The sequence below is a fragment of the Rhododendron vialii genome, chromosome 5a (assembly GCF_030253575.1).
Source record: "Rhododendron vialii isolate Sample 1 chromosome 5a, ASM3025357v1".
Lineage (NCBI taxonomy): Eukaryota > Viridiplantae > Streptophyta > Magnoliopsida > Ericales > Ericaceae > Rhododendron > Rhododendron vialii.
This window is the reverse complement of record NC_080561.1, coordinates 27240380-27383445: the sequence shown is the minus strand read 5'-3', so window position 1 is coordinate 27383445 and position 143066 is coordinate 27240380. Positions and strand designations below refer to the sequence as shown.

Genomic DNA, 143066 nt, shown 5'->3' with positions numbered 1-143066 from the left:
TCTCTTCAGGTGTAGACAAAACGATGAATTATGACTATTCATATCACATAGGTGCATACTGGAAATCGTTTGCTACATATGAGACATCAATTGAAAATACTGTCACAGTGGCTTAAAACACAATGAATAATGTTCTTGGCATAGGCCAATATGTTTGCGTATAGTCAGTGGAATGGTGTTGACATTGATCGGGATTGAACAAGTGCCAAGTCGGAGAAATTTTTTAATATCTCTAGAGATGATAATATTGTATTCAATAGGTTGCAGATTCTCATGTAGAACTGCAGTTCTGAGGTTCTTGAGGGGACATTGTGATGTTGGTTGGTATTCTGGACAGACTTGTAGGGGATGTTGTGACTAGGGGAGCTACAGTCAAGCATCAATCACTAGTCAAGGAGTACCAGTGCTTTGTATACATTTGTAATGTCCATAAGTAAACATGGTGACCAGAAGCTGCAAAAGGAGACACTCACTGGGATCATTGGTATGCATGGTAGGCATTCAGCAGGGCAGGTTAGGCATACAAAAGCACGGATGAGTGGTCCAAATGACGTGTTCAAATGGAAGCTTGAGAGAAAGAGGGTAAGTTAGTAGACAAGGCTAGGAATACGCTTGGAAGAAAAGAGTCTCTTTGGCTCCTGATTTGATTAGTGGCGGCGATCTCTCCATATGTGCATTAAAGGAAGGAGACAATGACCAACGTGAAATTCCTAGTGATCTTTGGGGCGCCCTATTGGGATATCACCCACGTGGGTGGGATGGTATTTTGGTTTAGTGATGAATCTCATGACACTATAGTGATGTCATGGATTCAGAGGAGACATTAGTATGTTCTCCTGCATGCTATCTAAAAGGATAAGATTTTCTTTTGGGGTTTTTTTGACACTAATGAACTATTTCCTATGAGTACTTTTTCCGATAGATTTCTTTGGATTTCATATCCATTTTATCTCACAATGTCCTTTTGCCTAATTTATGAGCTGACAGATACATTGTGTGCATTGAAAAAATTAGTTCTCTATGAAGCACATAGGGAGCAAGAGAGAGTACCGATGGGTAGAGATAAAAATACGAGTGACCAAGTCCTCGAGGTTGGGCATTCTTTGTCTTCTGTAAGTGGCTCAATATGGTGGAATTCTCTTTTTCTCATGGATGTAGTCAGTTTGATGCTAAACTATGTATATTCTGTATCATTTTCTATTTTTGTTGATAAGACAAAATCCCAATGGAATCTGCCAGAAAAGTACACTATTCAATAGTATTTTGGCATGCCCATTTCTTATCTTCAGCCACAATAATTTAGATGCCAACTTAGTTTGAATGGTTAATGAACCCAACCTCCACTATGCATTAACCAACTTACTCCGTCTTTTCCTGAATGTCCCGTACGTCAAAAAACAGCCCCAAAGAAAATCTTTTCCTTTATTGGATAGAATTCTCGGAGACTTTCGAGAGTCTCATTGAAATCCATGAGTCCATGACATCATTGTGGGGTCACAATTGAACCAAAATACCATCTCACCCTGGAGATATTGCAACAATTTGAAGCTCCTTTCATAGAATTCACTAAACAAATCTCATGCGTAGTAGTTAAATTGAGATGCTTTGTTGTTTTGCGAAGGTAATCTGAAATCAGGGTAGCATAATCACTATTGTAGATATTTCGAAACCTCGCTATGTTCGTGTAAATACTCTGATTGGACTTCTGAATATTTGTTATACAAGTATCGGACTTGTGATTGAATGGAGATGTTTTGTTAGTTGCAAATATTATCTGAAATCCAGGTGGTCTTATTTCTATTGTAGATATTTCAAAACCTCGCTATGTTCGTGTAAATACTCTGAAATTGGATTTGAAGTCAGCCTTGCAGGAATTGGGGAAGCAAAACAAGGTACTTTCCGCCCACTGTATGATCTCATTGTTCTGTTTGCTCGGTAGGCATTATGTTTAATTATGTTTTCCCAGTGGCATGATTTTTAAAAGGATTGAGCCCATCACTAATGCTAACTTTTGTCTTGGATGATGTATTATTGTTTAGGGAAATGGGGTTTTGATGATACAAACATAACCTGTGATCAATTATACGAAATTAGGCTTGTTGCGTTGGGCACATGGCTTCTGTGGTGCACATATATGTTATCCTTCTCTGTCCTCTTTCAGAAATAATGAGAGGGATTATCGGTATACCTCTTTCGGAAATAGGCCAAAGTGGATTGCCTTGCTTGATCTTGAGCCTCCCGTGTGCATGCTGCCAAGTTGTCAAAAGAGATACAACAGAGTCTCCTTAGTGTGCCGCACTCTAAAATCTAAAGGCGCAATATGGTGAACCTGCCCTTATATAGAGCACAGTCTCTTATTTCCTTTCTTCACTCTCCTTTTGGTGAAGATAACATATCCAAACCTATTATTTAAGTTACTGAACCATTTGCAATAAGAGAACTTAATGAGATGTAAGTGTAAGTGCATGAAACCCACATGCATGCACATTATTTTCCCATTTGAATATCACTTATACCAACATGAATGCAAGCAGTGGGAGTGTTCCACTGGATTTAGACTCTTAAAGGATCTAGGTTACGTAGAGGCCTAGGTGATTTAGACATTGATGAGCTTGATGAACCTTCTTATTAGTAAGTGAGAGTTGGTTGATATTCTGCTCGGACCATTGGAAACATGCAGTTCTTGAAAATTAAGCAATGGATTGACAAGTGTAAGGCTCATCTCATGGGAAAGGTTATACTCCAAAAGAGGGTAATAATATCCAGAAACATTCTCTTTGTTGGTGAGATTTGCCTCTATTTACCTTATTCTAGCTGTTGTCCCATTTGGAGATTTTTCGAATGGACGGTTTCCTGTTTTTTATCTTTTATGTTGACGATCTAGTGATAGCAGGAAATGTTATGGATATGATCGTGGCCACCAAAGGGTGGTCGTCATCTAATTTTGAGATGAAGGACATGGATGAGACAAATGAAGTTCTCAGAGTTAGGATTCTTAGGGATCTCTCTATCTTGATTGGTAGTAAGAGACTATCGTTGGAGGGGATTTAGAATGATCTCGGATGCACAAAATCCATACTCAATGAGAAATGATTTGTTATTGCCTGAAGATTGGTGTAGTCAGATAGTCTTGGGTATGGACGAGAAATTATGAGTGATGTATAATAAAGTTAAACGGGCTAGGGACATACTATTACACTCTTGCGCGTCTTGTTAGATCGCACACTCTCTCTTTCGCATGATGAGATGATGGGACAAGATTAAGAGGAAACTTATATTGTTGCCCTACCCAAATAGGTGAGTGGGACACGTTATGTGTATCGAAATGTGAACCCAGTGGGTTTTATTGGACTTAAAACTTACTCATTTCATTGAATGGTCTTATGCATCACATGGTTAGTAAAGACCTTGTTTGTAACCACAAAGTTTTATAAATAAAGGTACGAATTCTTCGCAAATAGGTAGGTATAAAAGGCATTAAGGAACAGGTGTTGGAAAAAACGACCCGTCGTCCACCACCTCATGTGCCCCCTCTTGGTCTGTATCTCTCCTTAGGCCACTATCCTGTGCCCAAGCCCTACCTAGGCATAGTCCCACTTGGCCGCCGATTTTAGTCGCAAAAATAGGGGCTCCATTCAGTGGTCTAGGCTTTCATCTTTTGACGAGCCTTCAATGATGGATAAGTGGTGAGGGGTTTGATATACACATGAAAGCTTCTAGTTCAAATCCTTGCGTTAACGCTTCGCTTTTTACACTTTAATTGTTGAAAAACATTTCTTGAAAGTTCATAGGCCTGTTGAGTTTTGAATCCAACACCTTGAGGACAAGTGGAGGCAACTTTACCACTACACCCATGCACGAACGATGCCCATTGTTGACCAAAAGTAGTACTTGGACAAATATTTCAGCTAGCAATACAAATACATTTTGTTCAACTTTTTTTTAAAATATCGTAATTTTAATGTTTCTTTTGAATGTTTTCTTGGAAGCTTAATTTTGGCGGACATACAGAATGAGTCTTTCCATACCATTTTGTTTGCTTGGTATTCTAATTTGGTAGTCCCAAATTGTTTGCTCTCTTTTAAAAGTCGGAAAAATGTGTAAATTTTCACAAACTAACCCCTGTAAGGTCATGTTGACTTTTCCATTCTCGCACAACCCAATGATCAATGTCTCAAATATAAACTGATCCGGAATAATTTCATTTTTCACCATTTTCTTTTAAAGCTTGAGTGCCTTCTTTGTGTCACTCGCTTTCATGAGTGTGTTGAAAAAGCATAGATACCGTAGAAAAATGGATGGATATGTTCATACTGTAGAAAAAGCATACATACTTGTTGTATCCCACAAATGGATGGTTATGTAAATACAAACATACATACATATGCTTATATATTGTAGAACAACGAACAAGATGGAATATCCGGCTTACCTCTTTCGCAAATATCCTACAACCAAAGTTTTCAGAGGCGAAAACGCAAGGCAAGGCGCTTGACCCTCCATGGGGCAAGGTGTATGCCCCGAGGCATTGAGGCGTAAGCCTTTTGATTTTCTATTTTTTAAATAATTAAGTTAATAAAATAACTTAAAATTACAAAAAATTTACAATTCATAAAAGATAGATTAATAAAAAAAGATAGCATAAAGTAGATTATCAGTTAATGGCTTATTATTACCTTATCGGTTAATAACTAATAACTAATTGAGAAACCATATAACATTACTTTATTAGTTTATTTTTTTTTATCTTATTAACTTATCACTTTATTAGCTATTAACAGAGTACATCAGTTTGTCACTTAGTAAAGGAAAATAGAGCACGACTGTAGATGATGATCGATTTCAACAAGGCAACAGGGGAGAGGGGGTTTGAATTAGAAAATTATCAAAATTATTAGGAAAAGGCGATTGAGGTGTATGCCTTGGTGCGGTTAAGGAAATTAGGCTACTGCCTTTGTGGTTCACCGCCCAAATTTTCATGCCTTAAGGCATTTTGGCATTGCCTCACTGCCCCAACACCCCAAGGCGAGCCCAGAAAATGCCTTTGAAAACATTGCCTACAACAAGATCGACGTGCTTGATTACGGGCCTCCCCAAGCAATGCAAATCTATCTAAAAGGGACTGCAAGAATCTCTTTAGTGCTCTAGATTCTAAGATATAAAGGAACAAGCAAGGCCAACCGTGAATATTTCGAGGCGCTAGGCTAACTGGCAGAATGAGCCCTTTCCATTCAAAGTGCATAGAAGAAAGGATACTCCCTCATTCTCATATTGATTGGTATATAGGGGCACCCAACTTAAGGGGACATGCAATAATTGTATGTCTGCCAACAAAGTTTAATGAGATATCCAACATTGCCCCTTATTCTCTACCTCTAAAGATACTTTTAAAGCCATGTTGACTTTCCTATTCTTGAAGTACTCAATGATCAATGTCTCAAATATAAACTCATCCGGAATAATTTAGTTTTTCAGCATTTTCTTATAAAGCTCGAGTGCCTTCTTTGTGTCACCCGCCTTCGTGAAGCCATCAATCAAGATTTACATTTTGTCATGGCCTATATCTGGACTTCCCTCTTGAAACACTTCCCTTACGAGTGTGTTGAAACAACTGTTACATGGATCAACCGCCCCATCCGTTTTGATGAAAACCTGACATGCCTTTGCAACTCTATCCAGTTTGCACAAGTAATTCGTAACGATGCAAATGGTTGCATTGTCAGGTGGGGCCATTTGCATCGTCAGGTGGGGACGAGTTTCTACTAAGTATCATCTCCTCAAACAATTTCAGAGCCTCATCGACATGTTCTAGAGTATTGAACATCATCGACATGTTCTAGAGCATTGAACAATGCAATCAATACCAAATTGCAGATGTGTGTTTGCCGAAGTTTGTGGTTGGGCGCTTCGTACACTACAATCATATTCTCTATCGATCCGGCATTGGCAAAAGCACGGATGAGAGGAAAGGCAGAACGTTTGTTGGAAGAAACTCCCAGCTTTGATCCAATTTGGGGATGCAAATCTAGTTTGTGAATCGAAGCCGGCAGTTTCTTCCAACATACGTTCTGCATTTCTTCTCATCCGCGCTTTTGCCAATGCGGAATCGATAGAGAATGTGCTTCTTGTGTATGAAGCGCTCGACCATGAACTTTAGCAAACACACATCTGCAATTTGGTAAGGAGATGATACTTCGTAGAAACCCGTCCTCGTTTGACAATGCAACCATTTGCATCGCAACAAATTACTTGTGCAAACTGGACAGAGTTGCGTACGCATGTCAAGTTCTCATCAAGATGGATGGAGTGGTTGATCCATGTAACAGTTTTTTCAACACACTCATAAGTGTAGTGTGTCAAGAGGGAAGTCCAGACATAGGCTTGCTATACATGCCACAATGTAAAGGATGTGCACCTAATTTGTACGCCTACGGTATCTTGATTGATGGCTTCACCAAAGCGGATGACAGAATATTGGCACTCGAGCTTTATAAAAAAATGCTGAAAAACTAAAATTATTACGAATGAGTTTTATTTGAGACATTGATCGTTGGGTTGTTCAAGAATAGGCTTTAAAAGTAACTTTAGAGGTAGAGAATAAGGGGCAATGTTGGATATCCTATAAACTTTGTCGTGACATGTTCCCTTAAAAAGTTGAGTGCCCCTATATACCAATCAATATGGGAAGGAGGTAGTATCTCTACTTTTATGCAATTTGAATGGAAAGGGCCCATTTTGTCAGTTAGCCTTGGGCCTCGAAACAGTTAGGGTTGGCCCTGCTTGATCCTGTAGAATCTAGAGCACTACAGAGACTCTTGCAGTCCCTCTTTTGATGGATTTGCATCGCCTGGGGAGGCCCGTAATCTAGCACGGCGATCTTGTTTTAGGATATTTGCGAAAGAGGTAAGCCTGATATTCCGTCTCCTTTGTTTTTCTACAATATGTTACACCATGTATTGTTGGTACTGGTAAATGAGTGAAAAGAACCTGTTGTAGAAAGTGTTGTCGATTTGATTAAGTTTTTATTACCATCCCGATGCCACTGGGTGTTGCAAGTTGTATTAGTTGACTTGGTGATAGTAAGTCAACTCGTAGGATTATCCTAGTGCATGCATTGGCCGGTCTTATTCTGTGGGATGACAATCTTTGTACCATACTCAGTAAACTTTGAATGCATACTTATTTTTGCTGAATGAATTTCTTCTTTTGCTTGGTTTGGTTTTTGATTCTACAGTTCCATGCATTGAATAGGTTCACGAGGATGACATGGTTCCTGATTTGTTAGAACTTCCTCCAGGTGTTGACCTGCATAATCATCCTTTGGTCCTCAATGGCAGTGTCTTTATGCAAGTAAGATTCATCATAATTATTTTTTGATATTGGAAGTTTAAAAGCCCCTCTACATTGTCCGCATTATTTACTAGGAATCAGAATCTTCCTTGGAACTTGGAAGTTTTTTTTTTCCCCTTGATTTTCCTTCTTCCTCCTTAACCATTTGCCTTCCCCAGGGTAAGGCAAGTTCCATGGCAGCTGCAGCCCTTCAGCCTGAACCTGGATGGGAGGTGAGTTTTGCACGTGCTATTTTGCCTTTGCAAAGACCTAGTGGTATAGCTTACCAATGATTGCTGATGTTGTGGTGAAGGTTCTGGATGCTTGTGCAGCACCAGGGAACAAAACTGTACACCTCGCTGCGCTGACGCACGGAAAGGGTAAAATTTTAGCTTGTGAACTTCACAAGGAAAGAGTTCAACGTTTGAAGGAAACTATCAATTTGGCTGGGGCTGCTAGTATCCTTTCAGTGGCTATCTAATCCAGTAAATGCAATGCTGGTTGCATTTCCATCTCTCTCACTATTTTTATGTTCACAGTTGCAAAATCATAAGCAAGATTAAGAGAGATTGTTTCTACTTTTCTGATTTCCATGTAGTGTTCTAAACATCTTTTGAAGCTTGTTCTCTTGGTGATTACTCTTTTTAACTTGCTTATTATCAATTAAATGGCGGTATCAGTGGACTTAACTGGAGTTTAAGACGTGGAAGTGCTAAATGAAGACTTCCTGAACTTGAATCCAAAACATACGTCATATTCAAAGGTAACGGTGGCCTGTTTTTTCATGATAAGAGGGTGTTTAAGTTGTCTGGTGGGGAGAGTGAAATTACCATGTGAACTTAGGCAATAATAGGTGGGTTCGAGTGCAGTATATGACCTAAAATGAAATATAGGTGATCAATATGATGTCGCAAGGTTGGATGGTTGTGGGCTCCACTATGGGGCAAGAAACTGAAGGAATAGTGGATCATTGGTCTTGGAAACCCTTGTCGACTGTTAGTGCTGCAATTATGATTAAGGGATTGCGTGTTGAGTTCTGAAAGAGAGGTGCAGATATAAGACAAAAAAATACAGAAGGTTGAAATAAAACAAGGAAACATAAAAATAGGATCAAACCACCAACAGGGTCTTACAAGATTCTTTTAATCTCGACATAAAATTGAAATATTCATTTCATTCTGTGTGTGGTATCAATTAGAATGTTTTTTAGGTAGGAGCTTAATAGAAATTGATTTTTGTGGCCTTCATAAGTTAGTGGCAGTCGGATTACGGTGTGTTGACATGAGTTTTGTCGAGTTCCTAAAGCGGAGATGGGGAGGATTTGATTCTTCTGATTGATGATTAACTACTATGATTGCTCTTTTCAATTGTATTTACCAGATTATATTAGTATCTTATTTTTTAATTTTTATAGGTTCGTGCAATTCTCTTAGATCCTTCATGCTCTGGATCCGGGACTTCTGCTGTTAGATTGGATCATCTACTCCCTTCACATGGCGCAGGTGCACTTTATCCTCAATCTTTTCTTGAGGTTCTCATTCTCATCATGCATGCCTTTCTTTAGCCTCTCCTATAATTGTTAAAAGTTTGCTCTTACCTTATTCTCTCTTTTTAAAGAAAAACTACCAGTAATTCTTTTTCATTTCATGGATTACACGTTTCATTTTAAGTTCCAGGTTAAGAAATATTGAATGGGTTCACTGTCTAGTAATTCTTTTCTTGAATGGGTTCACTGTCTTCCTTGTGAGTCGGAAATATTCCTATTTATTTCCTTGGCATACTCATTGCTTTCATCCCTACAGTTCATTAAACTCTATAAAAAATGTTTGGATGAATTATCAAGCAAGAGAATCAACAGGAAAAATAACACTATTTAACTTTTGTTTGTTTGATCTCCTTTGTCGAACCACTTTTACATAGGAAATGATGATGCTGGCATCAATCGATTGAGAAAGCTCCAAGCTTTTCAGAAAAAGGCTCTGGCACATGCGCTATCGTGTAAGTTATAATATTTCGTACACATTTTTTATTTGACCTTTTTCTTCCCGGGTCATTCTGTTGAAATTTATTTCCATAACTTTCTGTAAAATTTCTGTCAAAGTAGATTAAATAATATTTCATTCCATTTGGTATGCCCCTGACTAAACTTTATTTTTTTCCCTCCTTAAAATTGCCATATATTTCTCAAAGTGATTGCCTGATTGTTATCATGATGTGCATGCAGATCTATGACCGTTTTGGATAGTGTTCAACATGTCTAATCAAACAGTACTGAAGCAATAGTGTCTCTGGATACAACCTTGTTGCTTTGAAGTACTTGGATTGCATATGCTAATCACCTTGTGCTTTATGTGTTTGATTTTTGTTTCAGTTCCAGCAGTTGAGAGACTTGTTTACAGCACGTGCTCTGTACACCAGATTGAAAATGAGGACGTCATTAAATCTGTTCTACCGCTTGCTTTGTCTTTGGGTTTTCAACTGGCAACTCCATTTCCCCTGTGGGCACGCCGTGGGCTCCCTGTTGTTGAAGGATGTAAGTAGAACTTACCTTGATGATGCTGACCTTTTGTTTTCCTAAATAACAAAGCTGCCTATCATGATTATTACGTTATTCTCGGTTTCAAGGCAGAACAGCTATCAGCTACGGAGTTCAAGGTTGTGTTTTGGAATTTGGATCGTGGATTTGTGGCGGATTTACAATAGAAAGGAAAATATTACCTTAAATGTAATTATTCCCCCTCCCCCTCCTAATAACCTCAACAAATCCATGATTCAAACACAACATAAGAAAGTCCTTTGAAAGGGACACTGAAAATGGTCAATATTGGTGTAGGTCTTTGGAAAAAAGTTTCTCACTCTTGCAGTTCTCATAACCCTCTCTATGAGTCCAAAGACCGAGTTTCAGCAATAGTGGGGTCTAGGGAGGTTACCCGGCCTTTTAGTCTGTTTCTATGGCTCTAACCAGCTCCATGGTTGACACTAACAAGAAGCCTTACTTTAAGACCTTAGTCAATTAATGAGAGTGAGCGAAAGCACCTTTCGAAAACATTTGAGATTACTAAAACTCGCGAGAGCGAGGATTGAAAGCGGGAGTGAAGAATTATGTGACCTAGTGTAAGACCATGCCGCCCTTTTACTAAATCTTTCGTTTTTTTAAAATTTTGACTTGCTTCTTGTGTTTCAGCGGAACATTTGCTTCGTACCGATCCTGCAGAGGACAAAGAAGGCTTCTTCATTGCACTATTTATAAGGAAGAGCACCATTGCAGAAAACAGGCCAGAAAGAAGACCCAGCAGCAGCACCACCACCACCGCCACTTCAGAAGCTATTTGTTCAGAGAAATCAAGTATTTCTTCTGTGAAGAAGAAACAAAGAAACAAGTATAAGCTTCATCTCTACTGTCCCTCGGCTAAATTGTCCAGAATGTGGCTGCATCCTCGGTACCTAGCGCGCAAAAGGGCAACCCGGATTTAGTTTATTTTTATCCATTGTTTTGTTAGTTAAGAAAGTAAAATTTGACATTATTCTGAATATTTTGAAATTGCGATTGTTTCAGTTTACTAATTTTTCCGATTATTCAGTTATATGGTAACCACTTAGTCTCCTCACCAGCTGCTTCAAGTTCATCATGAATGCGTAATTGTTATTTGTGGTATCACCGACATGGAAGTACATTGGACTACAATCAGAGTCCCAAAAAGGGAGAGAAAGAACTCCACGCAGAGACCAACTTTATTTTGTTAAAGTCGGAGAACTGAATAATGAAATGATTATAGCTCAAGTGACAAAGGAGACGACTTGCAAGCTTGAGGTGTTCAGCATTTGTTGGGAGCACGAATATTTGTTTTAGGCGCTCAAGTGACGAAGGAGACGACTTGCAACCTTGAGGTGTTCAACATTTGTTGGGAGCACGAATATTTGTTCTAGGCGGCCGTCATTCGCGATCCACTATTTACTCGGTTACATTTTCAAAAAAAAAAAACTATTTACTCGGTTAGGGAAGAAGGGGGGGAAGAAAGAAGAAGATGATGGGTTGTGTGTGTAGGAGTATTGGGTTGTGGGGAGATATTTTGGCAAGGGTTATAAGTGTGGATTGTGTGTAGAAATTTGTAAGGGCAGTTAAGTCATTATGTATTAGGGTATTTTGGTCTTATTGTGATTAAATAGTGGGTTGCGAATAGCGGCCGCCTTATTTTATATTAGCTAATAGAAAAGGAAGGGGATCGGCTCTCTGCAGATCAAATTAGGCTTTAAAGGTTACACCACACCCCCCTTTACTTAGGCTCACTCTCAAGTCCTATAGTTAACTTGTCGATTTATGGTATCTGTGAAACAACACTAACCAAAAACTAGACTGCTGCTTAGAAGATAAAAGAACCAGATAAAGCATAGTGTGTCATTTTGTATATTGAGCGGTGAACTTATAATGACAGCAACGAAAGTGAGGTCGGGCAGTATTTTTCTTCCTTAGGGAAATGGGAAATGCTACAATCGATGAACACTTTTATTTGGATGTATGAAATCGATACGTACCGCTTGAATGATTGCTTTGAATTCGTGTTATTTTGCCTAAAGATGGGCAACAACAATACTGAATTCATTACGTTTGCGTATAAATTCATTGAAATTGAATAAAAATGTATATGACTTTGAGAATTATTTATAACATTTTTAGTTTAGAGTTTGTACGCAAATGTTATGGTCATTTTTCAAGCAAATATTTTTGAATTAATTTTAAGAAAACTATTATCATGTGTAATGTGTTTTTCACAGAAAATATTAGAAATTCTAAACGATTCTCCGTACCAAGAAAGGACTGTGATACATTCCTAATTCCAATCCTCGTGCAATTCAACCATGGAATTTCAAGATTCGCAATTTTTCATTTGCAATTATATCTCACCATATATTCATTCCCATCTTAAATTGTCTATTCCCAAAATTAGAAATTCCAAAAATCCCTAATTACAACCAAAAAGGGATAGAGTGAGCTGTTAGCCATAACCAAACCAAAAGACTTGGTTCAGTGGAGTATGTGGGTTCTGGAACAAAAAAAACTAGGCACACCGATCTATTGGGTGTTGAAAAAATATGCTTACTATTTGTGATAAAACTAATAATATGAGTTCAATAAAATCGGAACTAAAAAAACCTGAAAATTGATGGAAACAAATTGGTGATCAAGGCGAGTGTTTGTGTGTGACACTCTGTACTTAAGACAGATTTCACCCCCGCTATGGTGCTCACGGTTTGCATTGGACGATTGTCTCCCAGCACTACTTGATCGGAATCCCCCCAAAGCAGCACTTCAATTTGAGTGCCTAGCGAACCATCTTGTATTTGTAACTCTCTCATATGAATGTACTTGAATGAAGAAAAAATCAACCTCTAAAAATGGAGGGAAATAATATTTATAGGCCAACTCATAACTCTACGAAAAGTCACCAAGGAAAGAGGCATATCTGTTCGTGAAGGACGCGTTCGTCCACAGCGAACAAGTGCCAATGGAAAGATGCAACTCCAAAATAAATCAATTTTCATTCACACTTAAAATAAAATATTATATCCTATAATATTTTCCAACAATGGGCACTGATTGTGAACATATCGGCACGAAGGGCCCAATCCCAAGGACGGATTCAGGAAATCCCAATAGTGGGGGCACCAATTTCTACTATTATAAACAAAAATTTATCGTCAAGCACAATAATATTAAACCAGACTTCACAACATGTTCTATAATATTTGCACGCATCCAAAAGTTCGTAGACATAAGCACAATACTTTCAAAAGTTCCTAAACATAAAAGCACAATGCTTCCAAAAGTTCCTATACATATATAAGCACAAAAACTAACATATTCATCCGTAAGTAGTTCCATTTTTCCATTTGCATTCTCACAGTTGTCCCCGCCGAGTTTTCATATCTTGAAAGTGTTGCATGATTGTTTCATTAGGAATTTCATCAAAAACATCTCTCTCTATGTAGACCACCAAGCTATCATTCAATCATTGACCACTCATCTTGTTCCGCAACCAATTCTTCACAATGTTCATGGCTGAAAATACTCGTTCGACTGAAGCGGTTGCAACCGGTAAAATTAATGCCAAAGTCAAGAGCAAGTAAACTAAAGGATACAGTTTCTCTCTTCCTGTCTCCACCATTTTTTCAGAAAGATTAGTGAGTCCATTCAACCTTGAGAACTCATCACTACTGCGCATATCAAAAATGTATGTATCTAGTTGATCATAAAGTACCATAAGTTCAACCGGAGAAAATTTTTTCGGATAAAATTCGGTAAGACGAAGCAACTTTTTCTTGTCAAAACTAGAAAAGTAGTTGCGTGAATCCAAACATGGCACACAAAGTAGGAACTCACTGTTAGCCTCGGTAAAACGATCATTCAATTCTTGAAGTTGCAAGTCAATAACTGTGTATACTATCTCATATCGACAATGATGCAAGTTTGTTATTTCTGGAGCATTACGTCTTCCTCGCCCTTGAGGTACAAACTTGTCATCCATATTGGGGATATTAATTTTCTTTTTTCACACAAAAAGATACAACATCCTCAAGCAAAGAATCCCACCCACTGTCCCTCATCATTTGCAGCCTTATCTTGGACATTTGAACCAAAGTCATAGCATTTACAATTTCTTCATCTTTTTTTTATTTTTATTTTTAGAGCTAGTGATAACTCCGACGTAATAGCCAAAACCACTCTCATCAAATGAAGATTGAGTACAAACTCAAAAGATTGCAAATTGTCCAACAATACATTCGACTCTGCTTTTTGGTCCATGTTGGAACCTTCCTCCGAAATATTTTCAAGAACATTAATCACTGAATCAAACATACCCATCAATCTAACTAAAGTTCTATAATGAGATCCCCAACGTGTATCACCAGGACGGACGTTGGAGATTGGTTTCTTGGTATAAGCCTTGCCCACTTGAAAGCTCTCCAATGCTAAGTGCTTGAACAACTCTTTCTAGTTGTTTCTCCCAAAGAACACCACAATGTTTACATGGCACACCAACAACAGTCACCACTCTATTAATAAAATAAAAAAGAATGCCAATTCGCTCATGTTTTTTTGCCAAGCTCACAAGAGCCAATTGCAATTGATGTGCAAAGCAATGAACATAATATGCACATGGATTTTCCTATAGTATTAGAGCTTTAAGACCATTAAACTCACCTTGCATATTGCTAGCTCCATTGTACCCTTGTCCCCTCAATCTGGATGTGCTCAACCCAAGTTTACAAAACAAATTTTCCATAGCATCCTTGAGTGACAAAGCATTGGTATTGGCAACATGTTCAACACCCAAAAAAAGCTCAATGACATTCCCTTTTTTGTCCACGTATCGTATCACAATCACCATTTGCTCTTTGACTGATACATCACGAGCTTCATCAATTAACACAAAATTGTGCATCATCAAGTTCTCTCACAATCACTTTGATAGTTTCACATGCCGCAACATTTACAATTTCCTTTTGGATAGTGGGAGCTACCAATTTAAGATTTTGCAGAGCATTGTCGAATGTAACACCTCTCACTTCTTCATTGTGGTCGGAGAGAAACTTTATAAGTTCAAGGAAATTTCCTTGGTTACTTGAATCTGCATACTCATCATTACCACGAAATGGAAGTCCTTGTTTTAGTAGAAACTGTATACAATTAACCGTGGCATTCAAGCGGATCCGGTACATGGTTCGAACTTTGTTTGATTGGTTGTCCAAAACTGTTTGAATATGTTGCCTTTGATTCAACAAGTCTTCACATTTGCCCCAAGCTTGATTACGAGCACTATTGGGTCCTCTCACATGAGTATGAGTTCGAGTTCTATCACACTTCTTCCAATTTGAGAAGCCCTCACCAACAAAAGATTCACCACCCGATTGATGACCAATATCCGACTTGAAAAGATAACAACATAAGCAATATGCTGCCTTTTTTGCTATACTATACTCCAACCATGTTGGAAATTTAGTGAACCAAGACCAAACGAATTTTCTTTGTTTTTTTCCGAATTGAGTTTGCCGAAAATTGTGGTCGCGAGGCTGACAAGGACCTTTTTGCAAATATGCTTTGCGTATTTGATCTCGGTCATTAGGGTTGTAATCCATAATGCCAGGTCTTAAACCAGGATCTGAAGGAAAATCAGCCAAGTTGATTTCCACACGACTAGGATTTGAAGGCAAGCATGTCACATTAATTTCCACACCTCTAGAGTTTGCAGGGAGGTCTGTCTCGTTAATTCCCACTTGACTTTGTTTTGATAGTTGGGAGCTATTTGATTCTTTAACAGAATGAGAAACCTCCATGGGTGATTTTCGTTTGAAGTATTTCTCCTTAGTATATACTATTACAAAGATAAATAGAACATACTTATCAACAAAGGTATCCGAAAATCCCTAAAACCAGTATAAAAAAGCCCTAATTGAAAATTCCTAAAATAAGTATAAAAAAACCCTAATTAAAATCGCACATATATCAAAAAAAGCCCTAATTGGAAAGCTTGAAAACTGGAGCAAAAAGCCCTAATTAAAAAGCTTGAAAACTAGAAGCAAAAGCCCTACATTCAATGTACATAAACATCCAAATTAAAAATTCCTATGAAAATGGGTCAGAGGATGTGCGTATATACTATAATATATTATATATGTATCACAAATTCACATCTCAGTATATTAAAGACTTGTAGTACATATTCACGAGATTCACAACATCACCATCTCACCGTCCGACACATAGCATACATATGATATGTGTAACAATCCGGATTTTCGACCCTATTTTTTTATAATAAAAAATAGTTGTAATAATAGCGTTAATATTATTAGGTCTTAATTTTTTTTTTTCATAATATATATGCATGCATTTATCTCTCTCTCTTTCATTATTTGTTCCCCACACCAAGCCACTTGATTCATCCCCCCTCGCCAGCCCTATCCCCTCCCAAAAGCCATGTACATTCTCCCACATTAAATACGATCTTTTCACTTACAAGCTTGCACCCCACTCTTTCTCCTCCCACACTCCCCTATATAAACCCACCTCCCTCATCTCCGAAAATCACGAACCCACACCACGAAACCTCTATCACCACTGAAAATTTCGTAGAAAAAGGAAAAAAGAAAAACAGAAAGCTTGGAGCTCCGTTAATGAAGTTCTAGAGAAAGAAAAAGTGGGTTTTTTTACCTATACCCAACCGAAATCCAATTCAACATTTTCAATCAAGTCCTACACCCCAAAGCATTACCAAACAACCTTCAATTTGGTCCCAAGGTTCCCCCATAGCCAATCCTGAAGTCATCTTCTCCAAATTCAAAGTTTCGATTTTTGATTCAATTCGACCAACCCAAGGTATTATAATCCTATCCAACTCTTCTCTAAGTATATTTAAGTGTTTTTAGGCCTAACCCATGGCCCCATATCGCCCCATGCATCAAGACTGAGAAAAAACAAAAAAAAAATTCAAAACCCAATCCGTACCCTGCAGGCCGCAAGAACCAGTCCAAGTTCGCGGTGAACTGCTGTACCGCAATATTAACTTGGTCCAACCTTGCGGCAACAACTCTAGCTGCAAGGTCCGTACGGTTTGCTTAAAAATATTTCGAAACCACTTTGTGACCTTCCAAACTATATTTTTGACACCCGAACTATTTTTCCTAGACTCCTCGCACCTCAAAGATGATATCTTGTTAATTTTAATTTTTTTAATTTAATTATCTATTTATTATTTATTTTACAAAATTTTCAATTGAAACAACTTTGCGACCTCACGAACCATGTTATTGACGCCTGAATAATTTTTTTTACTCTTCACATTCCCTAGATAAAATCTTGTTAACCTCAACATATTTTATTTATTACCTAATTATTTTACTTTCGGTAATATCTTTATTTAAAATAACCTCGTGACCCTCCAAACCTGATTTTTGATACCCGATCATGTTGCATAGGACCGTATGACTTCTATTAAGGTCATGTTATTATTCTAATATTTTTACCTATGTATTGTATTATTTAGTTATTAATCAATCAAATTTCATAAAATAACTAATACAAGCCTAGACTTTTTATTTTATATAAAAAATTTATTAGATGAAGTTTTTTGTGTTATTATTAACTTATTGGCCATACAAGATTAAGGGCAACAGCCCGTTCATAAAAGTTATGTGATTGCCTCGCTTGTTATTTATTTCAATTATCATTGTGATTATTTGTATATTACTCCGACTCTTGATTTATATGCTAGATTGGGCCCTAGAGACATGGGGTGGTATGCAAATAGAATTCACCTAGACGGTGCTAGGTAATGGATAAATTGAAAAGTTTTATGATATTAGAGATTGCCTGCAGGCGGATTGTGAGATGTGAATTGATAAACTGGCGGGTGGTCCAGTGACGATTTGAATTTGACTAACGGGTAGTCCAGTGATGATTTGAAACTGGCGAGAGTCCAGTGATGATTGTGAAGTGATGATTAAGATTGGTGAACCCTAGTTATGTCATGGCATGATAAGCTTTCCCTTTGTTTGTAGTTATTAGGATGCACTCTCGGTATATAACTTAGGCGTATCTGCGACAACAAAATGAAGTGATCTCATGGGACAGGGCTTGACTAGCGGTTGGGGAGGAAGGATCTCACGGTTGAGATCTTAGATCACACGTCAAGCTAATGAATAGTAATAAATCGGTTATGTGTGAAATTTTTGTTTAATTCTTCCGCATCAATATTATCTTGTTTGCTTGCTAGCTATAAAGTAAGAGGGGTAGTTGGGTTGGATTATTCTACTATGTGATTTATCACTCAAGGATACGTCTATATCCTGGTAAATCGATTGCTTCGGCAATCAATTTGCCAGAGGGTGCAAAATTCAATGGAGGAGCAGTTGGACACAAGAGGAATACCAGGGGCAGAGATCGAGTATGCTTGGGATATGTATCAAGACTAGAGTCGCTCTGGAGTTATTTCAATAAAATTTTATTATTAAATACCTCCGAAATTTATTTTAAAAAAATCAGGGCGTTACAAATGGTATCAGAGCATAGGTTCAATACTCGACCTTGGGTAGATTGGGTAGACTACATTCTGAGAGCATAAATCTGAGTAGTTAAACGTTTACTGTATCTATTACTTCTCTAAACCACGAGATATCCTACCTAAGTATATGATATAAATATTTATTTACCTACGGCAACTCAAACTCCGAGGAGTTATGAAATCAACATTGACTCCGATCAAAAGGAAGCCATAGAGGAGCCGCTCCTTTTATAATTGATTGGCCAATCAAACAAAACGAAGAATCCCAGTACAAAGAAGACAAAGAGACAAATCTCAACAATGAAAGAAAGGGTACTGTCAAAGGAGGCTACTCAGTAAATAGAGTACCTATCGAAGAAGAATTTCCTTTCTCTAGGTAGATAATGATCGAAAATAGGGTAGGATCAATGTGAGAATATTGTTGCATGCATTTTTTTAAGAACCAAATATTTAGAAACCCTCAAGACCCTAAACCTAACTTCGTGGAGTAGTCGTTACAAGATTGGTATAAAAGGTCACGACAACACTTTCTACAGTCATTTTGTTGACCCTACCAGTAAGGACAAAACACGTAGCCTAATGCCAACGACAAGGTTGCTTACGTCAACGACAATGCTTGCGTGAATTCTGAGATCAAGGCCAACTTAAGCCTCAATGCAATACGAAGTATCAACTTGGTTGTGCAACTCATATGAGCGATTATTGCCACGACCACACCTACACTCCAACCTCAAGTTCCGTATGCCCCTCGTCCCTAAAGATAGATAGATTATAGTAGAAGGAGTCTTAGGCCTACGTTTGGCTTGTGATTTTTAGGTCACAAAAAGAATTGACTTTGACGTCAAAGGTTGACTATTAGCCCATCGTGCTATTATCAAAAGTGATAAGAGAAGCAAAAAGCCATTTTCTGTAAGTGAGGTCTTTCTCATTTAATGGGGGGTAGGTAAGACCCTTCTGGATCAAACGCACACAAAATGAGTTGGCATAAAAAGCTCTCTGGATGGTTAGCAAGCCTCAAGTTGAAGGAAACAGATCGTTTGGAATTGGACCTTCTTCACATTGTCCGCGAATACAAGGATGTGTTTCCTAAGAAATTGCCAGGATTACCGCCACCAAGAGAAATGGATTTCACCACCGAGCTACAGCCCGATACGGCCCCCATTTCCATGGCTTCGTATCGGATTGCTTCGACAGAACTACGAGAGTTGAAAACACAACTGCATAAACTTTCATAAAAATGTATTATCTAACCCAGTACTTCACCATGGGGAGCTCCTACCTTATTCGTTCAAAAGACAAAAAGGAACGCTTCGACTTTGTATCGACTACCACCAACTCAACAGAGTCACAATCAAGAATCGATACCCTCTTTCGAGAATAGAAGACGTGTTCAGCCAATTGAGAGGGTCGACATGTTTCTCGAAGATTGATCTAAGATCTGGATACCACCAATTGCGAATCAGAGATTGTGACCTACCAAGATGGCGTTCTGTACACGTTACAGACACTATGAGTTTGTAGTCATGCCTTTTGGATTAACTAATGCCCATGCCGTTTTCATGTGTGATAAACAAGATTTTCACGCCGCACTTGGACAAGTTTGTGGTAGCGTTCATTGATGACATTCTTGTGTGCTTGCCAAGAGAGAAAGAACACAAAGACCACTTGAGAAATGTCCTACAAGTACTCCGGGACAATCATGGTATGAAAAAGCTAGCAAGTGCGAATTCTGGATGAAAGAAATCAAATTCCAAAGACACGTAGTGTCAAATAAAAGGAATCTCAGTTGATGACAGCAAGTAGAAGCGGTCATGGACTGGAAAAGACCCTCAATAGTGTTTGAAATTGGGAGTTTCTTGGGATTAGCTGGCTATTACAGAAGATTAAAGATTTCTCCATTTTGGGTAAGCCATTGACTCGACTGACCCAAAAGGGGGTTAAGTTTGAGTGGAACGAAGCATGTGAGAAATCATTCCAAGAACTTAGGAAGAGATTTACCAGCGCCCCTTTATTAACATTCTCGAATGAAACGACGCATCCAAAGATGGATTGGGAGCTGTACTCATGCAAGATGGAAAGATCGTCGCATATGAATCCCGACAATTGAGGCCGCATGAAAAGAACTATCCAACCCACGATTTGGAGCTTGTAGCAGTAGTGTTCGCCTAAAGTCTTGGCAGCATTATCTATACGAAAAGCAGTTCAAGGAAAGACAAACGTGGTCACTAATGCGCTTAGTCGCAAGAACCGATGACAAGTGGCTAGTTTAGCTACCAGAGAATGGGAGATGATGGAAAGCCATCAGCGGATTCAAGCTGCAGCCAACCGCAGAAGATATCAACTATTAACTGGAAAAGCAACAGCCGGATAGGCAATCCATGTTGATAAAAGCCTTCGCTTCCAGGAAAGAATTTTTGTACCAAACATCGATACCCTTCAAGAAGCAGTACTTAAGGAGTTCCATCATTTCAATTTCGCCGTTCACCTAGAGAGCACCAAGATGTACCAAGATCTCTGCCAACAATACTGGTGGAGTGGAATAAAGAAAGACGTGGCCAAGTACGTTTCGACATGTCTCACCTGCCAATAAGTAAAAACAGAATATCAGAAGCCTCTGGGACCCTACAACCACTACCTATTTTCAGGTGGAAATGGGAACATATCACCATGGATGTCGTGACAAGACTGCCTAGGTCCCCACAATCGAACACGGCCGTTTGTGTGATAGTCAACTGTTTAACTAAATCCACACACTTTTTACAAATGCGGATGACAAATTCGATGGACACTCTCAACGGACTCTACATTCGAGAAATTGTGCGATAACATGGTATACCTGTTGGGATTTTTAGTCCCTCGCCGCAATGGAAGCACGCCACAAAATTAAACAAGCACAAGAAAAAAAAAATAAAGAACACAAGATTTCCGTGGTTCGGTCTCAATACCTACTCCACAAACAAAAGAGAAATTCCACTATATTGATCGAGTACAATGAGATAGAAAAATATTAATCCCCAAGCCCACGCTCACTAATATTTTTAATCTCTCCCTCACTCTCACAATATATTTTTTTCTCTCTTGCTTTCATCAATTGTGTATCTCTCACACACATTGCATATATCTAGTACCAAACCAAGGTATATATACATGCAAACTATAACAGCCGTATGGAAGGAAACCAATATATTGCATGGCTAACCAATTTGGTATTTCTCTGATTCTCTTTTCCTAATTAGACTTGGACTTGGTCTCCAAGCTTCACCAAGATTCCAATCTATAAGGAAACCACTCCCAAATCAAACACCACCCTTGGTAGATTTTCATGCCAATAACAATTCCTTGCTCACTGCCAAATCACGTGAATACATCTTCCGAACCATAGAAAAATTATCCAACGTGGGCGAAGCACAACAATCACCCCCTCACCCATGTGGGATGATTTTACGCACCCCCTCACCAAGGTGCACCGCACCCCCTCATTGGGGCGCCCCACAAAGCTCACTTTGCGAATTGACGTGGCCCCACCTCTCCTTCCTCTTGTGCACAACGGAGAGATCACCACCACTGACCAAATTTAAAGCAAAAGAGACCCTCTTTTTAATAGGCGCGCCTTTGACCTCGTCAACCGATTTTGTCTCTTTGCTTGGAGCTTCCACGTAAACACCAACTCGTTGCACCTCTTTCCGGCCGGAATTTTGCACGACTTTCACACCGCTCACATGCTCGCCCACGAGCCCAAGCGTGCCTCTTTGCAACTTGTTGCCACCTTGTTTACCCCCACGCATCACATGCGCATTATCACATCCTATACTACTTGCTCGATGTTTGATTTTTGCTCCCCTAATCAAAACATCCCCTTCAAGCCTGTATAGGGTACCCATCAGCTTCCCATGCAATACCATCTTTTCTCCCTCGAGAATCTCAAGGACTCTACCACTTGACTGGAACTTGCAACCTCTTGAAACAAGCGTTCCCAATGAAATCAAATTTGTTTTGAGACCTGGCACGTGTCTAACCCCAGTTAATGTCACCTTGTGTCCATCAACCATGCGAAACCTCACTGTCCCAACACCCACAACTTTATTGGTTGTGTTGTTAGCCATCCTCACAGTATTTCCGCCACAAGCTTCATATGTATCAAAAAACGTCTTCTTTGAGCACATGTGAAAAGAACACCCAGAGTCCAAAATCCAATCTAATTTTCTAGTACCTGAAGTGACTGTGAGCGCGTCACTTTCATCATAAGAATCCTCCTCAGTTGCTGCATTCACTGAATTTTCCTTAGCTTTGTCCTCTTTACGCTTTCGACAGTCTTTGATTACATGCCCCTCTTTGTCGCACCAGTAGCACCTCCTCTTATCACCCCTTGACTGCGAACTTCCTCTTGACTTGGAACCATTCCCTCTCTCAACCTCCCTACCTCTGAAACTGCCACCCTCTGATGCAACCAAAGCTCCACCAATGGAGTCTTTTTCACTATCCGTCTTTCGCATTGACTCATGCGAAATAAGAGTAGCCACCACAGCATCAATCTCAATGGTATCCTTGCCATATATCAGAGTAGTTTTGAGATGCTCATACGAAGGAGGCAAGGAGACCAACAAGATGATAGCTTTATCTTCCTCCTCAATCTTCGCACCAATGGCTTCCAACTCAGTCACCAACCTGTTAAACTCATCCAAATGGTTTATGAAATTCACGCCCTCTGACATCTGAAGTGCGTACAGTTGCTTCTTCAAAGACAACCGATTTGTCAATGATTTGGACTTGTACCTACTCTCCAACTTTGCCCAAAGTTCTGCCGGATCCGTTTCATTAATGACTTCTCGAAGAGTGCTGTTACCAAGAAACAATTGAATCGTACTATTGGCTAACTCTCTCATCTCCTCCCATTTATCATCCTTCACTCCTTCCGGCTTCTCCGATTTTTTCTTGAGAGCTTTCACCAAACCCTCTCTTGTCAAAATATTTTTCACCCTTTGTTGCCAAAGAGTAAAATCATTGTGCCCGTTGAAAAGCTCAATCGCAAAACCTGTGCCTTTCCCAGCCATCTCTTGCGTGTGCTAATTTTGTGCTCTAACCTGGCTCTGATACCAATTGTTGGGATTTTTAGTCCCTCGCCGCAATGGAAGCACGCCACAAAATTAAACAAGCACAAGAAAAAAAAAATAAAGAACACAAGATTTCCGTGGTTCGGTCTCAATACCTACTCCACAAACAAAAGAGAAATTCCACTATATTGATCGAGTACAATGAGATAGAAAAATATTAATCCCCAAGCCCACGCTCACTAATATTTTTAATCTCTCCCTCACTCTCACAATATATTTTTTTCTCTCTTGCTTTCATCAATTGTGTATCTCTCACACACATTGCATATATCTAGTACCAAACCAAGGTATATATACATGCAAACTATAACAGCCGTATGGAAGGAAACCAATATATTGCATGGCTAACCAATTTGGTATTTCTCTGATTCTCTTTTCCTAATTAGACTTGGACTTGGTCTCCAAGCTTCACCAAGATTCCAATCTATAAGGAAACCACTCCCAAATCAAACACCACCCTTGGTAGATTTTCATGCCAATAACAATTCCTTGCTCACTGCCAAATCACGTGAATACATCTTCCGAACCATAGAAAAATTATCCAACGTGGGCGAAGCACAACAATACCCGTATCCATTGTATGTGATCGTGATTCACGATTCACGTTGACCTTTTTAGGATAGCCTGCAGAAGCATTGAGAACCGATATTCGTCTCAGCACTGCCTTCCATCCACAAAAAGACGAACAATTCGAAAAGATGATCCAGATCTTAAAAGACATGCTCCGTGCCGGTGTCTTGGACTTTAAAAGAAGCTGGGAACGACATCTGCCTTTAGTCGAGTTTGCCTACAACAACAAACTATCAATCTAGCATGAAAATGGCACCATACGAAGCTTTGTATTGGTGACCCTATCGATCGCCGGTTTGTTGGACTAAGTTAGGAAAAGCAAGTCTATTAGGACCAAAATTAGTTTGAAAGATAACAAAAAACATCAAAATTATTTGCCAATGACTTCTAGCTGTGCAAAGTTGGCAAAAGAGCTTCACCGACAAAAGGACCAAATCGATGACCTTTCAGCCTATGAAAACATCGAACTTAACGAAGATACCACTTTCGAAGAACAACCACCAGAAACTCAGGATTATAGTGAGAAGTACATCCAAGGCAAAACTATGTTAACTCGTTTGAGTCCTTTGACGACATCGAGGAAGTGAGAAATCAAAAACGAACAGATACTATGCGCGCCAACTACCCACATCTGTTTCTAGCAGAAGATACACCCTAATTTCGAGGACGAAATAATTTTAAGGGGGGCAGGTTGTAACGACCCGGATTGTCGACCATATTTTTTTATAATAAAAAATAGTAGTAATAATAGCGTTAATATTATTAGGTCTTAATTTTTTTTTCATAATATATATGCATGCATTTATCTCTCTCTTTCATTACTTGTTCCCCACACCAAGCTGTGGGCTACCACAGCCCCGGGTGGATCGAGGCGGCCCAAAAAATATTGTTTTGATTCAAAAAATTTGAGAGTTGCCACCCGGATTTATGGTTTGCCACCCGAGAAACCAGAGATTGTTTTGGGTTCGGAAGCCATGTCACAAGTGAGGAAGGGTTTTTATGACACCCCTCTCGCCCGACACAAAATCGGTTTCTACTAAACATTTGCGGAATTTTCGAAAGCACTTTGTTACATTAAACATTTAGCAAGTATCCACAGGTATATCAAATAGAAAGTGTTGACATGTGTTGGTGTACAATGTATGTTAATAAAATGATGCTAAATAATGCATGAAAAATGGAGATCACTTTCTAAGAACACTCCCGAGTGCTCGGGACCATACTCCTGAGCGCTTAGGAGTACTGCTATTCCATCCTGCAAATTCTGGTTAGACAAACATGCTGTAATAATTGGAACAACATAAATATGAGTCATTGCTTAGGAGAGAATTTGAACAACAAGAACTGGTCTTGGCTTTCCAAACCTTGCTTTATTGCACTTGAATTTAAAGACTAAACGGACTCTCTGGAAATGCTAGAGTGTCTTCTGAAAAAAGAATTTTCAAGGAAAATGTGGTTTTATCATATTTACGTTAACACATTATTTCCATCCTGTTTTCTGAAAATGAAAGGTCACTGGAAACAGTTGGAAATCTGAATTAACAACAAAATTTAGAAATAATAGGTATTGGATTCATAAAACCCTCATTTTCCTTGAATATTTGACAGAAAAATGCAAAACATAAACAAAATTACTCCTGTGCACTCGGGAGTATCACAAAGCCTATTTGAAAATTTCGTTTGCAGCTCTTTTGCCCTTGTCTTTACACTAACATCATTCAGGCACACACTCAGCACAAAACACTACAAGAAAAATTACATTGGGTGACGAATAAAAATCGTCACAAATTGCATGTTTTTCGTCACAAATAATATAGGTGACGAAAAAAAATTTGTCAACTAAAGGTTGTCGAGGATTCCTACCTGGTGATGAAATCTATTTTTCGTCACCTATAGTGCCTTTTGATAATGAAATATTTCGTCACCAAAAAGTGAATAATTGATGACGAAATTTTTTTCCTTGCTTATTGTGCTTTTTGACGACGAAAATATTCATCACTGATGGTCACATCGGTGACCAAAATTTTCGTCACCAATATAAGAAATCAATGATGAAATTTTTCATTACAAAAGACGTTTTCATATGGAAAAAAAAACTTCTTTCTTGCTCCTGCTAGGTTTCGAACCCGAGTCCTTGTTTTCGCGCAAAATTTGACCAACTGCACCACACATACTTTTCAAAAAATATTTGAAATATCCAATATATAACATATATGTTTAACATGAAAATATATTTCAAATGTAATTTTGAACCTTTAAACATTAAAATTATTATTGTAGAGGGCTTGAATCTCTTTAAAGAGAGCGAGATTTCCGCAACTCAACCTGTTAATTTGTCCATTGTAAAATTTATTTTTGGTGTAAACTTTTGTAATATCACCAACATTTACCATCATCAAGAGCAACAGCAAACAAACCCCCAAATCCAAGAGGGCCTGAGCAGTCGGGTAGAGGGCTCCATTTAGCAGTAGCCTTACCCTTACCCTCTGCTTCTAAATCTATTGAATTTGTATATCCAAAACCTCGGCCCAAACATCGGGATGCGGTTTGCAGCCACCGAAAATATAGAGCTTTCCATGGAGAGCCGCCATTGCTGCATCAGCTCTTTCACAAATGGTGCGAGGACCTCTATTCCAACCATCTTCGGGACGACTCACATCAAAATAAGTTACCTTGCGAGAACCACGACTTGCTACAACCCCCTCTAAAGAGATATATTGAGGATCCCACAACAGCAAAACTGGTATCATAACCAACTTTCCAATAATCCTTCAACTTCATGATTAGAGGGAGCTTTCGTCGTGATGGAAAGCAAGATAGGATCCTCGATGTTCTGGAGTTGGGATTCAAACAACTTGTTCTCCGTTCTTCTCCTCCTCTTCCTTACACTTATCCATGTCATTTGACAGGTGGAGCATATACCATTTCCTTGGGTACTTCATAACATCACTATTTTCTTGGTGCAAACGAAATTTCATAACATCACTACTACCGATGCACAAACAGAGAAATTTCTCGTACGCCTGCGGAGGAGATGAAATTACTGATCCTAAATTTCTTCCCTCGCCTTTTACGAGTTGTCCCCTTTTCCTTTTCCCCACCTCTTGAGCTCGAGCTCGTGAAGCCTTTGCTATGCGTCCTAAAGACAAAAGAGATGAGAGGAGTGTGAAGAATTGGAGAGTAATTCGGTATTGAAATTGCAACTACGTAAAGATGGAAATGAAATGGAATTACGTGCATGCAAAATGAAGAGGAAAAAGATAATACCAAAAGCAAAAAGCTCTCAGCTAAATTTTTTTAAAAACTACTTTTGGGTTTTGGCAATCTTTTAGAAGCAGTAGAACATCTTCAAAGCAATAAAAAAATAATAATAATTGTTTTGCGAGGCGTTAGGAAAGAGTATTATATTTCACTTTGCACTCTCGCACTTTGACCGAATTCCCTTTGCCCCCTCAACTCCAGAAAGTGCAGGCAAAACCATGCACTTTGTTATGTAAAGTTCCACTCTGCCCGTTAAGATTCCGTCCAAAACACTAGCGGATAAATTGCACTTTGGAGTGAAGTGTAATTTGGACAGCATCCAAATAGAAGATGGAAAGTGAAACTTCAGCAAAAGTGCAGGTTTTTTTGCTAACATTTTTTTTGGAGTGAAGGGGCATATCATGAGTGCAATTTTGTTCACCCTCTTTTACATTACCTTCTTTCTTATTGGTTGGAATGAGATGGATCCCACCACAAAGTGATGTCATGCTTACCATGCAATACATTTTTTGGTAAACATGACATCACTTTGTGGTAGGATCCACATCATTTCAACCAATAAGAAGGAGGGTAATGTTCACCCTCGTAAGTGGAGGGTGAACAAAACTCAACTCAGCATATTGGGATTTGAGTGAATGCAATGGCACCAACTACTTACAAAAAATAATCACAAACTTTAAACCAAACCAACATAATTGTAAACATATCAACAAAATCAGTTGTGGTCTTCTGGGCAATTCTGGATTCTACTAAAGTTCACCACTCACCGATCAAAGTCATCGTTCATGTGCTTCTTATTCAAGCCAGGCCAATTGCAGATCTATGTTTGAAACACAAAAGCATAAGATCGAACAAATGAAACCACATCAACTTTCTAGAACAAAATCTTCAAAGATGTTACTCTGACGCAATGATTTCAGAAAATAAATGAAAAGAGTTTGTACAAACACACAAGGAGATTATAACATATTTGTGGCTAGGGTCTTTAACACATGATAATCAACCGTGGCAATGCTAGATATTTCTGGATGATTGTGATTCTCGTCAAATGGAATAAGCAAGTACTAAGGAGAAAGGACAAAAATAACTAACTAGTACACACAGGGTGACTGGGAAGCCAACAAGGCGGGAATCGATCTCAGAGAGAGAGAGAGAGAGCTTACCTTCACGATCGATCATAGAGGAGAGAGAGAGAGAGAGGGCTTCGATCGCAGAGGAGAGACAGAGGGCTTGGTTCGCAGAGGAGAGAGGGGGGGGGGGGGGGGGTTTGATCGACGATGCCTAGGAGGCTTCGTGTGTATTGTATAATTGTAAGTCTTATTTTTGCCCTTATATTCTGTTTTTGACCTGGACGACGCCTAGGCGTGCGTTTTTAGTCGCCTTGCAACTAGCCGCGACTAGGTGGTCACCTCTTCCATGGTTGCCTTGCCTCGAACCTGTGAGGCGCTGGAGTGTCGCCTCTCGCCTTGCCTGGGCGCGATTTTTAAATCACTGCACTCAACTTCAAAAAGCTAGAGGATCACTCTTGGGTTTTGGCATAACCCACTGCACCAACAAATGGAAAGAAGGAAACTCCAAAACCTGCCAACCACCTAAAATGATGGAGAATGTGAGCTGATGTCTCCTCCGACTTCCTAGACTGCATCCACCATTACCTACAAAAATCCATTAATTACCTATTTTTGTCTGTAAAACTCGAAAGGATAAAAACCAATTAGAAATGCAAAAATCTCATCATATCATCAGTCCACAATTTGGACCAAAACGGTGATAAGTTATAACATAATGACACACTAAACATATAGTACCATGTCCATTCCTCTAACACCAGTACGTGTATTGATAAGCCAATAAATCAAGCACACCGTCTAGCCATTCTTACATGTTCTAACAATTAAGCACGCTTCATCTTATAAGTTTTAAGACAGTCTAATAGCTTGTTCAAAGTCACTATGTTATGTCATATTTTCATGAGGTAAACAAGAAAATGGCAGAAAAAAACATCGTATAAAGAAACTATAATATAAACCCTAAAGTCACAACAAATGAAATGAACACGATGAATGAATATGAATTCAATAGTCATACGTGCCCAGTCATAACTTGAACCACAAAAGCTTGAGACAATCTTATATGATATAATAACATGAAAAAACTAGAACGAAGCACAAATAAATCAAAGGTCTGTAATCTTAAACAAAAACCAACATATTAAATTCTACTCACATTCAAAAGAAAATGGGAGTATTGCTTACTGTCTCTAGGTTCCAGGTCCTGACAATTTTATTATTCATTATTCATAGTAATTAACTTCGCTCGCTCGGACTTAAGAGTTGGATGCCACTTAATATTTGAAATTGGGCTGCCATACCTACTAAAGAAGGTTGACAAATACAAGGAGCTACACATTAGAAACAAAGAAAAACATAACTATCATTGGATACAAAGACAAAATAGCCAGCCTGTAGATGTAGCTCACATGTCATCCTTCACTCGCCCTACATTTAAAATAGCAAGCATAAACTCAAGAGTTTATTCGTAGAAATGTTTAGTGGAGGAATAACTCAACAAAAGGACAATCAACATTTATCCATAATAATTACGAAAACCACTACAGGTGGATGTTTATAGACAGGATTTGTTGTTCAGTGAAGATTAATAAGTTTTTTCATGATTAATGAGTTTAAAAATCTAGGGCTGATATAGTATAACACAAGGAATATGAAACAATCTCCAATGATGTTTTAACCATACCTTTCCCGAACTACTTCCAACAGCCATGAGGTAGCCTCCTTCCCCATAAAACTCTACTGCAGTGACCTCCTGCAAATCCGTAGGCATTGTTAGAGCATTTTTTATCACCAATTGAAACCTAAAGGTTCTTTTTCTATAACATGGTGAAAGATGATGCAGAGAATTTACTCCATGTTCCTTTTATTTGTTCCTTTCAAAAATTACATAGGAAAGGAATATGAAAAAGAACTACCAGAGGAGTTTAAAATAAAAGAGCACTGATATCAAAAAATAGGCCATCAATAGAACTTCAGCTCGAAGGACATGCCATAAGGATCCAGTAGGTGATCCATAATGATAGCATTTACAATGTAAGCAACTGCAACCCCATCAAGTTTAGCTATCAGGCATCTGAAGTTTAGGCAAATGGATTCAAGTGGCGAAGTTTTCCCGACTAACTAGAACTACTAAATACCATTGCAATAATGTACCAAGAAGCAAATTGGCTACCTGGCCAAGCTCACCAGCAGGAGCAACAACATTTATTTCTCCAATTGAAGATCTCACGCTCATGTTAAAGCATTCCACAGGGCCGTCTTGTCAACCACATGCAACTAAACCGTGACGCTTGCTGAATTAGAAAATATGATTCCCTCAACAACTGGATAAGCAACCAAAACAAACAAGCCTCTACCAACTATAGTGTTAAAAAAGACATAAGTTACACCAACCTTCTAGTAACTACATTTATAACTGGGGCCTGTGTGTTGCGTGATGAGAGGAAACATCCCTGCAAAAGAAAAAACTCGAGTTATATAAATCAGAACATGCAGCACCTAATTAAGTTTTTTCATCTGGCTAAAAGAGCTGTTTAAATCTTATAAAGGATTGCGTTGACTGAAAACAGAAACTACATGCTATACCTAGAAAAAATAAGCATACTTTTATCCGAACGTTTAAGGACTGTATTTGGAAAACACAAAAATCACTGACTGAAAATCTATTGGGCGTCTACTTTATGTTTGATCCACAATTTCATCCCACAAAAGAGGCACACCAACTGCAGTACTTGACAGGAAACACAACCAAGTTTATTTACATTGATAGACAACTGTGAAAAGTGTCCAAGATCAGCAAACATTGAATCTGAACCAGAATTAAAATCAAACACAAAAAAATAAGAACACTTTGTCTATTGGGCAAAGGGCAAGAGGACACAGTTTCACTTTGCTCTTTTATCTGTTATACACAACAAAATGCCACCCAATGACATCCAACCTCCCCTTTGAGTCTTCTTCAAAAACTTGTACATGTAGTAAGGAGAGAGTGCTTTGTAAACATGGGGATTCCAGTACATGATATTGTATACACCGATAGGGCTGATGCATACCAGCCATGCTATCACATAGGAGCAAAAAAGAATCCTAATCGATGGGTCCCATAATATTGGAGTGCAAACAAGAACACCAATATGATACAAGCAACTGGGACTTCAACATCTGCTGAATAAAGGAACAAATGGAAACAGAACATCAAATTTGCAATCTATTATCTATAAATAGAGTAAATCATGAAGAGTCCAACAAGCACTTGCCTGAATCCTTCAACCAGTAATTATTTGTAGGAGTACGAACTGAAAACATATTGCCTGATCAACTGCAGATTAGAAGGTGAACAAACCGACCCAAGGTCCCAAGCTCAGTTTATTCAGATAACTTAGTTTGTCTTTCCAGCCAAAAAATATGAAATGTGATCAGGACGTTTCCTCAAAGCAGTAAAAAGAAGTGTAAGAATCTGAAGATCCAAAACAAAGTCTCTAACTGACCACAAAAAAAAAAAATTTGATTGGTCTTCCAAATTAAGATGATGATTATGTAATTCTATAGCGTTGCTAATTGTCAACTGCCAGACCATAGACATAGACTGGTTCTTAATCCATGGAAAACCAAAAGACCATAGCAGGCTTCAGTGGAGCCATCTTTATTGCAGAGGAAACATGGAATGGTCGGAAATGGTCTTGTGATATAGCCAAAGAACGCTCACTGTCTTTTCTATTTAAGCATTCTTTCCATAAACCCAAGTTTGTCCGTAGACACCCCAATCTGGGCTTCCAGATTAGTTTACTTTCGGTTTTTGATTCCCCAATGACGAAACGGATCAAGAACACCCAGGGAATGTCGAGTGTTTGAGCTTTGAGTGTTTGCAAAACCCTTGAACCTAATCTAGCTGAAGCCACTTCAAAAGCCAAAAACCCTACTGGCACGCATTGGTTGAGAGCCTGCGCGCGTAGGTCAACTTGACAGGTGTTGGTCAATTGTCAAAGCTTGACCATTGACCAACGAGTGAGTAGGTGGTACACGCGCGCGCTGCTCCCAAACCCACGTGCGGGGGTCAAGCTGCTAGGTGTGGTCAATAGTCAAAGCTTGACCGTTGACCCACGCGTGCCAGGGTGAACACGCGCGCGCCGGTTAAGCCTGTCCCCATCACCTTTATGGGTTGGTAAGCTTAACCACCAAGCAACCTCAGCCAGCCTCGTGGACTGGCTGAGCTCCTCTCTTTGCACCATATCTACTTTCCTCTCTCCCTATATATATACCCCTGCCCCCCCCCCCCCCCCCCATGGTTCTTCTTCCTAAGGGTTACAAAATTTGAAAGGTTACAAAAATACACACCTTGAGTGACATACAAACCCTAATCCCAAGAACATAGCTTGTTCTTCCTTCTCTAAACACACAACAATCCTCAAACACCTCATTCAAGTTTCAAACCTCAAAGCTCAATCATCCATTCAAACTCAATCTAGGTATAGCATACCTATTGTTTTCCTGTTCTGATCCCTGAGGGGGGCTGGCAGGGCCAAGACTGGTAATCAATACCAGTCCTGACTCTAAAGCTGGTAAGGTTTCAAAAACATTCCTACTCTGTTGCACTTTTGAGTTGATCTTCAGGGAGGACCAAAATCCATGTTCAACAGATGTGGCCCGGTCTAACTCTTGCACTTTGTAAAAACATTCCTACTCTTTTGCACTTTTGAGTTGATCTTCAGGGAGGACCAAAATCCATGTTCAACAGATGTGGCCCGTGTCAGATTTGAGTTGATAAACAGATTGCCTAATGCAATGTAAGTAGTTCAATGGGTCGAAATTCCAGTTTTTCTACACATTCAGCCTTCTTAATACTTTTAATCTGTGATAGGAGAATCTGGTGTGGGTCCTAAATGTTTATGATCAAGTTTTCTTTGCTTCTCGTTACCATGTTTTGGTTTTCATTTTATTACGTTTTTCATTCAACTTCCCTTTTGTGTTCCTTTGCAAAGATGGGGAATGGATTTGGCTACCAATGAACTGGTAGAAAACCTTTGGAAGAAATAGAGAATTATTTATAAATTGTTGAATCTTAAAGCAACGTACAATCTGATACCAGTATATTGGCTCATTTTTGTTCTATTTTTCTACACTCCATTTGCCTTGTGGTTGAAAAATTTCGGACACCTTTTTAATGCCTCCAAAATGAGCGAGCGTATGTTTGTATTATTGCGCAATCAAGCAAGTTAAAGATAAAGAAATCGACCAAAAGAAGAGTCAAAGTATAAAAGTCCATACTTTCATAAGAAACGCACAAAAACAGCCAAAAGAAGATCACAGTCACAAATAAGAAACAGATCTGCCAATTTTAGGAGAACCTAACTCCTAGGAAACGGGATAGGGCAGATCAGTACTAATGCGCCAGGAAAAACTCTATTCGCACAAAGAAATCAAAACAACTACAAACAAATTCAAGGAACTCATAGGCCGTGGTAGCTTTGGAGTCTGGAATTAATGGTTGATAAATTTCGTCAAACAATTGGAATGCTTGAAAATACATAAGTAACACTAAGGAAGTATAAACCGAAAGGGCTCTAGTGAATAGGCACCCCATAAAGAGGGAGAGAAGTTACCTAGAATATCACTGACGCAAACCCAGATTTAGCCCGAAATGCTCTTCACAACCGCAATATTCACTTCAAAATCAAGATTATCAATTTCATAAATTAAACAATAATCAAAAAAAACCCATGAGTATTTCAAACCCATATTACTCATCCAAAAATCAACTAACTAAATTAGATCTTAGCTCTCGAAAAACAAACAGTAAAGAGATTTATAGAAATTTCTAACCTTTTTTTGATGATGTCATATGTTTCCTCTGTTGTCGCCTTGGCTGCTGCAACCTAAAACATTTAAAGAACCGATATTAAGTACATATAATTGCATCAAAATATCAACAACAAAGAAAGTCCAATCAAATAAAACCCACATATCATAATCAACTACAAAACCCTCTTCTCTAAATTAAAGTAACCATCAAAGTTATTACGTCAAGCACCCAATTCACAACTACACACATACTTCTATATAGGCAATAATCACATCACCTTGGAGTCCAAACTGATGTTCCCAAAGAACGGCTTCGAGAGCTCTTCAATCACAACAAACCTAATGGAAATCAAGACAAGAAGCAACCACAAGCAAAGAAAACAGATCCTATGGACTGTCCCATAAGCCAAACGTCGGTGAGCCCTGGACGAGAGAACAATATCACCGACAAGCTAGGTACTAGTGAGCCCTCAACGCCAAAAATCCCGCTATCGGTTATCAATCAGTAGTATTAATTAACACCTTTATCTTGAAAAAGAGGTGACAAATTTTTCTTGTTGCAAATGTCTTTCAATTGTGTACTTATTAATATGCTTTTTCAAGAGTTCATGTTCTCAAAAAAATTTGGAAGATCCTCTCCCAAACATGCCATTGAGTCATTGACATTATTATTCCTAAAAGAAGTGTAAAGTCATATCATTAACAAAAACAGGCACAAATAATGGAAGTGTAGCAATAAACTTTAACTGATAAAAAAAACCCCACAAAGTAACAATTTTAACATGGAATAGTCGAAAATGGTTCTTAATAGACAGGAAGAGCTAAACGATAGTGAAGAAATAGCACATATCCATTACTCAACAGTTTTTTTTTTTATAAGCAAAAAGGGTGGGAAGGGGCAATTAGCATAGCAACCCCCCTTGAGCGTAGGGATGGCAAAGTGAACCGAACCGATGGGTACCCGAACCGTAACCGAAAATTTTCCCCGAATCATAACCGAAAAATTCCCCGTGGGTATGGGTATGGTTGAGGCCTTGGATACCCGAACGGGTATCAGTTCGGGTATGGTTTAGCAGATCCCCGAACCGAACCGAACCGAAATATATATATGTATAGGAGTCCAGTGGTCGAAGTGCATATGTCTGGAAATTTAGGGACTAAATTGTTGCATGTGTTAAGGTTTAAGGGCCTGGAGTGTGATAACCTTTTTCTTTAATTGACAGCTACAGATTCATACGATCATACCAAACAGTCAAACCCACCCCCTCCTCTCTTACTGCGTTGCAGACAACCCTTCGCCGCCTCACCGCCGCTCGTCGTCTCCTCTCTCTCTCTCTCTCTCTCAATCACACATACATGAGACACCCCCACCCACCTTCTCCAATGTCGTCAAGCAAAATATTCGGTCGAATACACAGATCGAACGCCTCGGAGATCGGCCGCTCCGGCGACATTCAAACATACGTACAGTACGTACTTCTCTCTCTCTCTCTGTTACTCCCTCTTTCTTCTCTCATCGATCAGAACCCACCCCAAGAACTTGAAATCGGACGAAATTTTCAGGTCTGCCCATAGCAGTTGTCATTTGGTTCGGGTACCCAATTGGTTCGGGGATTACCCGAACCCCGAATGGTTCGGTTATGGTTTCTTCTTGCTCTCCCCGTTCGGGTGACGGGGCGGATATGGGTAGAGGTTCGGTTTCGGGGATCGGGTACGGAATTCCCCATATCCGCCCCGAACGCCCCGATTGCCATCCTTACTTGAGCGTGACCATAGGGGCTCCTTGCCCGCCAATGGAATGTCCAGTTCGAGCCATAGCGACCGTCTGGGAGGACAGGCCATCAACATGGCACCACCTGGTGCACAATTAACATAAGCTCCCCCCCCTCAATGGTCCAAAGACTCATCCGCAGACGTGAGGCCAAGCCACCTGTCGGGACTCGAACCCATGTCTCCGTCGAGGAGGGTAGTGAGCCCTGCCAATTGGGCTACCACCTCAACAGTTGGACAGATTAAAATGATCATTGATTTGTTTATACAATCGTTCAAATGCAAAAACCAAAACCTTCTATCACATGCTAACGTGAAATTCAAAATGATCTGATCCATTAAGTATTGATTTTAAATTCTAAAATTTACTCAGCTTTGTCCTGTACATATATTTGTGTCTATATGCCTTCGACTTCCTCTTCTTAACCCTGCTCTATACTCTCTAAGTTCATTTTGTCCAAACATTGCCTTCAAAATTGATTCATTAGAATATTACAAGATGTGTCACAATGGCGGCTTCCTTAGCCTGGAAAAAAAATCATTTCAGAAGTCATTTAGATTCTAGGAGACCAAAACTTTTACTGTTCGTCCAGGAAAAACAAAAGCAAAAAAACTATACAGTTTAATGATGTACCACAGGCCGTGGATAGTAAGTAGGTAATACCGAAGCTCAATCACTGACTCCCAGATTCTTTGCCAAGAAAATTTTCTTGTGTAGTTGGCTCAAAGAACAACCTCCATTTATAGTCCTCAGCTTTAGGCCCCATATCTTTTATGAGTTTGACAGATTCAAAAAGTCGAATGAGTAGATTTATCAAGGCAATCACCTCATTTTTTTTACAAATGCAGGTGTAAAGACTGCCAAAAGTTTGAGAAACAAAGAGAGATGAACTTACTATTCCAAATAAAAAGAAGAAACCATTATAGGGATACAGAAGCTTGCAATCTGATGAGGTTGGTTTTGACCATTGACAGAGAAGAGAATCTTTGGGCAGTACCGAGACCAAGAACCTGAAGCTTTCCCTAGAGGCAACACTTTTCACATCCCACACAATCTATTAGGGCACTGCAAAATGAAGACATACTCATGAGAAAAGCAACAAAAAATATACTCCTAATAATTAATTGGTAGATGGAAAGAATATAACATAATCCTAAATAGTATAGCAGACCAAGTAACACAAATATCAATCATTCCTTTGTTAATAGATATAAGTAGCAGATAACATAACTGCAGCATTGAAGAAACACATAATCATCTGAATTTACTACTCTGAGCATCTTGTCCAAAGCAAATGAGACGAAAGTGTATTATATCACAGAGAAACCTAATATTTTGAAATTACTTTTGAATCTGCTGCTTTAGTTCAAGGCAACTTTGGCCTTGCCACAATTTAGCTTCATCAAATGGAAGTGAACATGCAGCTTGCAGTTTAGGGTTGTAAAGTAACTGACGTATCAAAGACTGTGTCTGGTTGATCTTTTTGGTTGTGCAAATCACTTAGAACAAGCATTTCAGATTGTTGAAAGAACGCAGACAGGACCTACTACTGCTGAAATATGGCGTGCTATTTTAGGGGCTTGTCGCGTTCACTCCAATAAAAAAATTAGGAGAAATTGCAGCGCGGAAGCTTCTAGAATTGGATCCAGAGACTCCGTAGAATTATGTACTTAATTTTTTGCTACAACAAGTAGATGGGATGATGTGGCGAAAGTTAGAATGACGATGAAGGGGAAACAGTAGAAGAAAGATCCGGCTTGCAGTTGGATCGAGGTTTGAAACAAGGTTCTCATGTTGATTCCAAGGTACATGTAGAGACTTGTATTTTTTTTTTAATAACAATAATTCCTATGTTTAGTAAACGTTAAATTACGGATTTAATGTGAAAGATGTGCTTATTTGATGCGGGGTTAATGTGATGACATCGTTAGTAGAAGGGGTACTTGTGTAATTTGTTTGTATAGTGGTATATATAGGGGAGTGCATGTATAACACACACACACCCCTCTCTTTCTCCCCAACTTTTTTTTTCTCTCTCTATATATATTCGGCCCCCTCTCTCTCTCTCTCTCAAACTCACTCCACCACTTCATATCCACCCAAACCCTCCACAAAATCGACATCCTCAAGTGTTCTAGGCCTCGGGTTTCGTTCGTTCAAGCTCAAAGGAGGCGTATCTTGCTCGCTTTCAACCTTTGTAGAGCTAGGGCTAGCTCAAGCCAAGTGGGTTTCAATCTTTGACTCGAGGTAGAGATTTCTTACTTGTTCTATGCGTTGATGAGTTGAATTTGTGCCTAAATCTCGGGTCTGATCGTTGTTTTGAAGTGTATTGTTGGCCCTTAAAAACTGTGTAACGCACTAACATTTCCAGGCGCTACCCGTGGTCCGTTTTTGGTCCTACCCATAGCCACTGATCAGAAACTGAGCATTTGTTCCGCTACCCGTAGTCCGTTTTTGGTCCTACCTGTAGCCACTGCAGATTTTGTAAAAACTCTTGTTCTCATATTCTAATGTCGTGGTTCGTTTCCATCGTATGTATCTTTACGAGTTCAAGGGCTTTAATTCACATTTAATGGGAAGTGTGACGATAGCTTGATGTATATGATTGCCGAATGTCGAACCAAGAACTTAAGACACTTTATGTGAGGAATATGATTGAAATAGAGCACATGAACACCGAATGCAAGTTGTGAACTTTGTGACTTGGTGATGTAATAAGAATCGATGACATGAGTAATGAAACGGTTGAAGGAAACTTGAACGGGCCCGTCAATTGGCGTGGTGACCGGCAGGGGATGAACGGGGTCCCAAATACCCGGAATGAACGGGTCCACCTATTGGCGCGATGACCAGCAGGGAATGAACGGGTCCACCTATTGGCGCAATGACCGGCAGGGAATGAACGGGTCCACCTATTGGTGTGATGACTGGCAGGGAATGAACGGGGTCCCAAATACCCGGAATGTGCACTTGGAACAAAAGACTTATTAACTATGAAACACGGGACACCTTGAATGTAACGGAGAACTAGATGATTGATTCGTTTTCGGCTTGTCGTTTCATATGCTCGTTGATCACGTTGAATTCTTGATCTCTTATCTATATATCTTCCTATTGGTGCATGATCATCTCATTGACATATAGCATGAGTATAGAATTCTCTACTGGGCGTGTGTTTGCTCAACCCTATTATCATTTTCAGGTACACCGCAGGGGCATTGACATGACGTAAATGGAGTGCATGATTGACCATTTTTTTGAAAACTAACGCGGGAAATTACTTTAGCATCTTTTTGTAAAATCTCTTTTGAGATGTAATTGTAATTTCAATTATCATTTCGTTTTGACTATGGATGATTGTAAACTCTTAACTCCTTCCTTTAGTATAAGTATTATGTTAATTTGGAGCGTCAAGCCGAGGATGTAACCTTTGAACTTAACTAGCAAATTATGGGAATGAAGTATCTTTTGGGTAGTGTGTATTTGAGAGATTTTGTTTATTAAAAGTCATTATTAATATGTTGAAAATCGAGGGTATGACAGTACAGCCCTCATCAACTATCTGACAAGATTTATGAAAAGTTGAGCGAAATTATCGAGCTATTGGAAAGGGAAGGAGGGTACGTGGCTCAAACCAAGTCTGTTTTGTTCGCTAACATTTTTTGTTTTTTTTATCATCACATAGTAAAATAATCAAATTAGATTCTTGTCCTAGCTAAACGGATAAATGGTCTATGAAGGTTTTGCTCCCTTCCATGGTCCACTCAAGGGGACTCATGGAAAGTACCAAGACCAAGTGCATTTCAAAATACCTTCTATATGATCTAAGATTGTGAAACCACGCTGATGTTTCTGTAGTAATGCATTAGAAAAGAAGCAACGAAATTGGGATCTTCAACTACACGGAATAGTCACTTTGAACAGGATAATGTACTCACCCAGTCACCCTGAGGCAAGAAGCGAACCCACTGGACTCCATGCACATGCAAAAACCTGCAAAAAAAACAAAGAAATAAGTGCGTGACAAACAAGCAAAAACTTCGTTAACTTACAAAACAAAAGTGAACAATAGAGAGATGCATCCAACCCTCAGAGTTATGGCCACTCAGTCATCACTGTTAGGAATTTTGCAAGGCAAGGACGTTGAGCTTGTACATATTTCCATTGGCTCTGGTCCTATATTGCAGATCCAAAAGGAATGGGACAAAATACATTTCAGTGATTTCACAATGACAATCACAGTAAAAGCATGAGATAAAAACAACCAAATTAAACAACTAAGATCAAGCATTAACTAATGGCAAGGAACTGTCTGCATATGGGCAGTGAAGTTAAGTGGGTTTTTTTGTTTCGTTGTTACTCTTCAATAGATTGTAACCCTGACCGCCTTCTCAAGGACACTTCCGAACTACCAACCAGGATACAGGGCCAGATTTTCGTGATCCATGGCAAAACTCGGGAGATGTTAAAGAGAAGTACAATATAATCCAAATAACATGTTTCAAATTGGTATGTGTGTCCTTATTTCTACAAAAATAACACAAGGGAAGTGAAATGATAATTGTAGGTCATGTCCACATTTTTTCAATTTAAATAAGAGGATAGGTATAAGCCATTCCAAATACAACGCCAAATTTGGGGATAAAACAAATACATTGAAACATAAGAACTAAATGAAGTACTAAATGACCATAGTCAGATACTTTCAATATAAATTTGAAAATATCTTGCCTCAACAACACACAGAAATTTAAATAATATGCATAAGTTACCTTCATTTTGTCCACTTTCTTCATGTCAAATGATGACCTTATCTCCATGTTTGGAATCAATATGCTCCTTATGCGGCTTTTCCTTTCCTTTTCCCTTTTGCTCTTTATGTTTCTCCACCCTTCCTCTATCTTGTTCTCTTTCTTTCTCCCTTTGTGGTTTTTCTTTCTCCTTTGTGTGTGCATGTTCTCTTTCATGTTCACAGTCAGGTTCATTAGTATCTTTTTCAATGTCTCTCTGTCTATCCTACTGAAGGTTTTCCTTTTTCTCTTTTATTATTTTCCTTAGTTCATAAACATCCTTTGTTATAAGATCCAAAGGTTGAAGGAATGAGAAATCGTCTTCCATTTCTGTATCGCGCTAAGAAAACCTTAACAAGCCTTAATCAATTGACAGTTCTCAAATTGTAGTTTTAAGAGAAAAAATAGAAGTGGTAATCTACTTACACAGCTCAAGTTTGCTTCAAGCTCAAAATATTGGATTCATTTTTGCACAAATGTAACAAGAGCACCAAGTGGAACTAAGTTTCCATCAACTGTGCTTTAATTAATCCCTGCCTTTGTATCCTAATGCAAAAGCTGCATGAGTAAAACCCTGCAAGAAATTGAGAACCATCAGATCAATGACAAAGGAGTCCTTTTAGAACATGATGCACGGGGACACAGAACTATATAAAGTCCATAAATCTAGCTTCCAACCCACACTCAAATTAAAACCCTGAAAGAAGCACCATTAGCATATACCAATCTCTAACCAATATATGACACAGTACACAAGGCAGAAGGACAAGCATCTGAAAATAAAGATTGATCCCTACCTAATTTACTTAAGCAAGAGCTAAAATGGGGAAACCCAGAAACAAAATTACATCAGCAAATAGTTAAAACCACAACTATGCATGAGGCATTGTTTATGGAAAAAAGAGAGCCATTAGATATTTCTAGGTAAATCACAAAATACCCACATATCGCAAATGGTGTCCTGATTTCAATTTGTAGTTGCTCCCTATCATCATATACAAATTTGAGGAGAAAATGGCCATGTGAGTAGTTAAACCGTTGTTTCGGTTTACAAGTCTGGTTTCAATAATCTGTCTGCGCCAAAATCAGAGACCTGAGCCACATACTCTAAATCAAACAAGACATTCTTGCTTGATATGTCTTGATGGATGATTGGAGGTGAACAACCATGGTGCATATAAGAGAGAACATCTGCAACACTATAACGACATTCACTCGCTTAATCCAATCAAACTCTACTACTTGTTCCTCTGAGCACAGTACATTTCCCAAGCTTCTCCCTTGCAAAAATTCATAAACCAAAAACAAGTGCCTCAGATGTGAACAATACCATAAAGCTTTACGATGTTGCAGTGTCGTATTTTGGTTAATGCATTGATCTCACTCGTGAAGCTTGTGGGATCAACCAATTCACCATCGAATGATGTATGAAGTTTCTTCACAGCAACTACTTGACCATTGGGCAAAGAAGCTCTACAAACAGAACCATATCCTCCTTCACCAACACAGTGTTTGGCACTGAAGCCCTCAGTCACTTCAATGATGTTTTCATACAGAAGAAAACATAGACAACCAGGATTGAACATCCTTACATTCCAATACCCTAAACAAAATGCATATGCAAGGTCACAAACAACAGCCTACATTTTGCTGATTCAATCACAAACTTTACAAAAAGGGAATTATCAAACAAATGGATATAAAAAATGCTACGTACCTTGCTTCTAGCAGTGAGGATTGAAATGAGGGTTGTTTGAGACTTCTTTCTCGACGACCCATTGCTAGATTTTTTTAATCGTTCACAACCGGTTTCTTGATCTTGATCTCTCCTAATGTATCAGAGCTTATCTCAATCATAATTTTGGGATCTGGTTTCAAAGTCACTATTTTTTGAGCCACTTTTGGTACAGCCACGGCCGTCGCTCCTTTCCTTCCTCCATCGGCAACGATGACTGCTCCATCCACATTGATTGGAATCAGTTTCTGCCAAATCAAAAGAAACCAAGGAAAAAACACAAACAAGTAGTAGAAAATGGGGCATATAACATATTTGAAGGACAATAGTCACGAAGCACAATAAAAGAAACATGTACCCTAACAAAGAACTCAGATTGATGTGTTTATGTGTGTGGGTGGCTATGGTAGGAAGTTGGGACTTTTCACAATTGAATTGACTATAAACACCGAAAATTTGCTAGGGAAAAAGAAATTGAATCAGCCCCAAACAAATAGAAACCGAAACCGTGGTCTAACAACACCCTAATCATCATTTGATACTGAGAAAGTGAGCAAACAATAACACTACTTGAAAACAGATATCATATTGAACGTCAAATCCTCGTTCAATTTTTACATAACAGTCCGCGAAGCACAAATTAGACCGAATTTCGCGTCAAAAACCTAACGTATAACTTCTTTTCTTTTTTTCTTTTATTTGGTTAAATTAGAATGGCGTGACTATGTAATGAGATCAAATATTTGCCTGTAAATATTTGAGGCGGGATAGTTAAAGAGGGAAGGTTCCGTTGAAGACATTGTTGGAGAGGTTGAGGTGGCCGACGCTAGAGGAAAGGGTCCCCGAGAGGTTGTAACCGGAGATGTCGAGCACCATCACGTGGTGGTTGCGGTTGCATGTGACTCCGGACCACGTGCAGTAGCTAGTGGAAGGGTTCAACGTGGTGAGGGCGGACTGGGATCGTCCGTGATGGCGGTTTTTTGGGGAGAGGAGGGCACTGTACTCAGGTATGTAGAGTGGTATCGCGGCGGTTGAGAGGTGAAGATTTAGGCACTGGAAGGAGTTGAATTTCAATTCTTTCACCGGAAGGGGAGAAGAAGTCAGTAATAGTGAAAAATGTTGGACCTTGTTCCTTGGTAACTGAACATAGTCGGTGATAATTTCTTCGTTTATTGTTTCTTTGAGAGAGAAAGAGAGACCTGTGATTGTGCGTGAACAATGGTGCCATTCTTGAGCTCAATCAACACGGTCTCGTTCTTCAACTTCAACAAGACCCTAATTATACCACAAAATTAAAGATCACAGAAATAAGATAATAGTTTCTAAAAAATCAAACAGTGAATCACATGAATCGAAAACCGAAGATTCAAAATGCATATGGTCCAAACTCTAACTTGCTATTTACGAATTAAATCTCCCGAACGATAAAGAATGCATATGGTGCAAATTCCAACTTAAGAATAGATAAATAACTAAATAATCTGGACATACAAAAAAATAATAATACGGAGTAATAAACTGCAGAAGGTAGAGGGGAAAAATAACTTAAATTCAAAACCTCAAACTCTTCCAGTGGTCCACTCTAAAACACGCCGCTGTCATTGTCGTCATAACCATTCTCAAGGAGCACTTCCAAACCCGCTTTGCACGACCCCTGGGAAGATCCAGGGCTATTACTCCCTGTAACACTTGGTTTCAATAAAGACAGGGAAATTATAGGACGAAAATAAATACAAGGATGAGAGGATGGACCCAACGAGCTTCATAGCTTCATTGATGACAAGAGGAAAGCGATGGCGACGGACGCTAGGGCAAAGGTTTGAGAGCAAAAGCCACAGAGCCTAAACCACGCAGGGAGAGAAGACAATGTACATGCAAAGACAATGTACCAGCATATTCAAGAGTACTTATACCTTAGAGCATCTCTAGTGATAGAGTTAAAATTTGTTTGTTAAAGTGTACTCCTAAGCACATGTGGGGCCCTATTTTCTGCATTGAAAGCTATAGTTAGCTAGCAAAGAAGAGTGCATTTTAATAGGGTATATCTATGTTGGTTAACTTAAAGAGAGAGAGAGTATTTTTTAATGAAATGGGACCCACCATTTTCTACCCAAAAGCTACTTCTCCAATGGCTATACTTCTTCCAACGGCTAATTTCTCCAACGGCTCGAACCCAACAGCAATAAGAAAATGATATAAATTTGCAACGAGTATGAAGAAAGGGACTGGTGGGACCCTTTGTACCTTCTCCACCCCTCCTTTTCGGAAGAAAAGTTCATTTACTGTTTCCCTGCAGTTAACAACGCAGTTGACTTCTTTAAAGTTAACAAAATGTTAGCAAAACCACTAGGGAGCCCAAACTAGAGTTAGTTAACTAAGTCAGAAATTTTATGACCAAACCAAGCCCTTAACTCTTCCACTAGAGAAGCCCTTAGTGATGAAAAGAGGAAGAATCGAAGATAAAGCTTGAAAAATAGGCAAATACCTCCTACGTTGGATTCTCTAATACTGGAGTGGTATTCTTTCGAATTCTTTTATGCTATCGCTCCTCCCTCAATTTTCTGGTTCTACTACAGAAAATATCACCCTAATGAATTGGCCATTTGTGATCTAGGCGAATACCTCCTGCCTTCAGCTATCGCAACATCTGTGTATGCTTGCACTTTCAAGCTATGCATCCATTCACAGAAGTTAGGATCATCATATTGAAGGAAACTGCTTTCCAGCTTCGATTTTTTTTATTCGTCTCCTGTATTATCTCCATCTGGATTATCGTCTAGATTTTTGTTGAAATCTAACAAAGATTTAATAAACAAAGAAGGAAACTCAAAACCCATAGGAATCAGATTTTCTTCCAGATCTTCATCTAGAAGACTAGATTAGCATCTAGCTAGATTTTGATGTTGGACACAAGACTCGTGATACTTTACAGTTGGAATTGATCCAATTTGTTCGGAAAGCAACATCGATTCGAGGCAATTCATATGTTTCGGATCTAGTACGCATACTATGATCCATATTAAACCGAGGCAACAAATATGTCGGGATGATGGACTCATCAGATTTGGGCCCCTTCTTTGAACCAGAGCAACATATATTCTAGACCCATCATATAGACTTGGTCTAATATTATTCTAATGCTTTTCGTCCTCGATAGCCAGTAGCCCTCTACTACGAATCACTGATCAGTAACCAGTAGCCTCCTAATAGGAGCTACATGTAGTGGCAAGTTGTCTCACTAACCTACTAGGAACCACTTCCTTCGTTTACCAACATCAAACTTCCCGCTTTCATTTAGGGTCGTATAAATCTTTTTCTTGCCTTATGTGGCCAGTGGTTTTAACCCCCACTAGGAACCACTTTTTTATTCTGATCTCATTAATCAAATGAACGCTTTCAGAGCTCTTATCTCTGAAGGGATCAACACCTACTAGAAATCACTTTTTTCCTTCCACAAGACTAGTAGTATGTACACCTATTAAGAGTTATGTGTTTCCACGTGTGGTTAGTAGTCATACCACTTCTTGTCCAACTTGTGAGAAATACAAAAGAAAGGTCTCCGTTTTATGCATCTTTAAATTGTCCAAAAGCAATGCAGAGTCTATACAACAATAACTCCTACGAAAGAAGAGCTTCTACCTCTACCAAACAAGTTGCTTACCTGCAAAAGGGCCGGTCTGTCCTTGCTCACACATTCAAATAACACTTGCAAGCAAAATTCTTGGAAATCACCATCAGATCTGCAAACATGTTCAGCAAGTGATTACTACAGGAAGCCTCATATTAAGAACTAGTAATAAACATATAAAAGTCAACAAGGTACATACTGTGTCTCATCACTGTCCCATTGGAAAACAATTAGATTCACTTAGAATTAACCAGCTTATAGAGGATTGTAATTAATGTTGTGCCACTTTGCTGTCATCCAGCACAATTAATACCACGAATGCTTAAAGCCATTTTAACTATCTTTTTACAACAAAGTGAGCTTATCAAACTATACATATTCCAAAAAAAATTATAACTTCTGTATTGTTCATTCAGTATTCTCAACAATCATACACATTGATGAGCATAATACATCCATAAGCTGGTGTATCAACAGCACCTTCCCCGATATCAGCTCAGCCGATCCAAATTAAGATAAATCTTAAAGAACAAGAGACACTGAGATGTGCCAATCACGTGTCCCAGAATGTCAAAATATAATGAATGTAAGTATGAAACAGTACAAGCACAAAAAAGCTTCCTCCAGCCTCCAATAATGTATGCAGGGGTTAGGTATTTACATCACACAGCAAGTTAGAAATAATGCTCCGTTGCAAAAATACAGAAACACCTCTTAACACATCAAAAGCGAATTACTAGATGTCAATGTCACCTTAGTCATTCACCCAAAAACCGTAACAAAGTTTTTGATCCCATTATTATAGCTTTATTACACAACATGGAAGAACAAGTAAGCATTATAGAAAAAGACAGCAATACTAGAGATTTGCATACTTGCCTACTATTCCAGGAGGGGTCACAACAAAGTTGTGCAAAGGCAATTAAGCTTGGATCAGATGAGAAGGTGCTGACCAACAGATCAATAGTTACTGCATCAGCTCCAACGCAGTCATTGGTACTTGGAGTACAAGCTCTCAGACTTGTGAAACCAAAAACCTGAAGAAAGGACTCTTAATTCAACCACATAATATACAAAAGACAAGAAAATGTTCAGCTGATGGTCGCATAAATAGGACAAAACCTTGTGCATTGCTCGTGACAGCAGTGACTGGCATCCAACAGGATCATCCACATATGAACAAGATCCAACTTTCCGCTTGATGTACAAGACACCAGAGTTAAATGGGTCGATCTTGTCTCCTGTGCTCCTCCAAGGTTTGTCTGCAGCGAAATAAGAGGAGTTAAGTATGTTGTTTGAAAAAAAACTAGAAAATATCAATACCTATATGGCCGTCTTTTTCGCTGTTCAAAAAAAATACATTCATTTTAATTTTTACCTCCCAGAACAAGCTCTATCACCTGTGGCCAATATCGAGGACCACAAACACGAACAATCTTCAGCTGCAGCAGTATTACAGCAGTCTAGTAAGATGAGACACTGGAGATTTTATAGTTAACCATACTGAGGTCTTGCTAAAAACTGAGATATTGTGTCCAAACAATAAACTCAATACTCCTACAACTTTTCCTGTATGATTACAATTAGCAATAGCTCCAGTTATCAAAAAGTATCATGACATAACATCTTATTTAAAAGTGTAAAGTGAAAAAAGAGATCAGGTCATGAGGGAGAAATTTAGAGAAATAGAAATTATAAATCATAAATGACACTAACTCTGGAATCATTTCACTGCTCTAGTAGAATTATTTTTTCAACCCCACATACAACTACATTGATCACAGAACAAGAGAAAAAGAGAAGTTAAACTTACAGTAGCACCTTCTGGGAGAATGCAAGGAGTGACCTCACAAAAACTTGTCTCTCCATAATGCTCAGTTTCTGTGACTGTCATTTCAAGAGGGGCATAAACTAGCAGGCCTGTGTCAACATCAACTGTTTGAAGCCAGCAAGCTTCCGTAGCAAGGACATACAATGCCTGAAAAGAAAACTTCCTTCCATTAAAAAATGCTGAGGAGATTCTCAATAACAAAATGACGGAACGTTAAAATGAAAAAGAAAAAACATCCTCCAACTCTTCTAGGGACAGGACAGCTGTGAGGAGCTCGGCCTTCACATCCAAAAACACAAAAGGTGGTCTCTTGGTAAAGACATAAGAGAAATGGTGATCGGTATTTATGTTTTTGCCCCCAATTTTGAGGGGTTTTGCCAATATCAATGGAGGACATAACACATGCAACTAACCCACTTCCCCAACCTCGCACTCTGAAGTGATAACAGAAAGGTCTTTTGTAAGGCTGTTGAGATTTCAACTAGGCTAGTGGTCCTTTTTGCATCATCTGAACACCACGAATACTGTAACACCAAAATAATAAGAACTAGAATGTGATATTGAGCACGTTAACCCTACATTGGGAACGGGCCCACTGCAGTATCCTCTAATCGTTTGGAGAGAGAGAGAGAGAGAGAGAGTGGAGAAATCCACTATAGCTCTTGCTAGTTCCGCATTCAGATGTACGGACCTGAAGGTGGCATCGATTGTCATTTGGTCCCGTAGGTAAGCGTGGATACAAAGATATCAGCAAAACAGTAATAGAGTTATTGCTTGTCGAAAAGGTTTGCATCCCACCCCCAAGGAACAAGAAACCAATAGCTAAGCTCAACTACAATAATTACAACTATAAGGTAAATATCAACGAAAAGAGCATAGACATTCAGATTGCTGAACGAGTTTTAAATCACCAAATCGACGTGTTATATGTATTTCATGCTAAACAGTTTCACAAACTTACTACAAATACCATGTTCCTTCCGAAGTTGGAATCTCGCTCAAAAAGTTATGCATGCTTCATGTAGAAAAAATATGTGTAATAAGACTATTTTACTTTATTTCTACTTTTGGAAATTGCACAGAAGAGGAAACACGTTAAGAAACAACCGACCAGTCAGGGAATATTATTCAACAACCTTGTACTATCGCATCAGGTGACCTTTTTTTGCCTCTCTATGCAACAACTTGTAACATGCATAGTCTCCAACCGATCAAAGTTTCCCAAACAAACTCGTACGGTTTTCAGAGAGCAGTGACTTATTTTGTAACATGTGAAAGCAAACCAAACAGCTAACATTAAAGGAGAATTACCGCCATTTGAGTACCATAATTAACATGCCCGTCTGCAGAGTTTCAACTCCGTAGAAATCTCAATAATCAAAATGTTTGTAAATGTCCAGAACCGGCCATCACCTGCTCTCCCAGAAAATTAGAGACCGATAATTGCCAATAGTTCGTAAGAAACTAAAATGTGAGAAATAGTGCGCATAATCACAATTTACTAACCACAGAGAGAGAAAGAACAATCAAGTGAAGGCATATCTCCAAGGCACCCAATAGTGAGACAATCCCTTTAGCAAGGTACTTCCGCTTCTAACACAAACGGGCTTAATCTGGAAACATTGTGATGAATGATTAGCCACTCATAAAGACAACATACAACTTCAGGAGCAAATCGAGGAGGCTGGACCTCATTCAGGAAGCAGATAGCATAATCATAGAGCAGTTCCTGTGCATCTCCGTTTTTTGTACCCGCAAATCTCAACCCTGCCAAAGTAAATGATTATAACAAGTAGATAAGTCAACACATACCCAACATCAAATAATACCAGCCCAAAATACCAAAGGAAAAGGAAACACAAAAAAACATAATGACATGCTTGTGCGGGTGAGACAAGGGCAACCTGAAATTGAGTGATAACCACTTCTAAAAGAAACATCTAATCATTCAGAAGATTTCCCTTGCTAGGCTCAACCAATATGTCACAACTTCCAAAACCATTATGGACCGAAAAGGAAACAATCTCATCACTTGAAAGTCGGCAATAGCAAAAAATGCTAGGAACAGAAAGAGAGTACTTAGTACTAGAATTCCCTACCATGGACAAATACATTAGAACTCATTAAAGGTAACTCCATAATTTTCAAATTTCGGCTCATCTAGCCATTAGACATTTCACCCAGGTATAAATAAGTCTGACATTTATTATATGCAGTTTGCAGGAAATTAGGTAAGCTTTTTTTAATGCCTCCGTTAAGTGTCAGGCAACTCCTACAATTTCTAGCATGAGATTCTTTTAATTCTTATACTCAATTTATCTAGCGCAAAAAAAAATATGAAAATTTTATCTTGTGCAATTTACATGTCTAAGAGAATCAAGCGTTGCCTAGTATTTGCTTCCATTTGAACACCAAGATAAAATTTACATGTTTTCATTGAAAGGTGATAGAACTGATCACACTATCACCACTCCTTAAAAATGTTGTGACAACGCAGTTTCCGCTGCATTCAAATGGATAACCAAGGATAGATTGGGTATGTGAGTCAAGTGCAGGAATTGCCCAAGTTTCCGCATTTTGCGTAACCCCATTCAGTGGGGAAAATTGCTAATATAAGGGCCTGCTGAAGCAATATATGATTAAGTTAATATCTATATTTGCAGCTCTTTTCCTCTGGTAGAAAGTATCATTGAATTGCATGATGTCATCCATAATGACATTGCTGCCGTGGGATTTTCTAGCCGCCTTCAATCACTTATTAGTTATCACCAACAGAAACTTAATTTTGCCGAAGTACAACAGAGATTTTCCTCTTGGTATCTTTTATGTTCTTGGCACCAAATTCTATAAGTATATATCCAAACTCTGCTAATGAATTCTAACTCTGCCCAAATTTAGAGAGAATGTTGAAAAACAGGGTAGGAAGAACTTCAAGGAGATATGGCAAAAGTACAGGTACTATTACTAAAGAAGCTGAGAAAAGCAAGACTACATTAATGTTTTCCACCATTTCTAGTGGCATATCTTCAGGGCTAAAAAACCAAAGGCAATGAAAACACTTCAAAAACTTTAATCTGTAGTTACATCAGCCTCTCGTAGAATAATTTCATTAGATTTTTCAACCAATGTTGGCTGTTTGTGCCACTGTGAGCGTACCTACTCATAGGATGAAGAGTTTCTTCCCTACACACATCACTGCTACGCTTTCACTGAACTCCTTGCATCCTCTAGGACCTGTTTTGTATTATTGATGGAACCTTGTTTGTTTCATGAGATAATAAAGTAAACGATAATGACTGGGAAACTACTTTTTTGCACAGGTTTTCTCCTGAAACTGTTTCCAAACGAGAAAAAAACCCTAAAAGGTAACTTTCACTATATAGCACTGTTTTCTGACTTTCATATATTGAAGTGTATCAAAATGGAAATATTGTCTTTTCAGACTTTCAACATTTTCATTTCGAGAAACTTCAACAATGAAACTAATAAAAAATGCAGCTAGATTCTCTAATGATTTGATGTGCCTCTGTAAAATGCTTAGAGAATGTTTCCCACCATCCAGCTTTGATAGCTAATATCTCCAACAAAAAATTCAACAAGGCAAACAACTCTCAGTAGAACTTAGATTTCAGTCTTTACATTTGTCTTTTTTCCTCCTGAGGAAACCTTTTAAGGTACAATTATCCGAGATCAAATTTCTATCTATAAATTTACCATTTTGGAACCCCAAGTATACAATGTATCGGAACGTGAATTCCAATAAGAAATTTGAAGATGTCTAAGCAGAAAGGTGAGAACAAATATCATATCATAAAGACAGAACGATTAATACACAAAATTAAGGAAGAAAGGCAAAGAATTGCTTTATAAATAAGCACACTTGACGACCTACCAATAGTGATACATGATCCAACAACAACGTTGACATATACTTGAACAAATGCTTCAGCATCCATTTCATCTACATCAACCATCTCATCTCCAAGGCCCCGAATACCATTTTGGACAATTTCAGGTATCTGGGACTGAATCCAATCTTTGGGTGGGTGCACCCTACAAAAATTATATATTAGGTTTAAATGTTGGAAAACAACAGCACGCTCAAGACTGGATCTTCTTGCAAAAACAACGTACCTGCTCCACATTATCAAATTCCGAGCCATCACACAAAACATTGTGAAGTCGGGCCTCACATATTGCAAATCGAAATGCGTACGAGGAATAGAAAGCCTAGAGAACACTAACTCTGATTCACTCTGTAATGTTAAGGTCAAAACAAGAAGAAGAAGAAGAAGAAAATTAGTGTGAATAACCAAGTCCATATGGATCAGTAAATTTCATAAGACAGTACACTTTCCATTTTCCACGGAAAGATCACATGATTCAACCTCACAGTAGCTATTACCTTCAGAAACATCAGAGCCAGTGCAATTATAGCTCCAGGTGCAGTGACATCAACATTAACCGGCATCCCATTCATCATCTATAAAACCCAATTTTACCCATGAGAGAGAGAGAGAGAGAGTAGTAAACATTTTTTCAAATTTTAGTGACGTTGTGATCATCTGCTGATAGTGTCACAAGGAGGGATCTCTCCTATAAAGAACATTAGGTAACAGAGTCAGCCAGAGGAATTCAAAAGTTTTAAAGCCATTTTTTTAATTTTTGAGAGCTATTACAAAATTAAATCAAGATAGTCCAAAACTCCAAATCATAGCGCATCTATTAGGTAGAGTTGTAAAAACAGCAATAATATTTGGAACCCATATAATCCACGATGATAAAATAAGGACGAGAAAAGAAAATCTGTGACAAAACAGTCTTGAAGAGCATATACATTGTGAGGTTCTTTGCCGCCTACATATTGGAACAATCGTTCAACAAAGGTGTCAATGAAACCAAGAGCATCTTCCCCTCGACCTTCAGTTGAATTGGACGTAATTAGAAAAACAAAAATTTATCCAAGAATAAAATAACAAATTAGCTAGGACCAAAATGTGTACGACATACAAATGAAGTGACACACATACCCAATGCCACAAGTCCCAGTGAAAATTCAACTGAAACAGCATAACCTTCTCTCTCAAGTACATTATTGCCTCCACTTCTACGGCCTATTTCGGCCTGTGAAAGTATCATAAACATATAATGTCAGCAACAACATTGCATTGACTGAACAAAATCTAGGATGACAATCCAGAAAATATCCCAATGTGAAGCAGAAAGAATATTCTGACTGCATATTTCTCAACAACCAATATTAAGGCACGCGACTGCCACTGTAGTTCCTCTAATCATATAAATCACCATAACTTCATATTTAATTCATCAATTTACGCAGACCACAGCAATTGGGACTGCTATGTTTAGACTTCTCAGAAATTGATGAAAGCTAATAGAGTAGATGATAGAATGAATTGCAGGGCATCCCTGACATGACAGTTAATAAGACTCATCTAAGAAGGAAGGCAAACATTTCGGATGATTATGATTTTCCCAATCTCTCAGAGAAAACCTAAGACAACTTGCAGAAAAAGTTGAATGAGAGGGAGAGAAGATAACCACAGATTACTCATCGATCAAAAGAATTATGTAGCCTTGCGAGTGGAAGGAACAAAGAGTTCATCTGAACAGATAACAAAGCCTTGCATTCTGACAGATTTGACTCCAAAGTTTCCCTGTCTATATTTACCATCCTATACAGTCAGGTGTTCATTGGACCTTACAATTACACTTCTTGACGGGACCTATATAGTATATATACATGTTCCTTTTTTTGGTTTGCCATTCCTAAGGTAATACAGGTCCACACATGAGGGTGAAAGGGTTCAACAATAATAAAGGGCCCATTCTAATGATATTAAGCTTTTGGTAAGTGGTTGTCTAAGAGTGACATCAACCGCTAAAGGAAATGAAACCTACCAGAAGAATATGCATAGTTTGGGGTGTGCTGATCCTTCGTAAAGAAGCCCAACAGACATGAGCGCTGCTGACTGGAAAATAATTGAAAGATCATTAGAGGTGAACATTAACCTCGACAAAATCACTATTACATAATCCGGCATACCATTCTAATACATGTCGGCAATCAACTGCACAAGTATACTAACTTCATGAGTGGGGATATAAGCTCATGTAATAAACAACTCAAACTCAAAAATCATTAAAACGGAATGTTTCAAAAAATTTGCTATAATTAAAGTGCTTGATGCGAAAAGCTGAAAAGTAAGAACGCCATAAATGTTTAGAAAATTGAAAGTTTGATAATCCCATAATGGAAAAAGAAATAAAGCATGTATGCAGACACAAAGAACGCCATACTAACCCAATTTAGTAGCAATGTGAGACCACCAGAAAAGTAAGTAATACCTGCAGTGTTGGATTGTGTCGCACATCGCCTCAAAAACTTTAGTAAAGATGCTATGAACAGGAAAAAAAAAAACTTACAAATCAGAAACTACTTCCAGAAAAACCCCGGGAGAAAAAAAAAACCCTCTGTTGAGTCAACCCAGTCTGTTACGGAACCTGTCTAGTTGACCCAATCTGCTACAGAACCTGTCGGAACCTGCAGTGGGGGAAACAGGTGTTTCAAGGGTATTTCGAAGGTGTATAGCGAGAGAAGACAGCAACGTAGAAGGAAGAACCATCGCCGGAGATGGCGACAAAAAAAGTCAGCAACGCTGACTGCTGATGGTGTCGACTAAGATGTTAGAAGGCCAGCAACGCTGATGGTGAGGTTGATCGAGGTCGCCAGGTCTAGTGCAGAAGCTGAGTATAGAGCTATGGCACATGGTGTTTGTGAGCTCTTGTGGCTCCAAACCTTGTTACATGATTTGGGAATTTCTAATAATGGTCCTATGAAACTCTACTGTAACAATAAAGTTGCCATAAACATTGCTCATAATCATGTTCAACATGACAGAACGAAGCATATAGAGATTGGCAGGCATTTCATCAAGGAGAAGCTGAGCAAGCGTTTGATATGTCTGCCTTTTGTGAGATCTGAAGATCAATTAGCTGACATATTCACAAAAGGACTTGGTAGCAAGAGTTTCCACCCCATTATGTTCAAGTTGGGCTTGATTGATATCTTCGCACCAACTCGAGGGGGAGTGTTAGATTATGGGTTTATTTGTAATTAGTTTATTAGTTGTTCCACTGTGTAATTAGTTTAGTGTATTGTATGTCTATTTCACGTTGTACGCTGTAATCAGAATTATTCAATGAGAAAAGAACCCTACGTTCTGGTTCCTATTCACGTCTCTCCCTTTCGTTACATCTAACATGATATCAGAGCTTGGGTTGAGCCTTTCGTTGGTGAACCGTTGTCTGGTTGCCACGCTTTGTGGGCTAGAGGGTGTGTTGGATTGTGTCCCACATTGCCTGGACTAGTGTTTTAAATGGCGAAAGGCGCACCGAGGCGCAACGGTCCCCTGGGGCTTTAGCGCAAGGCGCGAGGCGCGGCGCGCGCTTTATTGACACGAAGCGCAAATTTTTTTTTTTTCTTCGCAACGAGGCAAATTTTATTAGAATAAGTTTTCAACACAAACACTTGTAAAACTTTCAAATGTCATAAAACATACATGTCAATGGTTAAACGAAAGTACCAAACACTAAACGTAACATATCACCCATGAAAAGCTTACATAATAATGTTTAGCCCTAGTGACATAACATAAGGATTAAAGGCTATAAAATCTAGAGGCATACAGAGACGTGGAAGAGACAGAAACTTAGATTTTCTACAGTCTAACTAATTTGAAATTTTGATTTTCTGTTATGGAAGGAATAAAAAAACAAAAAAAACAGAGATGTGGGAGAAGAAGAAGAAGAGGAAGGAGAAGAAAAAAAAAACAGAGACGCGAGAAGAAGAAGAAGAAAAAAAACCAGAGACGCGAGAAGAAGAAGAAGAAGCAAAAAAAAAACAGAGACGTGATGAGAAGAAGAAGAAGAAGAAGAAAAGAAAAAAAAAAAAGAAAAGAACAGGGACGTGAGAAGAAGAAGAAGGAGGAGCTTACCTGGAGCTGCTATCTCTCGATCGAACAGGAGGAGAAGAAAAGGAGCAAAAGCAGCTGTCGTTAAAGCTGCTCTGCTGGGTATGATCGATTACGGTTGAAATCGACTTAAAAGAAAGAATTATTCAGTGCATTGCGAACATGTTATGTATGGATGAGAGCCGTCAGATCAGATTTTTGGCTCACAGACGAAAAGCGCGCGCCTCAGCGCTTTGCGCCATGGCGCGCTTCAGCGCCTTTCGTGCCCCTTAGGGTTCCGCGCTATAGCCCACATCTTCGAAGCGCATGCCTCGCGCTTCGCTGCACTTTGCGCTATAGCGTGCGCTTTGCGCGCTTTTTAAAACACTGACAAGGTCCCTCTATGCTGGTTATAAGGCCCTAGCTTCCCTCTCCTTAATACCTAGGTTTTAAGGAGACTATGTGGGCTGAGCTTTTCAAACATGCAGAAGGGTTGGCAACTCTAACTCCAGAAAAGAAGACGGATGGCGAGCCAGTATATGCACATAAAGAAACTGCCAGACCAATGTAACCATTAAAAATTTAAGCACCAAATGTTCCAGAAGAACATACAACAAAAAAGCGTAGCAAGATCAATAAGCCTTAAGCAAGAATAACAAATGGGAGATGATTGATTTGTATAAACTACTTTAACCACAAAATTAAATCCAAAATGTTGAAACTTTGCTTGAAATTATACCTAATTATTGCTGTAAGGAAAAAAATATCCAATAAACATAAAAGGCATGCTCAGAATGGATTTCAGTATTCTACCAAATATGCAGTCAGAAACTTATAACAGTTCACTCAGAAGGAAAACTATTCAACAGCATAAAAAGAGATACCATTGGAAACTGCAAGGACTACAGGAAAGCATTATTGACAAGTACGTAGATACTCATGCACATCTGTCACGCAAAAATATCCAGGTTGCACACAATTTTCCTCTTGTTCCAGGTAGCAGGTTAAGAAGAATATAGGGTTGGGCCTAAAAGAGAACAGAATGCAGAAAAACTGCACCATCCATATTACATTTCGCACGTTATCAGATGATGCCCTACACCATGTTTTCTCCCAAAAGCATGATTCAAGGAATGAATGTAATTTGCCACTCCCTAGACCATGCTAAAGACATGGAAGCACTGCAAGCCAGGAGCAAAACAATGATGCTAAAATCTGGATCCAGAAACTGAAGGAGAAAGATATGGTGAAAGCATAACAGAAGAGAGCGACAGAGGTCACGATCAAATAAACCACACAGATCACAATCAAAAAATGACCCTATTGCATCTTACAAAGCGCCAGGAAGAAAAAACTCCTATTCATGGAAGTGCAAAGCATGCTAAAGAATATTAGCCATCAACTGTTGATATGGTGAAAGCATAAAAGAAGAGAGCGACGGAGGTCCAACAACTGAAAGTGTTTACCTTTGATATTGCAGGTTGCATAGTCCCCCTATAAGATGCTGCTAGGCCAAGCATTAATCCTACAGTCGTGCTTTCGTTTTCCTATAGGAGAAAACATCAGGAAACTAAATGTAGAACTGAAGGAGAAAGATACAAGAAATAAGACTAAAAAAACAAAGATAAAAAGTAATGGAAGAAGTAGAAGGGTGAGCATAAAATGAAACAATGATACTTTCAAGGAGAAGTCAAAAGTTGCAGGTGTGTGTCTGTAAGCACTTGTATGTGTGCATGTGTTTGTGTATGCGCGTGTGTCCACAAACATTTAATTAGAAAAAAAGTGGGAACAGGAAAAAACAATAACGGGTCAAACACCAATGGAACACAAACCTGCGAGTAATACTGGTATATGTCAGTTATAGTTAAAACAAGGAGATGTCCATGTAAACCCAGTGCAAGGAGGAGTCCTGCGTGAATAACATTGGGCTCTTCTTTGTTATTATTATCCGTGTCCTTGACAATTTCCCGTGTATCAGAAGCCAAATTGCTTCATTTGCTATCTATGAAATATCGTCACATAAGGCAGATCATACAAGTAGCAAGACAAGGGAAAGATGAGAGAAGATTGAATTCATTGAACTCAAGCTTAAATGCAACATATATCACCAAAGACTTCACACAACTTATTCTCTAAACATTTAGAACTCACTTACTAGGTAAAAGTTGGACAAGTCAAAATAAGAATCAACATTGCAAGAAACTGCGCAAATAACTTCTGCATCAGCTAAACTACAATAAGTATGCAGTTTATCTTCAAAAAGTAAATAAACCTGAATGGGAGCTAGCCTTGGTCCAGCTGCAACAGCATTGTGAAACTCAGGCCAAGATTTAAGTTCCGGAATATGTCCAGGTTAACCTGACAAAGAATAAAACGAAAATATTTAAAAAAATGGCACAAGAAAAAAAAATTACGAACAGGTCAAAGAACTAAACACCAAGAGTGTCCAAGCATAAACACGACTAAGTGGGATTTTTGTAGCAAGGAAAAAGGTAAACATAAAGTACGAGAAAAAAATCCCCCGGGCCAAATTTCAAGTTAAAAGTCAATGCCACTTAGCAAAAACAAATACCATCTCAAAATAAGTTCTTTGTTCTCAGCCTGCAAAGTAAGCAGGAAAACATTGTGCACAAACATATAAAAATCATACAAATTTCCATAATAGAATAAGAACTCTGGAAGAGACACACATGTGGGCAAACAAATTCCTTGAACAAGTTATGAAGAAAAAGAACATATGATTGCATTTTGTTGGGCAGGCAAACGACCTGCTAACACAAGCTTCGGTACTGCGAGTGCCTACAAAGAAAAAGTTGAAAGGATTTCATAAGAACACAATTCAATCTTTAAGTCAACTACAAAAATAATAATAATAATAATTGAATAGGAACTAGATGCAGGAAAAGAAGGGGGAAAGCATTTAACTTGGAAAACAAGTCAATTTAACTTTGACAGAATAATAGATTACTGCAAACAAGAAAGGAACCACCTCTGTTAAAAGAGTACTGGTGGTTGCAAGAGTAAATGCCCCATGGCCAAGAGGAAGAGATATAGTCCTTTGAGCAAGCTGCCATAGCTGAGTCTACACAATGAATGAAAAAGATCTAAGGAAGCAACTAGATCAGACCAAAGAGGACATACAAAACACTATAGGTATGTCCTGTAAGAGGGGGGAAATCTCTTGGCATAAACCATCAAAATCCACACCATGTTCTCTAAAGCTTCTTCTTTCTTCATCTTCCCCTATGTAACAATTAGTTGGTTGAACGGTGGCACAGGCTACAGTAAGGTTGCCCCAATGTGACCTGGCGGTCATGGGTTCATCAGGGAAGCAGCCACTCTACTAATGGGGGATAAGGCTGCGTACATCCAACCCTTCCCTAGGCCCTGCAGTAGCGGGAGCCTCATGTACAGGGTTGCCCTAACAATTAGTTTTTCAATCCGTCGAAGAATTTCCCAGCTTCTTGGGAAAAAGGCAAAGTCTAGTTTTTACTAATGATAATCTACAATCATATAGCAACTTGTAGGGTTTTATTTTTCATTTTTTAACTCCAGATCTTTCTTCCTTTCGTTGCTAAGTGCCAAACCTGGAGAATACATAAGTTGTGGGCTCTTTGAGAGAGAAGCTCCAGATTACAACCCCAGCAACCTGGAGTGAGGCCTAAACTTCCGGTTCTACTTGTAAACTAATAGAACTATGATATCACTACATCAGGTATACTGTGGACAGAAAAGGAAAAGATAACCACCTTTAAGAAGTGCCTGGACTGAAAAAACATCAACTTATTTCCTCAGTTTCCATACTAGTTAACTGAACATTGCTAAAAAGAGCTTTATACCATTAAAGACACATTACTAGTGTTCAAAAAAGTGAAGAGAATGGAGTACCTGTCGGAGGTCCCGATCAGAAGCTGTAGGGTTAACAGATGTTTGAATTGCCACAGGTCTTGCGGAGCACAAAGACGTCTAACCTACAGCAAATGGAAGTAGCTATCAAAAAGACAAGGAAGACAGCTAAAAGTTAAGAAAAACTTCAAAAGCAACAAACAACTAGTCAGAAGACTAGCTGGAAGTATAAATGACACATTAAATCAGAATGACTATGAAAACATGGCTACATTTGCAATGAAGATAGCAGACGTGACTTCCAAAAATTGATGACCCCATGAACAAACACAACGCCCCCTCTAGAGTCTTAGACAACCAAGAAAATGACTACGTGCAATGATCACATTGACTACAGTATCTGAAATAAGCCAAACCATCTTGAGTCTGCAGCCCAGATCTGAAGCAGTGCAGTACAAAGCTTTCTACCCCAAAGATACACGGCCCAGGAGTAAATCACAGACGTTGATGAGGCAAAAAAAGGGGGCCTACTCTAAGGAATATCTTAGTAGGCGAAAGTAAAAAGAACAAACAGTATCTTTATTGAAAAGGAAAACCTTCTTGTGGACGCCGAGAAATCAAGTGGTGCTAATCACTCTTTTCATACCAGCAATACATCCATTAACAACGCACTCCCTGAATGTCAGGACAACATAATTCTGAACAGAAGTTTTACTATAACTCTCCTCCGGGAACTGCCAAGGGAAAACCAATCACCAGAGAGAGAGAGAGAGATTACAAGATTCAGGCTCAACTATTCTAAACCTTTTCCCAATTCTTCTCTGGTTTAGCAAAACATATAACGTCGCATTACTGCTCAAATGTCTCAGTCAATATAGTTATCAATCGAAAACAATCCTCATGCATATTATAATTAGCTCAGGTCAAGACCATTGCTTTTGGCGAGTGAAACGCTTGACCATAGGGAAACTGATTTCTCCTCAAAGTTTTGTAACCTTGCTCAATCGATGATGCAAAAGACAATTCATTTTCAAATTGTGTAACTTTCACTAAAATGCACATACATCAAGGACCAGATTAAGTACAGATATAAAGAAGATACGCATGAATCACATGACAATGCAGCTTCAGTTTGGAAACATGAAGCCTAAAGATGACAAAAACCAAGAATTGCAATTGGTCAGCACAGCTCACCTCATTCAATAGCATATTGCGGCCATAGCGCAAAAGCGGGGTAGAGTTGAAAATGTGTTCCATACCATCTGTCACAGATCCATCAACAGAATCTCCATCCTCAAACTTGGTATCCTCCGATCCAATTGTGTCAGAAATCGAGGAAGGAATCGTCACTGGATGCAGATGTAGCATGTATGGCATGGACATGGAAACCAAATTCACATTGTTTTGGGGTTCAGATTCCTTGGATTTGCTTGAGTTTGAAAAGCGCGACAAAGCCAAATCTTCTCAACCAAGAAGAATATACGATGCAGCAGGCCAGTCAGTGGAAAAATCATTTTCAGGAACAATGAACAAATTATCACGAAATGATTGGCAGAATCTAAGGTATGCATGGACTAACCCCAAGGACAGCTGAGTAACAGCAGAGTAGTACAGCTGCTATAGCTGACAAATGGTTTTCAACTACCACTCTATGAGAAAGAAACACATATACTCTCTCCATCCTTTAATGTTGGTCCTTTTAGGGGGTTCCAACTTTTTAAGGATGCTTGCAAAGTTGCAATGATTGCACTTAAATTTATGTCTGAAGGTGAAGGCATCATTGCCCCTTTATTCTAACTACCTTGGAATACATTCATAGCCATTCCTAAAGGATAGTTCTGGAAAAGTACCAATTCTAGACTTCAGCTTTGTAAAATGAACTAACTTTTTGGGACATCCAAGAATGGATTAATGGACCAGCAATTAGGGAAGACGGGAGCACAATATGTAGACCGTCCTAGCTCTATTTTTTTCCATTGTCTTTTAGGTAAAAGGGAGAAATAATACATAGCCATACTAATGCCATGACATGCTTGAGGTTTAGCAGTGACTTATTATATCCTTAAGGAACACAAAAGGTAGTTTGCAATAACCCCACTGGATCCTTAAACTGATGTGCATCCATAAATGTTCCCAATTACTTGTCTGTCCTAAGACGTGAAAGTGGTAATTTTCAACCATCTTCATGATGACAGGATATCAAGAATAACAATCAAGTAGAACTTAACTCACATGTCGAAAAGGAAGTGATACACCAGAAGGCAGCAAGTCAAGTTGTTGCAATCCAAATCTTTCCGCAACCATCGCCAAGACTGTCAGCTCCTTAAAATTACAAGATGATCCGGTGGCAATGTTACAGAAAACACTGGATGGAAGATTCTTCCCTGAGCGTTTCGCACCACACAGAAGACTATAAAACGCATTTATCTTCTGCGCCCAGCTCAAAACCGAACCTTCATCCGAAGCAAAGGTGGAAGATCTTTGCTATCAGAAGAATTATATCCATATCGCAAACAGTTTTCAAGCCATCTGAATAAACTGGGAGGAATTTTCACAGAAAATGACATTCATCACATCCCGAACTTTTTGGAAAGACCAGGAAAATCACGGACGTAATGATCTAACTCTCCTCACCCAGAAAATCAGCAATATTACATAATAGGACCACCAAAAGTCCCAAATCTCTGCAAGGAAAAATCTCAATTCAAAGATCATACCTAATAGATAGCAGAATATGTAATGAGATTTTAATAATCCTCCACAAAATTGCTGTTTTCTTATAACAGAAACCATGGCAAATGGTTCACACCAAATTTTGAAAAAACGAGCAGTGAGTAAAATTTTAAGTATAAAACCATTCAGCATCATTCAGCTGATGCCCTGGAAGCTAACCCCCGGTGAATATTTCGAAATTTTCAGAAGAAGCACAACACCATACCCAACGACACAATGCCAATGTGCTCGACAATCATTACAGTTGGAAGTGATCCAATTCTTTCAACGAAAGGAACATTGATTTGAGGCAATATATGTTTTGGATCTAGTACTTATACTATGAACCATATTCAACCGAGGCAACAAATATGTCAGGATGATGGACTCATCAGATTAATTGGGCTTTTCTTTCCAACCGGAGCAGCATATATTTTAGACACATCATATAAACTTGGTCTAATTATTCTGACGTTTTCCGTCCACGGTAGCCAGTAGCCCTCTACTAGGAATCACTTTTTCAGTAACGAGTAGCCTTCAATTAGGAGCTACATGTCAATAGTCTAACTAACCTAAAAGGAACCACTTCCTTTGTTTACCATTTCATAAAACGTTTTCTCGCCTTATCTAGTCAGTGGTCTTAACCCCCAACAAAGGATCCAAATTTTATTCTAATCTCATAAATCGAAATAAATGCTTTTAGAGTTCTTATCTCTCAAGTGATCAGTAGTCTTTACACCAACTAGGAATGACTACGTTCCTTCCACATGACTGGTAGTTTGTATACCTACTAAGAGTCATGTGTTTCCCTGTGTAAAAGAGAAAACACAATTGATGCACACCTCAAAAATAAAGATACAAAAAAAGAACGCGAAAACAAAAGTGCAAATGCCAAACATCACACAATCCAACTATTGGAAAATTCTACTCTGGGAAAAAGACCACCTATGAATCCCAGTCAACGTTAGCAAAGAATGTACAGCTAAACAAAGCGAAAAAAGCAGCTAATACTTGGTTTCTACAATGCCAATCCGCAACTCTCTCTCTCTCTCTCTCTCTCTCTCTCTCTCTCTCTCTCTCTCATTAGAAAGCATCATCAGTTTGGCGGCGGGAGTAACCCAGTGCTATAACAGTCGTACAGCCAGTAAAAGGTGGAATCAGGTATTACTTGAACCCCTTTGGTGAATCCATGTCCAAGCTGCGACTTAAACCCTTCCCCTCCACCATCATGATACTCAAGCCAATAACCAGCTGGCAACAGATACATTTCGACAACACTCCCTCGGGTAATATTTTCAATGAAACAGAAGAAATCTCAATGGGAAACCTTACCTATGGATCTTCCTTCAAGGACAACTGCACCATGGCGATTAAGGACTTGTGAAAGAGACTTTTCGTATCCTTCATACTGCGAGTCAGTAGCACTATCACTGCCATCGCAAGACATCCCGCGATCCTACACTTGGACAAACATAATAAGATTGATAAATTCAAATAAAGTCATATCACGAACTAATACAGTTTTGTTTTTATCACTGATCAGTCCTGAACATCATCGATTTGATGCAGTGACCAAGTAATTTGCAATTTATCATCGGGTTAAAACTCATCAACACAAAGGGGAAATGAATATGAAACCGTCAACCATAAACTGGAAGATGGTGCAGCAGAAAAAGGTGAAAATAAAATCCTCTTCTAGCAGAGTTAATCACCAGGTCTTAGCACCAAAACAGTAAAATATAGGCGTCACCCAAAGTACAGGAAGATGAATGTAATCATCCCCTTCATCAGCTTCCATGTCTAAAGTTGGATCAACTCATCTAATCTGCGAAAGAGATACCACATGAATGGGGTAAATTTATTTTGCTGAAACAGAAAAAGAAGAATATAAAACTGAATAACCAAATGAAAAAAAATGTAGTGAAGGTAAATCCCCTAAATAAACAAAATTTGACCTAAAGGTCCGAAAATGAAGGAAAAATCTCATTTCCGAAATAGGGCACCTTGTGCCTAGCTTCACTTGCCCATGCATCATCACGCTTTAAGAAAGCCACAAGCTCCTCATCTTCAGCAGCCTCTACCGCCGCTGCAACTGCAACTGCATTTTTCGTATTATGTAGGTATTCCGCTCTACAATATTTGGTCCAGTAGTCCTTCTCAATCATCTGAGACCAGAAAATAAAATGAAAAAACATTCCGAAGCTTGAATAGATTCAATTAGCAGATGAATAAAGGAAACTTGTCTATTGAGTATTGACAATAAGAAATGCCCTAGCAACGGAATACAAATCAAACAGCATTATTACCTTATTGGGAACAAACTTCAGGTATGCCCTGTGAACAGCTGATTTCCAAGCAAAAGTCAAGGATATGGAAAGTAAGATGAAACTAAGCTAAATGATAGCAAAAAACGGATCAAGAATCCACAAAAAAGAAAGATATAGATTATGAAATAGAATAGAGAACTAAGCTATTGCGACTAGGGGTGTGCACGGGTCGGGTTTGACCCCGAACCCGACCCGACCATGTCGGGTAACAATGTTTTAGACCCGCAAACCTAACCGAACTGAGGTAAGAACCGTCCGCGAGCCGATTCTTTACGTCGGGTCGGATCGGGTCCGACCTCAAGGGTAAGGGTCACACCAACCCGAACCCCAAACCGAAAATTGATTTTTAACAGAAAGTGAACCCGCACCCGTTCGAACCACATGTTCAGCCCCACCCGAGACCTTTCGAGTCGGGTCGGGTTGCGGGTTTTTTGCACACCCCTAATTGCAGCTAAGGTAGGGGAGCTACCTGGTGGATAATCTCCAGTGTCAAGTTAAATGTAACTCGATTCGACTGAAAAGGGAACGAGTACAAATCAAGTTTCCATAGTGTTAGATGATGGATCTATTTGTATCTAGTGTAATTATATGTCTTATCATGTAATTAGTTTAAGTATCTAGGACCGTAGTGCAATTATTATACAGCTTATATATATATTTTTTACGTTGAATGAAATTAACCCTAATGGGTTTTCTCCCTATTATGATTACCCTAAAACTGAACATGGTATCAGAGCGATAGAACCTGGCGACCTACGACGTTCTTTCTCGTCGCTGCGTGAACAGTACTTTCGGGTGAACAGTGATCGTGAACAGTTATCGCGTGAACAGTGATCGTGAACAGTGATCGTGTGAACAGTGCTTTGTGAACAGTTCTTCGATCAGTCGGGGTTTGTCGTCACCGTCGATCAGATCTGTTCTTGCCGATCAAATCTATTTTTTTTTCTTTTTCAACACTGTTTCAGTCAGATCCGAAGGTATTCAGTTGATTTTTTTTGAGGTTCTAGGGTTTTTGGAACCTTTATTTATTATTTTTGGAGTTTTAAAGTTGCTGGGAACATTGTTTATTGTTTATTTGGCATTATTGTTCTGCTTTCAAGATGTCAGAAGAGAAAAAACAGGCTTCCGCTAGTGGCAAGGATGAGTTGAGTCGTGTAGGGACTCTGGATAACTCTCCACTAGATATTTGTCCCATCAAACTGGATGGCACAAATTATTTACTTTGGTCTCGTACTTTTACATTAGCCATTGAAGCTAAAGGGATGTCTGAGTTCATTGAAGGCCCTGTTACTGAGCCTACTACTGATGTTGAACTCAAGACGTTTAAGTCTCGTCGATCTTTAGCCATGACTTGGTTGTTTAATTCTATGAAGGCTGATATTCGTAGTCCTTTCTTGCTTTTTAACACTCCATATCAGATTTGGACTATTGCCACACAGACTTATTCTCAGCAGGGCAATGATGCTCAGTGTTTTGAGTTGCGAAAGCGACTTCGTACTATGGATCAACACAATCGATCTGTTGCTGTTTACTTTGCTGATCTTAGTGGGGCCTGGCAAGAATTTGATTATTATCAGGGGTTTCAAGCAGTCTGTTCCGTTGATGCTGGTGCTTGGTTAAAAAGAATAGAGAAAGAGCGTGTGTATGACTTTCTTGCTGGTCTTGATGTGGAGTATGATCCAATTAGAGTGCAGGTGTTGGGTCGTGTTCCGTTTCCATCTTTGGGCGAGGCCTATGCCATTGTTCAACAGGAGGAGAGCAGAAGGGGTGCTATGTTACAAGCTCCTACTTCTGATCGTTCTGCATTGGTTGCTATTCCGCAGGGACAGTTTGGGTCTGGCAGTGGAAAGTCTCAGTCTGGTACTACTAGTGGGATCATAGACCGTATGTCACTCCAGTGTGATTATTGCCACAACACTGGACATACCAAGGATTTCTGTTGGAAGTTACATGGTCGTCCTTCTCGTGGGCGAGGCAGTGGACGTGGAGGTCGAGGTCGTGGTCCCGGGCGTTCTCAGGCTCAGGCACATGTTTCAGAGTTTGCTACCTTGTCTGATTCTGGGTTCAGTACAGGAGTTCAGTCACCTTCTGATTCTGTTGGCGGTTTCTCTCAGAGGGAGATGCAAGCTCTCAGGCGTCTTATGGCTCAGGCTGATTCTTCCTCTACTATAGCTCCTACTTCCACAGCAGCTCCTACTGCATCTTATTTTGCTCATTCAGGTATTCCAGCTAGTGCATTTACTGCCTCCTCTGGTATTCCTTGGATTATCGATTCTGGTGCTTCAGATCATATGACAGGTTGTTCCTCTGTTTTTGATTCTTATTCCACTTGTTCTGGTAAGGATAAGGTTCGAATTGCCGATGGATCGTTCTCTGCTATTTCAGGGAAAGGTTCCGTTCGCTATTCTCCCTCTATCTCTCTCTCTTCAGTCCTCCATATTCCAAACTTTGCCACTAACCTTCTTTCAGTTAGTAGTTTTACACATTCTGCAAACTGTTCTGTGACATTTTTTCCTACTCACTGTATCTTTCAGGAACTGGAAACGGGGAAGGTGATTGGCAGTGGTAAAGCACATGGTGGTATCTATTATCTGGAGCATGCACCTCATCCATCTCAGCCATCTTTATCATGTGGACAAGCTCTACGGGCAGATATGAGTTCCACTCTTTCTTTGTTACATCGGTGGCACCGTAGATTGGGTCATCCCTCTTTTGGGATATTAGAGAAACTTTTTCCTACTTTAGTTAAACATTGTCCTAGGTATCAGTTTTTTTGTGAAGCTTGTGAGTTTGGAAAACATAAACGCTCTTTTTATGCACCTATTAATAAACGAAGTGATTCTCCATTTATGGTTATCCATTCTGATGTTTGGGGTCCTTCTCCTGTTACTTCTTTAAAGGGCTATCGATGGTTTGTTACTTTTATTGATTGTTATTCTCGTGCCACATGGGTGTACTTACTCCAGTCAAAAAATGAAGTATTTTCCTGCTTCAAATCTTTTCATAAGATGGTGTGCACTCAATTTGATACACATATTAAAATTCTTCGGAGTGATAATGGGACTGAGTATATTGATAAGATTTTTCGGACATATCTAGATGATAATGGTATTATTTTTCAGACGACTTGCGTTGACACTCCACAACAAAATGGAGTCGCTGAGCATAAAAATCGTCATCTTGCTGAGGTCGCTCGATCTCTTTTGTTCACTATGAATGTTCCCAAATACTTATGGGGAGAAGCTATTTTAACTGCTACATATCTTATCAACCGTATGCCATCAAGTGTCCTTAATTTTAAAACACCTATTGAGTGCCTGCCAAGCAGTTGTCGAGTTACGACTCTTCCACCTAGGGTGTTTGGTTGTGTGTGTTTTGTTCATGCCCCAAAACCTTCTGGGGGCAAGCTAGGACATAAAGCCCATAAGTGTATTTTTGTTGGGTACTCTCCTACCCAAAAAGGCTATAAGTGTTACGATCCTTATTCAAGGAAGATGTTTGTCTCTATGGATGTTACCTTTTGGGAAACAGAGATTTTTTATTCTCCCTCTAAACCATCTCTTCAGGGGGAGCATCAACAGGAGGAAGAGATGTTTTACCTTTTATAATCATAGTGAGGGGGAGAAATTTTTCTATGATCATAGTGAAGGGGAGAAGGAAAACACTGGAGAGGAACCAGTATTTGTTGAAAGGGAAACACATGATATTGGTGGTGACATTGAGGAACAACTACCTGCACGACAACGACTGCAGGGAGCTGGCTTACAGAGGTATGCTAGACGGAAAAATGGAAAGTCTTCATGTACGTTACCACTTTGTCAATCACAATCACCCAATCCAGTTCCAAATTCCTCAGCTGACTCTTCTGGTAATGATTCTTCTCTTATTGAACCTCCTCCTGTGGATCCTGACAATCTTCCTATTGCTATTCGAAAAGGTGTTAGATCTTGTACTCAACATCCTATTTCACAGTTTGTTTCTTATGACCGTTTGTCTCCTTCGTACCATGCATTTGTCTCTTCTCTTTCTTCTATATCTATTCCACAGAATTGGCAGGATGCATTCAAGATACCTAAGTGGAAAGGAGCTATGGTAGAAGAGATGACGGCTTTGAAAAAGAATGGCACCTGGGATCTAGTGTCACTTCCAGGAGGGAAGAAACCAGTGGGCTGCAAGTGGGTGTTCACTATTAAGCAAAAGGCTGATGGTACAGTTGAGAGATACAAGGCAAGGCTTGTTGCCAGAGGTTTTACTCAAACTTATGGTATTGACTATGAGGAGACGTTTGCTCCGGTAGCGAAGATGAATTCTGTGCGAGCTCTTCTCTCGTGTGCTGCCCACTTGAATTGGTCTCTTCAACAGTTTGATGTGAAAAATGCATTTCTCCATGGTGATTTAGAGGAGGAAGTTTATATGGATATTCCACCAGGTTTCTCTTCTCTTGCAAGTGAAGGAAAGGTGTGTAGATTAAAGAAGGCACTTTATGGGCTGAAGCAGTCACCTAGAGCCTGGTTTGGCAGGTTTTCTAAGGCTATGCTGAGTTTTGGTTACAAGCAGAGCCATGCAGATCATACGATGTTTATCCGGCGAAGTAATGGTAAGATTGCTGTCCTTATTGTTTATGTTGATGACATAATAATGACAGGCAACGATGTGAGTGAGATTCATAACCTTAAGTCTCGTCTAGCTCAAGAGTTCGAGATTAAGGACTTGGGATCATTGAGATACTTCCTTGGAATGGAAGTAGCAAGGTCTGATAGAGGTATCTTTATTTCCCAACGCAAGTATATACTTGATTTTTTGGAAGAGACAGGCATGTTGGGCTGTAGACCTGCAGATTCTCCTATTGAGGCGAATCATCATCTTAGTGGAGATGTGGGGGAGCGTACTGATAAAGAGAGGTATCAGCGACTTGTGGGTCGACTAATATACTTGGCCCACACTCGACCAGATATTACTTATGCAGTAGGTGTTGTTAGTCAGTTTATGCATGATCCTCGTACTTCACATCTAGATGCAGTTTATCGTATTTTGAGGTATCTAAAATCAGCTCCAGGAAAAGGAATTTTGTTCTCTAATCATGGCCATTTGCGATTGGAGGCATTCACTGATGCTGACTGGGCTGGTTCTGTGGATGATAGGCGCTCTACTTCTGGCTATTGCACTTTCCTTGGGGGTAATCTGATTACCTGGCGAAGTAAGAAGCAATCGGTAGTCGCTAGGTCTAGCGCAGAAGCTGAATATAGAGCTATGGCTAATGGTGTTTGTGAGCTCTTGTGGCTCCAAACTTTGTTACTTGATTTGGGGTTTGCTGATAGTGTTCCGATGAAACTTTACTGCGACAATAAAGCTGCCATTAACATTGCTCATAATCCCGTTCAGCATGACAGAACGAAGCACATAGAGATTGATCGACACTTCATCAAGGAAAAATTGAACGAGGGTTTGATATGTATGCCGTTTGTGAGATCTGAAGATTAGTTAGCTGATATATTCACAAAAGGGCTGGGTAGCAAGAGTTTTCATCCTATTGTGTTCAAGTTGGGCTTGATTGATATCTTCGCACCAACTTGAGGGGGAGTGTTAGATGATGGATCTATTTGTATCTAGTGTAATTATTTGTCTTATCATGTAATTAGTTTAAGTATCTAGGACCGTAGTGCAATTATTATACAGCTTATATATATATTTTTTACGTTGAATGAAATTAACCCTAATGGGTTTTCTCCCTATTATGATTACCCTAAAACTGAACACATAGCATTGCATAGAAAAGGTAGAAAGGGGTCCAAAATTTTACTAATAAAATACATAACCCCTATATTACGCAAGGAACAAAGAAATTCCAAACTCATTGCACATGTTTGAAAAAGCACAACGGTTAAACCTTAGAGCTATATGAACTTCAATGAGGGATTGCCTGTAATCGAAGTCTTCTAATTTTCAACACCAATACATGCAAATGAACACACGCATTAGGGTGCACAAACAAACACACACACAGAGAGAGAGAGAGAGAGAGAGAGAGAGAGAGATCTATGTTGTACCTGACCATCAGCTGACAGTTTGACATCTGAGAGCATGGCACTTTTGAATCCTGCTCGCTGTCTTGTTACCCTGTGGTGTCCCCATCGAGCAACTTATGCACTCAATTTGCACAGATAATTCTCTATCATTCCATCACAATCGTTCGGGTGCTCTATTGGAGAAAACATGGAGCACATTCAAAGCATAAACTTTTCAAACGAAAAATCTATGCCGGTAGACACAACAATATTTGGGTAGTATTTTCTATGATAACATTTGGTTACTGGACAAAGTTAAATAACAACTAACCCTCTTTGTCGCCCAAAACACCGCTTCTGTCAAAACACCTCCTAGCACAAATTGTTTATGAAGTTTCTCCAATTCGCTGTAAATATTGCACGTTATCAGCATCAAATGAAGAGGAGATTGTAAATTTTTGAAATAAAAAACCACGTTCAGAAATCATAACACTACTATGTGGTATGTGCATATTAATGATACCAGTTCTTACCTTACCTTAAGACTTTACAGACTAATATATCATTTGAGCATGCCCAATATAGTGCCAATTGCCTTTTCCATTAATGACCAATATTTTTTCAAGGCCTAGCTATTTTTCAGTACTATTTGAGATTTCCTTTCTAGTGTTTGAATACCAAGCATTACGACTTCAATATCCACCATCTATGAAATTTAAAATAGATTAAAAATTAACACAATATGAATTGCTAACATCCATACACACAGTCACTTTACACGTAAAAAGAACAAAATCATTTTCTATCATCCAAAATCCTCCCCTTCAATAATTTGGCATGATAGCATGTATAATTCAAGCTAATAAGATGCATCTGGGGAGGTAGAAAGAGAAAAAGCATGAACCAAAACTCTTCTTAAACTCCATTTTTCTCGGTATCTCAAAGGAAATTTACCTATCTTCTTGCAGTAGCTTACTTAGACGCTCCATTTCTTTTGTACTAAGTTGTTCATCCCGAGCAGCCACAGCAGATTGTTCAGAACCATCTTTACCGGCTTCTGTAGCCATTGTAGTAGCTTTGCCTATTCACGGGATCCAAATGCAATATACTGAGCTAAAAAACTTCAACCAATATATTGTGCTATTATAAGTGAATTATTCGCCATCTAGTAAACATAAGAACATTGCAGAAAAATTCCTCAAATAGAATTGAGTACACAATTGAAAAGATGTAATTGGAACCATATACACTTCCTTAAACTTTTGCAAATGATAGAACCTTGCACAAAGACACAAGTAGAACCAGAAACATAGTACTGAAGTCCAACCACATTTCCTACAGGTCATCAATAAGCATACACAATTGGCTATTCTTCAAATTCGGACAAAAAAGAATAATCTCTATCATGTGATGAAGCATTGAATAATTGCTTACTAATGCCTATTCTCCACAAGGACCTTAAGGTTTGCAACAAAAACAAATCATTATCGTTGTTGTAGATCAGCATAAAAATATCAAGAACCAAAATGATAAAAACTAGTTGCCCAAAATTTGTATAATTGATGAGCTTGTTGCCGTCTTTCTTCCTCCAACAACCAAAAGAAGAGAACTATCAATATGCTACTCCTAATCATCAACATAGCAGCTCAAGTTTATCAATTCATTCATTCAAGGAATGAAGCAAAGAGGTTCTTGATTAGCACAAGAACATATCAAGATAAGTGATCATCATGAAGAGAATGAAGCAAAAATATAATGCAACACCCAGTTTCCTCTATAACAAGCTTGACCATGCACACAGCAGACAAAATACTCTTCATAAATACCAACACTAGTGACCTTTAGAGTTAAAAACACGAAACATTCAAGCAAGTTGCAATACCATTATGGCTGAAAATGGTAGATATTTGAGACTACCTACAAATTCTTTGCAAACATCATGATCAGAAAAGTTTTCAAACTCAAAGAAAGACGTAACTTCCACCCTGTAACCACATTGAGTCAGCAATTCCATGTTGCATTGACAGTAAATGGGGCATAGTAACTTCATGTACATTAATACGCAACGCAAGAGAAGAAGAATTACAAGAAATCTTTTGAGATATACAGAAAATGCCCTAATATAACCAGAAGTAAAGTTCAATTAGATTAAGAAACCTGTTCATACGTTAGATTAAGCAAGGCTTGCTTATGCGATCCCTCCTTGGTGAACTTGTGCCCTAATTATACATGAGACAGATAAATGAAGGCCCATAAACAACCTGCCAAAAATTCTGAGCAAGTAAAAATGTGGGGATCATTTTTTCATCCACCTAGAAAAGCATGGCATGACAAACTATGAATGATTATCCTCAGAGACAATAAAACAGAATGCATATAAGAACACACATTACTCAAATTCTACTCTACCATATGTCTGAATGGCCTATAATTTGCCTAATTTACTTGCAAAAATTGAAAGAAATGAAAAGTTTCTTCAGTAATGTCACATGCTGAAACAAGCGCGAGAAACACAAAATGAATGATAACAGAAATCAGGTATAAACCCGACAAGTACTTTTAATCAATCGAAACAGCACATTAAGGCTCGGCGGAGATTTTGGGTTGTGATGTGTGAAGATGAATCTGTCCTCCGTCTACACTAAGTTAGAACAATTCAAGTTGATGACCAAGAAGCACCATACATCATACCCAAACATTCACCAAATCCTTAACAGGACATATACCATTATAAATCACATCCGGTAATGCCGTTTCAAAAAAGAAATCACATCCGGTAATCAAAACGATGGTCGCTGGTTGAGAAAAATATCAAAATGGAAGTTTGAACTACTAAATATTAGACAAGATTATATATCACTTGTAAACCAATTTCATTGACTGAACCAAAACACATAAAACCCTAATTTCATCCCCAAATGTCAATTCAAACAAAGACTCCACTATTGATTCCGCAAAAATTTCCCGAATTTGAACCGAAAACTATGTATCCTTTGTATACAGTAAGAGAGAGAGAGAGAGAGAGAGAGAGAGAGAGTTAACTTATGTGTAATAGTATTACGGGTTCTTCAAACAACATATATATAAATGACACGTAACAAAGTATATAAATGACGGGTTCTTCACACACACACATACATACATAACACATGTCAAAACCCTAATTCTACTAACAAAGTATACAAATGACACGTAACAAAAAATAGAAAAACAACTAATCTCCAATAACGAGCAGTTGGCCAACTGCTGCAAGTGAGGTGTATTTAGCGCGCGGGCGCAAGATCCAGAAAATTTCATCAGTTCGTTCCAGATTAGCGTTGGGGGGAACGAATCACCAACACAACAGTCAAACTCCCCAAGAACTTTACGCTGCGAACGCCGGGGCCTGGTTACACATGCGGTGCAGCAAGCATTGTGACACCCACAGTCTTCAAAATTGTACAGAGAACACTACACATAAAAAATAATGCATAAATCAAATTTAAAAAGTCTTAGAAATCAGATCCACTAACCCTATATATATATATAGAGAGAGAGAGAGAGAGAGAGAGAGATGGGTTGGTCAACAAGACTTTCCTGGGCTTTCTTCACGGTCGAAATGCGACACTCCGTCGTGACAAGAACCCACGAGGCCGAAGTTGCCTACGCCGCCGTGTCTGATCAAAGGTCCTTATGGGTACGTTGTAATACCCATCATTCCTCTTCTTCTGAGAAATCAATACCCTTCCCAGCCGCCTAGTTGCGCCGCTCAAGGCTCAGCGTTCCAAATTCCGGCCTCCTGAGTATAAGTCATCTAATCAGCGACGGAAACCAACCATCAAAACCCTAATTTCATCGACTGAACCGAAAGACATAAAGCCCTAATTTCACCCCCCAAATGTTGATTCAAACAAAGACTCCACCAAACCTCTTGATTCCGCAGAAACCTTTCTTGAATTTGAACCGAAAACTACATATTCTCTGTAAACAGTAAGTGAGAGAGAGAGAAGCCGATCAACAAAAAACAGAAAGAGAGAGAGAGAGAGAGAGAGAGAGAGAAGAGCCAAACGTCGCCATTCCAAATTTCGTCCTCCGAGTAGGCGGGGTCGAACACGTCTTGCTCTTCGATGCGGAAGAGCTCTTTGTCCTAAAGGTGGGACGAGATGCCTGTATTTTTTGAGTGAAAGAGGGGGAAAAAAGGGGCGGGGGAATCAGGTTTTTTTTTTTTGGTGAATTAAGGGGAAATTGAGGGAGTGGAGAGAGTAGCAGTGTACCTTTGACGAAGTCTTCGAGTTGGGAGGGGCGGAGGGAGGAGACGTCGGTGGGGTTCTGGGCGGAGAGGACGCCGTCGTCGTCGTCGGCTTCGAGGGCGTAGAGGGTTGGGGGGAAGATGAAGGGTACTGGAGCCATGGAGGCTGGAAAGAGAGAAGAGAGAGGAGCGGAGCAGAGCTGAGCGCTTCTGGCCTTCCTTAGATAACACGCTACGTTGATCCCGCGCATAATTCAAGTTTTAAGCTCCTTTGACCATCTATTGATCCAACGGCTGATATTTAAGAACCGTTTATCAGCGCCCGTTACACTTTCCTTTCTTTTTTTGAAAAGCCACATTCCTTTCTTACAAAAATAAAAACCAAGAACTTATTTTCAATTTAGAAGTTTAAAAATAATATATTTACGAAAATAATTTTTTGAATCATTCAAAAGATATTATCAAGATCTATAGATCCATATTGCATATTTTTTGATTTCGATAAGTTCATTATTTTTGCCAAAAATGATATTCAGACCGCACAAAACTTTCACTCTTTTGATGTAAGGGAGCGAGAGGGAACGATCCTTGGGAATGTTTTAATTTTTATGGCCAATAAATGTAGTGGTGTATTGATGATTTTGTGGGGCTCATTTTGGATCTCAAAAATGACGCAAATTGCAAATTATTCTTAAAATATTTTTTTGAGGATTCATAAAAAAAATAGCTCGATTCGATACCTGTAATGGCCCCCAAAAAAATGTGGTTAAAAAATTAAATTCTTCAATTTTCAATCAGTTTGAACCGGTGTGCATATTTTATTTTTTGATCATTTTATCCGAAAAGATCATAATTAATTTTTGACTCTAGGGCTTTCATTTGAAAACCCTAAGATAGTCGTAGAACCAAATGTATAATATATATTGTATTTAGTTATAAGAACCTAGAGACAAATATTAATTATGACCCTATAAAATAAAATAATCATAAAAATAAGAGTCTACAAAAATTAAGTGCTTCAATTTTTAATTTGTTTGAAAAGGTGTGATCCATTTGAAAAGGTCTTATTTTTTTATTATTTTATTCTAAAATATCATAATTAATTTTTGACTGTGGAACTCTCATATTTATGTACCTATTCTTCATTTAGTTATACAAACTCTCTTAAGGCTCTGTATGAAAGCCCTAAATCCAAAAATTAATTATGAACATTTTTGAATAAAATTATTAGAAAAATATATATTCATGCATGATTTGTCGCCTTACCAAATCATTTTTCGGAAAAGTCCTAATAAGGTAGTAGTAAATAAATATAGATAAGTGTTTGATTATTAATACTATTATTCCTACTAAAACCAGTAAGGACAGCGCTCATGCCACGACTTCAACTTTTATTGCCACAATAGTTTTTTTCTAGACTAACCATTATAGCCTCTCTCTTTTTTAAGTAAATTTTATTTCACCAAAAACCGTGCAAGAAGCTACAAAATCTCAAAGGGGCATACCTCTGGCCCAACAATACACCAAAACCAAAAAAAAAACAAAAAGCTCTCTATCTACAACTATTTATCCCAAAAATTCGAGAATCAAGAAGCTAATCCTCACACAACCTCTATTTTGGGCATGGAACGTCACTGTACTCCAAGAACTGAGCTTGGCATGAATAGCATCAAAAATTTCATTAGTAACCTCAATAACACTCTTGGTGCCCTATAATATTTCATCGTTACGTTCCCCTCATAAGAAGTAAATAGAAGCAGCCAATGACAGCTTGTAAATGGTGTTTCTAAACCCTTTACCTGCATAACTCTGCACAGCCCAAGCAACTTCTTGAGATAAAGGCAAGACAACCCTATGAAGACCATTACGGGTCAGAATTTGCTTCCATATGTCAAAAGAGACGTGGCACGCAAAAAAAAGGTAATCATGTGACTCCACACCATCCATGCACAGCACACGCTGATGGTTAACAGCTACACCCCAACTAAATAATCTGTCTCTAGTAGATAGCCTGTCAAGAATGGCAAGCCATTCTATAAAACTCCAACAAGGCCCTCTGACTCAACCAGACCAAGCTATACCAAGGTTGGATGGGATTGCGCTTTCGACACGCCTCCTAAGCAGATTTTACCAAGAAGGAGCCATCAAAAGTTAGGGTCCACACAACCTTATCACAATCAGAGGTGGAAGGCAAAAAAATTTCAGGAGTATTCCGTATCGTGCTCAATACAACTCTGTTCCTTATCCTTGCCACTTCCATTGTCCTTGAAAAGCACGTATTGCAATTCTCTCCCCTCTTTTACCGTCTTTTCCCAAAACAGAGCAACTCAAACTCATCCTTCTCTCACCTCTTTGGATTCCCGTTTTACCCACCTCTCCCCTCCACCGACCCATTCAATTAATCCTCATTTCATGAACGATTCAGACCTCTGTCAATTATTTCTCCTGACCTTCAAATGAAGCATCAGATTATACATCGTGGAGGCATTTTTGTGTATTGAAGAAATAAATTAGTGAAAGCCCCATCTTCAAACAAGACGAAGGAGACGAAGAGGAGAGATCAATGAACTCTCTCTCTCTCTCTCTCTCTCTCTCTCTCTCTCTCTCTCTCTCTCTCTCTCTCTCTCTCTCTCTCTCTCTCTTCATGCCATGGTGTGGTTAATCTTTTTGCTTCGGGTTGTCAGTTCGGTTTGACATTTTTTTTACATCTCTGTAACAGTATGTTACAGATAGAAATTGAGTGGTGATTATCGAGGAGTTGCTGAAATCGACTATTGTCGAAAATTACTGGCATCAGATCAATAAAAAATAAAAAATTTACCAGCATCATCTTCCAAAGAAGTCAGTCGTCGTTCTTGTTGTGTGCAAATGAAGAGAAAGGTCTTCTTTTATAATTAGAATAGTTGCAGAGCACATTTAGATCGGCAAACCTAAAATCATTGCTCTCTCCATCTACTGCAACGGATCTAGAAAATAGAGAGAAACAAATGGAGAGGTGAAAGAGAAGTAACCGAGATTTTAGAGTGAAGAAGGCAAGGGAAGTGGGAAGAGCTGTGAACGATCAAAGGGAGGGGGGCGATCGAGGATAGAATTGTCAGACTAGAAGAATTGTCGTGGGATTAACAAAAACTATCGTGGCATTGGCGCCACCCAGTAAGGAAGTGGGTAAAGCTCTATTTATATGGATATGGAAAAATTGGAAATCATTTCCATGAACATTGATCACGGAAGTTTTGATCAAATTCAAATTTGGAATGGGCCAATTTAGGATTTTTCTCGCATTGCCTTTTTTCTTTTTCTTTTTGTTGGAGAATTTATTTACACTAACCTAATAGAAATTATTTATTTAATATTTATTATATTTGCAATCAATCAAATGTCAGTCACTTGTCGTGAGCCTTCTCATTAATAGTCACTTTTGTTTAATATATATATAGTATAGATTGCAGCAGTGAAAAGGAGAAAATGAACTAAAAACAAAATCCAAGAAATGCCAAAGTGGAAATTCCAGAAACGATAACTGATTTGCCATAGCCCTTTCTATAGAATTTCATTAAGAAATTATTTATTTAACATTTATTATATTTGCACCCAATCAAATGCCGCCACTTGTCGTGATGTGAGGCCTTCTCACTAATAGACACTTTTTTTAATATATATATAGTATAGATTGTAGCAGTGAAAATGAGAAAATGAACTAAAAAGAAAATCCAAGAAATGCCAAAGTGGGAATCCACAAACAACAGCTGATTTGCCATGACCCTTTCTATATAATTTCATTTTCTTGTAAAGCCATCGTTTAGCATAAACACCATTATTTTGGAAGCGACATTGTTTAAATCCCCATAAAAATTGGCCATGTGAAAATTCTTGATGACTAGTCCTCATCGGAGAACACTTTCCAAAAGGTATATCCAAAACTTCATTGTTTAACAGGAGTACAATACAATTGTTTACAGGAAACATTAAAAAAAAAAAAAAAAAAAACACTTGCGAAAAACAATTCCCAACCTCCGCCTCATGGATGGATGCAAGATTTTACTTCTAGAGAGGCAAATCCATATGTAGTAATCAATTCTTGGAGCAACAAACCTATGTGATGTGAATATGTTTTTTTTTTTGATAAGTAATAATGTCAATATGTTTGTCGCTACCAAAAAACAGTTCTATGCAACAGCGATGTCACATCATCCTTCCACCCGTGATATCTGATATCACATTGCATAGTTGCATGGAGGCTTTTTTCCCTTCCCGCCTCCCACTCCCCCGAGAGAGAGAGAGAGAGAGAGAGAGAGAGAGAGAGAGAGAGAGAGAGAGAGAGAGATCTCACACTAGCAAATGGATATCCCCGGGAAAAAAACACAGTAGGGTTTTGCTACAAAATATGCCAATTTCTGCGGTTCCAACTACCAGTGGTGGAAAATCAGCAAGCACCATTTGCAAAACAACATAACCAGACTCAAATCAAGTTCGTATCCATCTCTTGCATTTATGAAGTACAAGTGTGTAATATGAAAAAGAGGAATTTTCAAGTGATGAATCCCTCATTTTGTTAAAATGAGGAACTTTCATTTCTCGATCAAATTTTGAAAATCCGAACCGTTCAATGTGTGCAGAACGTAATTTTAAGGGTCCCCTCGAGAAATCAACAAAAAAAATGACCGGGAAGGGCGTCATCCGAGCAGTTTTTTTGAACCGTTCAATGAAAACTGCTCGGATGAAGCCCTTCCCTGTCATTTTTTTTGCTGATTTCTCACGGGGACCCTTAAAATCACGTTATGATCACTTTGAGCGGCTCGGATCATTGAAATTCAATCGGGAAGGGGAGTCCCTCATTTTAATAAAATGAGGGATCCCTCACCGGAACCTAACTCATATGAAAAAACCTCTTTTGGTTGTATGAAAAAACTACAAGTGTGTAAGATGAAAAAAAAACCTTTTCATATAAAGCCTATTTTGTGAAGCTGTATCGCACAGAAGAAACGATTAAATCATGTAGTTGCATCAGCAAACTCTCAATCCTTCTCTTCATTTCCGTTGTTACAACATCCTAACATACTTCCAAGGCAGTGGCATAGAAAAGGGAAGTGCTGCTAAATGTTTCACCGGGACCAGGGTTATCTCGTTGGATACTCAAAAATTGAAAGGCAAACCCAAGTGGCAATAGCTGCAGTAGAACTTTCTAAATAGTATAATTTAATGAATCCTGAGAAGAAATGAAAGCATTTATCGACATCTGATGACAGTTCCTAACCTTGTAACACGTGCATAATTCAAACCTTTTGCAAACAATTGTGATCCAAAGCATGGTTTTTTGACATAATATGGATGGGTGATCCGAGTGCAGAATCAGGCACGATCTCCTTTGTAATTGAAACTAGGAGAAGTTAACGACAAAGAGTCTATTTCATTTTTATGAAAATGTACAAAGTTTTATAAGACAACAGCAGAGATGGAACTAAATAGAGAAGGCATGAAAATAAAAATCATCGGAATGGAGCAACAGACCATCTCTCAAAAAAAATGAAGACAGTAGCAGCTCCGCCTAAGTGCAAATATAAGCCCAAAGAGATGCAGACCTCATAATGATATTCAAACATGAGATTTCTTCTTCTGATCATGAGCTTCATCCTTGCCAAATCTAACACAAAATAAGTAAATAAACCTCAAATCAGTACTTATTCTTACCATGATGAAGAACAGCAAATTATGTTATAGCTAACTTTAGAACAAAAGTCCCAAAAAAAAATAAAAAATCGTACTTATAAAAAAAAAGAGTCCAAATTTGCTTACTCACGAACAACTGTTTGCCAATCAATAATATCCCAATATCCAATTTAAGCAAAGTAAATAGAAACCTCTCTAAATATGCATTTCTGAATTTTGTCTCAAATGACAGAAGTATGAAGAAAAATAGACACTACGGAACACGTAAAACCTGGCATTTCTCAAATGACAGAAAATAGCAATAATAAGAAACTCAACAAAGAACCAATTATACTCCCTAATCCCTACTCCCCATTTGCTTTTAACCATATGGGAAATAACTAATGCTTTTTGAAAAGGAAATCAAATTATTTTTAAACGCACAACCATCAATTTGTTCAGATCTCAGTAACTGAAACACCTTGAAAAGGGTAATATACCAAAAGCATAAGACCAAGTTCCGTGTATTCTCAAAATAGACAATCAAGAGTTCCCAAAAAAGGGTAGTGGGGCAGAAAAAGAGCGATAGAGGAACTACGCTCAAAGCAACAGCCTTGCTAACCAGCAACGGTACACATTGCAACTTTTTTCCACCACTCAATCAAGGAAAACGTGGTTTCCCAACGAAATCAAAAATTGAACAGTGATGACGACATTCCCCATATTTTCAATACAAATGCTAATGAGCAGCAGGTAAACTGTTCCATGCGAGAAATTCTTTAACAGTCTTGAAATTATGGAATGCACCAGATAGGTGTCCTCTTGTGTCCATGATGATACGGACATGGATACACAAACGTGCAAGGAGCGTATATGCTTCCTAAGTCATAACTTTTCTCTTTTTTGATGAAAGGTGGTCTCATGTGTGGTGCAACGATGTTAGCTAGTTCATCTCATTAAAACAAAAGCGTCAGAGGTATATATTGGGAATTTGGGTCACACAATTCGGCCTGCTAATGTCCACATGCATATGCAGACCCGCTAGAAGCAGATGTGCTTCCTCCCTCACATGTACGATCCTTTTCGTTATGGAATGTGCTCTCACGTACATTGCTACTTTTGTAACTAATCCATCTACTAAATCCAAAAAGCTTTTCAGAAAACTCAGCAAGACTGTTAGACCAAACTCATGTCAAACCTTGCCAGTACTTTAGTTCTAACCCGTCAAATTTTATAGCAACTTACATTTCTGCTAGTCTCTTTCTTTGATCTGTGCCAACATATGCCCTCAACTCTTCAATGTCCATAGAGCTAAAAGTGTCACTGAGTTTAGAATTTAGGATATTGCATCCATCTAAAAAACTGGAAGATTCAGCCAAGCCTGGAATGACTGAGACGTCCTTAAGTTGTCCTTTAAGATGCTCCATCAGAATGAAACCTGTCATAGGTAAGATTTTAAACAAACAAATAATTCCTAATATGCAAAATAACTTTGCATGAGTCATAAGTGATAGCAGACAATAATAAGTAGATGGCCATAAAAGCTACAGGAGAATTCGAATCCAAATCTCTTCATATTTGGCAGAAGCAAATGCCAATTACTACCTAAACACTAAGTTGTCCATGTAAGAAGCACAAGGTCAACAAAACCATCACTAAGAAATTCCTTGCTCATTACTTATGAATCGGTTGACAGAAGTACATCATGGACAGAGGGAACTTGCCAAGAGCACTGCAGCTTATTCATATTTTCGGGTGATCAACTAGCGCTAACCTCTTTTGCTTATCAGCTCTTCTAACTTCAATGCTATCTGGTTTCATGCCTAAAGTGCAACTAGAGCAACTTTAAGATCCTAATTTGTACCTATTTTTCACTTACAGCAATCTCCATTCATCATCATGCGGTAATAGTTGTATGACTTAAAAAGGTACTTTTTTAAGCCCATAAATTCTTAATTGTTGCTAACATTCTGAACCACAGAATACCAGTTTATGAAATAACTTCAAGAAATCAACGCAGTTAATGTGAAACAGTATCTTTGTCAATACATATCAACAGGCGACAACTAACCGCAGTGGAGGTGGGATTAAAAAGTTAAAAATAAAAATGAAAAAGAACTTTAGTACTAACTGAGCCATACAAAACTTCACACCACTTCCAGAGACAAACTAGCATGGTCAGATAATTCATGCTCATGAATCATAACATAGAACACGATAAAACAAAATAGCTTCAGTAAACAAATTAGAACGGTAATTTTCATAACTGTGGCATAATGTCCTACCTATGAAGATTATTTCAGAAAATATAATTAGTGAAGAAAGGCGTAATGGGTAAAGAACATCAGAAACTATAGACTTTATCAATATATAGTATGAAAAGTATACAAATATCTACCAGCTTTAGGAACACGGGAGACTATACACTCCTCTCCTCCCACAAAAGAATGATGTATGAGCACGGGTGAATATACATACCAAGTGCTCGAAGCATCTTCAAATCAAATTTCTTTGCTAGAGAATCGTGACCAATTATTTTTGCCCGTCGAAGCACCATCTCTTTTAAGCTAATCAACAAGTCCTGACAATTGGAACGATGCATGATGTGAAAACTTTACATACCCAAAACCAATTGGCAGTGAGTGCAGAGATGTTTTCCCATTTTATTACCCAAGTAAGTCCTATTCTCCAAAAGAAGTATGTTGAAAATAATTGAAGAATGCAGATAAAGGAAAGTTTTATTCTTACAAGCTCAGATTCAGATAGGGAACAAAGCCAGCGAACATCTTCAATCCGGCAATCACGCAGAAGATCTTCCTTGGCCATGGCCCTTGAAAGAAACTTATTCTGCAATTGAACGAGTCAAAATAATGTAGATTAGCTTAAATCCTGCCAATAATAACAAGGGAATTCAGTTTTTAATTACAATAGGTCCCAAAAACCAGCGCAATTGTATTCAGACCAAAACCATGGAAGACAGTCAAAATTGGTTCCAGATTAAGTACGAATAAGTTTTTTTTTCAATCCACAGGAGAGATCATTTACGTACAAATTACAAAATACAAACCCGGATACTATATTCATTGTGAAAGTACATGAGATAACTAATCACAGTAACTCAACTAATACAAAAAATAAGCCCATCACATAAAAAAAATAAAGGAGAAGCCGGAAAAGAACACCCACGTGCAGGTGAGAAGATTCGGACTTTTGACAGATGCAAAAGTTATGGCTAACTAAGCTAACCCCAATTGGTTAAGTACAAATAAGTTGGTATCAAGAAATTTATGAAACTCACCAATCAATAGGTGGTATCCTGAACACCTCTTAGTTTGGGCTTCTAGGTTGCAAGTAGAAGGGTGTGAAGGGAAATTGTAAAGACATACGGCGAGCTGTGAACGGCGAGAATCGTCGTGTGAAGGGAAGTCGTCAGCGGAGCAATTACCCGCCGTGGCAAATAAATCCATGGTTTGTGTCAGTTCTTAAATTCAATTGTGAAGAAATAAGGTATTTTTTCAAGAGGGTGGGGTGGAATTGGAGGCGGAGCCTCCTAGGCAGCCATGGACGGAAAAGAGAGAAGCATTTATTCGAGAGAAAATTTGAGGGTAAAAGGGGTAAATGGCATAAATGGTCGTGGCACTAAAGAATAGTGTCGTGGCATTAGAGGTAGCCTTTGTTTTAGGATGTTTCACTAATTACTTATTTTTCTAAATTAAAGTTGATATATTATGAAAAAATGACATATCTCGCAAAGCGGAAAGTTGGTACGTAGAAAATAAGAATCTTAGTAGTTGAAATAGTCCGTATTATTTACATTTTGTGTTTAGGCTTTTCGTTATAATTTTTTTTACCCAATATAAAAATATGGATCAAAATGGAAAAAATTTAGGTAAGACGATACTAAAGATAATAAAAACAGCTATTTAAAATCTTTTTGTCTAAGTGAAGTTTTTTTTTTTTTTTTACTTTGCTCTTAGTTTTTTTACTTTTTAAGACCTCTTCCACTGAGACCATGATTAATCTAGGATTCCAGAGAAAAATAGAACATAGATTTCACAAAAAGTGAAAAAAGGCGAACGAGTCGCATGAAAAAAGGAAGTCAAGAGTTCAACTCTTATTCCAATGTTTTAATCTAAGTATTCTAATAATGCTAACTTTCCCTAATCACCAAAAAAAAAAAGCAAAAACTAAAAAAAAAATTAGTCCAAATGGCAAAAGCTTTATACTTATGAATTAAAAAAAACTTTTCCAAAGATAATTTTCTCTCATAAATATAGAATTACATAGAACTTATTAAAAATACTTTCAAAGATTATTCAAAATTAGAATACATAACTTAAAAAAAGTTAATATTTTTAAATACAAATCTTTGAAAATGGTAGAAATACTAAACGGCCAAAATCACTTTTACGATTTGCACGAGACCAAACAGGAGAATAAGCAAAATATAACTTAATTTGGAAACAATTCACTACGAAAGTTAAACCTATCATATTTTGACTTAACTCTTTAAACTTATTTTGGCATGTTTTAACATTTTTTTGAACTAACTGTGTAAGAATTTAAACTTTTTCAATGCATCTTGATGAGATGATTTGGTAAACTAAAAATACACAATAAAGTAATTTTGTAAAATTCACTAAAAAGTAAAAGTAAATAGTACAGTAACAATTTTCTTTGTGTATGCACCTGCAGTCTACCAAGTTCTAAAGGAGGATTTTTTCCATCAATGGGATGGTCTCTACAAATTATAAAGATGTCGGCCTTGTTCGTTTCACATTTTAGTTTTGTTTTCTAATAATTACCCTATAACTCTTTTTAATCATTACCATATTTCTCTCATTATTATTTTCATTTCTCTCTCTCTCTTTTTCTACTCATTACCCCCCTCTCCAATCATTTTTCTATTTTTCTCTCCACACACTACCAAAACTAAAATACCCAAAAATGCAAAACGAACAAAGCTGCCATTTTTGTGGAGAGGTTTGAGGGTTGAACTCTACTTGTTTGTTTATATTAAGGAGTTAACATTGGTCTTTCAGAATTAGTCAAGATGTGCGTAAACTAATCCGGGACACTTGAGTTATCAAAAAGAGAGAGTTAACATCCTACTGCTTGACAACGAAAACAAAATAGAGGATAGGTCAATTTTGAACTCTATTTTTTTTTTATACCAATTCTAGGTAAACCCTAAGTCAACTTTAACCTCACTTTGGCTTATTTTCTTTCCCTTCTCAAATTTTTTCAATTCCGACTCAAGTTTCAACCTTTGCAACGTGTCTCAATGAGATGCATCGCAAGAAACATCTATATAATAAAACAGAGCTGTGTTTGAATTCAAAAGACAACCAACGCTCTAGATTTATCCTCATGCCTACATAAATCTCTACCCTTCATTCTACTATGGCATTTTTGTAAATATTTGATCCATCCAAGGGTTATCATAAATGGCATTTTGGTAAAACTAGGATTAGATTTCCAAAATTTGAAACGTAGAAACGCAGACATTCTGTGAAACCCTAACCGTATTCCCATACCTCACCCTCCTTCTGTCTCCCTCTCTTCGATCGCTCTCCTAGCTCCACTGATTGGCGCGGCGAGCCACCACCGACCGGCGCGCGATCAAGAGCAGCATCACCTTCCTCGACACCTTCGATTGCTACAGTCCAGACACCAATGAAGTACTCCTCCGTAAGGTGCGTGCTCTCTCTCTCTCTCTCTCTCTCTCTCTCTCTCTCTGTGTGTGTGTACCTTCCATCTACTGATCTACTTGGTGGCAGCTCTTATTTTTCCGACTGCCTCTTCTACCACCATGTATTCAAGTAAGCCAAAATATTCCCAAACCGGAAAGAGCAAATCCACCCACGCATTATTTTCGAGTTCAATTGATCTAAGGTAAATTACTAAACCTGGTTAGCATTAATGGAATTCCAGATTAGGGTGTTTATCTTGGATTTGAATTTGGTTTTCGAATTTGGCTTTTATCCTGTTTAAAAAAACTGCGGCTGCAAACTGCAGAGTAATGGGTTTTCAAAGGGAACGAAGGGTTGACAAAAGCGTCGGCGGTCAACATCAGAACTTCAGGTTGGCATTCCGCCGACAAAAGGGGTACATTTATCTATAGATATGTATTGATACTTATTTGTCTTTATAGTGTAGAGGCCATTATCGAGTCATTCGATTTGAGCAGCTTATTTTTTAAAACTTAGAGCCTCAAAAACTTGGATTTGGCTATGGGTGTGTTAGTAGGGATGAGTTGGGGGAAGCAAAACCATTAAGTGATTTGTTTCAGGCATTGGGCAAACCATGGTGAGCTTAGGGATGGTGAGGAATTAGATTAAAAGCTCCACCTATGGTTGATGCTTGATTTTTTTTCCACGAATAGTGTTATGAATTTTGTGCTCAAAGCTAGTTAAAACTTCTATATCGGTGATTTTTCCCTTTCTTATATTTTGTTATGTCAATTTTTTTTTTATCAAAAATCTCATGTGGTGTCGTGGGCCTAATTTAAAATTTTCTTTTGTTATTATTCTCTTTTCAGGTACTATTCTTTTACGATGTGGTGATCTGTCGGAAAGTCCTAGGTGCTCATTGGATAAATTAGGCCCCTTACTCCTTTAGTTTTGATGATGTTATGAGTTTTGTGGATTGGAAAAAACATTCACGTATATTGTACTTAATCAAAAGGTGGACAATCAGTTCCACTTCAGTCATGATTAGTAGGCGGCGGCGGAGGGAGTTCTCCGGCAGCAGCAGCGGCCAAGTGGTTGTTTCTTTAGCAGCAATTGTTTAAGCCCAGAGGTGTGCCTTGTGGATTTTCGATGGCGAGTCTGAGTGTTTGCACCAAACGGAGCAAGTACTACGATTTTTTCCTCTCATCATCATTTATTTATGGAGTTCAATTCCCGCTTCATGTTTGATTTCATTTGTCTAAATCCTTGGTATTGTGATTCAGTGGTGGGAAACCACCAAAGGGAACTGCATTTCAATGAGTGGGTGACCCTTCATCGGTGATCGGAGCAAAGGTTTTACGTCTCTCTCTAAACCATCTATCTTGAACTGCATTTCTAAAATTCTAAAAATCATAGTGCATGCTATAAATCAAACTGTTGATACTGTTGAAAATTCATAATGCATTCTAAAATTCATACTGTTCTTATTTGTGGAACTTGACTGACTACTTAGTAGCCATTGTTTCATACTTGCATGCTTGATAAGTTATTTTCATGTTCAGATTGGTAAGCCGTGTGGGTCTAGAAAAGATGCATATGTAGTGTTTGTTAAAAAGCCTATATGAAAGAACACCAAGATAATGGAGAGCAAATTGATTCTTTTGGGAGCAAAATGTTTTTGTTTCGTGGTTGTTAGGATGTGGTTAGTGGCGAAAGTTGTGATGGCAATACCAATTTAGTTCCATGACATGAGCCTCAAAACTATTTTTCAATAATGCAGTTTTTGCGGTTTTTATGGATGAGAAATGTTAAAAGCTGAAAACTATGAGCACATTTAGATATGCATATCAAATATGTGGTTCATGTATTGAAATTGGTTCTCCTTCATTCATTTTGTGATTGATTTGTAGATGAATGATTTCTACATTGAACCCAAAATTTTATATTTCGTGCAGGAAGCGACTTTTTAACACACGTCTCCCCCATCCTCCACCCACACCACCGCTCACCTTGCCCCTGATCAAAGACAAAGAACCTCCCCTTGCAGCAGTAGGCCCGTCCACCGATGACCACCAACATCATCCCATCACCACCATGGAGTGATTCGGCCCCTCTTCTTTTCTGTCCTCCATCTCCTCTAGTGAAATCACGGCAACGATAACAACCAGGGGTAAAAACGTGTACTCATTCAATACCTTTCTTATTCTTTTGGTCAATCCTTAACTTGGGGGTTTCTAACATGATTTTTAATCTTCATAAGTAGAATTCATGTTTTTGTTAAACTTTGCATTCATGGTGTATAGATGAAAATTGAATAATTAAGATAAGGCCCATTCCTTCTTCTTTTTATTCTTTACGTGGCTTTTAGTTCACTATCATGAACAATTAACAAAAAGAATTATGGGCCTTCAGAAATTTATTTGGTTTGTTATTGGCTTTTACTAAGGAGTTTTACTGATAGTTTCTCTGCTTTATTTAATCCCTTTTGAATACCTTGCCTTCCAGCATTAGTATCAAGTGTGGCATGCATAATGGCCTTTGTAATGACCATTGGGTTGAATAGTTGTGTGAATTGAAGCGGCTATTTGTTTCGAGAGAGTATTAACTGACTTACTCAAAAACTTAATGTGCCCATATGAGAAAACTTGAAATGGACGAAGAAATAGAATAAATCATTTCTCAAGTTCTTAACGTGTCCAATTTCATTTGGGCAAAATTTTGATTTGGTTTTAATTCAGGTGTGAATAAATCATTTCTCAAGTTCTGAACTTAATTGCATAATGTAGTTCAACATATTTTATTTTTCAGATGTGGAGATATGGAAGGTTTCGAATGGGGAAGGCATGTATGGGTATATTGGCTATGAGGCTGCCCTTTTTGATGGCACTTAAAAAATGCTTTTTGAAAAACTGGTGATTTTACATTCCAATAATTGCATATTGTGGTTCAACGTGAAATTGAGTACTTGCAATGCTCCAAGGGTAATCAAGAAGCTGTTGGCTTTGGTGGTGTGCTTATGGATGACAAAGGAGCATGGAATTCAGGAGTGCATCCTCGGACAAGGAGAGACTCAAGTAGAAATGGAGATGGATTTGCTGCAAGTAGTGAATCTAACCAAAGAAAATCCAGCTCCTCATCGCCCTCATAGGAATCTGATTGAGAATTGTCAGATTTGTAGTAAGAGCTCTATGAATCACACTCCACAAGAGGGGCAAATTAATTAAGTGACTGATGTTCTGGATTATGTTGGCGAGACTCAATGGTGGTGTTAATATGAAACACTCAATTGTGATTTCCAAAAGGGAAATCTTCTTGCAGCTAACATTGTAGCGGCTGAATGTGAGAGGCAATGCGGCCTTTATGCGGTTCCTGTCATTTGTGTACATACCAAAAAATAATAGACTTGGTCATGTCCCCTTTAAAGTGTAAGCTAAAATGGGCATGTGTTTGTTTTAGTCTTATTGCGTTTAATTAGTTACTTCTTGCTATGGTCATTGGCATCAAAATGGGAAGGAGAATGGTTAATAGAACATGTTTGTCATTGGTGGTTCTTTTTTAATAGGCAATGTTATGATTTTTACCGTCATGCAGTCTCAAGGGAGAGCCCGGTGGAATCAAGTGGGGTACTTTTTCCACTCTCATGGTACATAATTTGAATAAATGGACCCTATTGGAAGTTTATTTAAGAAAATGACTTATAGGAGATTTTGTCTTTATCGGTGGGGTGGTAAATTCCAGAAAAATGGCAATTCGATTTTGTTTTTTCCAAAATGTGTCGCACCGTGCCTAAAAATGGCAATTCGATTTAGTTTTTTTCAAAATGTGTTGCGCCGTGCCTTCAGGCGCTGGCATTCGCTAGTATACTAATATGGATCAGTTTTGAAGACAAGGCAGGAAGTCCAAAGCACACAAGGCTTTCCGTTTATGGTGGCGTCCGAGTAAGGCATTCGGTACACAACCTTATCCCACATTTTCTTAAACTTGATTCCCATTCTAAAACTTGTGCCTGCCACAGTGCTGGTAATGGGAGTACATAGCCAACTACTTCATCATGGTTTGCATTTTTCAAGTTAAGTTTAACCTCAAAATACATCTTTTCATTCTTCAGTGATGCATATTTGATTATTAAACCCAAATCTCATCAAATAAATCATCATTTGCGTACCCAATTCTTGGAGGAAAAATATTTGATCAACTGTATCTATACCTCCATGAAAGAAGATAAAGAAGAAGAAGAAGAAAATGTATGTCCATTGAACTTGTCAGATAAATGGGGAATAAACAAGATGATTTTACTCCATAGGGTAATTGAATCCTTTGCAATACTCACAAAACGAGATATGTGTAAAGGGCAAGTGTTACACTATATGCACCATTCAAGGCCTCTGCATCTAACAAACTGAGGTCAAAGTATGTCCAAGACGACGCTTGTATGATTCAGATGAGATATATACCCTACAAAACTTACCATCGTACAAAATTTGTATGATCAAGATTTCTATTCGTACAGACCAAAGGGGGAAAAAAACCTTGACAAGTGGAAGGGGCTGATTTACAGAGGATTCTTGAGTGATGAAGTTTGTCATGGTGCTAGTCCACGACTCGGGTTGGACACAGGCGCTTCCAAACTGAGATCTCCTCCTCGCGGTAAAGCTTCCTGATTCCTCCATAAAATCCATCTGCTGCATTGCCTATTTCTCTATGGTCTTTTCTATTTATCGTAGATTATGAATTCAACATTCAGGTGTTCCTACAGATGTCCCTAGAAGAAAATTAGAAACCCAGAAGAAACATGGTTTTGTGATCCACAGTGCAGTCTATGTTGTCTCCAGATTTTGCTTGGCTCTTGAAATACGAAAGCAAAGTGAAAAGAGGAGAAAAAAACAGTTTCAGAAATCTCTTTCATTTTCTTTACCCTCCAGATATCCCATGTAAATCTAAGATCCAAACAAAGCCATAAAGAGTCAACATTTGGGAATCACAAGAGTACTTAGCTTAGTCTGGGAATCATATGCGTGTGGCAACACACAACTACATGTAGGCTGTGCTGACAATGCCCAAATCTGGGCTAAAATACAATTAACTGAAAGAAAAGGTTGATACCAAGATAAGATGTTTAATTAAGTGGCTTGTGTGGAGCGACACAAGATGTTGCATAAGGCAATACTTCACAATATCAAATCTCAAGTTGGAGACATCAGACATGGCCATATACATGAGAAAATAACACCGCCACCATCTACCCTGTGTCTTAATTGTGCCAGTTGGTAGATGTACACACTTGCATAGGAGAGAGAGAGAGAGAGAGAGAGAGAGAGAGAGAGAGAGAGAGAGAGAGAGAGAGAGAGAGAGAGAGAGAGAGAGATTTGGCAAGATTCTGCACTCAAAGTTATACTAGCCACTATGGTGACAGCACATTGTGCACCAACCAGTATTAAGTCCAGGTAAAATTAGCCAACAAAGTAATAACAAAGAATCTAAAATGTCTAAACAAAATGACAACACACAAACAAGGGTGTACTTTACTTTAGCTCGGCCTACAAGCAAAGGTGATCAAATAAGTTTCCAAAAAAGTATCGATTGGGATACCGTCTGATTTGCTGGGTTAATTTTACAACCACCAGAAAAATATCGATTTATTAAGGACGTTGGTGTTAAATATGCTTTGCGGAACCTAAGTGACATTCATTTTTCCCGTAGTGATTTAGGGAAACAACATGGTAATTTTGTCATTGTTACCAACCATATAACCCCACCACTGTAACAAGAAATCAAACATTTTATTACCAATCCTTTATCCCAGTCCGGAGCAAATCAAACAAAGGAGGGTTATAAACCTCTTCACTATTAATACCTCTTGACTACCAATCCCAATCTCAATACCCCCTGCTACGAATCCCTTAGAAACTACAACCTGCGTCAAACAAGGCCTTGTAGTATACAGGCGAATGACTGGATTTACAACCACCAGATATCAGGCTTTAAGCTATTGTTTTAACAAGAAGATCATTGGCGGTCACAACTACTTCCTAAAGGATTAGTCATTGGGTACTCCATGAGTAGTTAAGTCCCATGTGACCAAATGTAAGAAGCAGCCAAATGTTGATCTTTCTAGCACAGAAGCAGAGTATGCTGCAACAACTATGGCTACACAGGAGTGTGTTTGGCTTAAACGACTTCTCAATTGGTTACGTGGTACTTTGGTCGATGAGTTGTTGCAACATACATTATGTGAGCCAACTTTTGTCTCACGCTTATAAGATTTGTTGTTACACCCCGTCTTTTCTTATTCCTACTAATTTGTATATTTCTTTAATAAAAAAAGAAGAAGAGTATTTTATGGTTTGGATCCTAATTGATATTTTCTCTCTCTCCACATAGTATAACTGTTATCGGCACTATTATAGTGCTGGGGTATAAGTCTAAATAGTTTTAGTATTTGGTGCTGTACCGTATTAAATTCTTTTATTAAGTGGTTACCTATTATTTAGGGGAGAATGTGGGTCAGTAATATATGAGACTAGGGTTTTTATTTGATTACAACGTTCACAGAGAGAGAGAGAGAGAGAGAGAGAGAGAGAGAGAGAGAGCAGCCGAGGTTTTTTAGGAGGTGTGGCCGTCAAAAATCTGTTCTCAATCCGTCGAAATTTTGTTCTCGATCTTGTTCTTGGTTTTGTTGTGGTACGTATTATTGTTCTTGTTATTTCCATTACATTTAAGTGGTAGTCAGTTATTGGGTTACGGTAACCCATTCGGTGTCGTGGTGTACACATAAAATTGGGTTAAGGTCGAAGTGTGGCGGTGCGATACGTGCGTGGGAGCCGTGTTTTAGTTTGCATGATGTGTAGTGCGTGGATCGGTGGATGTGCAATTGAAATTGGTGGTGATCTGTGTTCATGTTGATGGTGGTGGGGGTTTTGTTTGCCTTAGCTGTAGAGACCCGTAAATTTCCTTATTTTTTTAATTTTAATATTTTATAAAGGGATAAGTGATGGTTTAGTGTGGAGATTGTGGTTGTAGGTTAATGTGCAAGAATATGGAAATTATGGGTGTTAGTGTAATATAGTGCATGTGTGTATATGTGTGTGTGTGCCAGGAGAGAAAATTCATTTTCTCTCCTCCCTCTCCATCTCTCGGTTCTCTCTCTCCTCTCCCGGCTCTCTTCATCTCTCTCACTCTCTCACCCAAAAACTCGCCTCTAAACTCAAAACCCAAAACTATCAACCTCAACTCCATTTTCTACTTGTGTAATCGGGCTCGTATCGCATTGGATAGAGCTCGGTTCGGTGTATTTAGCTCGGTTGGGATTCCGGAAGCTAGGGCTTGCATAATCTCTTTGGTTTCGGCTTGGATACTCGAGGTAGGGAATTCTACCTCTCTTTATATGTTTTATGGGTGATTTGGTGCATGAATCGTGCTTGTAATGTCGTGTTTAAGTTTGGATTGAAAATTCGCAGTTGCTGTTAGAATTGTCTGTTTTTCCTAGATTCCTACCGGTAGGCCTGTCCTTTCTACCGGTAGAACGTTGTTACTTTACCAGAAAATCGATTCCCTACCGGTAGGAGCCTTTTCCCTACCGGTAGAACAATTGAGGAATTTCTTCGTAACCAGCTCAAACGTACAGCAGCAGCTCAAAAGCTGCTCAACGTATCGAACTTCTACCGGTAGGAATTCCATACCTACCGGTAGGTCAAGCACAAATTCGAATGTTGACCTTTCTGTTTCCAAGTTCTACCGGTAGGACTTGCTTGCCTACCGGTAGGTTGCGTGAATTGGAGTTTCTACCGGTAGGACTTGTTCACCTACCGGTAGGTCTAGGTTCTACCGAAATGTTGGCCTTTCTGTCTTCAAGTTCTACCGGTAGGACTTGCCTGCCTACCGGTAGGAGACTAGGAGTTTGAGCTGCTTTCAGCTGCTTCCTTGAGCTGCTGCAGTATCTTTCAGCTGCTTTCCTATATCCTTCAACTCGCGTGTCGAAGCTTTTTATTGACTCTATTGGGTTCGTTTTCGCATCATTTCTAGTGTTTGGAGAATAATACATATTTCATACCTAAAAACATGCCCGATGGACTTGAATGAACTTATTGAGTTAATTATCACGGAAACTAGGATCAACGGATTGACTTTAATGGATTACGAATATAATGTGATAGGCTACCGCCTAATTTGAACTGAAAACCGCAGTGAGTAGTTGATGCGTGGGTCATGGGTTTAACTTGAAGTAAAAGGTTAGTAGATCGCTTAAAGGGGAATTAATGACGGTTTCAGAACATGTGAATAATAAGATGACAGAAACGGTAGCTAATCAATGAAACGAGAAACATGTAATGTAAGGATTGATTTCTATTGAACCTGAAGCTGGGAACAAAACATGTGATCAAATGTCCGGGGCCTAAAGAACCCGGAATGAAAATCGGATATACGGGGTCCCGAGAACCCGGAATGAGAATCGGATATACGGGGTCCTGAGAACCCGGAATGAGAATTGGATGTACGGGGTCATTATCACCCGGAATGTAAATTGGGTATACGGGGTCCTAATGCCCGGAATGTCTTTTGATTGATATCGTGATGCGACGATGTGAGGGATTTCTTGTGTGCCCATCAAGGATCCATAGGGAACTTATGAGATACTAAGCGGTTGTAACGTAACCATATGAGGTGGATGCGTGAAGATCGAAAGATGAGTAAAAATGAATTCGAAGGACAAAGATAGGTTAACTGTCAAGAGTGAAGTGTTCGTTTACGTTCTAAATTTCTAATATAGTACTTGTGTCTCATCCATGCTCCCTTTGTTATTCGAAAGTCTATGTTTCATCGACATCTTTCATCTCATTTGCATATAGAGTTTGCGTAGACTTTTCTACTGGGCTAGTGTAGCTCAAGCCTTATATTATTTTCAGGTGTTAACCCGGAACCATAGCTTGCATTGCTTGGCGTGCTTGGAGTGTGGACATTATTTTTGAAAGTTAACCGAAGGAGTTGCCTATTCATCTTTGTAAATTTATTTTGAAAGATGTATTTGTAACTAAAATTGTAATTCTTTTGACTCGAAATATTGTAACCACTAATTCTTTTTCGAACTTCGCTACTTATGATAATCTGGGGCCGTCGAGCCAATGTAGTAATATGTTGGAACATTATGGACTTGGAAGCTTAATTGAGGGAATGGGAACACAGTGATCTTTTGGGTACAGTACGGATATTTGTGAGTATTTTTATTATGAAAATCATTTATAATTATGTTAAAATTCGAGGACGTGACAACTTGGTATCAAAGCGTCTAGGTTTGAATACTTTGAGACCGTGGGGAGACTTTAGTCTCATGGGTTCAAAATCATAGCAAAATTTTTACATGATATGTGTGCTTGCAGTAAGGAGTCAGTACATTGGCATTACATTGCATTTACGATAATGTAGATTGTCAAGGCATGGTTGGCTTGTGTTGGGAAAGTCGGACGTTTAGTCTCACGATGTAGTCGTGGTTGTTATTGTTGATAGTTGTTGTCGTTGATTGTGTTATGTTTTCAATCATTGTAGCGCGATGCCTCCGAGACGTCAAAATAACCTTGCTAGGGAAATTGTAGCGGCACTTGCAGAGTCAAACCTTCTGAACCCAGCACTTAGGGCTAACACAAATGACCGTGCCATGGAAGCAATGAGGGCATTCCATCGTATGAAACCACCTCAATTCGATGGGGAGAGTAGCGATCCTCTTGTGGCCGACCATTGGCTTGCACAAGTTCGTAAAATCTTTAACGCTCTTAGGATTACTGAAGATGACCTACGAGTGAGCATTGTGGCCATTCAACTTACTGGCGAGGCGAATGAGTGGTGGGAATCAGTTTTAGGAGCAAGAAGAGACATTAGGAGAATGTCAAGGACGGTTACTCGAATAAATGAACCTGATGCAGAGAACTTGACTTGGGCTGAGTTTGAAGAACTCTTCGAGAATCAATATTTTCCAGAAACGTATCGCGAGCAACTTAGAGAACAATTTGAGAAACTAGAACAAGGTAATATGACCGTCTCCGAATATGCTACGAAATTTCAGTCTCTGTCCCGTTTTGCTCCGGAATTAGTGGCATCAGAAGAAAGAAAGTGTAGGCGTTTTGAGAAGGGATTACACCCATCCATTAAGTTGTTGGTTGTGAGCCAGCGCATTGGAAGGTTTTCCGAGATTGTTGAATGTGCAAGGAGTGTTGAGAATCCAGTGGGTGCGCAGGGAGAACCAAAAGTGTGGGAAACTAAGCAACCGACCTCTAGTGCAAGTTTGCCTTCGGGAAGTTCTGAGAGCCAAGGGAGAAAGCGACAGCGAGAACCACATCAATCATTGCATGTTCAACAGAGTTTGGGGCCGCCTACTTCTTCGGGAAGTCATGGAGCTTTTGTCAGACCACAAATTGTGTGCCATCGGTGTGGTCAGTCAGGTCACTTTCGTGCTCAGTGTTCGCAACAGCGGAAGACATGTTTCATTTGCGGTGCACCTAATCATCTTGCGAGAAGATGCCCTCAAAAAGTAGGAGAGCATAGTGGGCCTAGTTCAGTGAGACCAGGGCAGAGTCTAGTTCGACATCACTCCCAATTCCAGTCTACTTCGGGTCAAGGGTCACGCGTTGAGCGAGGAGCGAGTTTTACCATTTCTCAAACTCCAGAGACACCAGATGTGTGGGGTAATTTCTCCTCTCTCGTTTAATCCTTTGCTAGGATTCTTTTAATTTGGGAACATATCATCTTTCCGTGGTTTGCATCTTTTCTTTTACTTGAATTTGAACACCAAGGATTCCTAGACCATTCTTATTTGTTGAGTAACACCTCCAGATAGTATTAGCCGAGACAATGAGTTGGTTGTTTCAGGTTATCGTTTTGTCTGTGATCTCAGTGTCTTACGTGAGGTGAGGTTTGGTCTTGTCTTGAGAAAAGATTGGCTATGCCAGTGATTGCTTGCTATATGTCGAGCGTGTCTTCATCCGAGTTTTTCTTTTCCCGCTCTTCTCTCTATGGTTTAGTTGAACCTTGATTGAAAATTGTATCTGGGCTTGCTATCCATGAAGTCGTTTGTTCATTAGCTTGAATAGATTTTGACATCTGCATCTATTACCACACGATCCTTTCAAGTGCTACTCTGTGCTACACGAATCCTTGTCATGAAGTACCATGTGGTGTACCTACTATTGATTTTGAAGTAACTATTGTTGAAATCTATGAGTACTTCTCGTCTATTATTCTCATTCTACCCCTTATGTTACGATTCATGGTATAAAATCTCGTTAGTCGAATTGAAATTCTATTGCTATGGTTACAAGTTTCTTAGTTTGCAGTAGCTATTCACTTGATCTCTGTTGTTACAGCCCCTATCTATTAAAGCTAAGTTAGTAGTGATGTCTTCAACGACATCGCATCCTTTTGTGTTGTCAAATTCAAATCTTGTTGTGATTGTGGCCTCTCTCGGGCGTTTAAAAAAAAAAAAAATCTGATATAGTCCTCAGCCTTGGAGGTACATAGTTTGTTCTATACTATTTCGTTCTAGATTATCAAGAGTTATGCACCTTTCGGTATTAGTCTAAGTATGGTTGCGCATCATTCGTTAGTTTTGGCGCTATCTTTCATATTGTGCTCATCATTGGTATCAGGATACTCGTTTGCCAAGGCGTATGTACTAGTTTCCTAGACTCGTGGACTAGTGGGGCAGATGAAGTTTCTTTTCCTAGATTCTTGGGTTTATTATGAGTTGGTGCATTGAGTTTGTGGCCGCTTTAAAGATTTTCCATATTCCATATTATACAAATTCATTGGTGCCATTAGATGCGGACTTGCCATTTTTGCCTACTTTAGCATTACAGTTTGTTGTGACTCCTCAACGTTGAAGTTACGAGATCTGAACTTACTTTTGCTTCATATCGGCTTGCTCAATTAGACTTTATTGATTGGTCTAAATTCCATCATTGCTGCTACTGGTCTATTTATTGAAAACTGCTACTCTACTCAAGTTCTTGTGTCTTAACACTCACTTATTGGAGACAAATTTTTGGTGACCTATTGGTTGATATTGATTTATAGTTATTGTTCGATTCAAATTCACTTGTTGTAGTTGGTCTCTGTCATGTTCAGATTTGTAGCCTTCGTGGTAGTCCCTTGACTCTGAAAGCATAAAACTCATTCTATATTGCTCAATTTCACTCTGTTAGAAGTTTTGCTTGTCCTTGGTATTAAACACATTGTCAATCTTGCCTCAGTTTGTTTACTTAATGAGCTGTCCTGTTGCTATGTGCTTGTCCCCAGTATTGAAATCTATCATTTGCAAGAGATTGTTCATAAACTCATTTGGCTTGTAGAGCAATAAAAAGGTTATGATCGGTTATTTCTATGTTCCTCGGTACGTTGAGTTGGGTGTTTAGCGAATTTAAAGATTTCATGTGTTCCTTGGATTCCGGATGCCTCGTCTCCATTCTTTGAGTCCTTGATCAGTGTTGTCTGAGTCTTGAAGCTCATTGTTTCGTTTGAGATAACCGAAGGATGGTGTTGACCGTTGTTGATACCCCTTTGTCATTCGAAGTGGGAGGACGTATTTCGTAAATTATTGCCGCGTTGAGGTTAGTTTCGTTGAGGCAGAAAAAGGAGGAACTTTTATAGTTTGAAGAATACGTTATGTATCGGATACGGTGCGTGTCTTTCGGATACCCAGGCGACAACTGACGAAATCCAGTTGGAAGAGGCGATTGATCACCGCCCATTCCAGATGGAAGTCTCGGGAAGTCAATTGGACTATCAGGTATTCTTGATGCATTTTAATACATAGGTATTGAGGAAGTATGAAACGAATCTGTATGAAACGAGTCTATTGCATGTGTTAGAGAGGTCCAAAATTGAGTTAAAAGCCGACGTGTCCTAAGGTGAGAATCCGACACGTATCCTAGATTTGTGTAGCCAAGTTTTGAGAGGCAATACGATACGATTAATATGAGTTTACATGGGGAAAGGGGGACGAAGTTCGAAGGAGATATCCACCTTCGTTTTAGTTGATTGATGTGAGTATGACGTAGCACTTTCATGATTATTGAACCGTTACATATATAAGTTGTTGTGATTTTGCGTATCTATATGATGCTTGGTAGCGTTGGACCTGGTTTGGCAAATTTCGGGACGAAATTTCTTTAAGGAGGGTAGAATGTAGAGACCCGTAAATTTCCTTATTTTTTTAATTTTAATATTTTATAAAGGGATAAGTGATGGTTTAGTGTGGAGATTGTGGTTGTAGGTTAATGTGCAAGAATATGGAAATTATGGGTGTTAGTGTAATATAGTGCATGTGTGTATATGTGTGTGTGTGCCAGGAGAGAAAATTCATTTTCTCTCCTCCCTCTCCATCTCTCGGTTCTCTCTCTCCTCTCCCGGCTCTCTTCATCTCTCTCACTCTCTCACCCAAAAACTCGCCTCTAAACTCAAAACCCAAAACTATCAACCTCAACTCCATTTTCTACTTGTGTAATCGGGCTCGTATCGCATTGGATAGAGCTCGGTTCGGTGTATTTAGCTCGGTTGGGATTCCGGAAGCTAGGGCTTGCATAATCTCTTTGGTTTCGGCTTGGATACTCGAGGTAGGGAATTCTACCTCTCTTTATATGTTTTATGGGTGATTTGGTGCATGAATCGTGCTTGTAATGTCGTGTTTAAGTTTGGATTGAAAATTCGCAGTTGCTGTTAGAATTGTCTGTTTTTCCTAGATTCCTACCGGTAGGCCTGTCCTTTCTACCGGTAGAACGTTGTTACTTTACCAGAAAATCGATTCCCTACCGGTAGGAGCCTTTTCCCTACCGGTAGAACAATTGAGGAATTTCTTCGTAACCAGCTCAAACGTACAGCAGCAGCTCAAAAGCTGCTCAACGTATCGAACTTCTACCGGTAGGAATTCCATACCTACCGGTAGGTCAAGCACAAATTCGAATGTTGACCTTTCTGTTTCCAAGTTCTACCGGTAGGACTTGCTTGCCTACCGGTAGGTTGCGTGAATTGGAGTTTCTACCGGTAGGACTTGTTCACCTACCGGTAGGTCTAGGTTCTACCGAAATGTTGGCCTTTCTGTCTTCAAGTTCTACCGGTAGGACTTGCCTGCCTACCGGTAGGAGACTAGGAGTTTGAGCTGCTTTCAGCTGCTTCCTTGAGCTGCTGCAGTATCTTTCAGCTGCTTTCCTATATCCTTCAACTCGCGTGTCGAAGCTTTTTATTGACTCTATTGGGTTCGTTTTCGCATCATTTCTAGTGTTTGGAGAATAATACATATTTCATACCTAAAAACATGCCCGATGGACTTGAATGAACTTATTGAGTTAATTATCACGGAAACTAGGATCAACGGATTGACTTTAATGGATTACGAATATAATGTGATAGGCTACCGCCTAATTTGAACTGAAAACCGCAGTGAGTAGTTGATGCGTGGGTCATGGGTTTAACTTGAAGTAAAAGGTTAGTAGATCGCTTAAAGGGGAATTAATGACGGTTTCAGAACATGTGAATAATAAGATGACAGAAACGGTAGCTAATCAATGAAACGAGAAACATGTAATGTAAGGATTGATTTCTATTGAACCTGAAGCTGGGAACAAAACATGTGATCAAATGTCCGGGGCCTAAAGAACCCGGAATGAAAATCGGATATACGGGGTCCCGAGAACCCGGAATGAGAATCGGATATACGGGGTCCTGAGAACCCGGAATGAGAATTGGATGTACGGGGTCATTATCACCCGGAATGTAAATTGGGTATACGGGGTCCTAATGCCCGGAATGTCTTTTGATTGATATCGTGATGCGACGATGTGAGGGATTTCTTGTGTGCCCATCAAGGATCCATAGGGAACTTATGAGATACTAAGCGGTTGTAACGTAACCATATGAGGTGGATGCGTGAAGATCGAAAGATGAGTAAAAATGAATTCGAAGGACAAAGATAGGTTAACTGTCAAGAGTGAAGTGTTCGTTTACGTTCTAAATTTCTAATATAGTACTTGTGTCTCATCCATGCTCCCTTTGTTATTCGAAAGTCTATGTTTCATCGACATCTTTCATCTCATTTGCATATAGAGTTTGCGTAGACTTTTCTACTGGGCTAGTGTAGCTCAAGCCTTATATTATTTTCAGGTGTTAACCCGGAACCATAGCTTGCATTGCTTGGCGTGCTTGGAGTGTGGACATTATTTTTGAAAGTTAACCGAAGGAGTTGCCTATTCATCTTTGTAAATTTATTTTGAAAGATGTATTTGTAACTAAAATTGTAATTCTTTTGACTCGAAATATTGTAACCACTAATTCTTTTTCGAACTTCGCTACTTATGATAATCTGGGGCCGTCGAGCCAATGTAGTAATATGTTGGAACATTATGGACTTGGAAGCTTAATTGAGGGAATGGGAACACAGTGATCTTTTGGGTACAGTACGGATATTTGTGAGTATTTTTATTATGAAAATCATTTATAATTATGTTAAAATTCGAGGACGTGACAACTTGGTATCAAAGCGTCTAGGTTTGAATACTTTGAGACCGTGGGGAGACTTTAGTCTCATGGGTTCAAAATCATAGCAAAATTTTTACATGATATGTGTGCTTGCAGTAAGGAGTCAGTACATTGGCATTACATTGCATTTACGATAATGTAGATTGTCAAGGCATGGTTGGCTTGTGTTGGGAAAGTCGGACGTTTAGTCTCACGATGTAGTCGTGGTTGTTATTGTTGATAGTTGTTGTCGTTGATTGTGTTATGTTTTCAATCATTGTAGCGCGATGCCTCCGAGACGTCAAAATAACCTTGCTAGGGAAATTGTAGCGGCACTTGCAGAGTCAAACCTTCTGAACCCAGCACTTAGGGCTAACACAAATGACCGTGCCATGGAAGCAATGAGGGCATTCCATCGTATGAAACCACCTCAATTCGATGGGGAGAGTAGCGATCCTCTTGTGGCCGACCATTGGCTTGCACAAGTTCGTAAAATCTTTAACGCTCTTAGGATTACTGAAGATGACCTACGAGTGAGCATTGTGGCCATTCAACTTACTGGCGAGGCGAATGAGTGGTGGGAATCAGTTTTAGGAGCAAGAAGAGACATTAGGAGAATGTCAAGGACGGTTACTCGAATAAATGAACCTGATGCAGAGAACTTGACTTGGGCTGAGTTTGAAGAACTCTTCGAGAATCAATATTTTCCAGAAACGTATCGCGAGCAACTTAGAGAACAATTTGAGAAACTAGAACAAGGTAATATGACCGTCTCCGAATATGCTACGAAATTTCAGTCTCTGTCCCGTTTTGCTCCGGAATTAGTGGCATCAGAAGAAAGAAAGTGTAGGCGTTTTGAGAAGGGATTACACCCATCCATTAAGTTGTTGGTTGTGAGCCAGCGCATTGGAAGGTTTTCCGAGATTGTTGAATGTGCAAGGAGTGTTGAGAATCCAGTGGGTGCGCAGGGAGAACCAAAAGTGTGGGAAACTAAGCAACCGACCTCTAGTGCAAGTTTGCCTTCGGGAAGTTCTGAGAGCCAAGGGAGAAAGCGACAGCGAGAACCACATCAATCATTGCATGTTCAACAGAGTTTGGGGCCGCCTACTTCTTCGGGAAGTCATGGAGCTTTTGTCAGACCACAAATTGTGTGCCATCGGTGTGGTCAGTCAGGTCACTTTCGTGCTCAGTGTTCGCAACAGCGGAAGACATGTTTCATTTGCGGTGCACCTAATCATCTTGCGAGAAGATGCCCTCAAAAAGTAGGAGAGCATAGTGGGCCTAGTTCAGTGAGACCAGGGCAGAGTCTAGTTCGACATCACTCCCAATTCCAGTCTACTTCGGGTCAAGGGTCACGCGTTGAGCGAGGAGCGAGTTTTACCATTTCTCAAACTCCAGAGACACCAGATGTGTGGGGTAATTTCTCCTCTCTCGTTTAATCCTTTGCTAGGATTCTTTTAATTTGGGAACATATCATCTTTCCGTGGTTTGCATCTTTTCTTTTACTTGAATTTGAACACCAAGGATTCCTAGACCATTCTTATTTGTTGAGTAACACCTCCAGATAGTATTAGCCGAGACAATGAGTTGGTTGTTTCAGGTTATCGTTTTGTCTGTGATCTCAGTGTCTTACGTGAGGTGAGGTTTGGTCTTGTCTTGAGAAAAGATTGGCTATGCCAGTGATTGCTTGCTATATGTCGAGCGTGTCTTCATCCGAGTTTTTCTTTTCCCGCTCTTCTCTCTATGGTTTAGTTGAACCTTGATTGAAAATTGTATCTGGGCTTGCTATCCATGAAGTCGTTTGTTCATTAGCTTGAATAGATTTTGACATCTGCATCTATTACCACACGATCCTTTCAAGTGCTACTCTGTGCTACACGAATCCTTGTCATGAAGTACCATGTGGTGTACCTACTATTGATTTTGAAGTAACTATTGTTGAAATCTATGAGTACTTCTCGTCTATTATTCTCATTCTACCCCTTATGTTACGATTCATGGTATAAAATCTCGTTAGTCGAATTGAAATTCTATTGCTATGGTTACAAGTTTCTTAGTTTGCAGTAGCTATTCACTTGATCTCTGTTGTTACAGCCCCTATCTATTAAAGCTAAGTTAGTAGTGATGTCTTCAACGACATCGCATCCTTTTGTGTTGTCAAATTCAAATCTTGTTGTGATTGTGGCCTCTCTCGGGCGTTTAAAAAAAAAAAAAATCTGATATAGTCCTCAGCCTTGGAGGTACATAGTTTGTTCTATACTATTTCGTTCTAGATTATCAAGAGTTATGCACCTTTCGGTATTAGTCTAAGTATGGTTGCGCATCATTCGTTAGTTTTGGCGCTATCTTTCATATTGTGCTCATCATTGGTATCAGGATACTCGTTTGCCAAGGCGTATGTACTAGTTTCCTAGACTCGTGGACTAGTGGGGCAGATGAAGTTTCTTTTCCTAGATTCTTGGGTTTATTATGAGTTGGTGCATTGAGTTTGTGGCCGCTTTAAAGATTTTCCATATTCCATATTATACAAATTCATTGGTGCCATTAGATGCGGACTTGCCATTTTTGCCTACTTTAGCATTACAGTTTGTTGTGACTCCTCAACGTTGAAGTTACGAGATCTGAACTTACTTTTGCTTCATATCGGCTTGCTCAATTAGACTTTATTGATTGGTCTAAATTCCATCATTGCTGCTACTGGTCTATTTATTGAAAACTGCTACTCTACTCAAGTTCTTGTGTCTTAACACTCACTTATTGGAGACAAATTTTTGGTGACCTATTGGTTGATATTGATTTATAGTTATTGTTCGATTCAAATTCACTTGTTGTAGTTGGTCTCTGTCATGTTCAGATTTGTAGCCTTCGTGGTAGTCCCTTGACTCTGAAAGCATAAAACTCATTCTATATTGCTCAATTTCACTCTGTTAGAAGTTTTGCTTGTCCTTGGTATTAAACACATTGTCAATCTTGCCTCAGTTTGTTTACTTAATGAGCTGTCCTGTTGCTATGTGCTTGTCCCCAGTATTGAAATCTATCATTTGCAAGAGATTGTTCATAAACTCATTTGGCTTGTAGAGCAATAAAAAGGTTATGATCGGTTATTTCTATGTTCCTCGGTACGTTGAGTTGGGTGTTTAGCGAATTTAAAGATTTCATGTGTTCCTTGGATTCCGGATGCCTCGTCTCCATTCTTTGAGTCCTTGATCAGTGTTGTCTGAGTCTTGAAGCTCATTGTTTCGTTTGAGATAACCGAAGGATGGTGTTGACCGTTGTTGATACCCCTTTGTCATTCGAAGTGGGAGGACGTATTTCGTAAATTATTGCCGCGTTGAGGTTAGTTTCGTTGAGGCAGAAAAAGGAGGAACTTTTATAGTTTGAAGAATACGTTATGTATCGGATACGGTGCGTGTCTTTCGGATACCCAGGCGACAACTGACGAAATCCAGTTGGAAGAGGCGATTGATCACCGCCCATTCCAGATGGAAGTCTCGGGAAGTCAATTGGACTATCAGGTATTCTTGATGCATTTTAATACATAGGTATTGAGGAAGTATGAAACGAATCTGTATGAAACGAGTCTATTGCATGTGTTAGAGAGGTCCAAAATTGAGTTAAAAGCCGACGTGTCCTAAGGTGAGAATCCGACACGTATCCTAGATTTGTGTAGCCAAGTTTTGAGAGGCAATACGATACGATTAATATGAGTTTACATGGGGAAAGGGGGACGAAGTTATGAGTTTACATGGGGAAAGGGGGACGAAGTTCGAAGGAGATATCCACCTTCGTTTTAGTTGATTGATGTGAGTATGACGTAGCACTTTCATGATTATTGAACCGTTACATATATAAGTTGTTGTGATTTTGCGTATCTATATGATGCTTGGTAGCGTTGGACCTGGTTTGGCAAATTTCGGGACGAAATTTCTTTAAGGAGGGTAGAATGTAGAGACCCGTAAATTTCCTTATTTTTTTAATTTTAATATTTTATAAAGGGATAAGTGATGGTTTAGTGTGGAGATTGTGGTTGTAGGTTAATGTGCAAGAATATGGAAATTATGGGTGTTAGTGTAATATAGTGCATGTGTGTATATGTGTGTGTGTGCCAGGAGAGAAAATTCATTTTCTCTCCTCCCTCTCCATCTCTCGGTTCTCTCTCTCCTCTCCCGGCTCTCTTCATCTCTCTCACTCTCTCACCCAAAAACTCGCCTCTAAACTCAAAACCCAAAACTATCAACCTCAACTCCATTTTCTACTTGTGTAATCGGGCTCGTATCGCATTGGATAGAGCTCGGTTCGGTGTATTTAGCTCGGTTGGGATTCCGGAAGCTAGGGCTTGCATAATCTCTTTGGTTTCGGCTTGGATACTCGAGGTAGGGAATTCTACCTCTCTTTATATGTTTTATGGGTGATTTGGTGCATGAATCGTGCTTGTAATGTCGTGTTTAAGTTTGGATTGAAAATTCGCAGTTGCTGTTAGAATTGTCTGTTTTTCCTAGATTCCTACCGGTAGGCCTGTCCTTTCTACCGGTAGAACGTTGTTACTTTACCAGAAAATCGATTCCCTACCGGTAGGAGCCTTTTCCCTACCGGTAGAACAATTGAGGAATTTCTTCGTAACCAGCTCAAACGTACAGCAGCAGCTCAAAAGCTGCTCAACGTATCGAACTTCTACCGGTAGGAATTCCATACCTACCGGTAGGTCAAGCACAAATTCGAATGTTGACCTTTCTGTTTCCAAGTTCTACCGGTAGGACTTGCTTGCCTACCGGTAGGTTGCGTGAATTGGAGTTTCTACCGGTAGGACTTGTTCACCTACCGGTAGGTCTAGGTTCTACCGAAATGTTGGCCTTTCTGTCTTCAAGTTCTACCGGTAGGACTTGCCTGCCTACCGGTAGGAGACTAGGAGTTTGAGCTGCTTTCAGCTGCTTCCTTGAGCTGCTGCAGTATCTTTCAGCTGCTTTCCTATATCCTTCAACTCGCGTGTCGAAGCTTTTTATTGACTCTATTGGGTTCGTTTTCGCATCATTTCTAGTGTTTGGAGAATAATACATATTTCATACCTAAAAACATGCCCGATGGACTTGAATGAACTTATTGAGTTAATTATCACGGAAACTAGGATCAACGGATTGACTTTAATGGATTACGAATATAATGTGATAGGCTACCGCCTAATTTGAACTGAAAACCGCAGTGAGTAGTTGATGCGTGGGTCATGGGTTTAACTTGAAGTAAAAGGTTAGTAGATCGCTTAAAGGGGAATTAATGACGGTTTCAGAACATGTGAATAATAAGATGACAGAAACGGTAGCTAATCAATGAAACGAGAAACATGTAATGTAAGGATTGATTTCTATTGAACCTGAAGCTGGGAACAAAACATGTGATCAAATGTCCGGGGCCTAAAGAACCCGGAATGAAAATCGGATATACGGGGTCCCGAGAACCCGGAATGAGAATCGGATATACGGGGTCCTGAGAACCCGGAATGAGAATTGGATGTACGGGGTCATTATCACCCGGAATGTAAATTGGGTATACGGGGTCCTAATGCCCGGAATGTCTTTTGATTGATATCGTGATGCGACGATGTGAGGGATTTCTTGTGTGCCCATCAAGGATCCATAGGGAACTTATGAGATACTAAGCGGTTGTAACGTAACCATATGAGGTGGATGCGTGAAGATCGAAAGATGAGTAAAAATGAATTCGAAGGACAAAGATAGGTTAACTGTCAAGAGTGAAGTGTTCGTTTACGTTCTAAATTTCTAATATAGTACTTGTGTCTCATCCATGCTCCCTTTGTTATTCGAAAGTCTATGTTTCATCGACATCTTTCATCTCATTTGCATATAGAGTTTGCGTAGACTTTTCTACTGGGCTAGTGTAGCTCAAGCCTTATATTATTTTCAGGTGTTAACCCGGAACCATAGCTTGCATTGCTTGGCGTGCTTGGAGTGTGGACATTATTTTTGAAAGTTAACCGAAGGAGTTGCCTATTCATCTTTGTAAATTTATTTTGAAAGATGTATTTGTAACTAAAATTGTAATTCTTTTGACTCGAAATATTGTAACCACTTCTGGGGCCGTCGAGCCAATGTAGTAATATGTTGGAACATTATGGACTTGGAAGCTTAATTGAGGGAATGGGAACACAGTGATCTTTTGGGTACAGTACGGATATTTGTGAGTATTTTTATTATGAAAATCATTTATAATTATGTTAAAATTCGAGGACGTGACATTAGCCCTTAGGGTTAAATATATACTTGCCCCCTAAACTATCCCGAAAATTTTTACTTCCCTCTTCAACTACCAATTGAACACCCTTGCCCCTTCAACTAAAAAAATGTTACACAGTTAGGACAATCTTTCAATTCCATCCAAACCATGGACAGGAAACTTAACACTCAACCCAACCCTTCTTATTTTGACACCAACAGAAGGGTATGTTAGTCATTTACTCCCAAACCCTACTCAATCCATGTTTTCTCACTTAAGCTGCAAACCCTGAATGGCATGGATCTTGAGGGCACCAAATGGATTCAAACCAAAATGTAAGTCCGTTTTCTTTTATTGAATCTAAGTTTTTTTTTATTGCAACTAATCTGCTTTGTATATAAACCCTGGTTTGTGTACAAAAATTTGAGTTTGTTGTTGTCAAAGGGGCAAGTGTCTCCAATGAGTGAATGTCATTGAATCTGTACAAGGGGAGGACATTGCAGAAGATATCCTCACTGCTGTCTGCCTCTCATTACCGTGTGTGTGTGAGAGAGAGATAGAGAGAGATAGAGAGAGATAGAGAGAGAGAGAGAGAGAGAGAGAGAGAGAGAGAGAGAGAGTCGGGGAGAGAGGGAGAGAACAGAGTCAGAGTTATTGTGAACCAGATTGTGAGATAGAGGAAGAAGAGGATAGATACATATACATATATGGTAGGTAAAAAGACATTTATATCCTTCAACTAACCCACTTAGGGAGAGGGGGTTAAGTTTTCCGTCCAAAAAGAAGAGATTGTCTAAACTGTGTAACATTTTTTTAGTTGAAGGGGCAAGGGTATTCAATTGGTAGTTGATGGGGGAAGTAAACATTTTCGGAATAATTTAGGGGGCAAGTACATATTTAACCCTTTTGCTTATTATAATGATGAATATAAACTCTAGTTAATACTAATATTTTAGCCATGGTTATAGGTTTTGTTGTTTGAGAGAATAAGAAAAGTGTATAGGGTGTAAATAAACCCTAACACAAATAACTATTATTTATATTAAGAGATAACTTGATAGAAGACTTGTTTAACCAATATGGGACAAGACTCATAACAACTACTTAAATATTCCAACACTCCCCCTCAAGCTGGAGAATAGATATCACAATGTCCCAGCTTGTTACATAACAACTCTAACCGGGGCTTGAACAATGACTTAGTAAACATGTCAGCTAACTGAGCACTTATAGACACAAAGAGAGTAGCTATCACACCACCAACTAACTTCTCATGCACCAGATGACAATTAACTTCAATATGATTAGTCCTCTCATGAAATACTGGATTTGATGCAATGTGAATTGCTGCCTGATTATCACAATACAAATTCATTGGCAATTGCACACTAAATCCTATCTCTTCAAGAAAAGATCGCACCCATACAATCACATGTTGTGTGGGCCATGGCTCTATACTCTGCCTTTGCACTAGACTGTGCAACCTCTGTTTGTTTCTTGCTCTTCCAGTTGACAAGGTTTCCACCGAGAAAAACACAATATCCAGTAGTGGATCTCCTGTCAGAAGGTTCTCTTGCCCAATCAGAGTCAGTAAAAGCCTCAATACGTAAGTGACTATTAGCTCGATAAAACAAACCACGTCCTGGATGAGCCTTGAGATACTTTACAATTTTAAGAACAGCCTCCCAATGTGGAAAACGAGGAGTAGACATAAACTGACTCACAATACTAACTGCGAACGAGATATCTGGATGTGTAATAGTAAGATAGCTTAATTTACCAACCAAGCGATGATATTGGTCAGGGCTGGAAAACAGCTCCCCCCCTGATCAACACATAGTTTGACATTAGGATCCATAGGAGTATCGACAGGCTTCGACCCCAATAAACCAGTCTCGTCTAGAATATCTAGCACATATTTTTTCTGCGATAAACTAATGCCATTTTTAGATCGTGCAACCTCAATACCCAAGAAATATCGCAACCTTCCCAAATCTTTGGTATGAAACTGACTCTGCAGAAATACCTTCGACTCATTAATACCTTTTTGATCATCGCCTGTAATAATAATATCATCCACATAAACAATCAATAATACTTTCCCTCGGTCAGATGAGAGAGAAAAAATCGAATGATCAGACTGACAGTGACTCATCCCAAATTTCAAAACTGCATCACTGAACTTGCCAAACCAGGCCCGATGAGACTGCTTAAAACCATATAGTGCTTTGCGAAGACGACATACCCGATTACGCTCCCCCTGAGCAACAAACCCGGGTGGTTGCTCTATATAAACTTCCTCCTGGAGATCCCCATGAAGAAAGACATTTTTAACATCCAACTGGAATAAAGGCCAACCAAGATTGGCTGCAAGGGAGATAAGAAGGCGGACAGAACCAAGCTTGGCAGCTGGAGGAAAAGTCTCTGCATAATCAACACCATAAGTCTGAGTACATCCCTTAGCAACAAGACAAGCTTTGTAACACTCAACAGACCCATCAGGATGATATTTGACTGTAAAAACCCACCTACAACCAACAGTAGACTTTCCTGCCGGAAGAGGAACCAACTCCCAAATGCCATTGTCATGTAGAGCAGACATCTCAGCCTCCATAGCTGCTTACCACTCAGAAACAGATAAGGCCTCCTGAACAGTGTTAGAAACAAAAATAGACGAAACAGAAGTAGTAAAAGCACGAAGGGATGGAGACAAGTGAGCATAGGAAACAAACCGATCAATAGGGTGACAAGTGCAAGATGGAATACCTTTGCGAAGAGCTATAGGAAAACCAGGTGATGATAGAGGTGGATGTGGAGGGGGTGGAGGTGGCGGTGGTTGTGGAACTAGATCTTGAGATGGAGGAGGCGCGATAGAAGGCACTAGTGGGGCTGTAATACTTTTTGCTGACGGATATACACCTGCAAGGGTGGCAGAGGTGGTACACAAACAGGAAACACAGAATCAGTCTCAGGAAGGTCAACTGGAGTACGTTGACCCGAGTAAAAGGGTAATGACTCATTAAACGTGACATCAGCACAAACAAAATGATGACTTAGAGACGGTGAGTAACACTTATACCCTTTTTGAGTGCGTGAGTATCCCAAAAAAATACACCAAATCGACCGTGGATCAAGTTTGTCCTGATCAGGATCAAAAGCATGAACATAACAGGTGCACCCAAATACTCGTAGGGGTAATGAGTGGAGAGGCTGACCAGGAAATAAAACCGTATGGGGTATCTGACTGCCTAGGACTCTAGATGGCATACGATTGATCAAATAACATGCTGTAAGAACAACATAACTCCAATAAGACTTAGGAACTTGCATTTGGAATAACAAAGCACGCATAACCTCCAATAAATGCCTAATCTTGCATTCGGCAACTCCATTTTGTTGTGGAGTCCGAGCATAAGAAGATTGATGAATTATATCATGATCATAAAAAAACCTTAGAAAGAGAATTATGAAAATATTCACCTGCATTATCAGAACGAAATATACGAATGCAAATATCAAACTGAGTTTTGATCTCTGTATAAAATGACTTAAAAATAGAAGACAACTCTGACCTCTCTTTCATGAGATAAAGATACGTGACACGAGAGTAATCATCAACAAAGATAACATAATATTGGAAGCCAAAAACATTAGGAACACGCATTGGACCCCAAATATCATAATGAACTAATTGAAAAGGACGAGGCACACGACTCTCAACCCTAGGATAAAAAGACACTTGATGTTTACTAAACTCACAGATTTCACGTGGCAAAACATTAACACGGCTACATGAAGGTACCAACCGTTTAAGGTTTTGAAGGGATGGATGACTAAGACGACAATGATGTTGATATGGTGTCACTGAAGACTGAAGGGCAACAAAGCTAGGGTGAACATCGTTGGTAAAGTAATACATGCCACCATGTTTAGTACCACCACCAATTTTCCTCCCCGTCTTGAGAACCTGAAACACACAACCACCGGGGAAGAATGTGACAGAGCAATTTAAAGATTTGGTAAGTTTACTAACAGACATAAGGTTTAATGGAAAACAAGGAACATGTAATACGGAATCTAAAGTCAAAGAAGAAGTGACAGAAATAGAACCTAAACCGGTAATATCAGTGGTAGAGCCATCGGCTAATGTAACACGAGATGGTTTATCAATAGACCGATAGCCAGAGAGAATAGTAGATATACCAGTCATATGATCAGATGCACCAGAGTCAATGACCCAAGGAATAGAAGAAAAAGAAGATGCAACATACGCAACGGAAGAACCTGTTTGAGTTAGTGTTGCAATGGAGGAACTTGTCCGAAGTGACACAAGGCATTGGTACTTTTCCGCAAAAATAGTCACTGTGGCATCAGCAGAATGAGTAACCGGCTGAGTAGAAGGCCAACCATGAAGATCCCAACAATACTCAACTGTATGATTTTTGCCATTACAATAGGTGCAATGTCGAGGAACACAACCACTACTACGATTGCTACTACCAGCTTGAGCAAACTCATGGCTAACACAACGACTGCCAGAATTAGGGTAACGACCACCAAAAACCCTATCACTGAACCCATAATCTCGACCACGAAAACCAAAAGCAAACTCACCACTCTCCTCCATTGCACTGAATTAACAACCACCAATAAGAACAAACTAATAGAATCAACAACTGCCAACAGATCACCAAACCAGACGATCACCCAACATCATCAACAACACAAGATCATATGCGATCAACCAAACAACCGAAGATTAACTCCGTCTACCAACAAGTCTACGATCAGAAACAAATCATGGAGCAATCCTTGATAACAATACTAAAATCAACAAACCTCAATAATCCAAACATTCATACTACCGATGGTAACCAATCGAGAACACCAACCAATAGGCGACATAGACAGCAACAAATCGAGATTCAGATCGATACCTCATAAAACAACACATAAATTGAGATGCATGTGACTGATCCGAACCGAACAAGGCTTAAAACACTAAACGAACAACAGGAGAGAGCCAGCGAAAACCTTTCAGACTATTTCGAACATAAATCGTGGGATTCTGGGCTGTTTTGAACACGATTCAGGGGATTTCAAACCATATTTAGGAGTTTTGAGAGTTGATTATAGTGAATGAGGGTCGATTCAGGCTCGATGGGGGGTGATTAAGGTTTGATTAGGGTTTTTCAGAAGTTCCAAAGGTTTTTCAGCAGTTTCGAATGGGTTTGGTGCATGGGGTTAAGGTATCGGAGGGGATTTCAGGGTGTATAGTGTTAGCGATGGACAGTACCCACAATGAACAGTGCTCGCGTGAACAGTGCTCGCGTGAACAGTAACAATATGTGGTGATAATGGGTGGTGGGGCGTGGGTTACGATTATGATTAGGTTTAGGGTTGGATTAAGGGTGGCTCTGATACCATATTGTTTGGGAGAATAAGAAAAGTGTATAGGGTGTAAATAAACCCTAACACAGATAACTATTATTTATATTAAGAGATAACTTGATACAAGACTTGTTTAACCAATGTGGGACAAGACTCATAACAACTACTTAAATATTCCAATAGGTTTCAGTGTCTTGGTTGTGAACCAAGTGGTATGCCGTGGGTGATCCAATAGATTAAGGGGAATTGGAGTTTAATGTTTGGGTTGATCATGGTTGGTTGGTGGCTTGAGTTTTTAGCTTTAGGTTTCATCTTTTTAGGTAGTCCTATATTAGATATGTTGATACAGTTAGTGTTAATATTGTTGTATGATTCTCTTGGTTCAGGTTAGCATCTTTTTGTGTACTCGTGTTGCAGTACGTTTGGACCCAGGTGAGTGGTTAAGTATGTTACGTATTTTCAATAGTTCCCTATGTCTCTTAAAAGTATTTCTTTCAGAAATTTATAATGTTATTCGGAGACTCAAAACTGTTTATAAGTTGTTCTATAAATTGGCATGCGATGAACTTTTGGTGAAATCAATTGTTATTGTTTCTTGGTGGTGAGATCTTGGTGGATATTAATGGGAACAATTATTTATTTCGGAAGTCCAGGAAAATTATTTCTTTTCGTGTTGGTGACCCTGGCCATTGGGAAAAGATTGTGTTAGGCCGGTGATCCTAATGCTCAACGGCTTTCTTTCGCTAGATCGTTTTAGGGAAAAGTACCACGGGCTGCCAAACCTGGTGACTCTAAGTTCGATATTGGATCCAATTTGGATGAGATTTATTTTGGCCATGGTACTGTTTGATTGTGGTTCTCCATTGTTGATGGAGTTAATGTTGTGATCACCACTAAGAATATTTATTGGTTAAATGCTTTATTGATTAATTTATTATTTTGCTGGACACCTCGTATGACAAATTATGTTTAATGGTAAATTATTTTCATCCGTGCTTTCAACTTTATTTAATATACATACTTGCTATTCACTGAGCTCGTCAGCTGATGGATTTTTATCCTACATCTTTTCCAGGCAAGTTGGGGATTTAGGCAAGGACTCTGGCGGTATCTCGAGGATTTCTTTTTATTGACCTCCATAGGATGTTGCATTTAGTATAAAGATTTTAATCATCGCTTCCGCACTTTGTATAGCTTTTGAGTAAAATGAGATTACTATATTGTTGGTGATAAATTTTTATTGGCTGGTTCATGGGATGGTTTTGCCCCATGTTTATGATTGGGATTTATTTGGCTTTGGATTTATTTAATAAAAAAAATATTATTGTTCGGCAACTTATTTTATTTTAGGCTACGTGTTCCATGAATTGGCCTTGTGGTACACGGCCGGTCACTTCTCATTTTTGGGGTGTGACATTTGTCGCCACTTGATTTTTTGGGAGTGCCATGTGGAAATGTCGCATGGTACTCTGAGAGTGTTGAATATTTCTCTAGTTGAAGGCTCCAATGGTGATGAATAATGAAGACTTGGGACCATCTATGTCAGTGTATCTCAAGTGGAAACATATAGAATGGAGATGTCCAAGGGTATACTCACGCGGCAAAGGTTCCTTAAGTTTTGTAGAGAAAAAGCAATAGATATCTCTTGTAAAAAGCCTAAGAACCATGCTTAAAACCTTCTGAGTAGATGAAGGCAGCATTTCTCAGGACATAGTTTTTGAGCTTGTCGTAGCTCTCGGGCTGTGAGTGTTCTTAGGATTAGTTTATGGGATTTCCTTTTTTTTCTGTTTGATGGTTTGCTACCATCATCTAGTTTGCCTCTTGGATGTGTGTATAGATTCTCGGTGTATGAAATCGCAAGGACTGACAACCAATCAACCAATACATCAAAGCAAGAGGCCAAAGGAGAAGGAACTAAAGTAGTTTTTCCTTCTCTGATGTAACTCTGCTGGCAGTTGCATGGGCAATACTATAGAATGATTTATTAATTTGTTGTCTTCTAGATAATGGAATAACCTATAATAAGCCAGCATGGGGTAGTCACTGACTGGAACAACCCTCAAGCAAGACACATTGTTTCAGGATTTTGAATCCTTGAGTTGGTTTGTCAGCTGTTTGGTGTAAAATGTAAATCATGTTTCTAATGGCAATTTTGGTACTTATACTTAGGAAGGAATTTTGGAAGATCTCCTGGAAAGTGGAAGTGATCCACTTATTGTATCACTGAACCAAATGGACATGGACAGGACACTCTCTCTGTTGAGATCGTATCTTCGTACTCGTCTGCAGAAGGTGACCATGACTGAACTCTTTCATTTGCTTTATGGCTTGCCTGAATTTTTTTAAGGAATACACTTGCTTTCCACAGTGTTGATACAGTGCTGCGTCAGTAGATCTTACTTTACCAATTGATATCTATTTGGATATTGTGTGTTGTTTAAGTGATTGTCTTTTTCATTACAGATTGAGAAATACATGTTTCACATCCATAAAAATACTGAGCTGTGGAATCGGCTTTCAGAACAAGAACAGAAATTCGCCTAAAGGTAAAGGCTTTTTTATTTTCCTGCTGCTTTTTTTTTTTAAACATGGAATCCAAATGGATATTTTTACTATATCTCAGTCTATTTATGTCTCTGTCACTCAGGTGCATTGAAGATTTGGAAGATCATTTTGATAAGTCTGTTCTGTCAAAATTGCCTGACCGTTATAAGTCCAGTGTAAAGCAATCTGTTATAAGTGAAGAGGATGACATGGGTAATGCTTTCATCTTTTGCAAATTGATGTTAGTTACTTTCTTCTCGTATCCGTCTTGGTGTGTAGTTTACATGTTCATGCAAAGTGTGCGTGAATTCCGTATTTTGTTAAGTTTGAATAACAGAAAATAAACTTGTCTTAAGTTTATGGCAGTTGCGACTTGCGAGTTTATCTAAGAGGCTTGAATTGTTAATCCAGGGTGTGAATTGAAAGTTTGTTGTCTTGTTGTGGATGAAAATGGATATGTCAAGCATCAGGTGCAGCTTGCATCATGCACGTGCTGGATTTATACAGATCCTTGATTACTGAAATTATGCCACCACGGCAAACTTGCTGCATTATAAGCTGCGTCCTGAATAAAAATAGCCATTTGTGTTAATATTTGAGTATTGTATTTGAAGCATCAGTTTGCCTACTTAAATTAATAGTCCATATAAGTATTTGAGAACAGCTGTAATTGGAACAAATTAATGGAAATTACTCTCCTGGCTGTTTGACTTCTTATTAGAGTCTGTGATAATTGTGGATGTCTCAACCTTTGTTTCCTAATTTCCATCGAGTAAGGGCTAGTTTCCTTTTTATTGTACTTGGGCCATATTGCTAAGAAAAGGTTGTTAATAATACGACATTAATAACGGTAAATAAACCTGAGTTTTTTCTCGGCTGTCGTTTATACTAATAGTTTGTACACTTTGTATTGGTAACATCTTTATTTTTCCATTTTGGCCTATTACAGTCCCAGAACCTCAGCTGGACACGTATGTTATCTGTCGAACCAAGTCATCCTTGGGAGCTCTGCAGCTTGATAACAGGCAATCTATCATATTCTTCAGGTTTCTTACTGTTTTTCTCCTTAATATTTGTTCTCTAACAAATCGGAATCTCTCAATCTTGCAGCGGGGTAGAGGATCCTGTGGACCTTGATCCTGGTGATCTATATGCTGTCCGTTACAAGTCGATAAAGCCCCTCGTTCACAGTGGCCAAATAGAGTTGGTGTGAAAAATATGGAACCTGCTGCTAACAGGTTGTCTAGGAGTAAATGGTACCCGAATTGTGATATTATTTGTATACTCTATGCAATATGGCTCCGTGGTTCTGTCATCAGAGAATGAAACCTTAGTTGTGATATGAATTTGTTAGTTGCAATAAGTGCCTGAATTTCTGGATGTGGCTATACACTATACTCGTCTTGCGAAGATACAAGAACTCTGAAACTCTTATTCAAGAGACTGAAACTGTGTATCACGGCTCAGGTGTGTTTATTTACCAAATCAATTGAGTTTATGCGTGAAAATTTGTGCATTGCTCAATGCAAATTCAAGAGTAAGCCATGGAAAGGATCCAGCAGTTGAAAGATAAATTGAGCTTTGTTCATCTCTGTTTTTTGGTTCAAAAACAGAGCAAAGTCATTCAGACTATGTTTTCTCTGACACCATCACTTTTTCAATTTATTTATGCTCTGAATCCTCTGATTAACATTGAAAAATGGCGCACCAGATGAACAAAAAAGAGTAATTACAAAGACCCAACGAGAAAGTTGCATTGATCTGGTTAAGTTTTTGGTAGTAGAAAAAATCATCAGATAACTACAAGATCCAACGAGAAAGAAATGTCTCAAAGTAGTAGATCTCAACTCACTAACTACAAAGACCCAAACCCAAATCACCAAAGTTGAAAAATATAATTCAAGAAAATCAGAGAATGATAATTACATGATCCAGTGAGAATAGTCTCCAACAATAGATCTCAACTTACTAACTACAAAGAATCAACCCTCGAGAAATGTCTCAAGCCACTAGATCTCAACTCACTAACTACAAATACCCATCATTTCTCGTATCTATTTAGCCGTCTAGTCTGCAATTATTTGTCTGTGGAAAATCATTATTCTGTTTTGTGCTTGGGCAATAAGTGCCGTGGCATGCTTTAAGTATTGTATTTTCCCCTTTCATTACTCTAATTATGTGATAGTTGCAGGTTGGATAACAAATACCATAAGCCCAGAAATATAGTAATATTTTACATCTTAAATTTACTTGTACCTGATTTTTTTATTGTAGGAATTAATTGTCACACCCCAAAATGAGAAGTGACCGGTCATGAACCACAAGACCAAAACTTGTAGAACATGCAGCTTAAAAAGAAATTTTATAAAAACTCCCAAGCAAAGATCCACCAAACAGTCAACTATTTTTTTTTTATTCAGAACATCCCCAACCAATAAATTTCACAAAAAGAATGGGGCACAAACATCCCATGAACCAAATAAAATCCAGTGATCCAACAATAATAAAAGAATCCAGATATCTGACAAAATATTTCAAATGCGGAAGCGATTAATAAAATAAAAATATGATGAGACACCCTAAGGAGGTCAATACAAGAAATCCCCGAGATGCCACCAGAGTCCTTGCCTAATTCCCCAACTTGCCTGAAAAAAAAGTTTGAATAAATCCGTTAGCTGATGAGCTCAGTGAGTAGCAAAGCATTTATATCAAATACAGTTCCAAAATAGGGATCAAAATAATTTACCATGTCAACATAAATTTGGCATATGTGGTAAACAACAAAATAATCCATTAATCCAATTAACGATTCATCTGATAAGTCTTAATGGTGTTCTCAATCCAATCTCCAACAACAATGGGGAACCACAACCAAAATCAATAGTACCAAGTGCCAGTGAATAAATATCTCAAAATTGGATCCAATATCGTTATCTCTGAGTCACCACGAGTAGGCAGCCTGTGGAACTTTTCCCAAAGAATGACTCGGCAAAAGAAAGCCATTGAGCATTAGAGTCATCGGCCTAACCTGGTCTCTTCTCTAATGGCCAGAGTCACCCGCACACAGAGGATTAATTTAATTTCCCTGGACTTTCCAAAATATGTTCTCAACAATATCCACAAAGTTCTCACCAAAAGATTATTCGATCAACAAATGGTTTCACCGATACCGCATGCAAATTTAATATAATCAAATATAAACAATATGTGTTTCCAATTTCAATGATAAATTTTCCAAAACAACAATTTAAGGGATACGGGAAAGTTCGAAAGTACGTAACATGCTTAACCACTCACCTGGATTCAAAAGTAACACAATAGAACAACTCAAAACGAGCCTAACCTGAACCAAAAATCATAGAGCAATATTATCACTAACTGTAGCAATTAGGACTACTGTAAAATTACAATTAACTTATCCTAGAACTAACTCACTTGAAGCCACCAGAACTGTACAAAAGTCAAACTTCAATCTCCAAGTCCAAGTAAGCTCATAATCCATTCCATGTACACATAACCCACATATCCTTCCAAGTGCCAAAATTATGTTCTTGTCCAATACATATGATCCCCATGTTTGCATATGGTAAAACTAGATTCTGGGTGCACCTAATTTAATCACCACTTTACTGCACATGCACAGCCGCACGTCACCAACCGAGCACCCAAACCGTGCACACCCTCTCTCTCTCTCTTTCTCTCTCTCTCTCTCTCATACACACAACACCAAATACACCCAATATCTTAATCCTCAACACAAGAAGTTCGTGGACCATACCATCCAATCAAAGTTTAGCCTCCATACCCACGTTCACAGTTACAGCCCTAGCGTGAGAAAATCAAAAAGAAGGGAAAGAGAAATAAATTTGAAGAGAAGAAGAATCACTTACTTGGGGTTACCTCCAACCAGCCAAAACGCTTATTGACTGCGGCTTCCATCTCTCCAAATAAATAACCCTAATTCTAATATAAGTCTAACTCCCTCCAAGGCCACGTGCGTTCTCCCTTAATGCTAATAATAGGTTACTTGGTATATAAAGGTCACGCAATGCTAATGTAAACTAGATAATTCATTATAAAATCTAGTCTAATGCGTGCCGAACTGTAATCTTAGACTTATAAAATTTATTTAACATAATGAATTCCTATTTCCGAAAAATACAATGATGGCCAATAATATTCATAGCACGCACAAAATAACTAATTGAGATCTGACCATAACACCCAATTAATAAATAGCCAAAATAAGTAATAAGATAAATAAAAATGCTAGGCTGTAACATTAAAGAGTTCAATGTAGGGATTTGTATGTACTGAATTCAATCTTTGCCTAGGAGCTAAGTATACTCTAGACTCATTAGAGTCTAGAGGTCACCTAGGATGACTGTTGTGGCAGATTCCTGCATTCTGAGGTAGTCGCTAAATTATCCATTGGAGCAGTCACTTGGTAGGAAGTTAGGTACACTGGACTGTACTATTCCTGGTAGGCCATAGTTTGAAGCCAAGGTCAACCCTGCTTAAGTCCATGTAAGTTATGCCCAGGTCACCAATTCTAAGGCCTGCTTTGGAGAAGGCCATGAATGATCCAACCAGAAATATTTCTCCACTGAATTTTAAATTAGCTCCACAGCTATGATCAGCTAAGTTACAACCAAACAGATTTTTTTTTGCTGTTGTTTGAAGTAGGTTTTTACAATTTCTCCACTCACATTGGTTTCGAAGAGAAGTGGTCAGTGAATGGGGGTCTTTTACGAAATCTTTGATTTTGACAATAAGTTGAGCAGCTTTTTTCACAATACCTAGGTGCATAATTGCATGAGTGGGGAAAGGGATGGGAATGCTTTTGTTCACGTGCAAAATAACTCAGTTCGTAGAGGATTGGATTATGGAGTCGTGCTCCTAAAAATCATTATGCAGCCTTTGTGCATTTAAGAATTTACTAATATATACAGCAAGAAATGCGAGGGCCAGGAGTCCTAGCTCTACGTTTCTTACCAACTGCAAATGATTCTTACTTATTTCTTCTGAGCATGCTACATCCAGTTCAACAACCAATTGGAGCTGATTGAAGGACTAGAAAAACACTCACCAAGACTGATCAACATAACAACAACAACAACATAACATAACCCATCTAGTCCCCAATCATTGGGGGTATGGGCGGGGGATGATTGGAGACAGACCTAACTCACCAAGACTGATGAGATCCAGTATTTCCTAGTACATGGCCATATCACATGCCTTTACATTTTACCTTTAAATTGGCTGGATAAATGGACCACATTAAGATTTTGGTACTATCTATAGATACTTTGGGCCTCCTTTCATGCTAGTGCAATTAGTTGTTGGAATCCTTACTGCAATTTTTCTGGACATAACCTCATTAGTCATTACAACACTGGGAGGATTCAAGAATCAAAGTGCGACCCTGAATAGGCAAATAGGATGTTTCGGCACCTCTTCTTTCTGCTAGATGTTATTTGTTTTTCTCTGCAAGCCATTTGATTCATTGTCGACGCTGACATTAATTGTTTGAACTAAGATTGGTTGTTCATCTGGTAGTATCATTCAGGTTCATAATTCACTTGTAGCATGACTTTTGCCTGAATGTTTTTGGTGCTTCATATTTTGTGATCAGAACACATGAGCAGAAAATGATGGAATAAGGTGAATTATTTTGTCCGCTTTCAGATTAGGAAGATGGTTCACGCTGGACAGGAAGTGGTAATGATAGGGGGTTCACATGCATTACATAGGCATGAGAAGTTGGCAATTGCTCTTTCAAAAGCAATGCGGGGTCATTCTCTTCAAGAGACAAAGAGCGATGGACGATTTCATGTTCACACAAAAACACATTTGGACGGTGCTATTCTTAAAGAGGTGTGTCATTAATTCATCATTTTGCTTTTGTTGACTTGTGAACTAATTCATTTGGAAGTCAATTGTGTTCTTTCCGGCTTGGTTGTTGAAAATGTATGTACTTCGAGATAATGATGTCATTTTTTGCAGTAACCTCATATGTTCTTCTGAATGCATTTATAATGTCTGTTGTTGCCCTTGATGGGTTCATTGCAGCTACTAGATTTTGTGTTATAAAACTTTTGCGGAATCTCACTAGTGTTCTGTCTTAGCATCATTAATGTGCCAGCGGTTGTTTTAGTTACTGGACCAAATTCTGCATGATCTCTAAATCCCTCTTCAGTTCTTGATATGTTCTTGTTACCTGTTGTATGGGCTTACTGCCTTTGAATGATACATCCACAATTTTTCTGTCCTCTGCACCTGGCTTGCGGAGAAGTTTTTTTTTTTATCAGCGAAGGCTTGCGGAGAAGTTATAGTCCTCTGTTATGACATTTTGTCTTGAAATGGTCATTGCAGGAGGTGGAACGGTCGGCTGATATGCTTGCTGCAGGTTTACTTGAGATGTCAGACCCTTCACTTTCTAGTAAATTTTTCCTTCGCCAGGTTAGTGTAGCGTAGCTGGCCTTTGTTTTATATTCTTTTTCTCTGCGATGTCTTTTTAAGTTTTTTTGCTACATGTGTGATTGTCTTTATGCTCCTGTATTCCACACTGCCCTAACATTATTTTATGTTTTCCAGAATTGGATTGACCCGTCTGATAGTTCATCTGATTCGATACCAAAGCACAAACCTCTTTGGGCTACTTATACTTCCAAACGTGACAAGGGCGCAAGAAAAAGAAGACGGCAAAGAAACAAGGAGATCTCTACCGAACTTACAGCCTTTATATAGAGGACACTACATGAAACTCAAATTGAAATTACACTCAAATTCATCTGAAATAAAGATATACCGGGTGCACTAATGGCCCCATCGTCACATGAGTCTGATAGTTCTTCTGATAATTGAGTGTGAGCAGTACCTCCATAATTGAGGTGGTTGATTGGAGTGGTTGGCCACCGAAAGTTGGTTTGGCTTTATTCGATCATTGATTCTTTTCCTTCTAGGGTAGCGATCCAACAAGGGATTCCTAAAATTTTAGGAAACAGTTCCATCATTGTCTTGAATTTTTTGTTCAATTTGGCTTATAATAGGTTTTGGGGGAACAACATTATTAATAGTCCAATTTTCAGGGAACTACTCACACTCAATTATCAGAAGAAATATCAAATCCATGTGACGATGGGACCCTCAGCGCACCCGACATATCTTTATTTCAGATGAATTTGAGTGTAATTTCAATTTGAGTTTCATGTAGAGTCCTTTACATAAAGGACGCGTCAATAAGAGTAAAACTTAGGTTTTTGGATTACCCTCTCTCTAAAATCCCCTGAGTTGCTCTCTGCTTTCTTCCTCCTCCCTTTGTAAAATTGGCTTCGGCCTTCTAACTAAACATTAGTAGTAAAATTTTTATAAACCCTCTACCAGCTGACGAACTTGCTGAAAAGTTAATATCTTAGTGTAGCGAATGAAATTTGTAGTCATACACCTTTGCTGATGTGGATCCACACCTGATGATGGAAGATGAAAGTCTTGTGTGGACGAGTAATGATGTTGTTATTGTTCTTCAGCATCAAAATGAAAAATACCACCCTGATTCAAATAAAAGTTACTACTACATTCATGACTTTGCAATTCCATTTCATTCAAAATTCCGGATGAATGAAAAGTCGTAAGATTGGATGCTGATTTTCTACGGAGTCCCTCAAACAAATATTGTAAAATTAATGAACGGATTGGATCATTTGTGTGGGCCCCACGGAAAATCTGTGCACATATCCTTGCATAATAAGTCTGTGTTGGCAGTGTTTCTGTAAAATGACTCAAATGTGTTGGCAGTGTTTCTGTAAAATGACTCAAATAAGTACGAGTTAATTGCAAAAGGAGCACTCCATGCGGCAGCAAGGTTAGGGATTCATGAGGTCATAGAGTGTAAGTTATTTGAACAGGCAGTCATAGAGCGTCATGAGAATGTTTTCAACCTCTTATTACATCAAATGAGTGAGCATAAACAAACAATACTAGGGCTTAAAGACAGTTCTAACAACATCTTGCACTTGGCTGGAAGATTGGCACCTCAAAACAAACCTACTCAAGTTTCTGGTGCAGCTCTACATATGCAACGCGAGTTGCAGTGGTTCAAGGTAATATACACTGCCAGTTATAATCCAATAAACTCAATCTTCCTCAAAATTTAGTCTCGGACCTTATTATCAATTGAAATATATCCCTTTCATTTCAAATTTTTGACTATATATAATATAGGAAATAAAGAAACTTGTGAACCCCGGCAAAAAATAGTGGGAAAACGATGCTCATGAAACTCCTCCAATGGTGTTTACTGAAAAGCACAAGCACTTCGTAGAGAAAGGAGAAAAATGGATGAGAAAACACCGTTCCAGGTGGTGAAAATGAAGATGGCTTTCCAGTTTTCTCCAAAGTCCAAAGAATTGGCATTCACCATATTTGTTATTTTCGATGCAATATCTATGTTCACATCCACCACTTCTCTATTAATGTTCTCATCCATCCTCACTTCGCGCGATGGAGAGGATGATTTTCTCCTTGTTCTTCCCCATAGGCTGATTATTGGTTTGGTTACCCTTTTCCTCTCCATAACAACCATGGTGGTGGCCTTCAGCTCTGCACTATATCTTGTTCACTTGTTTGGATCCAATCATGCACGGATAATTGGTCCAGTGATTGGATTTGGCTGTTTACCAATCCTTTCTTTCCTATCCTTGCAGTTCCCCCTCCTCGTGGACTTGATCACATCAACATATGGCAGTGGTATTTTCAGTAAGAAAAGAAATTGGCTCCCCTTTTATTGAGGTGGTCAAAAACTCCAAAAAATGCGAATAACATTGATGCAAATTGGCTTTGTTATAGAGAATGGCAGGTTCATGAGAAGGTGTTTGCATTGCCTTGAGACCTTCGTTTTGTTTTTTGATTTGTTGTAGAGAATGGCAGGTTCATGAGAAAGTGTCGAATGGCTTGAGAACTTTGTTTTGTTTTTGTTTTTGTTTTTTTAATTTGTTGCGAAGGCATGTCATTGTGGCATACGCTTGTGGGCTCTGTTTTTTATTTGGTTTGGTGTACTGTTCTGGGGAATGCCCGTTAGCTCCTGTATGAGGGCGACTTCCTTTTTTTTGATAAGTGTGATTCTTATTAAAGCCAAAACTAGAAAAAAACAAAGTTCAGGAGATGTCTTAACAGACCTCAAACCTAACACCTACCGAGCTTTACACTATAAATACAAGAGCATCAACCAAAACCACATGCCAGAATACAAGCCAAAAAGAGAAGCAGCAAGGATACAGAGAAAGCAACAATTACGAAACAAATGGCAAGCTTATCCAAATCAGCTAGACCCTAGCACAAAACTTAGGAAGTCCTCAAACCTCACACAGGGTCTTATATATACTTCTTAGAGGATTTCACCGTTCTAAATGAGCTGAAACTCCGTAGCACCAGACCTAATCGCAGAGAAAGCTTCACCTCAACTACAGGCCACCGCCATATGAAGGATAGTCCTTTGCTTCCTTCCCCTCCAGTTGTAATGGCTGAGTAGTGATAAGGTTGACCAGGATATGACTGGGGATGAGAACAGAAACCTGGTGGACTTTGTGCATGAGATTGGGAAAGTTGCCCAAATTAAGTCTCTGAGAAAGGGCTACCAAACAGTTTTTTCATTGATTTTGATTGTGTTTGCTTGCTCAACAAAGCATTCTGGCCATCCTACCGCGGAAGGACATGTTTGGGTGTATGCATTAGATTTAGACTAGTACAGGTAGAACATACATCGTCATAGATTTGGTTGACAGAAGGACTTGACAAGCGCAAAGTCGAAGCTTCAAGTTTCTTTGAGCGACTGTCTGCTGATCTCTTTGTTTCAGCATCCTCTCTAAACTCATAAGACGCCACCTCTTTTTGATTGGGGCGAGCGACTCGGAAAATACCAGTGTTGTGATCACTCATATAATTCCCTAAGAAAGGAGTATGCTTCTTCGTCCTTCAGGCTTAGAAAACTACCATTATTCATGGACTCAATCATGTTTCTATGGGTTTGCGTCTACCCATTGCAGAAATGTTGAACAAGTCTCAAATCCGTGGTGGGGTCAATTTTAGAAGTAGTTCCTTAAATCTCTCCCAAGTTTCATAAAAATTCGCATTCTCATCACCAAAATCGGTGATTTGTCTCCTGAGAGCGTTGGTCTTGTACATGAAAAAGAATCTTGTTGAAAATTTGGAGAATAATGTCTGCCATTAAGTGATCGACATGGATGCCAGATAATTAAGTCAAGCAGAGCCTCTTCTGCATTGCCTTCTTAAAAAATAAACACTTATTTCACATTTTTAAACTAAAAGAGTAATGTGTTTACACACACATTTTTTTTTTGCACCGTTTTAAAGATTTCAATAAGATCTGTCAAACAAAATCCATATTGCTAGAAAAATTATGTGTAAATACATTATTTTTGAATTTAAAATTGTCTTCTTAAAAAATACTAAGTACTTATTTGAGAATCTTGAACAGACCTAAGAGAGAAAGGGAATAGGCACAGACTGACTGACTCATTGGAAAGTGGCAAAAAATTCAAGAAAATCCTTTACACACATAAGGATCTTCGTGATCGAGTCTGTGGAAACTGGGAAGGAGTTTCTGACATGGGTTGAATCAACTCAAAGTGTGCCACGGTGGTTGGGGGCAACACTAAGCATGATGAAGGGTTTGGTGGTGAAGGGGAGGAAAGCTCCTGAAGGGTTTTGGTCTCCTCATAAGTCGTGAGGATCACCCTTGTTGATGCTATACAAAAGATGAATATGGTCTCGAACCCAAGTGAGTATAAACTCCTAATCTTACTTCAAAATAATCATCACAGAAAAGTCCTCAAGTACACTAGCAAGAAATTAGTTCAATTATCTAAAACTACGTATGCAAAACAAAATGGTCCAATCTCCAATCAACTAAATTATGCATATTAAATGTTTGGAGTTCAAGAGATGAATCCGAATTCTCGAGAAACCCATGATATACACACAACCAAATGAAACTTGAGAGTAGCTGATTTCTCTTTTCTTTGGTCCGCTTGACAACAATACACTAATGAGTCATCAGGAAAGCCGCAAATCCCAAACCGTACAAATCAAAAAAAAAGTGACATGTTTGCATACTTGACCACACTCATCACTCTGCCCAGGCCCGGCACAACCTGCGAGGCGGCCGCCATGCAAACGGACACAGTTTCAATGAAGGAAGCTCAATGCAGATATTGATTGGAAAATAGAGGTAAACGGAGGAATAATATTCATCATCATTTTTCCTTCTCAACCAACCAGGAACTAAGAATAGAACAGAGTACACGAGTCCGTTTCCGCATAATTTAACTGTTAAAACTTCTGCATGGAATATAAATTACATTTACTACATCATCTTATTGCACTTGGTTTTATTACATAAACGTAGTACAACAAGCATTAGTTCACCCAGCTCATGGCTGTAGCATAAGTCGTCAACCACAGTGGCTACCATAGAACTTCATGAGCTGTCATCAAACATGGTGGACAGTAACATACCTTGAACAAACTCGGATCTCCTTGACTTCTCCTTCTGATCCTTGATCGATAAAGGAGAAGATTTGACGAGCCTGTTACCACAAGTCAATATCAGCTTCATGCAAGCTAAAGAACAATCTGACATGCAATTATAACAAAAACAACAGGATAAAGGCCCAAATAAACAAAACACTATAATAGAAAAGGCATGCTCTTGGAAATGCCCGTGCACAACACCTACCAACCGTCCATGCCAATCAAAAGCAACTTCAAGGTTCATTTTGGAGGGCCACATGTGTCATTTGGGTCTTGTAAAAGCCTAGTAAATATTTTGTTTATTACACATTTAGTCCTTGTATTTTCATTACGCTTCTTCAAGCATACCCCATGTTTCCTCGTGCCACAAAGAAAATGCTTAGAATGCTATGTTAACAAGAGGGTGAGGTGTGCTCTTCCTACACAACCTTGTAACCTTAGTAGCAATTGCTTACTTTGTGGTGGCACACCTTGTAACCTTGTTCAATGCCTGTAAATGCTTGAGTTGATCAATGAAATGGCTTCATTCTGCAAGTCCAGTGCCTTTATTTGTTGCTTACGTTGGTTTTGGAATATTTCAACTTTGTGGCCCACGTACGTACTTAATCTTGTTTGCTTGCATTGCCAACACATATTGGCTTGAGTTTGGCAGGTTATGAAGGGAGTTTGTCAAGTGCCACACACATCGTGGCTCATCCACAAGGCCACCCTGTGACACCAAGCCACGCTAATCCAGATTTGATTTTTATACACACATTACTATCTTTGTTGCAGCCAGATCTACCTATGGTGCTCATTTTTGTTTGACACTGACACTTTGAGAAAGCATTCCCTAAAAGGTTTGCTCAAAGAAAAGAAGGGGACAATCAGAAAATAACTGGACCCTAGGGAAGCAGTATCCAAAGAAAATGACAAAAGGTAGCATAAACACAAGTCCTTTCAAACCAACCATATGTGCATGCTAAGTTACAACTGTTACAAATGCAACAAGTCAGGTAAAAGCTAATTAAGTAACACACGCTTCAATCAAGGAAGCAGACCAATTAGGATATTGCTATTATCCTTGCAAATTAGGAGATTTCTGTCACTGTCAGAAAGTCAGGAATTAACCAACACGTGCTGCTAAGGTTTCTAGAAGAAAGTAATAACAGCAAAAGATCAAATGTGGAGCGTAGAAAATGAAAGTGGCAAAGAATGCAGTCCAAACCTTTCTGAAACATAATCATTTGTTCTTTTCTTGACGGAGGCTGTTTCAGCTGAAGAATGCAGCTGCAAACTCCCAAAGTCATCAACCATAGGCAAGATAAATGATGACAACAACGGATCCGGTGCTGCATTGGTTGAAGAAGCTATACGGGAAGATCCTCCAAAAAGGGACTGCAAATTTCCTTCTCTTAGTTCCTTCCTCAACAAAGAAAGTGTTGAATGGGATCCACCTCTGCGGGATTTCCTCTTGCGTTGCATGTAACTTCGTGTCAAGAAATCCAAAGCATATAGTCATGGCCTCAACAAATATACACTTTCATTATTAAGAAAGTGCCAAAATTTCCAAGAAAAGGGGTCGAACCACTAAAAGGATAAAAACAGTGTGCGAAACAAAGATCGGCAACCTTGACATGAGCTTAGGTGTATAAATTCTTTCCCATGAACCTTAACTAACAACCTCAGTTGGGAACATAGAGCATGCTGAATTTGGGTAGAAAACACTAAAAAACCAGGAAACAACAATCAAAGGATATCTTAAAAATATTTCCATGTTGCAAGGTAATATGTGCGACCATGTCGACCCCAACCCTCATCGCACAAACTGGACACACCTGCAAAGAAAGAACTTCACTTATTATTTGTCAGAAGGGAAAAAAAAAAAAAAAACAGAAACACCTGCGGAATAGCTAAAACTTTGCCTTGCTGTTGGCAAACTTAATTCAGCCAAAAACCACTACTTTTGCATTGGCTTTTAACGAAGAATCTCAACCTGTAATTTCAGCTCAAACCATTCTTACTTAACCCTCCGTGACCGATACCACAAAGTTGAACATGAGCTTCAAAGAGCCCCTTTTCCCCTTATTTGCAAGGGAAGCATAATTGCAGCAACCCATAACATGAACCAAAATACTAGTAAAAGCTCCCATGTATATCCCCAAAATAGCAAGCCACAGAAGCCAACTTAGAAAATACATGGGTACCATTGGAATGAACCAGAACCAAATTAATCAAGAATCTGAAGCCATCCATATTCTCGCCTCATGCAGGTGATTTCACTTCAAGTCAAGTCTCCATACGAACAAACTAGCAAAAGTCAAGTCTCAAGCCAAGAGGCCCAAGACCAACAGACAACTCAACTAGTTAACTACTTGGCAGAATTGATTGCTCCAAAGCGAGCAAAAATAAGGTTCTGCATGAACCAGTTGAGACGAAAGAAATTACCCCAACAAAGCTTCTACTTCTCAAATTCTACCCCAGTTTCTCCGCCACCTTCGGATGTAACTAGTAAATAATAAAGCAGTCTAGTTTTTTAAGCCCTTGCCCCACACCCTTTCTACCAAACCGTGTCTATTGTATCAGTGATGATAAGCAGCTACTGTAATCCCGACTCTCACAGAAACACATATACACCACAGTAACAATAAGAAATGTTCCAAGGTTAAATTTTTTGTAACGAAACAATTGTAGCTAGCTGTTCGAAGGAATTTCTGGAATCCTCTAGATTTGTTATTAAGAGAAAATAAGCAAGTAGAAAAGGATGCATATCTGGGCTCAGATTATGTTGGGCCACGCGGATCCTGCTATCAAGCACAAACACTTGAATGAAGACTAAGTCATCCTCTTAAGAAGCAAGAACACTTACATGAAGACAAAGTGTCCACAACATTCTTGGACATGGGATTTATATTCTTTTTTGTGTCCATAATTAAGGAACAAAAATACTAGTCCAGAAATGTGTCAACACTTCTTATGTGTCTATAACTTATAGATATTAATACCTGATGGAAGCTTCTTATCCACTTGCTACCATGTGATTTTCAAAATTTAGGAATCTCAATATCACCGTCTTGTATAAGTTGCTTTAACTACATTATACTTCGTAGAAAAGAGCAAAAAGTACTTCAAGGAATTATTGAAGGAGAGGGTTTAGAGGTATGAAATATAAATCGTACTTGTGTGCATTTTCAACTTTATTTGTAAAGTAACCTATGGTGATATAGTTATGGTGGCGTATAAGTGTGTTTCGCCGTGTCTATGCACAACACCACAATTGTGTTCTTGTACAAGTAATTAATGCTTTAGTTGCATTAACAAAAGCAAAACTCTACTTTTCAACCTTGGAACATGTCAAAATCGTACAATTCACAATTTATTTCGTGTGATTCGATTCGATACGATCAAGTGGGTCATTGATATGAATAGATTTCAGGAATCGAAAATAACTGTGAACCGTAAGTGAATCAGTGAATTTTTTATTCACTTTTGATTTGCTGAATTCAATTTTGACTCTTATTTTGCCTTTTTACTGTTGGAAAGGGGTACAAACTTTTTTCTTTTTTTTAAGGTTTTCAGTATTGTTATATATGCCATCTTTTGTCTATGTTTCTCCTTATTTAGTCCAAAAAAAAAGATTTCCCTCTTATTAAGTGTTATAAGATTATAAGAAAGGGGAGATTCATTTTGAGAGTGAATCGAAAAGGACAAAAACAGAAGGGCATACATCCACCTTGAAGACCTTCAAAGGGTTTATTACTTTATTTTGTACTTTGAACTCTTTTTCACAAAGAGGGCCATAAGTAGGATTCATGAGTAGGATTCATGAATCCTCGTCTCTTGCAAGTTGCAATAGAAGTAGCTTACCTGCTCTTACACATGATTATAATTCATCATTTAAAACAAGCTCTATTGATTTAGGTCTAAAATTTTAATTTATAGTAATTTTTTGTCACCCAAATCCATAAATATACTTTCCCACGATTCGAAAAGGGACCATTTCGATTCTCGATTTGATTCACGATTTGACAACCTTGAGTCAAGCCGATTGTCTTTCAACTTCCTCATAACTACCACAACCGAAGATGAGCTTTAAGAAGCCCTTTTCCCCATTAATTCCATGGAAACATAGTTGTAGTTATCCAATCACTAAACAAAGAAATATTCAAACGGTCTATGTGAGCACAATAGCACATCATCATTCATCACCAACATAGCAGATTCTAGTTCCATTGCGGGCTATTATGAGCCTAGAAAGCCAAACAAACAGTAAAGAAACGCAAACAAAATTTTCAAAAGTCAGAGCTTAAACCCATAAACTTTGAAAAGACGCTACATGTGAGCCAGAACCAATGAATAATTTGGACAAAACTGACAAAAAACTTAAAAGGCAAACAGTAAACATAAAATGAAAATAAGCACATTTAACTCATGTAAAAAAAGGCGAGTAATACCCCATTCTTCGCCTCTACAGGATGCTCATCATCGATATGACAACACAACCCGATAATATCGAAATACTCCGAACAGAACGGGCAAGGGAACTCCTCTCTTATATCATCTTCCCCATCAATTTCTTCAAACCCCATGAACATATCTACACCGAAAAATAAGGTCAAGAAGCGTATCTAAATATCTATATAAACACATGAACCAAAACTAAACTAAACAAACGCTAATGTCCCAACTCCCAATCAACTCAAATCAGCCACTCTACTCTGTCAAGAGCTAAATAACAAATTAAATTCAAATTTTTCTTTCTTTTTTTTTTGGCTAACTGGAAGTCCAGGCCAACTTGCCCGCACTTTGACTAATTTCGGGCCATGAAGTTACCGACCAAACCTCCAGTAGCCCCAAGATGTACCCTTTTCACAATTTTTTTCCATTTCCTAACCCGTAGCATTTTTATTGACATTACACATCTATATGCATATGTATGTATACATGCATCTATACATGTACCAAAGACTGTATGCAGATAGAGGCATTTGGAGCTTACCAGATCGAGATTGAAGAGCTAATTGGAAACGTTTAGAGGCAGAAGACAGGCGAGCGCTCCAAGAGTCAGCGTCCATGGCTTAAATTTTACTTGAAAAATTGACCTTCGATTATAAAAATCAAAGCTTTTGTTTTCGAGTGTCAATTAGTGGTATTAGGGTTTTGAAGAGATTATCAGGGACGTTCTGAGCTTGGGGATTGTAGAGAGAGAGAGAGAGAGAGAGAGAGAGAGAGGAGAAACCCTAGAAATGGTAGGCGAAGAGAGAGAGAGAAAGAGAGAGAGAGAGAGAGAGAGAGAGAGGGAGGGTAGCTGAGGTGTGAGATGGAGAGAGCTTCGCAGGTGAAATTTCCGAATAGAAAAAGCTGGTTGTCTTCCTCACTATTTTTATACAGTATGTTCCATCTTTTTGTTAATTAGATTTTTTTTTTTCAAGTTGCATTTTTGGAAAAATGTTTTGTACGGACAACTCAACTACCTACCAAGCAATTGTTAAGGGCTCCTTTGGTGATCGTTACTATTTTACTAGTTTTGCATCATATTTTTAAAATTACTTTGGAGGGATTAAAAATAAAAATATCTAGATAAAACTTTAAAAAATAGGAAAAAAATTCAAATAAAATTTCCTATATTTATTCTGTTTAGCTAGTTTTTTTTTTAAAAATATTAAAAGTTTTTTTACTTTTTAAATTGCTCTTATATATCGAGATGAATAAATAAGTTTAAAATATTTAAACACACAAACTACTAAACGTCATAAAAGAGAAAAGTAAACCAAAATAAATAGTAAATTAGGTTAGGTCAACCCTAGGACAGTAAGCAAATGGTAATCAAATTTTCATGAATATTGCTCAATGATATTTTTTAGGATTATCTATTTTAATTGTTTATCCTATTCCTACTTTTAGTTTAAGAAAACATGTCACTTTAATCCCTGTCATGTTGAGTAAATTATGAAGGGTAATTACTACTACAAATAAACATAACCTTTTCTGTGAAACTATAAATGGAAATGTACTCCATTGTTGACTCCAACTATAAATTGCAAACACACGAATCGTGAATTCTCGCATTTGGGTTTAATAAATTTTCGTATACTGTAATTATTTGATAATAACCTCATTGTCATATGTAAGTAATATATTTGAGGTCTTTTGTAGCGGTCTTTGTAGTTGTTGTTTTCCATATCGTTGGTGAGGATAAAAAACACTCAAGTGAGGTGGACTAAAACTTTCCAAAAAAAAAAAAATTGAAGTGATGGACCAGATTACTTGACGAGAAAAGAAATAAAACGAGCTAATTTTAAGGAAAGTTTTTGTCTACTAATTTTTTAGCCTGAAGATTTTGTGTCCCTTTTAATTGAAATAGATGAAAAGAATATTGTACCCAAAGAATCAAATTCAATCAAGGTCTTATCGAGTCGTGCCTCGAGTCCTCGACCACTTAGTGAACGCATTGGTCAGTTGCTACCTAAGTGATAGTTTTGCACAAGTTATAAAAATATATAATAGTTTTGCACAAATCCCTTAACTGTACAAATCTGCTTAAAAAGGGCAAAAAAAAAATGTATTTGCAGAAAGTAAATGTAAAATCTCCTAAAAGTCATTTTTTTATATTTTCTAAATTCAATATTCAGGACAAAAAGAATGTTACTCCTACTACATTTTTTTGTCAAAAAATATGATAGCATTTGTCATTTAGGTCCGTAAATAATGTACTATAAAAGATGCATCAATATTCATAAAAAGATATTACCCCTGGAAAAGTATATTAATCACTGTGTTCCATGTATCGAAATTTAATTTGATTTTTATAGTAAATCATAGTGATTGGACGGCCTTTTCTTTTTTTTTTTTTTTTTTTCCTTTGTTTTTTTTATCACAAGTGGACCGCGGCCATTTAGCAAAATCGTTTTTCTTTGGAAAGAAAAACAAGAAGTTCTCGACTTCAAATAAGGGAATATTTCCGGTGCTGAATAAGTTGTGAGGAGAATTTTGTTTCAATCAACTTGTGAAGTGTTTCTAGTAAATAAGTTGTAAATAAATATGTGAGTGAAAAAGTTATCGAGAAAGAAATTGTTGAAAAAAAAAACATTAATCTTTGAAATTGTTACAAATACAAGGATAACGAGAAATGACATCGTATTCCTAACAAATCTAAGAATAATCATTTGTTCAGTTCAAGATCCAAACCATCGATTAGCAAGGAACTAATCAAAGACACCCAAAAGACAAAAACCAACACCTAAAAACTGAAGCCCAAGCAACTAATGGGTTAGCCCAAACCCAGAGAAAAACAAAATCCTAATCCTGTCAAAATGACTGTTGCCGCCACTAGAGCGTGAGCACCGCCATCGCTGCCCCACAACATCGATAACAGCACCACCGGCACGCCAATCACACCACCCCTTCTGTCAAGAAACTAACACGTTGAGCAACAGCAATGAGGGTGACGAAAAAAGACCGACACCGCTGATTTGTGTGAACGTCATAATAAAAATGCCTACATTTTTTCCTCAAATTGTTACTAAAAACACCCCCTAATTGTCGCGAAGACGTGGCTCTCTAGTTGTATCCTTGCCTTACAATAGGTATGGGGTTTGATGTTATTTGGTTGTTATTGTTAACACACTAAATTACTTACTAAACTCCCTACTGATGTATACAAATCACAGGAAAAAAAACTAATTCACAATAAAATAAAATAAAATAAAATTGATTTTGGTATTTTATTTTTTATTTAAAATTACAACAATACCCTTTTACATGGGGGAAAGTAGACGAACACTAACGAAATAAAAGGGTAATTTGGTAGTTTCATATACGTTAAAGAAAAAAAATTAGAGTGACAATGGCTAAAATCACTTTCCAAGAAAATGTGAAAAGTTTTTTTCCTGATCAAAACCATTTTCTTACACAAAAACCTCTCCTGTCCTCCGATCTAAGAACTCCACCGGAACTTTCTCTCACCTGTCTCCGATCAATCATAACACGACCCCAATTCGATTTCCACCGCTCTCCTCGTCATCGTCTTGTTCGCGCCTTCTCAACAAACCCTAGCTCTATTCTACAGGAGAAAATCCGTCTGTTAAACATTGTGGACCGAACCATCGTCTTCAGCTTCACACCCGTTATTTGACCGGATCGTTTTCTGATCCACAGAAGATTAGTTCTTCACCAGTATCAAAGGTTTCGCATTTAGCCTTTTGATTTTTGAGGTTTGGGTGGTACCGAAAATGGCGACGAGGAACCGGAGTATATTGTTCAGGAAGTACAGAGATGCATTGAAAAGCGTTAGGGTTCCTTCGGATTCTTTGCCGTCATCTTCGTCGAATCGCGGTGGTGGTCCTGTGATCGAATTGTCCACCACTTCGCTTCTTAATCCCAATCGCTCTTATGCTCCCCTCAGTACTGAGGATCCCGGAGCCTCCAGGTACACATCTCTCTCTCTCTCTCTCTCTCTCTCTCTCTCTCTCTCTCCATATATATAAATATATATATATATATATATGTACCACACGAATTCATTTATGCGTATTTGAGTTTCTTGCTGTGCAGTTTCATACTATAAATTTAGTTGTATTCCGTTTATAAGTTGGTGGTGAAAAGCAGCAGAGCTAGGTATTTTATTTCAGTTGGGGCATCTTATTAGAGCCAAATCATTAGGCCTTATGCAATAGAGATACTTATTGCATCAAATGGAAAACCTAAGTCACACGGGCGGGTGCAGCAGCGAGAATCAAAAACCTCCGAAACAACTAAAATTTGTGAGTGCGAGGGCCGAGGATTGGGAGTGTGAGCGCATAGCGAGAATTGAGAGCGCGAGCGTAGGCCATTTTGAAGGATTATGTGACTAAGTGGGATTCTATAGATACACCTAAGTAAACTAATGCACGGGATTTGACGTACCTTTTCAGTTTGCTAATCAAAGAAAACTTAATCCATTCCTAACTCCTTAAGTTGCCAATTGTCCCAAAAGTTTAACTACTCAAGAAATGGGCATGGCAATGCTATCTAACACTCACTTTTTTTTTTTCGCGTTTGGAAATTCACAATCCGAACAAAAACTAAATGGGTCGATTGGAATTGTTTTTATCAAAAAGAAAAAGGGCAAAAAAGACACATAGCACAACTTTCAAAACATGCTAAAAGACAAATCTTGGAGTATGATTATCAAAAAGTGGAGTATCATTTTCCAAGAAAAATGTGGGAGAGATTTTGAAATAAATACGATTTAGATGTGGTGTATGAGTTTTAAATGAGGTAATGGGAGTTGCCCCCACTGAGCCTATGGTCAATGAACCAATCTCCCAAACTGGGAAGTTGATGTCCAAACTTGGGCTGGTTCATGCTGGATTGACTTGTGGGTGGAAAGAATAGCATCGATTGCATTTCCCAAAGGACGAAAGCTCCAGCACTGTACGACGACTAATTCGGGTGCACCTTTTTTTTCTTTCTTTCTGCATTTAGTATCTCTTGGGGGACTGTGCACAATGTTTTATAAGCGTATGGGACGTATAGGTGAAGTTCCATGACAGATGGATATCACCTAAGAAATAGAACATCCAGGATTGAAGCAGTCCTAAAAAAGAGAGAATGGATTGTTTTACTGGTATATGCAACCAGACTTGAATCACTTGATCTAAGTCAGTTGAGGGGTTTTTAACATTTTGGTGAACTTTATTGGGGATGCAAGAGACAACCCTTAAAAATGTAAAATTTGAGATATGGTCATACCAAAGTTAAAACTATTTAGTTTTTGACAAATGTAATCTTTGAATTATGTAGTTTATGAGGTACAAAGGGCGTCCACGGGTGCACAAGAAAGTATTTACAATTATCATAGTTGCATGATAACTGCTTAAATAGCTGGACAACGTCCAACAATTATTTTAGGTTGCACAACTGACAATAATGGATGAGTTCGGTGTCCGAACCGACACACCATCTTGTTAGAAGTGTATGGGCATCTTTGGCTAAGAGTAATTCAATGTAAAAAGAAGTCATTCCAGCCTAACGAGTCAACGTTGGTACTGTCAGTAGTTGCAATGGGAATCAATTGATCTTCTAGGTGACGAACGAGAGTGTGATATTTAAATGCATGTTTAGCATGGCCAGAAGTATACAACTTATTCTTAACTAGTTTGCTATAATTTGATGATCTCTCCCTGTATATATGTGTATGTAAATATATATATACACACACACGCACGCACTCAGGAAATATTAAACGCTTGATACCGAGCTAAATTATTGGAGAGGAGGCCAGTAGGTCACGGGGATTTACCCTCATGATCCACGAGTTCTTTTGACTTTACTATTTAATTTCACTTCAGATGCAACTATCTGAATTAAAAAGGTCTAAAGAATGAAATATTTGCTCTTTACTGCAGTAGAGGTGTACTTACAGTGGGTCTACCTCCAGCTTGGGTGGATGTATCTGAAGAAATAGCAGCAAATGTGCAACGTGTGCGGACCAAAATGGGTGAGCTAGCCAAAGCTCATGCCAAGGCTTTAATGCCCTCATTTGGAGATGGTAAAGAAGATCAACGTAGGATTGAGGCTCTGACTCAAGAGATAACTGGTCTTCTTAAAAAATCAGAGAAGAGGTTACAGAGACTCTCTGCAGGTGGGCCTTCTGAGGATTCCAATATTAGGAAAAATGTGCAGGTATGATGGCTTTTTACTTTTAATATTGCTCTGGTGGTTTGTTATCTTCGTCACCTATTATCTGATTCTCAATTTGGGATATCTTAGAAAACCCAACTGCCCCCTTGATTTTCTCGAAAGTTGTGCATTGCAGGCTCAAATAAGTTTTTTTTTTTTTTCCCAATGGAAATTTTTTTGGGCCTCACAAAGACACACTCTGAGTTCTTTTGCTCAACGTGAATGGTTGAGTGGGTACCCATGTACCCCTAGGACCAAGGTTCCCTTTTGAAGGTTGCTTCCAGTCCCCTTGTAATGCACATCAGTCTGTATAAGGTTTGATCTGTTTAAATGTTTATAGGCATCTGGTTGCTCACTTCTGCTTCTCCTCGTTGATAGTTAGGAATCTGGCGCAAAACCGTCTTTTCTTTTTCTTGGACTCCTGCTTCCATTGGGAAAGTTTTTAACATGGCCAAAGTTTTGTATTGCAGAAGTTCAGTCATTTGTTGCCTCCTAAGCTGGAATCGTGCATGATGACATTTATTTTGAAGTTCTCATAAGCTGTTTTGACCTTTTTTATTTGCAGCGCTCTCTCGCTACTGACCTTCAGAGCCTTTCAATGGAGCTTCGCAAGAAGCAGTCAACTTATTTGAAGCGCCTCCAACTGCAGAAAGAGGTCTTTCTCCACAGAATTTTTCTGTTCTATTTGCAAAGAAAAAAACTTTTAACACCATGATTTAGCTTCTCACTTGACAACATTACATGACTCATTTTTGTTCTTTCTGTCTGCTATCTCTTGCACGGTTTACTTGACTGCTGAACTGTAGTTTTTGCTTTTCTTAGTTTATTATAGCCGCTAATCGGAATCCACCTTTGTGGTGTCTGTCCTTTTTTTGCCTTCTCCGTAGCTTATTAATTGTTTGGGAAGTGAATTCCTGGTTTTTCTAATACTGCTTTATGATGTAGGGTCCAGATGGTGTTGACTTAGAAATGAACTTAAATGGAACGAATTCCAGAAGAGAAGACAGTGATGACTTGGATGACTTTGTAAGACAACTTCTTACTTACCATCCGTAATCCTTTAGCTGATTCTTGATTTTATTGTTTTTATCTATTAAGGAAGATATTCCATGATTTGCAAGGATAATTACTTGTGACCTCCATTGCCTGCATTTGGTTCCATTGAGATTTGTCCGATCTTTAACAGAAGATCAACACAAAAGTTGCAAAAGTTGATTATATTGTCAGCAAACGATTACTTTTACCCCGTATGTACCATGCTGACAGATATGAGTTTACTCTCTCTCTCTCTCTCTCTCTCTCTCTCTCTCTCTCTCTCACACACACACACACACACACACGGGGAGAGAGGTTAGAGAATCTAATGCAACTAATGGTGGTAGATATGCTGTCGAAGTGATTGGACTTGAACATATATTGGATAGGAGACTGAGGTTATTTGTTGGTGCAAAGAGAATCGGGATAGCTGCTAGTAGTGAGAGGAACATTAGTTGCAAAACTGCTTAGCTCATTAAGCTGCAATTTAACTGTCTGCAAATTCTGTGGAAGGTGGAAGTGGTTGGACTTGAATATATAATTGATATAAGTCTGAGATTGTTTGAAATATCATATAGAGATCTCAGGTGATTTGTTGAGCGAATTGGGATGCTGCTATAAGTGAGAGGAACATTAGAGGCGAAACCACTTTGCTCATTAAGCTGCAGTTTAGTCATCTGTAATTTTATGGCTGAGACAAGAACAGTGGAATTTACACTTTTGCAGGAAATTCTTAACTCAAGTACAGGTACATACCACTTGTATACAGATCGTACCAGGTTCTGGCTAGCCGCTATATGTGCCCAAGCCCAGTGCAAAGTTGATTCATGTTGAGGTTATTTTAACCCAACCCTATCTGACTGTTTGGGTTCAACCTACCTTGTTTGCAGCCCTACATCGAAGAGTTTCTAATGACCACTTGAGGTTGTGGTCTACTTGTGAAAGGAAATTTGGATTTCAAATTTATAGGGTTTTACGTGATTTTTAGCCTAGAGGAAAGATAACGCACCTGACAAGGCTGTAATAGCTGATTTGATTCTTGAGATGGAAGCGACTCTGCGAACTTGAGCTCTGGTGTATGTGTATGTGTGTGTTTTTGTTCCCTGTTTTTTTTCCCCCCCTTCTCCAAGTCTTGGAGCGATGGGAAAGGGGGACTCCAACTTATTGTACCGGAGACTTTGGGACGTTTACCCTCCCTTCGTCAATAGTTTTCCTTTTTTTGAACAGAGATATCCATTTGTCAATATGACAGTATCTAACGTTGACATACATGAGTGTATGTACTTTTTTTTTTTGTGCAATTTTTTTGCCAGTAGAGCCCTAACGCTAGTCTTGCAAACTATCTAGGTGTTTAATGAGCATCAAATGGCGAAACTAAGGAAAAGCGAGGCATTCACTGCAGAAAGGGAGAGAGAGATCCACCAGGTACATGAGAGCTCTTGCATCAATATTTTTATTCTCCTGTACCCAATGCGTAAATTTTCAGTTGACCATATAAGTTTGGTTTGGTTTCATTTTTATTTGGGTCTCTGTAGGTTGTGGAATCAGTAAATGAGCTTGCTCAGATTATGAAGGATCTATCAGTGCTAGTCATTGACCAGGTTAGAAGTTATGCCTCCCTTCTTATAGGTAGGTCAGGCATTTCCTCTGGTTTAAGGTGACAAACTGAAATTCTTTGTCCCAACAGGGCACTATTATTGATAGGATAGACTACAATATTGAGAACGTTGTAGCATCAGTCGAGGAGGGCTTTAAACAGCTGCAGAAGGTAATCTTGCTCTTGACGTTCTCTTATGCTTTGTTTAGGTCATGGATTTGTGGAGAGATCTATGGAGGGAAAAAGAAATAAATAAACGAAAAGATAAAGAAGCTAATGCAGTGAAAGCTAATTCTGCTTTTCTAGTTTCCTGTCGTTTGCCTTTCCCTCTATGGATCCAACGACAAATCCATAATTCAAAAGTAGTCTACACGCTCTCCATTTTCTCCCCGGCAGATGATTCTAGGTTAAAATGCCGTTTCTGGTTTTATTGGTATTACAGGCAGAGAGATCGCAGAAACAAGGTGGGATGGTGACTTGTGCAACAGTTCTCATCATCATGTGCTTCATCATGTTGGTCCTCCTTATCCTCAAGACCATATTATTTTGATATGCAAACACATTCCTCTACATATTTCAACACGAAGGTCTTCTTGTTAAGACTCTTCCCTTCAGCGTTTACTCACTGAGACACGCTGCACTTGTCGTCCTTTTTGGAATACCATATGATTTAGAGTTATAGGAGGTGTATTACTTTGTGACTGCTGTAATTGTCCATGTATAGTGCATTTATAGAAACTGGGTGAGGGTCTTTTGCAGGAGGAATAGGTTTTGATTCTTTTGATTAGGCAGATGATTTTGTAATTTTGAAGACTCGTCTTTCTGGACTGGTTAATTTGGACATTTTATACAATATTCTTTCAAGTAATAAAATGGAATGCATCCCATTTTAGCGCCTGAGATTGACTTGAGTGTTTTTGGTAGATAAGTTTCGAATTCTTCTTTGGAGTGTATATATAATGAGTTTTCCCCTTTTACGGGAAATGATAAAGTCAAAACTATGTCAAATTTTTAATGCATAACATACTTGTACCCCCCATACATTGTGCTCCGATGAACTCGCTAGTCACTACTATACCCCTTACGTTTAGCCCCTAGCCTAGCTATAGAACTTACAAGTTGGACGAACTACTTACAGACACAGAAAGAAGAGAGAGATAAAGATGGAAATCGGGTGGTTGTCTGACCTTAGTCATCTTAATTTTTGTTCGGTATTCGCGTTCTCAATCATCCTTCTCGTTGATTTTGGTAATTTTAGGTTGTTTCGAAAGACACTTTCACGTTCTTGCTTTCACTCATGCATGTCTTGTGAGTCTGACCACGATCAAAATTGCAAGAGAGGAAGGGAAAGCGAAGTGGAGTGGATTTTTTTTCCCCCACTCTATTATTATTATCATCAAGGTGGGCACATTTTCACTTTTTTTGAACGGCAAAAAATGATTTCATTAATCATCGAAATTGTTACAATGACTAATAGGATAAGGAGACAACAAAATAATTGCCCAGTTTGAGATCCAATCCATGATTAGCAAGGAACCAATCAAAATCACCTCTTGGGATAGAGCCCACACCCTATGGGCCTAAAAATGCCCAAATTACAAACAAATACAGCACAAGAAAACCCTGAAGGCGCCTCATCCTCCTGCCACCATCGCCATCAACTACGCTGCCACCACAGCCATCCACGACCATCTGTAAAGAGACGAGCACTGCCACACCATCATTAAAACCCAGGGAACAAGCCCCTCTTGCTGCCTCGGAAGATGGCTCATCCGCCCCTCCAAACCTACACACCCTTCACTGCAGCTGCCGTCACCAGCGCTCGTCGTCGCCACCAAATGCCACACACCTGCCGCCCAAAAAAACCCCTGCTTATCTGAAAAGGGAAAAAAAGTATAGGGTTTTTTTAGGGAGAGAATGTTTGCACTCTCAAATAAACGATTAAGTCGAGATGCGGGCACATTTTCACTTCCCGCATATCATAGCCATTCATTGGAACATCCATACATGCTCAAACCAAAAACTATTAATCGCACATAAACATACCAGAAATGATATTGGTACCGACCTCCCGGTACCGAAATCGTACCGCCGGCCGCCGGTGGGCCGTCTCCGGCCACCGGACGGCCGATCCGAGCCGTCCAAAAATTTTAAAAAAAAAAAACGAGGGGGCCTACGCGGGAATCAACGGCATCCGAGGTGTGTAAGGTGCTTGATCCGA

At 38.8% G+C, this 143066-nt stretch overlaps 9 protein-coding genes, 1 non-coding gene and 1 pseudogene across 19 annotated transcripts in view; 6 read left to right on the top strand and 5 right to left on the bottom strand.

The window, feature by feature from the left end:
* LOC131326653 (25S rRNA (cytosine-C(5))-methyltransferase NSUN5) overlaps positions 1–10940 on the top strand; it is a 16717-nt gene extending 5777 nt beyond the window's left edge. The window contains exons 5-13 of the mRNA XM_058359504.1: positions 1807–1892; positions 7252–7350; positions 7509–7562; positions 7643–7787; positions 8031–8092; positions 8744–8831; positions 9250–9327; positions 9701–9862; positions 10514–10940. Coding sequence (XP_058215487.1) covers positions 1807–1892; positions 7252–7350; positions 7509–7562; positions 7643–7787; positions 8031–8092; positions 8744–8831; positions 9250–9327; positions 9701–9862; positions 10514–10803 — 1064 coding nt within the window. The 3' untranslated portion in view covers positions 10804–10940. The remainder of the gene's footprint in view (positions 1–1806; positions 1893–7251; positions 7351–7508; positions 7563–7642; positions 7788–8030; positions 8093–8743; positions 8832–9249; positions 9328–9700; positions 9863–10513) is intronic.
* Positions 10941–40807: 29867 nt separating this feature from the next.
* LOC131325652 (uncharacterized) lies at positions 40808–44171 on the bottom strand. Its single transcript, XM_058358003.1, has 5 exons — positions 44055–44171; positions 43696–43771; positions 42479–42744; positions 41188–41335; positions 40808–40931 (listed from the first exon to the last, which is right to left on the bottom strand). Exons 1-3 carry the CDS (start codon positions 44111–44113, stop codon positions 42553–42555), a joined length of 327 nt encoding a protein of 108 aa, XP_058213986.1. The 5' UTR covers positions 44114–44171; the 3' UTR covers positions 40808–40931; positions 41188–41335; positions 42479–42552.
* Positions 42953–64284, bottom strand: LOC131327760 (anaphase-promoting complex subunit 1-like; annotated as a pseudogene).
* Positions 64285–65754: 1470 nt separating this feature from the next.
* Positions 65755–67873, top strand: LOC131325651 (uncharacterized). 2 transcript variants are annotated; one of them, XM_058358001.1, is made up of 2 exons: positions 65755–67033; positions 67348–67873. In XM_058358001.1, the coding sequence occupies exons 1-2, from the start codon at positions 65914–65916 to the stop codon at positions 67380–67382; spliced, it is 1155 nt and encodes a 384-aa protein (XP_058213984.1). In that variant the 5' UTR covers positions 65755–65913; the 3' UTR covers positions 67383–67873. The 2 variants fall into 2 exon arrangements, with proteins under 2 accessions (XP_058213984.1, XP_058213983.1); XM_058358000.1 differs by having other exon boundaries at positions 65755–67111.
* Positions 67874–74338: 6465 nt separating this feature from the next.
* LOC131325653 (condensin-1 complex subunit CAP-D2-like) lies at positions 74339–75258 on the bottom strand. 3 transcript variants are annotated; one of them, XR_009199779.1, is made up of 3 exons: positions 75072–75258; positions 74867–74964; positions 74339–74611 (listed from the first exon to the last, which is right to left on the bottom strand). XR_009199779.1 is itself a non-coding variant. In XM_058358004.1 (3 exons), exons 1-3 carry the CDS (start codon positions 75205–75207, stop codon positions 74574–74576), a joined length of 252 nt encoding a protein of 83 aa, XP_058213987.1. In that variant the 5' UTR covers positions 75208–75258; the 3' UTR covers positions 74339–74573. The 3 variants fall into 3 exon arrangements, 2 of the variants coding, with proteins under 2 accessions (XP_058213987.1, XP_058213988.1); XM_058358004.1 differs by having other exon boundaries at positions 74867–74944; XM_058358005.1 differs by having other exon boundaries at positions 74339–74596; positions 74867–74944.
* Positions 75259–80433: 5175 nt separating this feature from the next.
* On the bottom strand, positions 80434–84041 carry LOC131325649 (uncharacterized). Of its 2 annotated transcripts, none has more exons than XM_058357999.1 (5): positions 83991–84041; positions 83441–83539; positions 83171–83273; positions 81938–82130; positions 80434–80687 (listed from the first exon to the last, which is right to left on the bottom strand). In XM_058357999.1, the coding sequence occupies exons 2-5, from the start codon at positions 83516–83518 to the stop codon at positions 80639–80641; spliced, it is 423 nt and encodes a 140-aa protein (XP_058213982.1). In that variant the 5' UTR covers positions 83519–83539; positions 83991–84041; the 3' UTR covers positions 80434–80638. The 2 variants fall into 2 exon arrangements, with proteins under 2 accessions (XP_058213982.1, XP_058213981.1); XM_058357998.1 differs by lacking the exon at positions 83991–84041 and adding an exon at positions 83655–83678.
* Positions 84042–86068: 2027 nt separating this feature from the next.
* LOC131325648 (uncharacterized) lies at positions 86069–89740 on the top strand. Of its 5 annotated transcripts, none has more exons than XR_009199775.1 (5): positions 86069–86383; positions 86473–86587; positions 86711–86800; positions 88320–88534; positions 89173–89740. XR_009199775.1 is itself a non-coding variant. In XM_058357997.1 (4 exons), exons 1-3 carry the CDS (start codon positions 86505–86507, stop codon positions 88465–88467), a joined length of 321 nt encoding a protein of 106 aa, XP_058213980.1. In that variant the 5' UTR covers positions 86462–86504; the 3' UTR covers positions 88468–88534; positions 89173–89740. The 5 variants fall into 5 exon arrangements, 1 of the variants encoding a protein (XP_058213980.1); XR_009199778.1 differs by having other exon boundaries at positions 86069–86388; positions 86520–86587; XR_009199776.1 differs by having other exon boundaries at positions 86069–86388.
* A 25165-nt stretch (positions 89741–114905) lies between these two features.
* Positions 114906–122772, top strand: LOC131327759 (uncharacterized). Its single transcript, XM_058360894.1, has 7 exons — positions 114906–115767; positions 115939–116021; positions 116123–116232; positions 117130–117257; positions 121711–121899; positions 122398–122484; positions 122620–122772. The coding sequence occupies exons 5-7, from the start codon at positions 121720–121722 to the stop codon at positions 122770–122772; spliced, it is 420 nt and encodes a 139-aa protein (XP_058216877.1). The 5' UTR covers positions 114906–115767; positions 115939–116021; positions 116123–116232; positions 117130–117257; positions 121711–121719.
* A 3312-nt stretch (positions 122773–126084) lies between these two features.
* On the top strand, positions 126085–126189 carry LOC131328091 (small nucleolar RNA R71). Its single transcript, XR_009200373.1, has one exon. It is a non-coding gene; the product is annotated as a small nucleolar RNA R71 (small nucleolar RNA).
* Positions 126190–127271: 1082 nt separating this feature from the next.
* On the bottom strand, positions 127272–132978 carry LOC131325647 (protein DEHYDRATION-INDUCED 19 homolog 3-like). Its single transcript, XM_058357996.1, has 5 exons — positions 132551–132978; positions 132006–132148; positions 129312–129389; positions 128780–129036; positions 127272–127628 (listed from the first exon to the last, which is right to left on the bottom strand). The coding sequence occupies exons 1-5, from the start codon at positions 132624–132626 to the stop codon at positions 127520–127522; spliced, it is 663 nt and encodes a 220-aa protein (XP_058213979.1). The 5' UTR covers positions 132627–132978; the 3' UTR covers positions 127272–127519.
* A 2428-nt stretch (positions 132979–135406) lies between these two features.
* LOC131325646 (syntaxin-43-like) lies at positions 135407–141742 on the top strand. 2 transcript variants are annotated; one of them, XM_058357995.1, is made up of 8 exons: positions 135407–135979; positions 137943–138216; positions 138779–138868; positions 139159–139239; positions 140596–140673; positions 140784–140849; positions 140936–141016; positions 141288–141742. In XM_058357995.1, exons 1-8 carry the CDS (start codon positions 135783–135785, stop codon positions 141393–141395), a joined length of 975 nt encoding a protein of 324 aa, XP_058213978.1. In that variant the 5' UTR covers positions 135407–135782; the 3' UTR covers positions 141396–141742. The 2 variants fall into 2 exon arrangements, with proteins under 2 accessions (XP_058213978.1, XP_058213977.1); XM_058357994.1 differs by having other exon boundaries at positions 137940–138216.
* The last annotated feature ends 1324 nt before the right edge of the window (positions 141743–143066 follow it).

Excerpts from the sequence above, each read along its gene's own strand:
- LOC131325653 (XM_058358004.1), bottom strand. The coding sequence starts at position 75,207 with ATGGCTCCAGTACCCTTCATCTTCCCCCCAACCCTCTACGCCCTCGAA. Across the intron at positions 74,945-75,071 it reads ACTCGAAGACTTCGTCAAAG|GACAAAGAGCTCTTCCGCAT; the intron begins GTACACTGCTAC and ends TCCCACCTTTAG. Across the intron at positions 74,612-74,866 it reads ACGAAATTTGGAATGGCGAC|ATGACTTATACTCAGGAGGC; the intron begins GTTTGGCTCTTC and ends GTCGCTGATTAG.
- LOC131325647 (XM_058357996.1), bottom strand. The coding sequence starts at position 132,626 with ATGGACGCTGACTCTTGGAGCGCTCGCCTGTCTTCTGCCTCTAAACGT. Across the intron at positions 129,390-132,005 it reads CTGTAGAGGCGAAGAATGGG|GTGTGTCCAGTTTGTGCGAT; the intron begins GTATTACTCGCC and ends CTTTCTTTGCAG. Across the intron at positions 127,629-128,779 it reads AATGATTATGTTTCAGAAAG|GCTCGTCAAATCTTCTCCTT; the intron begins GTTTGGACTGCA and ends TTGTGGTAACAG.
- LOC131325652 (XM_058358003.1), bottom strand. The coding sequence starts at position 44,113 with ATGGTTATGACGACAATGACAGCGGCGTGTTTTAGAGTGGACCACTGG. Across the intron at positions 43,772-44,054 it reads GACCACTGGAAGAGTTTGAG|GGTCTTGTTGAAGTTGAAGA; the intron begins GTTTTGAATTTA and ends TGGTATAATTAG. Across the intron at positions 42,745-43,695 it reads TTGTTCACGCACAATCACAG|AAACTGATTCCAATCAATGT; the intron begins GTCTCTCTTTCT and ends TTGATTTGGCAG.
- LOC131325648 (XM_058357997.1), top strand. The coding sequence starts at position 86,505 with ATGTATTCAAGTAAGCCAAAATATTCCCAAACCGGAAAGAGCAAATCC. Across the intron at positions 86,588-86,710 it reads TCGAGTTCAATTGATCTAAG|AGTAATGGGTTTTCAAAGGG; the intron begins GTAAATTACTAA and ends TGCAAACTGCAG. Across the intron at positions 86,801-88,319 it reads GCATTCCGCCGACAAAAGGG|GAAGCGACTTTTTAACACAC; the intron begins GTACATTTATCT and ends TATTTCGTGCAG.
- LOC131325646 (XM_058357994.1), top strand. The coding sequence starts at position 135,783 with ATGGCGACGAGGAACCGGAGTATATTGTTCAGGAAGTACAGAGATGCA. Across the intron at positions 138,217-138,778 it reads ATATTAGGAAAAATGTGCAG|CGCTCTCTCGCTACTGACCT; the intron begins GTATGATGGCTT and ends TTTTATTTGCAG. Across the intron at positions 140,850-140,935 it reads CAGTGCTAGTCATTGACCAG|GGCACTATTATTGATAGGAT; the intron begins GTTAGAAGTTAT and ends TTGTCCCAACAG.
- LOC131327759 (XM_058360894.1), top strand. The coding sequence starts at position 121,720 with ATGGTTCACGCTGGACAGGAAGTGGTAATGATAGGGGGTTCACATGCA. Across the intron at positions 121,900-122,397 it reads ACGGTGCTATTCTTAAAGAG|GAGGTGGAACGGTCGGCTGA; the intron begins GTGTGTCATTAA and ends TGGTCATTGCAG. Across the intron at positions 122,485-122,619 it reads GTAAATTTTTCCTTCGCCAG|AATTGGATTGACCCGTCTGA; the intron begins GTTAGTGTAGCG and ends TATGTTTTCCAG.
- LOC131325649 (XM_058357998.1), bottom strand. Across the intron at positions 82,131-83,170 it reads GAAGATGCTTCGAGCACTTG|GTTTCATTCTGATGGAGCAT; the intron begins GTATGTATATTC and ends TACCTATGACAG. Across the intron at positions 80,688-81,937 it reads AGAAAGAGACTAGCAGAAAT|ATTTGGCAAGGATGAAGCTC; the intron begins GTAAGTTGCTAT and ends ATTTTGTGTTAG.
- LOC131325651 (XM_058358000.1), top strand. The coding sequence starts at position 65,914 with ATGTCAGAAGAGAAAAAACAGGCTTCCGCTAGTGGCAAGGATGAGTTG. Across the intron at positions 67,112-67,347 it reads TGCTTCAGATCATATGACAG|GAACTGGAAACGGGGAAGGT; the intron begins GTTGTTCCTCTG and ends TGTATCTTTCAG.